General features: G+C 36.5%; 12 protein-coding genes and 1 pseudogene across 12 annotated transcripts; 8 read left to right on the top strand and 5 right to left on the bottom strand.

Annotated features, from left to right (window-relative positions):
• Positions 1–11,170: 11,170 nt before the first annotated feature.
• Positions 11,171–12,133, bottom strand: LOC112542635 (olfactory receptor 10A7-like). Its single transcript, XM_025175981.1, has one exon. The coding sequence runs from the start codon at positions 12,131–12,133 to the stop codon at positions 11,171–11,173; it is 963 nt and encodes a 320-aa protein (XP_025031749.1).
• Positions 12,134–18,690: 6,557 nt separating this feature from the next.
• On the top strand, positions 18,691–23,741 carry LOC112542636 (olfactory receptor 5J3-like). Its single transcript, XM_025175982.2, has 3 exons — positions 18,691–19,611; positions 19,931–19,949; positions 23,647–23,741. The coding sequence occupies exons 1-3, from the start codon at positions 18,691–18,693 to the stop codon at positions 23,739–23,741; spliced, it is 1,035 nt and encodes a 344-aa protein (XP_025031750.2).
• A 1,206-nt stretch (positions 23,742–24,947) lies between these two features.
• On the top strand, positions 24,948–25,934 carry LOC112542637 (olfactory receptor 10AG1-like). Its single transcript, XM_025175983.1, has one exon. The coding sequence runs from the start codon at positions 24,948–24,950 to the stop codon at positions 25,932–25,934; it is 987 nt and encodes a 328-aa protein (XP_025031751.1).
• Positions 25,935–29,025: 3,091 nt separating this feature from the next.
• LOC112542638 (olfactory receptor 5F1-like) lies at positions 29,026–30,018 on the top strand. Its single transcript, XM_088143156.1, has one exon. It carries the CDS (start codon positions 29,026–29,028, stop codon positions 30,016–30,018), a length of 993 nt encoding a protein of 330 aa, XP_087999282.1.
• A 3,250-nt stretch (positions 30,019–33,268) lies between these two features.
• On the bottom strand, positions 33,269–34,196 carry LOC107326671 (olfactory receptor 6M1-like; annotated as a pseudogene).
• Positions 34,197–40,237: 6,041 nt separating this feature from the next.
• On the top strand, positions 40,238–41,721 carry LOC148215666 (olfactory receptor 1f45-like). Its single transcript, XM_088143155.1, has 2 exons — positions 40,238–41,173; positions 41,665–41,721. The coding sequence occupies exons 1-2, from the start codon at positions 40,238–40,240 to the stop codon at positions 41,719–41,721; spliced, it is 993 nt and encodes a 330-aa protein (XP_087999281.1).
• A 10,600-nt stretch (positions 41,722–52,321) lies between these two features.
• LOC103064321 (olfactory receptor 10A4-like) lies at positions 52,322–53,266 on the top strand. Its single transcript, XM_007442431.2, has one exon. It carries the CDS (start codon positions 52,322–52,324, stop codon positions 53,264–53,266), a length of 945 nt encoding a protein of 314 aa, XP_007442493.2.
• Positions 53,267–58,796: 5,530 nt separating this feature from the next.
• LOC103064085 (olfactory receptor 10A7-like) lies at positions 58,797–59,735 on the top strand. Its single transcript, XM_015890709.3, has one exon. The coding sequence runs from the start codon at positions 58,797–58,799 to the stop codon at positions 59,733–59,735; it is 939 nt and encodes a 312-aa protein (XP_015746195.1).
• Positions 59,736–65,139: 5,404 nt separating this feature from the next.
• Positions 65,140–66,114, top strand: LOC103063848 (olfactory receptor 10AG1-like). The gene has a single exon (XM_007442429.3). It carries the CDS (start codon positions 65,185–65,187, stop codon positions 66,112–66,114), a length of 930 nt encoding a protein of 309 aa, XP_007442491.2. The 5' UTR covers positions 65,140–65,184.
• Positions 66,115–71,146: 5,032 nt separating this feature from the next.
• On the bottom strand, positions 71,147–72,079 carry LOC103063623 (olfactory receptor 10A7-like). Its single transcript, XM_015890708.2, has one exon. The coding sequence runs from the start codon at positions 72,077–72,079 to the stop codon at positions 71,147–71,149; it is 933 nt and encodes a 310-aa protein (XP_015746194.2).
• An 8,854-nt stretch (positions 72,080–80,933) lies between these two features.
• LOC148215665 (olfactory receptor 10A2-like) lies at positions 80,934–81,896 on the top strand. Its single transcript, XM_088143154.1, has one exon. It carries the CDS (start codon positions 80,946–80,948, stop codon positions 81,894–81,896), a length of 951 nt encoding a protein of 316 aa, XP_087999280.1. The 5' UTR covers positions 80,934–80,945.
• Positions 81,897–93,813: 11,917 nt separating this feature from the next.
• Positions 93,814–94,764, bottom strand: LOC103056040 (olfactory receptor 10A2-like). Its single transcript, XM_088143153.1, has one exon. The coding sequence runs from the start codon at positions 94,762–94,764 to the stop codon at positions 93,814–93,816; it is 951 nt and encodes a 316-aa protein (XP_087999279.1).
• A 4,877-nt stretch (positions 94,765–99,641) lies between these two features.
• LOC103055802 (olfactory receptor 10A7-like) lies at positions 99,642–100,595 on the bottom strand. Its single transcript, XM_007443705.1, has one exon. It carries the CDS (start codon positions 100,593–100,595, stop codon positions 99,642–99,644), a length of 954 nt encoding a protein of 317 aa, XP_007443767.1.
• Positions 100,596–109,056: the final 8,461 nt, after the last annotated feature.

Raw genomic sequence — 109,056 nt, 5'->3', positions numbered from 1 at the left:
GTTTTTCCCCTGACACCATATTAACACACTTTTGCAATTTAAAAATTTTTCCCAGGAGTGTCAGTTGTCATTGTCAGTATCAGCAGTGCATGCGGCTCATCACCATTATTTTGTGTTAGCTAATTCATGAAATTGATGGAACAGAAAATCCAACAGAAACTGAATGAAGCCTATCAAATAATCAATAATACATCTTGATTATCTGGAACCACTTTATACAAAAAAGCCCAACTGATTAGGCTAGGCAGGCTAAATGCCTTTTAACATCAGGCTTTTATCAGTGGCTATTTTAGGCAATGCAACAACGTACCAGATCTGAAGATCTTGCTTTACAATGCTCCTTCATGGGAGCAGCAACAATTCTTAGCTGGATATAAGAAAGTAACGAGGCTAAAGAAATGGAAATCTACATATTTTCAGGTAGTCAGTGATGAAGACGTATGTTAAAGACAGTCAGCCGTTGAGTAGATTCATCCTGGGGAGATGGAACAGAGACCTCCCCTACCTATTGCCTTCATGCTATATGCATGATCTGAACTACAACTATTATTATAAATCTCATAACAACCACAGATCATCCCAAGAATCATCAAGTCACAATGTATTTTATTCAGGTCCTTGTCCACATCTCTCCTCTCTTATGAATCAAGATGTCTTTGTATTGTTAAAACAGGAATTGGGGATGTAAAACGCATAACTCCAATCTGAGTAAACTCGGGTGGAATTTACCATAAGAAAGCTGTTTCGGAAAGGTAGTGTTTTCTCTGAAGTAGGAATCTCAGTTGCACTTTCCTTTTTCTTCTCCCTAGGTCACTAGTATACTGTTAAATATGACCACTAGCGGTAAATGGATAAATAAATACAATTTCCTTGTCCTTAATCTTCGCATTTCCATTTGATCATAAACCACAATTTAGGTTGCAACCCTCTTGCCACCCCATGCCATCACCTTCCTCTTTCGGCAATTGTTGCAACACCATATCAATTATCCTACTCCTACTCTCTTTTGCCTGCCTTCCTAGGAGCAGGAAGGTGTTTTATGATCACATTACTCATACAGTAATAAACAGAACAGCAGGTAGTAAAAATACTAAGACTAAAACTCAGTTTCAGTGCAGCCCGTTTCTGAAGGCAAGCTCAGTTGCCAATTTAAGCTTCTTAAAACCTGCTTATTTTAAGCTCTTTCAAATTCTTTCCTTTTAGTAAAGGGAGGAGGGGAAAAACACATTGCCACTGCTGTTCTTGCAAAGTGTCTTCTAACCAAGTTAGGCGTCAGAAAGTGCTCGCAAAATCCTTCATTCAGAAATCCTAACCAATATCAGTATCAATAATTTACAGTATTATACAGTGCTTATAGTATAAAAATAATAAATGGTGCAAACAAGGTTAACCTCTTCTTTAGGGAGTATGTACTACAAAGTCAAGATGATCAGGCCCACACGAATCGGTTTACTCAGTTTACTCTTAGATTTCCTAACCAATATCATGATAAATCTGCAATGTGATAAATGTATTCCCTATCTTTCCTTCCCTCCTCCAATCTTTCTTCAACCTTACTACCTCTTTCTTATTACTATTCTTAAACATAAGGCATCAAATTAGCAAAATTAAATTTATTAAGGCTTGGACCACTGATATTTAATCAATTCATTTTATGTCTATGTGGTAGAAGTGGGGTATCTCTAGGACTTCACTATGTCAAGAACTTGAGGAGTTGGTCAGTGGAGGCACTTTCAACTGCTTAAATCTACTCTTGATTAATACCTAATAAATATTGAGATGTATTTACAGTATTATACAGTGCTTATAGTATAAAAATAATAAACGGTGCAAACAATTTAGCAGGTCAACCTCTTCTTTAGGGAGTATGTACTACAAAGTCAAGATGATCAGGCCCACACGAATCGGTTTACTCAGTTTACTCTTAGATTTGCCAAATCCTGTTTTCTTACATTTGATATTTTATTTCATGTTTGGCTAGGGGTTCTAAATACATACATATATTCTAAAACAGACAGGTTGTATGCTAGCATTAGCAACCTCTCCCAAGGTTTTATTTCCTCTTTGTGGTTAAATAGTCAATACAGACAATGAACAGATCAGACTGTTTCAGCAATTTACTTCAGCATTATCCAAGCAATTCTACATAAGCAAAATAACAACTACAACACATGCTAATTTTTTTTGGGGGGGGGGGGGAGAATGATTCAAGGAACCCGGGTGTATAAGTCTTTCAGAATATTACCAGAAGTGAAAATAGGATGGCCAGACTGAACATCACCCTGCAGGTTGACATGCAATAAGGAGGCAGAGAAAGTGGATTGTTTTCGAGAGGGTTGGCATTCACCTAGAGTGCAACAAAGTTAGAATGCCCTCTGGCTTCCCCCCAAATACAGTCCTTTTCCCCTCTTTGAGATTTAGGGCCTTTTGGTCCTGACTGGCTTACATCTTCATAAAATCCATTCTGTCAGCCATCTGCCTTCTTGACATGGGATCTGTTGACTGGCTTCTTTGATTTTCTTACATTAGCTTCTTCAAGGATGTTAGGAATTTTAAGGAGGTCAAGTCAAGCACTTATGGTATCACACCAGACATCTTCCTGTGCTAATCTTCAACCTCTCATCAATGTGTCAGCTTCCAGTTTCCCATGGAAAAGTTCTCCCTATCATGCATACTTCTGTTACTTTTGAAAAGTAGCATGAAAGATTCAAGAAGAACAGAAAGACAGGCACAGTTTTATATTCTATTGAATATAGCACAAGTGTTTTAACAAAACAAAAAACACAGTTCCTACACATTTGTAATTATGTTTAACTGCAAGCATAAGTTAAGCAAAATCTTAAATGATAGTTAATTTACCAGTATTTGGCCTAAATCCAGGTGGTTCCTAACAACAACATACTAAACTCTTTATTCTATGTCACCCACTTGAAGACAAAAACAAATTGCATCCAACAGAGAGATTTCTAAGGGGTGCAGGGTTAATTTCCAAGGAGCATAATTTCAATCAATAAATTAATAGTTAAAATGGCCACGTATCTTCCAGTTTGTTTATCTTTATTTATTAAATGTATACCCTGCCTTTCAGCTTCTATAAGCATTCAGGATGGTTTACAATAATTAAAACAAAAGACAAACAATAATAAAATCCAGACAATTAAAATTAAAATTAGGAAAAGCAATCAGCCGTTAAAACCCTGACAAAAGATGATGAAGAAGGAGAAGAAGAAGAAGATGATGATGATGAAGATAGATAGATAGATAGATAGATAGATAGATAGATAGATAGACCTCATTTTCATTTTCCTTCCTGGGAAGAGCATTTCACAGTCACGGATCCTTACAAGACAAGGCCATTTCCTGTGTACCAAATGTCCAAGTTTCTTGGCAGTGGGAACTTCTTCAAATGGCGTTTCCTGAGACTTCCGGTGAGATTGCGATGCAGGAGCCTGCACATATGTGAGCACTACCTGATAAATTTTAATTGTATTTTATAAACATTGGGAAGGAGCTTGAATGAAGTATACAGAGTTAATATCAGTTGTGGCTTTATTGAGACAAGCCAAGTTTTTGTAGAAGCGTGGTATGCTGATAACAAAGAATGTAGACTACAAGTGGAGTCCAAAGCAACCTATCCCATAAACCTTAATTTAGCTCTCCCAACTATAACACAGAGAAGTAATTAGTAAAGTTAAGAATATACACTACAGGAGGATGGAAGAATGATTGAGAAAATAAGAAGGAGGACTATTACAATCTGATAAATATTAGAATGGTACTTACAAGAGGCGGCTATCGTCGACCAGGATTAGAGCCAGAGACTGGAGTAGCAGAAGGTTGTAAAGAGGAAGGCAGTCAAGCTAAGATCACAGACTTTTTTCTTCTAACAAGGCCCTCTCTTAACCCTGCATTAGACAATGGCTTAACTCCTCCAAATGACAGTCCTATAGTAGAGCCAATTCATGATTGGTCTTTGGGGCCTCATTGTATGTTTACAACAGAGCCAGTTGAAACTGGAGTAGACCTAGCCAAAGAATTTGCCCTTCTGGATCAACAAACTTACAAATTAACAACAAATTATATCCCCACAGAGAGGAATTGGTCAGTACAGGGAGGTGAGGAGACTGAAGATATAAATGCCTCTCCAACTCCAGGTTTTACAACTGGAAACACTAACGAATCATTAAGATTAGGTCTGCTAACGTTAACAGACATTTTTAGTAAACAACAACAGAATTTAAATAGTCTAGTTCATTCATGGGCACAAGACATATCCATGATGAAATCCTTTTTAGCAGAGTGTAAAGATCTACTACAAACTTTGACAGAATTGATACTTAAAGCAATAAATGGAAACGTTCATAAACCAGAAGAAAGCCTTGTGAATCCATCATCAGCCACAAGAGGCCACATTTCTAACCTTGAAGAAGAGATAGAAATAACAACTATGAAACAAAAAATAAAAACACCCAAGGAAGGCGTTAAACTAAGAAAGAAGGCTAATAAAAAGGGAAATCAAGTCAAGAAAAACAAAAACATTAAAAACCTGAAGTGTCACAGAACAACAAAGAAATTCAAGCCAAATAAACTGTGGCAAATCATTGAGACTAAATGCAAAAAGAGCAAACAATCAAGAAAATCTTTGAATAACCCAGGGAGAAAAACGCATAAGTATAAGAAAGATAAAGGAAACCAGATATCACAAAACAGATTGAATGAAAAGAGTCAGAGGAGCAAACAAGTAAACCCCACCCAATTAGAAGCAGATAGTAAATGTACTCTATTTGACAAACCTATTATACAAGTTGATCTCAGCATGGCCTTCTTATCCAAGAACCAACTAAGAAATATTGATCTTAAACAAAATACCTGGCATTTACGACTGATCCCCAACAAACTGACTTTCATTACCTACCCCAAACCTAGTGGTTTACAGACTCAGTTTGGTAGGAAAATGTATTTTGTTCATCTGATGCAATCTCTAGACGTAATCAACCTCTCAACATGCTTATGCTTTAAGTAACCAGGAAAGTCCATAGAAGAATGATTCCCATAGATGTTCAGGTCTTAAACCTTTCAGGGTTTTAAAAGCCAGAGACATCTTAAACTGTGCCTATAGGCATTTTACAAAATACAGAACTTTCAGTACAGGCAATGTGGGATCTCCTTACTTTGTACCAGGTGGCAGCCTGCTTGATGGATTTTGCACTATTCGCAGTTCTCAAATAATTTTCAAGGGTAGTTCATTTATAAGAACTAAATCCCCATAATGGCTAGCCAAGAACAAAAGGTCATTTCAAACAGGAAAAACCACCACCACCACCACCACAACAACAATATTTAACTCTGGGCCTGACACAGGGCCAAAGAACAGCCTTTACCAGGGCAAGATTCAAGCTGCAAGACTTCATAGTAAAATATAGGTGATTCCAGAAAATACCATATGAGGAAAGGAAGTGCATACGGTATATGGTGCACAAGCTACAGAAGACATCACATATGCTTGTCATTGATATGCCTTGCCAAGGACCTGGTACCTAGATCCATTACTAGTTAGAACAGCTCATGGGACCCTCAAATTAGATTCCCTTATCTCCTTCTGGGGATAAATATAAATATAAACGCGTTAAAAGCACCACCAACTTATAGTTAAGACTGTCAAAATGAGATATTGTTCCTTAGGACAGATTGGGGTTGCTAGCAAGGGTGATGAACTTATTTAAGCCTATTTTAATGTGGTGAAATAATTGTATATATTCTGTTTTATCGCTTTCAATACGACTTTGTGTTTTGCGTTTGATATGATCTTTTGACTTATCAATAAAAACCTACTACTATAGCATGTTGCAATAGTCAAGATAGAGTATAACTAAGGCATGGGCCAAATTTAACTGGCTCAGGGATGATTGTCATAGGTGCACCAGCTGTAATGTAAGGATCAAGACTGGCAAGGTGGGAAGCCAGGCTAGAGAGAACCTTTATGTAAACCTTTTTCAGTTGCCTGCCAAAGCCATGAAAAGACTTGCCAAATATCTGTTAATGCTGCTGATAAGCCTTCTTTTAACTTGTAATAAAAGTTTATATATCATATATCATATGATCACTATTGATATTAATTTGAGTGTCCCACCATGATCATTCTTTCATAAATTTATAATTTTGGATATCTATTTTAAATTGTTCTTTCAGTTGGAAATATGTGAACCAGTGGCAGAAGTACCCCTCCTTTTCCACTTCCTCCCTTGTTTTTAATCTATACGACAATCCTTCCAAGTTTAGTAGTTCTGAATATCTCAACCATTTATAATTTGCTGATAAGCCTTCTTACATGTGTGATACTTGGACTGGATTTATGATCTTGAGATAAGACTTTGGTCTTTATTTTTAGATGAAGCGAGATTAGCATTACAGTTTATGAACCCTGGATAGCAACTTTCAAGGCTATGAATTGCTTCCTTGGAATAAGATTATAAGGATCTACAGGACAGGGTGTTATCAACATACTGATAGCACACAGTTCCAAAGTTCCGAATGACTCTCACAGTAGATGGAGTGAGAAGAGGGGATGGTTTTGAGGGACAGGAGGAACAGCTGCCATCAAGGAAACTCTCAGATTAAAAAAACAAAACAAAACTGATTCCGGGGAAGAACCATAACCTGAGACAATGTCTCAGACAAGACCCTCCCTAGTTCTCACACAGATAAAGAGAGGGAGGAGGAAGCACATTCAGACTTGTAAGATTCTGTTAATGTAATCTTATAATAAAAGTAGTATTAGCACACGTGACTTGGATTTCCTAGTCTAGCCTACCTTGAATGGCTGACGTCAATCTTTTATTATGTGTTTGTTTCTATTCTTTATAGATCAGTGATCTGCAATAAAGATGTCCAGTGTTAAGCCTGATGTATGTAGAAAAAGATATCAATGAAATAAAATAGAGGGAGAAACATCACAATTTCTCACTCTGTCTCTATCCCTTTTTCTTTCCTTCAGTCACCCCTATCCCCATTTCTCCCATGCATACAAAAAAAAAGAGGATGTCTCTGGAATTCTTCAGATGGATACGGCAAAAGAAACTGTCTCTACTTTTTTATACAGTTTCCCATATCATAATTTCCATCAGAGGGAGCATCACTGAGATCTGTCCCTGTCTGCAGATCTGAATCACATTAGTACATGCTCACTCTTATTATATAAATATAAATATAAATATAAATATTTATATTTATATTTATATTTATATTTATATTTATATTTATATTTATATTTATATTTATATTTATATTTATATTTATATTTATATTTATATTTATTTTTATATTTATTTATAAATCAAATTTATATCACCACCCACTGTGAGACTAGGCTGAAGCTGCCATAACCTAAACATGAAGCAGGCACGTAAGCAGAGAGGACAAAAGCCAGGAAACTTATCTATGAGATCCCTTCAGGGAGGTAGATAAGAAGGAAGCAAGTCCTTAAGGAAAAAACAAAGGACCTGAACCAGAAAGGGGAAGTTGGGCCTGAGCACATGGAAGCCCTCACCCCAATCCCATCAACATGTAAATCAACTCAGCAAGGACTTTTGGGGATAAAAGGGGTCCCAAAGCTCGCCCACTCTGAGTCCTCTTAGTCATCTGAGTCACCTTTGGATCCAGACTTGGCGGCTTCAGTCCCTCTAGCTAGTGCCTGGCAGCTTAGTTGGGAAGGACCTGGGTAAGTGTGGATGAGTGCATGTGTGTGTGCATGAGAAAGAGCAAAGGTACCTTGCAACCAGTAAAGTTTTGCTGTTACTTTAAATTCACTGGGTCTCCGTGTATTACAAAGAACCTCTTGTGCCTCAGTATTCGGTTGGAAGTGATTTGTCTGTATCCCTAATTATTTCCCTGCTGTTGACCAGGGCTGTATGTCTGTCTTCTCCAGCCACACCTATCTGGAAAACCCAGGTAGAAAGCAAGGGGGGGCTGACAAGATCCGCGTGACTCAACAGGCTGTGAGTGTGTGAGTGAGTGACCATAACCCGAACCTGGGAGCAGCTTGTGTAATACCATCTCCCCCACAAGGAGAGACTCTGGGTAGTTCACAACCCAACAATTTAAAACCAATAAAAACATAAATAATACAGCGTAAAATACAATTATTAAATATGATAAAATCCAAGCAATGGTGGTATTGTTGCAGCCTGGGAACAGATAATATTGGTCAGGCAGGACTACGGAACCAGCCAGCCCCAAAACTGACCATTCCCATCTCCACCCCATGCATAATAATAAAACCAGGTCTTCAGTTTCTTTCTGAAGTCCAAGAGGGCGGGGCCAACCTCACTTCTGGGGGAAGGGTGTTCCAAAGGGCAGGGGCTGCTGCAGAGAAGGCTCACCTCCTGGACCCCTTCAGATGAAATTCTCTTGTAGACGGGGTCCGTAGTATATTATATCTATCATTTAACATTATGCGGACCGCAGAAAAGTAATATAGAATAAGTCAGGTTCTTAGCTAACAAAAGAGCATAATCTGCATACAACTACACAAAAATCCATGTCTTCAACTAACACGCTTCTAATATGAGTACAAACATCCCTTATACATTGATCTATAAATACATTAAACTACTAAGGGCATCTCACATACCATTGTATTACTGCCTGCCCAAAGTTGAACATTTGTTAAATCTAAAGTCCTCACTTCGTTGGCTAAAGGCTTCAGTGTTTCTGTTCACATCTCTTCTGGGTTCAGTCTTGCTCTACGTCCCACCTGTTTTTATTTTACTTTAGTTTTTAACGTATTGTAACAATGGGAAATAGAATGCTGCAGAACAATCTGCTAGCATAACCTTTATCTTCTGGGTTCTATATTTGTTCCAAATCTGTTTTAGACAATCCAAATAAGAGGGACTACTTCATAGCCTTTTGTTCAAAAGTCTGTCCCAGCTGATTAGCATAAAACAAAAGTTATCGATAATATTTTATCAGTATCACTATATAATATCCATGATTTGAATTGCACCTCTCCAATAGGTTTAAAAAGAAAAAAAAATCCTAGAAAGCTGAGGAGAGAGTAATGGTTCTTAATGATCATTGCTTCAAGTCTTTGCAGCATCTCACATAGGTCACCCAACAATCTATGCAATCAGCCTGCAACAGATGGCATCATGGTCATCTTTAGTAGTGGAGAAGTGGCAAATGGTACACATGTTAGCATCCTGGACCAGTTAATTGCCAGTTAACTGAGAGCTCTCGCCACTGATTGACAAATGATTGTGTAGGAAAGAGAAAAGGTACAACAGTCATGAATAATGAATTATGTTTGTATAGGCAGGAAAAGCCTCCAACACGATAAAGTAATCACCCCAATCCAGACCCCTGAGTGTGCTAGCTTGGGAATTCTGGGAGCTGAAGTCCACACATCTTAAAGTTGACAAGGTTGAGAAACATTGCTTTAGACACAGCATCAAAGGGCATCCTGAATCCCAAGAACTGTGTTAATTCTATGCAATTTTCTACTGACACAGGAAACTTGATTTCAACATAACAATCAAAATCTTAACTAAGAAAACCTACTTGCAAAGAATTCTAAGTTTTAAACTCCACCTTGGAAAGACAGAGCAAGAGAGAAGATCTCCATCAGAGCAATCTATTGGCTAATATGTGGGCTGAGAAACTGATGAGGAAACAGTAAAAAAATCTTCTAAAGTTCCATATCTCTTTCTGAAAAATAATGTCTGAATTTCAGACAGGAATGAAATCAAGTTATGGGAAGTATGCTACAATTGCTTCATGACCATAACATTCAATTTAAGCAATGATAAATAAGGTGGCATATTTTTATTTGGGGAATGTTGGTTCAACTATTGTTTGAGGGAAATTTTAATTTCTTTCCCCTTTTGGATTGGATGAGAGAGATTTAAGCTTTGTATATGATAGTTTTTACAGTATATCTTTAAGTATACTTGTCTATTTATTTCTACTTCTTACTGGTTCTGTGAAGTATGATGATAATTCATCTTCATGCAGACTGGACTATGATGAGAAAGAATATCTATTGACATAATGCAAACTCTCTCTCTCTCTCTCTCTCTCTCTCTCTCTCAATCCATTCTTCTGTGTTTATAGAAGCTTCTTGGAATATCCAATTATTATTATTTTTAAATAAAGATACTAAATGATTGACAATTACATGTCTCAACAATTACAATAGAAATATCATTCCTGGACAATTTTTATAAAATGGTTTTCTGCAACAATTATTCAAATAGACATATAACTGCCTGTTTATTTATGGATTATATACAAGTCAATTACAGTACATGCCTCTTTAAGAAGCACAGAAGCACAAAATAAATACATTTTTAAAATATTGGATCAACAGACTGCACCCTAAGTATAATTAGCTGAGGAAGAAATATCTGCTTCACATCAAGCCTTTATGTCAGAATATATTGAGTGCAATACTAATCAAGCAATGGTTTCTTTTTAAGATCCTGGCAAATAATAATACAAACAAATAAATTAACTGTTGTTATATGCATTTAGTATTACTTTTACCTTAGCCCAAAGAATGAATGAATGAATGAATGAATGAATGAATGAATGAATATATATATATATATATATATATATATATATATATATATATATTGTTATGCCTCAAGAAAATATCAAAGGAGGTTCACTTTGAGAAAGGCTTTGACATCCCACCCTTTCAGTGCTCTTTACAGTTAAACAGTGCCCTTTGTCTTGGCATTCCATCAGGGCTGTCATGAGATGTAGAATTTGCCAGGTTCCTAGTCTTCTTTTGAGGAGAAGGCATTTTTCAAGCAAAAAAAAGTACCCCCTCCCTCCATGCTCTCAAGTGGAGAAGTCAAAGCAGAGTGTTTTCTTTTCCATGTTGAGAATATGCCACATTGTGGATCACAGCAGCAACTGGGCTCATGATGACTACACAAAGGGAAGTGGGATCACTTTGCAGAGATCATGTGTGTGTGTGAGTGTGTGTGTGCATCTAAATATCAAACGACAATATGTCCTAATAGAATCATCTTCCATATCTTATATTCTTCTGAAACCAATACAAAAAAGGAGATTCATTAAAAAACAAACATAGAGAAATGCATTTCTTCCTATGTGAGTCAACCCTAAAAGACAAGGTGTCTGCACTTTCTTTCCAAGTAGCTTACTTCCAAAAGTTGGCACTATGATGCATCATGCATAGTATAAGTCTCTCCAACCCACTGCTCAAGGCATCCTTTACTTCATTGTTTCTAAGACTGTATATGAGAGGATTAATCATGGGACTCAAAGCTGTATAGAAGAGAGAGAAGAATTTCTTTACATGTTTCAATTTCTTGGTTCTTGGGAGAAGATAGACAAGCATCAGTGTTCCATAATACAAGCCAACCACTATGAGATGAGAAGAACAGGTAGAGAAAGCTTTTTGCCTTCCAGTGATGGATGGCATTCTCAGGATGGTAACAATGATGGAAATATAAGAGGTCAAGATGAGAACAAATGGAGGCAGGGTAAATATACAGGCAAATATAAAGGAAGACAGTTCAGAGAGGAAGGTGTCACTGCAGGAGATTTCTCTTATGTCAAAAACAACATCACAAAAATAATGATCAATCTCATTGGGGCCACAAAAAGATAACTGTGACATATTCAAACTTAAGCTTGTGCTCACCAGCAAACCACTTGCCCAAGACACAGCTGCTAAGTGGAAACTCAGCTTGCCACTCATGAGACTAGCATAATGAAGTGGCTTACATATGGCTAGGTATCTGTCATAAGACATCATCGCTAGGAGATAGCATTCAGCACCTCCTAGGCAAGCAAATATAAAAAACTGTATGAAGCAGGCTTTAAAAGGTATGTGATTATCTCCTGTTAACAGGATCAACAACATTTTAGGTATAACAGTTGAGCTGCAGCAGGCTTCCAGAAAAGCCAGATTCCCTAGGAAAATGTACATGGGAGTGTGGAGAAGTTGACTGGTCACAACCAAGATGACAATGAGAAAGTTCCCAACCATAGTTACCATGTAAATTACTAAGAAGAGTGAAAAGACTAGTCCTTGCGCTTTTGAGAAATCCCCAAGTCCAAGCAGTATGAATTCAGAAACAGTAGTATGATTTGTCATGTTTGTTGCATCTACATAAAACAAGCCATTTCACAAGTTTCAGAGTAGGGACAAAAAAGGAAAATCAGTGTAGCTGAGAAGCTGGACAATTATGACATTGTTTAAGTAGCAATGAACCATGAAGAACTATGATATTTCAGAAGAACATAATATTTGGAATTTTGAGGTCATGTCCCAAGTGGTCTTACAAAAAGTTTGGGCATGTTCAGTTACAAAATATTAATTACAAAGTTTGGGTGTGTTCAGTTACAAAATATTAATTTATCAGAAAGTAAGCTAGTGAAGTTGAATTCCACAAAGCCTCTACCTCCCCCACCCCCAGTTGATCCTTACCACTTCAGGTTGTCTTTTGCCTTTTTTTGAGGCAAAGTTTGAGGCAAGTAGGCATATTTCCAACCAAAGCATTGGTTTACAATTATCAGTACATATGGGGGATTCATGGGTTTAGAGAAATGTTTGGAAATAAAGATGATACCACTGCAAATCCATCCCTTGTTTTGCACAATATCAGTCCCTATGCTTATTGAATTGAAATCATCTTTCAAAAGTCTGATGGGTCACTGCTTTAAATGAGTGACAGTGATGGCATTTGTTCTCCAGCACTTCACAGAATAAATAAAAACTGGAACACTGTCACATTGTGTGTTGGCTATTTTCATCAATTTGCACTCCTTCCAATATTGCTATCAATTTCAAAAATAACTATTACTGACCAAAACAGGTTTCAAAATGTAAATATAAATTTGTGGACTGAAATGCAGTTCAAAGATGTGGTTGTAAAAATAAGCATTTTCACGGTCTCCTAGTATTTCATTTATTTAATTCCTTGATCAGCATTCTTCTTTCTCTTAAGAGAGAGAGAGAGAGAGAGAGAGAGAGAGAGAGAGAGAGAGAGATGTGGTTGGTACTTTATACACCCAGCATACCTTACATTGATTTCCAAAAACATTTGTCAGTGCTTTTTATTTTTCATGTATCCTCAACTTACTCATAAGTGTTCTTTCCTTTCTACCCACAATATCCCTTCTACCCTTCTTCCCTCATCGAATCACCTCAAATAGGAGAGGACAAACAGCATCTCATAGGCTGAATGTAATCCCAGCCCCATTTCTGTGGCATCTGTAGCCCTCTAAAATTTTCCACTTCCACATACAAATAATAGAGACAAAGATTTCAGCCTTACCCTCTCCAATGACATCACTACATTGTAAAGGACATGTCATCTGTCTTTTAGAAAGAAAGAAAGAAAAATGCAAAAAGATTGCCTCCCTTTAGTCTGAATGATATACATGACTTAACTGTTGCTGCAAAGTATACTCACATCTGTTATTAAATAGAGAATTCCTTTCCTCAGGAATAATCTCTTTAGTTATTATGTTTTCTTTCCCATTTCAAACAATGCTTGCACAAGTAAAGGTCATAAGATTGTTGGTAAACTTGGTAGAAAGCATAGCACAATCTATTTACTAATTCAAGAATAAAGTTGAATTCTACAACTGTATGGAGTCCTATTGCAGGATTTCTTTTCTGAAACTACTGAAATCTGACCAGAAGAAATGTGCAACTCTTCTCAAAAGATTTTAGCTCACCAGCATAATTTTCTTAGAAGATGATGTCTAGAGATATTCTTTTGAAGCTTCTTTGTTGACTCAACAATGCCTTTTCGATCTCTCTCTTTTTTTTTTTAACAGTAAGCAATTCTGTATAAAGGTAACATTCTCTGTAAAATGCTTGTTTATATTTTGCCCCTAGGCAGAAAAATGCCCCTTGACATTTGTGATAATTATTCTTGTAATCTTTGGAGATACATTTGGAGGCATTTATTTAAAGCATCTTTATTTAAAGCAATTAATTGGATACTCAAGGAAGCTTCTATTCCAAGTTTTTCAGCCTTGGCAACTTTAAGATGGGTGGACTTCAACTCCCAGAGTTCCCAGAATCTCCCTTTCTTTGGGAGAATTCGGGGCGTTGAAGTCCACCTCTCTTAAAGTTGCCAAGGTCAAAAAACACTCTCTAAAGCAATGTTTCTCAATCTTGGCAGCTTTAGGATGCATGGAGTGGCTGGGGAATTCTGGGAGTTGAAGTCCATGAATCTTAAAGCTGCCAAGGTTGAGAAACACTCTTCTATTGACATGGAACAGAGGATGGATAAGCAGTTAAATAGGAGCAAGAGAGCAAGAGAGCAAGAGAGAGAGAGAGAGAGAGAGAATGCATTTAATCCATAGATAGTGTTTCTCATGAGTCAAAAATGGCCCGATCTGTGGATCCAGAATCACTTTTTTTGCTGTTTCAAATAATTTTATTAAGCATTACAGTTATAGAGATAAAAACTAATATTAACTAAAAAAAAGAATAGAAAGAAAAAGAAAGAAAAAGAAAAAGAGAACAATATATAAGAAAAATAGAGAAAAAAATAAAAAAATAAAAAGTAACAAAAAAACAAATAACTCATATAAATAAATAAATAAATCAGTCCTGGTCAGCAAAAGTCCATTAAGGGTTACAAAAAATAACAACATCTATTTTAACCTTGATTAAATAAACCAACTTTACATTCCTTTACTTTTAACAATTTTGTTCTTTAATCCCTTAAATGATGTGCTAGAACTTGATTTATTTTATTTTTTTCTTTGTTCCTTCTCACCTATTCTTTCAAAACTTTAACAAGTCTCCTTTGTAGACCCAATACAGGAAAATTATTCAAATAACTCTCCTGGTTGTTTGTTGTATGTCCTTTTTGATGATCAAAATGATAGCTGGTTTCATTTGTATATCCAGTATTTCATCTTTTGTTAATCGTTCTTGTAGCCTGTCATTTTTTAATCCACATACAGATCTATTTTGGTCTTATCCAACCTTCTGTGATGGAAAGAATGAGCAGGGAGGATTCTGGAATAGCGCTTCAAGGTTACAGGGAGGCAGGAGAGAGATTCCAAAGGAAGCATCTCCTCAGCCCCCAGCTGGGACTGTGTGAAAGTCAAGAGAAAGAGACTGGCCCCTCCCTAAGAGCATAATGGTTATAGTTGCTGTCATTGGGAGATTAGAGTTAGTCTGTTGAGATTCTGTCTATTAGGTGCAGGCTAATAAAGAAGCTGAGCTGATTCCTGGACTGTCTCGTGTGATTCTTGGGCTGAAACTGACACCTTCCTTTCCTTTCCTTTCCTTTCCTTTCCTTTCCTTTCCTTTCCTTTCCTTTCCTTTCCTTTCCTTTCCTTTCCTTTCCTTTCCTTTCCTTTCCTTTCCTTTCCTTTCCTTTCCTTTCCTTTCCTTTCCTTTCTTGCTTTACTTTACCTTACTTCACTTTACTTTTCCCGCAGGAAGGATTCATTCAATTAATTTCAAAACTCCATTTCAGGCCCATCTAGACTTGATCTAGTTCATTTGCAACTCCCCCCCAATAAAAAACACTCTAATCACCCTTTTGCCATTTATTCCCAAAAATTGCTAAGTCATTAAAGTCACATTAAAATTTCTTTCATTGAGGATTGAAAGGTACTGACCCAGTGAATGCCATCAAACTTGCCATTCCAAAGGTTCTTAATATTTAAAAATGTAAAAAAAAAAAAATCTGAACATGATTAAGAAATAAGGCTTGGCTGAGTTTTATGTACATATAGGCTACATTATAGTTGTGGGCCAATTGCAAAATCCCCAGTTCTTGTGGTTTACCTTTGAGTAGCAGCTGTCTGGAGTACATGTGGGTGATCCCATGATCTTCCTTTCTCCAGAGAGATTTCACTGGCCAGGATCCATCCTCTGGCTGCCGATTTCAGCCATAATGTCATCCCCGCTCCTTTAGGGATGTCTAGCTCACCATGTTCTCACCAGAAGTCGCGCAGAATCACATTTTTTGAAGTACTTTTTGATGGTTGAGTAATGTCTCTGCTTTTCCTCTCTCATTTTCACTTTCTATATTAATATAGACATACATATAAATATTGATATATAGAAATATGTTTATCTGTCAGGCTAAAGTCTAACAATATACCTCTCCACTGTCCCCACTTTGGAGTGATTATGAGGACCAGCATGTTCCATGGATAACTCACACAGCAGACAAGGTATCTTCAGGGTAGATGCTTCGTGAGGGAGCGGATGGACTTCGGTTCTACATGCTTCAGTGTATGGGATAGTTAGTACCTCTACAGGAAGAAGTCATGAGACAGAGTTCATTAGAGAACAGAAATAATTTTGCTTCTTTTTCAGTGAGAACTTCACAAAAAGAATCATAAGTACTCCAAGATAGAAAAATAAGGAAATAATGCATGATCCAGCAATTAGCTAGCTTTGGTATCAGATACCAATTTATAAATTCTAAGCCTTATATTTCAGTATAATCCCACATCAATATATGTATTGTATTACTCACTTTAGAATGTGGATAAAAGGAAGAGATTGAGGGAAAGGTTACATTCTCTCTATGGTTACCCCTTCCTCTTTTGGGATTGATAAATTTCATGTATGAACTCATGGCATGTATGTGCTTAAGAGAGTCCACTGTAAGAAAGTTCCCTGTTATGTCTGCAGACGAAGATAACTTTGAAAAACTTTAGGAGATCTGTCCAAAGTGTTTTTCACCTTCTGAACTCTTGGCTTGAGCCAGGTTGATGCCTCCAGGGCTTCCATATGTATTTGTGGTGTTTCATGCCTAAATTAAGCTTTTGCTCATTAACAGTTTGTTATAGAGTTTTTTGTTTTTGTTTTTTTTTTTTAAAAAGATTTACCACAGCACTCACAGTAAGAAATACCAAGGGACATTTTATTATAATTTGCAGGATATAAATAACAATTCTACAGAGATAATGATCATAGTCTATAGTAATGTAGGTTTTAGCATTTAATAGTTCTTCAGAAGAAACAAAAGGAGGTAAGAAGTTTCAGTAAGAAAAATCTAAAGGATGAAATGTATAAAAGTATATGCATGCATGAACAAGCAAGCAACTAATTGAAAAGTAGATGGATGTAGAATGTAATTGACTTTTTTGGGTGGATCAATACATGGAAGGAAGAGGAAGAAGCAGAAGGAAGAGGAAGAACTTTACCAAAAGCTAGTGACATGAAATTTAACACAATAAATCTGTTCTAAGTTACTTGAAGACTTATTTTTGCTGTATCAGCCTTATATTATTGGTATAGAAACAGCTAAAAATAAAATGACTTTTGCTATGCTTTTCCCTACAATTCTGGATAGTAAAGAAAATTTATTTCTTTCTTTCTCTCAAGTTTATTTTGGGAGGAGGCTGGAATTAAATTATAAAGTCTTATTTCCCTTTATGGACATTTTACAGTTCATATAAATAATGAATTCAAACACATATACACACATATTTATGTAAAAGGTATCTTATATTCATACGATTTTTGACTAGATAAAGTTAAAATATATTCGTTAATAAAGTTTCACCCTATAAAAGGAATTTCTTCAAAGAGTGAAGCAAATATTTACTATTCATGGCTTCTCTAGTTATATTTGTTAAGGAGTTCAAATTAGGGCAATGTAGTCTTGCTTAAATGTAAATTTGCATTAGATCTGCAATCTTATTTATGTTATTTACGTATGTATTTATTTATCAGTGCAAGTTGCATTAGCTGCTGGATAGTGTGGTGATAATGAGTTGGCTTATAGCATCAGGGTTATATTGTGTTGTTAAGGAAAATCCATTTAATTTAATTTAATTTAATTTAATTTAATTTAATTTAATTTAATTTAATTTCATTTAATTTAATTTCATTTCATTTCATTTCATTTCTTACTTTACTTTTATTATTTTATTTTATTATTTTCTCTACTGCTGTGATCCTCAGAAGTTTACAAGAGAGGGAAAACAAAAAGAGGGGGGAGTCTTAAATAAAAACATCATTATAAAATCAACAATGCTTAAATAAATTATAAGAACAATTAAGGATGCTTATTTTAAAAAAAACACAAAATCAAAATAAATAACAGGGAAATGTATACACAGAGTGTATAGAGTAGCTACTGGAGTAGTTGTTATCTCATAAATGGCTGAACATGCACGTCTTCATATTATGAAGCTTGAATCTGATTTTTGCAATAAACCCAATATCACTGGGTAGATACCCTTCCAAAGTATTAAAGAACTTCATAGAAGGGCTTTTCCCAAGAAGCACATTTCTGTCCTTCATACTTGCTTCAGTCCCAGAGTTAGGAAAGGAGTCCTGGAGTCAGCTTAGTCAAAGTTTAGCAGTAGAAGTTACTGAACCTAGCTCACTCAGATTATTGGTCTAACTCCTTCAGTCCTACATACCACCTCTGATAGAGAAGAAACATGTAACATTAAAGTAAAAATTCATTAGGAAAATGCATAACTTCAATTCTTAATGAATGAAGGAACATTTTGGTAGAAAGACTCCTGTTTTCTACAGTATCCTGTGGAGTCAGCTACATTCAGTGTGCATGCTGATACTTCAAGTGTCAAAACAGGAGCTACTCAATAATACCTTGCATGCATTTTCTATTTGCACATGCCTTTGTACAGAGTAGATTTAAGGAGCCAATTATGAGCACTACCTTCTATTTTCTCCAGATATTATCCATGGCAAACAGAGAAAGGAAAAATCAGACTGATGTTTCTGAATTCATACTCTTGGGACTTGGAGATCTTCCCCACATGGATATTCTTTTCTTCTTATGCTTCTTGATATTCTACTTGATAACCATGGCTGGGAACCTTCTGATTGTTTTTTTGGTGATGGCCATCCAACATCTTCACAGACCCATGTACTTCTTCCTAAGCAACCTGTCTTTCCTGGAATCCTGTTATAGCTCAACTATTCTGCCCAAAATGTTGGCAGGATTCTTGACCAGAGAAAGAACTATATCTATAGAAGCCTGCTTCATACAAATTTTTTTCTTTTCTTTCTTGGGTGGGTCTGAATGCTACCTCTTGTCTGTAATGTCATATGACAGATATTTAGCTATATGCAAGCCATTGCATTATGCCACTGTCATGAAACATCACTTATGCTTACAACTGGCAGCTGGATCTTGGTTAAATGGATTCTTGGTTGGCATAAGCATAACAATCAAGACATCCCAGTTATCTTTCTGTGGTCCCAACATCATTGATCATTACTTCTGTGATATTATTCCTAACATAAAACAAATTTCATGTAGTGATACACACTCAGTGGAATTATCAGCATTTGCATTTGCCTGCATTTTTACTCTGCCTCCCTTTCTCCTGACCTTGATCTCCTACATTCTCATTCTCATTTCTATTCTCAGGATCCCATCTATCACTGGGAGACAAAAGGCCTTCTCTACCTGCTCATCTCACCTCATTGTAGTGGCCCTGTTCTATGGCACATTAATGATTGTCTATATGCTCCCACCATCCAAAGATCTCAGAAGTCTGAAGAAAATATTTTCCTTGTTTTACACTGTCTTGACTCCCATGGTCAATCCTCTGATATACAGTTTGAGAAATAAAGAGGTAAAGAAGGCATTGCAAAGAGCTACCAGGAATTTAATCATCTTCACAACTTTCTCTAAAACATAAAAATCTATGTTTAAATGTTATAATAGAAGCTGAAATGCAACCATTTTAGTGTGAATAAAGGTATTTAATGGATGTTTCTTTGATTGTTTAAAATTTTGTTGCTGTTGTTTTGTAAGAACCTGAGCAATAAGCAACATCATTATATTCCTCAGCTTCTTCCATATCCAAAATGTATTAAAATTAAAAATTAAAGCTGCCTTCATTTTCTTTTGTTCTGTCTTGCTCTATCAGAAATAGATTTGTTGTGGAAAAGTAGTCAAAAGGTAACCTCAAGATGAAAAATAGAATTAGATGTATATTAAATAGTTTTGTAGCCCATAATCTAAATCAAGAATTGCATCTGTTTTACATATTGCTGAATGCTTTACATTCACAGATATATCTGAACTCATAAAATGTACAGTGGGGCAAAAAAGTATTTAGTCAGCCACCAATTGTGCAAGTTCTCCCACTTAAAAAGATGAGAGAGGCCTGTAATTTTCATCATAGCTATACCTCAACTATGAGAGACAAAATGGGGAAAAAAATCCAGAAAATCACATTGTCTGATTTTTAAAGAATTTATTTGCAAATCATGGTGGAAAATAAGTATTTGGTCACCTACAAACAAGCAAGATGTCTGGCTCTCACAGACCTGTAACTACTTCTTTAAGAGGCTCCTCTGTCCTCCACTTGTTACCTGTAGTAATGGCACCTGTTTGACCTTGTTATCAGTATAAAAGACACCTGTCCACAACCTCAAACAGTCACACTCCAAACTCCACTATGGCCAAGATCAAAGAGCTGTTGAAGGACACCAGAAACAAAATTGTAGACCTGCACCAGGCTGGGAAGACTGAATCTGCAATAGGCAAGCAGCTTGATGTGAAGAAATCAACTGTGGGAGCAATAATTAGAAAATGGAAGACATACAAGACCACTGATAATCTCCCTCGATCTGGGGCTCCATGCAAGATCTCACCCTGTGGGGTCAAAATGATCACAAGAACGGTGAGCAAAAATCCCAGAACCACATGGGGGGACCTAGTGAATGACCTGCAGAGAGCTGGGACCAAAGTAACAAAGGCTACCATCAGTAACACACTACGCTGCCAGGGACTCAAATCCTGCAGTGCCAGACGTGTCCCCCTGCTTAAGCCAGTACATGTCTGGGCCCGTCTGAAGTTTGCTAGAGAGCATTTGGATGATCCAGAAGAGGATTGGGAGAATGTCATATGGTCAGATGAAACCAAAATAGAACGTTTTGGTCTAAACTCAGCTCGGCGTGTTTGGAGGAGAGAGAATGCTGAGTTGCATCCAAAGAACACCATACCTACTGTGAAGCATGGGGTGGAAACATCATGCTTTGGGGCTGTTTTTCTGCAAAGGGACCAGGACGACTGATCCATGTAAAGGAAAGAATGAATGGGGCCATGTATCGTGAGATTTTGAGTGAACACCTCCTTCCATCAGCAAGGGCATTGAAGATGAAACGTGGCTGGGTCTTTCAGCATGACAATGATCCCAAACACACCGCCCGGGCAACGAAGGAGTGGCTTTGTAAGAAGCATTTCAAGGTCCTGGAGTGGCCTAGCCAGTCTCCAGATCTCAACCCCATGGAAAACCTTTGGAGGGAGTTGAAAGTCCGTGTTGCCCAGCGACAGCCCCAAAACATCACTGCTCTAGAGGAGATCTGCATGGAGGAATGGGCCAAAATACCAGCAACAGTGTGTGAAAACCTTGTGAAAACTTACAGAAAACGTTTGACCTCTGTCATTGCCAACAAAGGATATATAACCAAGTATTGAGATGAACTTTTGATATTGACCAAATACTTATTTTCCACCATGATTTGCAAATAAATTCTTTAAAAATCAGACAATGTGATTTTCTGGATTTTTTTCCCCATTTTGTCTCTCATAGTTGAGATATACCTATGATGAAAATTACAGGCCTCTCTCATCTTTTTAAGTGGGAGAACTTGCACAATTGGTGGCTGACTAAATACTTTTTTGCCCCACTGTATAGTTGGATGATGAAAATGAAACCTTTTCTAGGAATAATGCATGGAGGAGTAGTCACTTGTGTGTGTGTGTGTGTGTGTGTGTGTTTACAACTTCTTTATATCTCTATTTATGATTTTTGCATTAGGTACATAATTGAGGTTATGCTTAACTCCTTGTTTCTCAAGATACTTTTTGTAGAGGGTCTCCAAGAGAATGGGCATTGCACTGATGACTAACCACAAATTAATATTCATTCCTGCTCTAATGTCTTACTTTCAGTCCCACATAGGGCTGCCATTCCAAACAGACTATTAAAAACTTTCCACATCCAGAAGCCTTCTGATATAGCCTTCCAACTTAGCCCTATGGTCAGAAGTTGGGGTATATTCCAACCAGAGGTTTCTAGGATTACTCCCTTATTACCAGACCTATTTCTGTGTTGTCCTGCACTGTTCAATTCTTTGTTTCTATTCTACACCAAATACGATCCTGCTATGAAAGATCAAATATGGGAAGGATAGTCTACAGCTTCCACAATCCCTTGCTATTTACTGAGGCCAATAATAGTTGTAATTCAAAATCTCTGGGTTCCATTGGATTAGTGGCCTTGATTCACATTTTGTGTTACTGTCATACTGATGATATAGCTCTATATTTTTCATTAAAACTTCTAGCTATTATTTTCTCACTGTCCACTCTTGGTGGGAAATCTGAATAAAGCAAGCCAACTGAATCCTTATAAAGTGGATGTAATAGAGATTAGCAAGTCTTGAGACATGGAAGAAGCTGTCACTTTCATCAGAGATGTGTCATCTTTCTTCATTCAGCTTTACTGCTGGAATTCCAGGTTATCATGGCGGTTAGTGTAAAGTTCTGATCTCTTAGCATCCAGGCCAGATTTTAGCTGATTCCTTCCTGATTCTAGGGCAACTGTGTTTGAACTTCAAAAGGAATAGTACTTGTGGGTTGGTGAGAATGTAATAGGCATGAAGCCATCTTGCAGAGTTCTCCAAATGATTTAATGAACATGGTTCTGTTTCATTCATCAAACAATTGGATTTATAATTATTGCTGAAAGCCAAATACTGCAGCCAGGTGTGTGCCTATCACCAGTTTAAGTACTCTGACTGATGCAGTGGTTAACAGCTTCTGGAACATTATTAGCAGTTTGTGGAATGTGAGACAAATTCGTAGAGAACAATATTTTATCTTCTGATTAGAATGTGAAATGGGTGAGTTTGTGATGCTGACCTTTAATATTTTATTGTTTGTTGTTTAATGATATTTATTGTTGTTGTTGTTGTTGTGTCTGACTCTTCGTGACCCCATGAACCATATCATGCCAGGCCTTCCTGTCCTTCACTGCCTCCTGGAGTTTGCTCAGTTTCGTGTTCACTGCTTAGATCTTCCATTCCATTCCATTCCATTCCATTCCATTCCATTCCATTCCATTCTAAATGATATTTATAGACTAGACCAATCTGACCATCACTGGGTGATGTACAGGAACAGTTGTTCTGAAGTTTATTTAGTACCAAATATGGTGTGTTATGGATGGGAACTATTGCATTTATAAATCCTTTAATGATACTCTTTAAATTGTCATGATACCAAATCTTGTACTTAAATTTTGTTATATTACACAAAGTTTTTGCTGCTATTATGCTGTTGTTTCATATCCTACTCTGGCTTTATTAGCAGGAGGAACTCAATAATAGTACAAGTCAGTCTTTATTATTATGGTAAAAAGAGTAGAATAAAAATATAATAGCATTAAAGTAAAAGGCTAAATCCATTGCACATCAATGTATTAAAAGAGGAGAAATACTATATGAAATGGAATCAGCATCAAGAATAGATGGGAGAGATGTTGACTCAGATTCTCCTACAAGCAGGTTTTGAGCTACCATGGTAGATAAGGAAGTTAGAAGACTGTTAATTGTTGGCATATCTACAAGCTGTGGCAGTGAACTTCACCACAATTTTACTTATTTTTGATTCCTAGTCAGCTATAAAATGAATGTAGTAGTAGTAGTAGTAGTAGTAGTAGTAGTAGAAGTAATAAGAGCAGCAGCAAAAATTGCAACAAGATTATTCTAGCTCTCAGTATGGAGAAGATGAGATCAAAATACTGTAATTTAATACAGAAAATCTATTTCTTAAAAATCAGTATATCATTAAATGTGTAAGGAATAGAAGGTTCCAACTTTTTCTTAACATATGCTTATGTGTTTTCTTTTTGGGTCTCAATCTGTTTTCCTAGTTATGGGTATAATCATTCTAAATTTCTCTCTCACCCCAGAATATGCATATATTCAGTCCATTAGAGACATCTTTTCCAACACATCTTTGTTTCCAGAGGGGTAGCTCTATTGATTTGTTATAGCAAATTACATCATAGACTTCATGGGCCAAGGTCTATTATGCTGCTTTTGCCATAATACATTTGTTATTCCTTAAGATGCCAAGAAATACTTTGTGTTTTTACAGATATATTTGTTCATTTGCAATGTAACATTGGGTTACTCCTAAAATTCCCTTTAAGACACTCAGCTTTTTTTTGTAGATCAAATAGAATTGTCATGGGAAATTGTTATCTTGCTATGTAGCACATAACCATTTAATTGAGACATTCATCTTGTTGTGGAACTCTTCAGAAAGCAGGGAGGGAGAGAGAAGGAGAAACAGAAAATATGGTAAGGGTTGTAGCAGAACAATTTGTGACTGTAAATTAGTGGGCATATTTATTAGGACAGCAATAGAACATTAACATTTTTGAGCAAGATGCACCAATCACAGATCTTTGTATGGAAACAGAAAACTGAATGTAGCCTTGAGTTATGGAGTAGGCCTTCACGACATCTTCAAGATTCTATTTCACCAATAAGGTAATTTTTAAAAAAATGCTTTTAAGGCACCACAATTATTTGTTTTAATGCACAGATAATTTCCTTAAGCTTCCCCCCACCCCACCCCTTTTACTGAGAATATAGCATGAAGAGTCATTTCTGAATCAGACCAAAGGCCTATCTAGTCTATTTTCCATTTTCAGCAGATGCTCCTGGAAAGCTTAGCAGAAGTTCCTTGAAGCAAATCCTCCCAGATTCTGAGAGACTAGTCAGAGGCAGACTTGTCTCTGAAAATGCATATTCAATTTAACTTTCATAGTTAACAGAAATTGAACAAAAAAAGTGACATCTTTTATACAATAACTTATATACTTCCAGAAGCAACAGGCATTTGGACATCATAACTTTCCCAAAAGATGTTAAATGTTTTGTTTTATTTTTTCTTAAGATGCAGCCCATGGCCAACAAAGGGAATCAGAATATATCAACTGTGACGGAGTTCATCCTCTTAGGATTTGGAGATCTCATTAATCTGAAATTTCTTCTTTTCCCACTGTTTTTAGTGATCTACTTGATGACCATGGCTGGGAATCTTTTTATTGTCCTCTTAGTTGCAATTGATGAACATCTTCATTCACCCATGTATTTCTTCCTAGTAAACCTGTCTTTGCTGGAATCCTGCTATAGTTCTGTCATCCTGCCTAAAACATTATCGAGCCTTCTGACTGGGAGAAAAAATATAGCCATAAAAACTTGCTTCACACAGTTTTACTTATTTGCTTCTCTGGGTGGGGCTGAATGTTATTTTCTATCTGTCATGTCTTATGATAGGTACTTAGCTGTATGCAAACCATTGCATTATTCTATTCTCATGAACAATAGGTTGTGCCTGCAGCTTGCAGTTGTGTCTTGGGCAAGTGGAATATTAGTTAGCACAAGCACAACCTTCTCAATAGCTTCCTTAACCTTCTGTGGACCCAATGTAATTGATCACTACCTCTGTGATTTATCCCCATTCATAAAAGAAATCTCCTGCACAGACACTTACACTGTAGAAATAACTGCATTTGTGTTTGCTTGTGCATTTACCCTTCCTCCTTTACTTCTCACATGGATGTCCTACTTTTTCATTATTTATACAATCATTAGAATCCCATGTACCACAGGAAAACAGAAAGCTTTCTCCACCTGTTCTTCTCACCTCACTGTGGTGGCCCTCTTTTACGGAACCCTGATGCTTGTCTATATGCTTCCACAGTCTAGAAATCTCAAACTTTTGAAGAAAATCTTCTCTCTCTTCTATACTGTACTGACTCCTCTGATCAACCCTCTTATTTACAGCCTCAGAAACAAGGAAGTGAAGGAAGCCATGTGGAAAGGTCTCAAGAAATTTGTCATACACCTGACAAATCCAAGACCCAGTTTTTGTTCACTATCAAAATGAAAGTGCTTGTTGTTTAGCAAATTAATCTTTCGATCATTAACTTTTTTCAGATGTAAATAACATCTGATAGATTGCATGCAGATAGATAGATAGATAGATAGATAGATAGATAGATAGATAGATAGATAGATAGAGTAGGGTAGTATTTAGTGTGACTAGAAAGAAAGGTGTATTTTTTTTCCCACTGAGTTTTGCAATCAGTACATTTTCAGTTGGGATATATTAAGTAGGAATAACTCTTTATTAATTATGGTCACTACAACCCTCCCCAATCTGATCTCATGCAGTTGTGTTGAATTTTAATTGCCTCTATCCCTGGCTAATAGTGTCTTGAGCTGTATATATTGACTTAAAAATTGTAAGCTTCCCTCTCTTACACAAGTTAGCAAACATTATCTTCTACCATCCTCTCTGTCTCTCTTTGGGAGTATACATGTGTATGTTTTGTATGTATGTACCTGTTTATCCATCCATCCATCCATCCTTGTAATCTCTTTTTGTCTTTTAAAAATAAAGCAAGGAAATGAAACAAATTCTGTATTTGTGACAATTCTATTTTTAATGGGAAGTTAGTTGGTGAAGTCAATGCAACCATTTTTAGCATGCTTCTAAACTGCAACAATATTGATTCATACTTCATTCCTCTGTGGACGTTCTTTTAAAGGATAAGAGCCCACACAGAAAAAGAAAAAAAGAAAGAAAGAAAGAAAGAAAGAAAGAAAGAAAGAAAGAAAGAAAGAAAGAAAGAAAGAGAAAGAAAGAGAAAGAAAGAAAGAAAGAAAGAAATAAAGAAAGAAAGAAAGAAAGAGAGAGAGAAAGAAAGAAAGAAAGAAAAAAAAATAAAGAAAGAAAGAGAAATAAAGAAAGAAAGAAAGAAAGAAAGAAAGAAAGAAAGAAAGAAAGAAAGAAAGAAAGAAAGAGGGAGGGAGGGAGGGAGGGAGGGAGGGAGGGAAGAAGAATTGCATCATTATTAACTCTGACTATAAGACCAGTAGTGCTTCTAGTCGCCTGTAGATGATCATGTATTCCCATATGATCACAGCTTTTCTCACAAGCAGTACAATTTGCACAACAAATAATAATGCACAAGGATGGTTTGTGTTTTCCATCCATTTTGGTAAATGGGGATTGATTCATTTATCTGATGAGGTCACTTGATGAAGTCACTTGAGACTTATGAAAATTCCAAGTTTAACCAGAGATAGGTTCCATCTTCAGTTCTGAGATATCAGTAGGGGCTGCAGGATAAATTGTGATATTTGTGGATGACTAAGTTAAAAGCAGTTCCATACAGGTTACTGAAAAAGCTATCTCACCCCTGTAGTTGCATTTAAGTAGAATCTCCTTTCCTGGAAATGACTTTGCATGACTGAAGAGAATCTGAAGGCAAAACAACTTTTAATAAGTACTAAGAAGTAAGGGAAATGTTTAGTTAGTGGGTTAATTTGCTTTCACTATACTAAAAGAATTTCCTAAACTCTTAAGGACATTTTCCACAATAGGTAGGGAAAATAGAAAACATCTGAAAGTATATTCTAAAATGCATTACTATGAATTATTTCTTCCTCAAACAGTCTGATTTCTTTGCAAATTTTTGGGAGGTAGGGACAATCTATACTACCCATAATCAAGTTTCCTTGAATTGCATCTAGGTTTTAATCTCAATCTGACCAAGGAAGAAAGAAAGGGAGGAAGGTAGTTGCTTTGATTTGATTTAATATAAAAATAAATGAAATATAAGAAAACTATATTTTATCCAACTCTTGAGTCAAGAAATCATCAAATGGATTACATGAGAACAATAAGAGAAGACAGTTCCTGCCTATCACAAAAAGGAAAAATAAATGAGAAAGGGACAGAACAGGAAAAGAAAAAAAGAAAAAGCCAAACTTGGGCACCAGTTCTTAGAGTTTGTTTGTTTTTGAGATTTTTATTTGTTTTATAATGATTATGTGGAATGGAAATAGTTCAGGGGGAGAATGTGGTAAATGGCAATTGCACCTTTTTTTGTTCTATAAAACAGTATGTGCATTTTAAAGACAAACTAAAACTAAGCTGCCATACTGAACTCTGTTTCCCATCTCTTCCTCTGCTGCTGCACTGTACACTAGATCTCAGTTGAGCAAGGAGTATGAAGCAAATAAATCACAAATATGGAAAAGAGAAAATGATAATTATACTTTAATTCTTAGCTTTAGATTCTTAGTTCTAGATTTAAATTTGTACCCTTGTTCAAGACTTTTCCTTCAGGGCAGATTTGTAAATTTCTTCTACCATTTACCTTTCCAAATGCTGCTCATTGAGTAACCACGTTATTCATGTATAATCTTATTGCAATGAGTGGAGAAGAAGAAGAAGGAGTCTTTTTTTTTCATAAAATGGATTGAAATTCTATACAATGTCTTCATACTAAGTGGCTTCACATCAATAAAAAGATTTTTTTTTTCATAGAAGGATCTATTCAATTAAAAATTTATCTAACTTGCTGGATCATTTCATTAAGATTAGGTGATTGTTTGGGGATGGAAGGGAGGATCTTTCATAACTCAGTAGTTCCATTCCATTGTTCTTCTTCTCACATGATTCTAATACGGGGAGAGGATACTGAGAATATGCTAATTGTCTGTGAATCTCCTCATCACTAGTTTTGGTGGCCTCCCTGTATTCTAGTGCAGATAAGTAAGGTAAGAATAATACTATATTGATGTGTGTTCCATATACAATTTAGAAATCTTTAGGTCCAAAATTGTTTAAATAGCAAGCAGCTATTGAGAAAAAGGAGGACCAGGAGAAACAGGAGAATGCTTCCATAAGAGAAATATATATGTGCAGCTTCACATGGTCACCCAGGTATGGATTTGGTTAGCAAAGAAATTGCAAGCTGCAGTATGCACAAATTGTATGTGTGTTGCAGTTGATATATGTATATATCTGGAAAGATTTTAACTGTTCTTAGATTTGATTCAAACATGGGTGATCATTGTGGCAGCATCAAATGATGTGTATGAATAATCTAGCATGATCAGTAATTGCCTTCTCATTTTTTCTTCAAAGAGATACTATATTTAGTTTTATTCTCAGAAACCAACTGATGGAAATAACAGGATGGAAGAATCAAACAACAGTCAGAGAATTTATTTTGCTAGGATTTGGGGATTCCCTTAGACCACATCTTCTTCTCTTCTTGGTATTTTTCAGCATTTATTTGTTGACTCTGTCTGGGAATCTGCTTATGGTTGTACTCATCATAGCTATTCGACACCTTCATACTCCTATGTACTTCTTCTTAGGCAATCTGTCTTGTCTGGAGATCTGTTACAGTTCAACAATCCTTCCAAGAATGCTGGCTGACTTCTTGACTGGGTTGAAAAAGATCTCATTTGGAGGCTGTTTTGTACAGTATTACATGTTTGCATGCCTAGCAGGGACTGAATGTTATCTCCTTTCTGTGATGTCTTATGATAGATATTTAGCTATTTGTAAGCCACTACATTATGCAGCTGTTATGAATGGCAGGCTTTGTATGAAGCTGTCTGCTGGATCGTGGTTATGTGGGCTTTTGGTCAGCACCATTACAACCATTTCAATGTCAGGGTTAACCTTCTGCGGCTTCAATGAAATTGATCATTACCTATGTGACTTAAGGCCTATGCTCAAACTCTCCTGCAGTGACACTTACTGGACAGAACTGACAGCATTCATATTTGCCAGCACTTTCACACTGCCTCCTTTCCTTCTCACCACAACTTCTTATGTTTATATCATAATCACAATCTTAAGAATCCCATCCACTGTTGGAAGGAAGAAAGCATTTTCCACCTGTTCCTCCCACCTTTCAGTGGTTGCTCTTTTCTATGGGACTCTCATGTTTGTCTACATGCTACCCCAATTTGGCATTCAGCAGAACCTCCACAAAATATTTTCTATGTTCTACACAATCTTAATTCCCATGGTGAATCCTCTCTTATATAGCCTGAGGAACAAAGACGTAAAGGAAGCATTAGGAAAAATCCTTCAGAAATGCCCATTGTATGTAATATCTTTGAGAATTCAGCTTGGAAACATATATCAGTATGGTCAATAAATTTAAATGGAGCCCCACTTCACATGTTCAATATGTTGTTTGTGTTTTCAGGGAAAAAAAGTTATATATGAGAAGTGGAAGGAATATAGAAACAGAATATTACAGAAAGACCATGAGGAATATTTGTATTCACAATATGAATACTGTCCCATTTTGAACCCTTGTGAATACCTCTGGTTTGAGAAATTATTTTTTCTTTCTTCCTTGATCCTGGAGGTATGCTTTCGGTTGTCATATGTCCTTCTTATTGCCCAAGATTTTAGCTATCCCTGGCTACCATGGTGCTTGTTCCGAAGGCCATTTGGATCTTTTCCTGAACAAGATTTGGGGGATCTTTGTTCCTGCTTTGATTTATACCTTCATCTCCCATCTCAACCAAAAGCTCCTCAGGGTACCAAATCTGTTCCTTACATCTATATACTACTAAACTTTTCATGCCTGTAACATTTAACTGGGTGAAGTGGTGTGTCACAGGGCAACAATTTTTGAACCAAGGTGTCTCAAATGGGCTAACTTATAGAATGTGTCTAAAATCCAGGACCCATTTCTCCCATGGGATTGAAATTTGGGAAATTTGTGTCTGCTTCGGCATTGCTGTGCTGCTGTGGTCAGCTCAGGTCATGTGATTGTCATGGGCATATCTGTGACCTCTTTCCTGCCTCCCTCTGTCCCCTGTGCCCAATCATATGGCAGCAAGGCCCGATGGGCAGTTGGCGATTGGCTGCTTTGGAAATGAGGCAAAATTTGAAATCTCTTAATGGCTGTGGGCATTGAGGGAAGGATGGGGGATCAACTTGGATGCTTGCTGGTGAGGTAGCACTGGCTGGGGGGCTCTGGGGGTCAATGGGTGAGTCCTTTTCCATCCTCAAGGGAGGGGCTTCTTGGGGATATGCCAGAATGGGGAGTGGGGGTGCAGTTTTACTCATGGTCTGTGGCTCCCTTGGATCCATCTCCCCCCAGCAAAATGGCAGGCAGTTCCGCTAGTTGCTGAGGAGGAAGAGGAGAAGGAGGCTTCACTAAGGCTCTCCTGAGGGTCATGAGGGGAGGGCAAATGGTGCAAGCCTATTATATGTGGAAATGAAGGGAGGAAGGGAGGGAGGGAGGGAGGGAGGAAGGAAGGAAGGAAGGAAGGAAGGAAGGAAGGAAGGAAGGAAGGAAGGAAGGAAGGAAGGAAGGAAGGAAGGAAAAAATAAAGAGGGAGAGAGGGAAGGGAGGAAGGAAGTTTAAAAATATAGAGGGAGGGAGGAACAAAGAAGAGGGGAAGGAAGGAAGGAAGGAAGGAAGGAAGGAAGGAAGGAAGGAAGGAAGGAAGGAAGGAAGGAAGGAAGGAAAAAAAATAAAGAGGGAGGGAGGGAGAGAGGGAGGGAGGGAGAGAGGGGGGAAGGAAGATTTCTGCCAGCTTCCCACTAACAAAGTCAACAGGGAAGCTGGCAGCAAGTCGTAAGTCGTTCACACTTCCACTGCTTTTTTGCCCTTGATCAATCTGTTCCTATGTTTAGGTGAGGAAATATCTTTGAAACGATGACCCAACAGGTCACTGGTTGTCTTGTTGATCCTATATTCTGACCATATGTTCTCCAAGTCATCTCTTCCTGGCCCTCCTATTCTTCAGGTTATGACAATTTACTGTAGTTATTACAATGTAGTATAATTAAAGTCAAGCAGCAGAGAATTGCCTCTTTAAAAAGCTGATCAGGGCAATAATCAAACAGCTTCTTCCACAGTCTTTCAAAAAATATTTACTGTGTTCTCGGAGTAAGATATTACTAAGAAAATTTTAGTTTCAGGTAAATATACACTGACATTGTATGCTGCTCAGTGAGCCTAAAACAACCTTTATGCATTTTATGGAATTTATTTCCCAGTTTTCCATTAAAAGATGTCAGTCAAGTTAGCTATCAAAATTAAAAGCACAATGGAATTAAAGTACATTTAGTAGCAAAACCATAAATCAAAGATATTATCTCTTCAGGCACGACAGTGAAAAGGTAATTTAAGGTGTTGTAATTTTATTTTTCCACAAACATGAAAGAGCGATAATCACAGAGACATTTTCAAGAAATAAAGTCCCAAGGCACAAACTGTGATTCTCTTGGAATCTTAGTGAGTATCTGCATTCAAAGACTGGATACAACTGAGACCTGACAAAATGAGGATTCAAGTCTTAAGTGCCACAAGTTCCTTGGGGAAAAATGGTATAAGAATATAAATTACATTTCCGTTTCATAATACATTAATGACATTGACAAAACATTTTTTTTTTTTTGCATTTTTTCAAGTGAGCACGTTTTCAGTAATTGTGAATCTGGAAAAGATTTATGCCAAATCCCCAGTTGGGTATATGATCTCTCTTTAAAAAATCTATTAAGAATTAATGACAGCTTCCTCATATTGCACAGTTAATCAAATTATTCATCAAGTTCTAGTAATTAGATGTATGCTTTGCCCTGTATTATTCCCAAAAAAAGAAACTCTGGTTCATGCAGAATTTTATTTTCTTCTCAGATTTGAAGTCTCTATTTTTTTTTTTTTCTTTTTGGTGCCTTCAACTCAGTATTGACTCCTGGCAACTTGCTGGAGAAGTCCCTGCAGTTTTCTTGGCAAGATTTCTGAAGCGGTTTGCCGTTGCCTTCTTCTTTGGGCTGAGAGAGGGTGACTGTTCCAAGGTCACCCAGCTGGTTTCTTGCCTAACGCAGGACTAGAACTTATGGTCTCCCAGTTTCTAGCCTAATGCCTAAATCACTACACCAAACTGGCTCTAGTCTCAATCTTTAACATATACAATATAATTAAACTTGTATAAAAGACATTAAACACAAAGACAGACTGAGACTATGAAGTAGCCAGGCCTTGGAATTATGTAGTAGTGTAATTTTCACAATTGGGATTGACTTATGCTAATAAATAATTTTAAAAAAACCTTGAACATACTATTTGGACATCCATCTTCATATTACATTAGTCCAGTCAGTTTAGTTTTACAGATCTAAATGAAAATGAAATTAGTTGTTGTCTCCCGGAATGAACCTTGCTTCTTACAAAAAGTATGAACAATGGAGCAATCATGTACTGCTGGTATACCCATCATTCATGAACAATTTTGCTCCCTTACAATTTTTCCATAGAAAACCAGAGAATTTTTTTCAATTTTTTAAATGGTTTTCTTCCTTCTGCAATATTGAAAATAATTATGTGTGATCACAGAAAGCACAGAACATTTCACTATTTCTTGCACCATCATGTGTGAATATTATCTTTGTTTTATTAAGTCTCTGAGGGCCTCTTTCACTTCTTTGTTTCTCAGTGTGTAAATGAAAGGATTGAGTGTTGGAGTTATTACCGCTGTTAAGATGCTCACAACTTTCTTGAGATCTAGAGATGGTGAATTTGATGGCCTCAGATACATAAATATGGCACTTCCATAATATAAGGAAGCCACTATGATGTGGGCAGTACAAGTGGAGAAGGCCTTCTGTCTTCCAGTGGTGGATGGGGTCTTTAGCACTGTGGTGATGATACAAATATAGGATACAGCCGTTATTGTCAATGATCCCAAAAGGACAATGATAGCTACTGAGAAATCCAAAAGCTCAGTGTAGTGTGTGTTGGAACAAGCAAGAACAAGAAGGGGATCAATGTCACAAAAAAAAATGATCAATGATATTAGATCTGCAGAATGGCAAGTTGGCTATAGCAGCCACAGGCCAGATCATAAAGAAATATCCTGTAAGCCAGCAAGAAAGGACAAGGTAAATACAGACTCTGACGTTCATAACAGAATGATAGTGTAAAGGATTGCATATTGCTATGTAGAGATCAAAGGACATAACAGCCAAGAGGAGAAACTCTGCCACTCCATGGAAGAAATAGAAGTAGCACTGAATTAGGCAGCCATAAAATGAAATTGTTTTTGTTGTTGATAGAAGGTTGGATAGTGTGGCTGGAATGATGGAGAATGTGAATCCAATCTCCAGTATAGACAAATTAAAGAGGAAAAAATACATCGGGCTATGAAGGCAAGAACTGAGTAGAACCACAGTCACAATAATTAGATTACCAAGCAGTGACAAAGCAAAGATAAATAAGAGAAGAAAGAAAAAAAGGATAACCAGATGATCAGGAACTGGGATGCCCTCTAAAACAAATTCCTTCAAAGTGCTATAGTTTCCTGGATGCATTTATAGTGGAAGAAAGACTCAGCAACACCAATTGTCATCTTCTCGAATAGAAGGGTGAAAGGGTGCCTATGTTGTTAATTACCTGAGGGAGAAAATATTTCATTTGAGCCTGTGCAAAAAGAAAGGATGAAAATGAAATAAATCCCCCCAAATAATAAATGTTTAATTTATACTTTATATATATATACAAAACCTGTATTTGGAACACTTGTGCTCATATAGACTGACTGGTTGCTTCAAAGATGTAGTTACACATGCCTAGAACTAAAATAGGACCAATACATTTCCACTGTATTGGCTATGGCCATCTGTTCAAAGAATAACCTTGGATGAAGATACAACTCCCTGAGTAGATTCAATCTGGAAGAAGGAATTCTTAAAATGTCCTTGTCCAAAAGAATGATGGTGATGGTGATGGTGATGGTGATGGTGATGGTGATGGTGATGGTGATGGTGATGGTGATGGTGATGGTGATGGTGATGGTGATGGTGATGATGGTGATGGTGATGAGGAGAAGGAGGAAGAGGAGGAGCAGGAGCAGGATTGTATTTCAGACTCAATAAAAGGACAAAACAGTTAACATTATTATATAGAAGGGATGCTTCAATTGATACTATTTTACAGTATAATTTCCTATATGTTTACCTGGAAGTTTCTTTCATAGCTCATCACCATAAATGTGATATAGGTGCCAACTTTAAGGTGTAATATATGTTTATATTGACTTTTAAAGAAAAAAAAATGAAAACACAAATTATAGTATAAGAATGTAGTTAAGTATATTAACTATACTTCTTAATATCTTTAACTTAGGGAAAGAGAAAAGTCATCATACAACAAAAATAGTCACAATGCTGGTATATTGTTGAGTTTTATTTTTATTTAAATTGGATTGAATTAGAATATATTCAGATAAACATGTCCATTATTTTTCTTGAATGTGGCAATTTTCCCCCATTTTTTTTTAAATAAGAAATGAGGTTCTTATTGAAATATTTTTGCTAAGATTTATAACAATGGTTATTTTGCACAAATGTTGAGCTTTGCTCAGAACATGGAATATTTTTGCAAATTATATAATCATCGAATGAATTCATTAAAATCAGGAAATCTTAATTAATTTAGATAAGGAGTAATCTTTCCAGTGATAATGAATAGCTATGAAAGGGGGGGAGAAAGATAGATTTGAAATCATGGATATGGAGATGGTTATTTTGAAACTCATGGACTACAAGAAGAACTGATCAGTCCTGGTTTAGGGATGAGTTGATTGTTCCCTTCAGCTAATGATCAACAAGCAGAAACTTGCATCATTTGGGAATGTCATTACAGTATATGATGGAGTAGGAAAAATTATTATGCTTGGCAAAGTTGAATCTCTCTCCCTCTAATCTCTCTCCCTCTCTCCCTCTCTCCCTCCCTCCCTCTCTCTCTCTGATTAAATTAATGAGAATTGTATTTATATTTAGAGGAAATTTTTAAAAAAACCCTTTAAATCTTGCCTAATATTTCTTTACCTAGCACAGTACTTTTAGCACAGCACTTTTATAATGAATTTAGACATTTTCAGTGATCAGACTGAAGCAACATCTGAAGACATACTAATTAATTATAAAAGCGGAGTCATTAAGATTCAGTAATGATTGCTGCACATTTCTCTACAATTTTAGCCTGACCATATGCAAAACACTGGGGCAGATAAAAGATATTAAGAACAAAATGAGGAAAGTTTGTCTGAAAAAAAGGGGGAAAAATGGGACTATAAATGTATCTGCAGTTTTTTAAAGCAGATACGTTTGAGTGTCAACATTCAACTTTCTCCTATTTTCCTTCCAGCTGCCTTGCTAAACGATGGTCACTTTTATGTGAGATGGATGGCTATATAAATACAATCCATCCATCCATCCATCCATCCATCCATCCATCAATCAAGAAGGATCAATGATGTTTAGATTATCCTTCCTTTTCAAAAAGGGGAGAGAAAGGGAAGGGTGAAACATAAGCAGAATATAGAATGCTTCATCTACCCTGACTAGATCAGATTCCTGGATGAGTGTCAGTTTATACCATTACAACAGAATATTTAAAAATTCCTCTCCAGAGAAGGAAAAAGGTTCTTTCATTCCTGCTTTGTTCTGTAGAGTCATGCTATAGGAGCTATAGTCACAGCATCTGGAGTGCTTCAGATTGTCTTCTAGTCCTGAAGTAGGTATTTTACAATGTCACTGCAAAAAGATAATTGATCTTCAGTGAAATAAGTAGGAGGTTTGAAATTGGAAGTTTGATTTCCTCTCATTCTTATAACATTTAGGAATTCCAGTATTTGTTTGTTTTTTTGAAAATCCTAGTCTTGACTCTTATAAATGTGAAGAGTATAAAGACTTTATTGGAATATTACCTTTTTGAAGCTCAAGAGGGTTCACTGTTTCTTCAGTTGCTGACCCACAGACATTTTGATTAGCTGACAGTGAAAGAACTAAATAGATGTGATGATTTTGTCTTTTTATAATTTAAACTCTAACATCCCAGGGGATTTATCTTACAGGGAGCAATCAGTAACCCAGGCTTTTGCACTGATTATTGTTGATGGTAAACTATTGTAATCCAGAATCCAAAAGTCTCCTCCATTAGAAAAGCCTTTGCTTTCATTCAATTTTTTTATACTGATGTAACTGACTGCTGTTGTTTCTCATCTGAATTGTACAGAGCTTCTCAAAGATTATGAAGATATTATTGAAACTGCTGAAAGCAGTTGCATACATACAATTGGATAGTCAGTTTTTTTTGTTTTTTTTTTACAATTTAGGAATAGATGCAATGCTCTTTTGGTGTTCGCTTATAAATCTTATTAACTACCATTATTGTAACTGTTTTGTTTTAGTCTTTTTATCAGTAAAATCACACAGTCATAAAACAAGATGGCAGGACCAGCATTGTGATACAAGCCCCACCCCTTTTGAACATGCATGCAGATTCAAGGCATATATAAAAAAGGGGTGGGACTTGCATCATGACACTCTTTCTGCTACCTTGTTTTTTGACACATGCCCCTCCACCCATGGACTCTGCTGAAAGCTTATACATAGGTTTCTCCTCAGATAAGAAATATACATTTCTGAACATTTTTTATCCAAAACATTACTTTCTCTCTTTTTTTTGTATATAGTTTTTCTTAAAGACATTTTTAACAAAGTAAAAACCAAAAGAGAAAATAAAAATAAGAAAAAATAGTGAGCAGTGAGAAAAGAAAATAGAAAAAGAAAAAGCAATAGGAAAGGAAATAGGAAAGGAAAAGAAAGAAAACGGGAGAAAAGATTATAAAGATGATTTTCTTGATAGCAATTATAGATATGTTTATCTAAGATTACATCATAGTTTCTTTCTTTTGATACATTATTCTTTCCAATCCACAGACCCCAAAATCACAAGTTCATCTTCTCTTTTTTCAGCAATTAGTCCATAAGGGTTCAAAACATTATTTTTTAAATAAAAATTATTTCCAGGGACAAATGCCTAAATGTTTGATTTAATGTAAAAAAAGTACTTTCATTAGGCTGTTGATATTTGTGAATTCAATACAATATTTGTTTCCAAGCTAATTATTTTATTGTATTATAAGATGCAAATAACGCATTATAGAATACAGATTTTAGCTAGGTATAGTAGTATTTCTGCAGTATGAACTAGAAATGGTTGACATGGTAATGATTTAGATAACTTAAACCTTTAAAGATAAGGGAAAACTTATGTCAGTGTTAACTGCAATTTCTAAGTTGTTAGTGAACATAAGATTGCTTGAATTATACAATTGGAGCTAAATGTGGTAATGACAGACAGTTGTGAAACACATTAAATTATTTTGTAATATAATAAGAATTTCTGCCTTGAGCTTAATATTTAATATTAAGGTCTCCACTGTCTTGTTATTTATTGTTTTTATGAATGTTAAAAAGAGAAGAAAATGCAGAGACAAAAGGAAAAAGAAACAAGAATTAAAAAGCTTGGGTTGCTTGGAAAAAAAACAGGTAGGTATTTGATTTCTAACTTCTCCCTTCTTTATACTCCAACTGATTTGCAAAATTTATAAACATTTAGATCCCCTTGGAAACCATATTGTAAGTGTTTGTAATTTGGTTAAACTTCAGTTTTAGATATAGACTGCTAGTTTTGCCATTACTGTGTATTCTCCAGTACAATATGTAGAGAATTAATTACCAATAAGTGCTCTTGGGAGAAATGGGTGAAAGTTTTGAGTGTTTGTATTCTATTAGATAGAAATAGAAAAGTAGAATAGAAATAAAATAGAAAATAGAATTTTAAATTATATCTAATTATGTTTTGTGTCTTGTTTTAATGGGGAGGACAAGTTTCTACTTATTTGAGAGCTGCATCTGAAACAAACAAATAAACAAATGTTTTGTCTTTCTAATGATGTGGTGATGATGCTCTGTGATGATAATACAGTGACAATAAGACTGAACATATCAGCTGACACCAGATTCTTTGCAGAGGGTGTGTCCAGTTAATAATTCCAGCAGTGTATTGTATAACAGGTATGGCCCAGGTATTGATGGCTTTGATGGTATTTCCACCATTCCATTTTGTCTTTAGCAATTTTCTCACTCTTTGGGTATATTCTTTACTAATCACATTTTTAACTCGTACATGTTTGATGTTATCCATTATCCATCCAATTATTGTTATTGTTATTATTATTATTTATTAAATGGATACTGTAACTGATTTTTTTGCAAGGCACCCATATCTATTTCAATACAATGTTTTAACCATAGATTTAGGAACCTCAGAAACAATCAAGAAAGAATGAATGTTGTTAAAGTGAATGTTATTTCAAGGTAAGTGGACAGATAGCAGGTAGATAGATGAGAGGGAGGGGGAGGGAGGGAGGGAGGGAGGGAGGGACTCATTCTGAAGCTTTCTCAACATTGAAGTGGCCACAGTCACAAGGGCAGCCATTAGACCCAACTCATACTGTTTCACGTTGAAGTTCTCCTTAGAGAGTGGCATACTGAGTAGATGTGTCATGGGAAGGTGGATGAGTCTCAGTAGTATCTAGGGGGAATGGCAGCACTCTTGCACAAGCAAGATATCTACTCCTCTAAGTTAACTACTTGAACATTGCCCCCAGGGTTCTACTGGATTTCTCTGAAACACCAGGGGACCAAATATAATTGGCAGTGCTATTTCTTACAGTTCTTGAAAATGCTTTATAGGGAGGAATACAATTCACTGCAGTGAAATTCCCTTTCCATACAAGAAAACAGATACTTCTAATCTAAGAAAACTGCAGTCTGAATGTCTTTTCTCATCTGGCAAATCAAAATGAAATATCTAGAAAGTCATTCATAATGGTTTATACAAATATGTTTTGATAATTTCTTTCTCTGAGGGATGTCTATGTGTGTGCATATCTCTTTGTATACTCATCTCATTTGCTTTCAACTTTTTAGCACTAAACTGTATTGTGAAATAAATAGTTCTTCTACAGTAGATTTTGAGAAGCATTAGAGATAGGGTCCATAGGGTCACCAAAATATTTCTTTTCTTTTTCTTTTATTTCTTTTTGCAGCCAGAGGAGAACATTCGGTATATATCTTTGATTTTCCAGTAGCTTAAGTCCCTTTCTCCATTGGATTTAATGTCCTGACAACTGAAAAAATAAAATTGGACTCCTCATGTTATCAATGGACATCTTGCATCTCTCCATTTCTCAGTCCATTAAGTGATGTGTAAGTGAATAAACTTAGACTGGAAAATGCTTTTCTAGCAGTGGAAGTGAGGCAAAAAGGCATGGAAAATAGAATATCATCATTCTTATCTTATTCTGACATTTTGGGAAGACCGAAAGAGGAATATTTGCATTATGTTACAGTTTATGTAAGTGTTTTGAGTAGAGTGGGGTTGGAGTTATCTTTCTACTTTAGTGTAAAACAGAAATTGTAATATTTATATAATTCAAGTTAGAAAAGTTTGAAATATTCCAATCACATCCACTTTATTTCTTTTTCTTCTTTCAGACATGGAAGCCACTGAAGGATTTCAGTGGAGAAACGACACTGGAATAACAGAATTTATACTGCAAGGTTTTTCTGAGCTACAAGAGTTTCAGGTTCTGTTCTTTGGTGCAATTTTAATTGCTTACATAGTAGCAATCATGGGAAATGGACTTATGTTTGTTCTCATAGGAGCCTGCACAACTCTGCATACCCCTATGTATTTCTTTCTCAGGAATTTGTCTTTCTTAGAGCTTTGCTATAGTTCTGTCACAGTCCCTAAGATGACAGCTAATTTTATCTTGGACACCAAGAGTATATCCTACTCTGGATGCCTTATTCAGATGTACCTCTTTGCTCTCTCAGGAACTGTGGAATGCTATCTTTTGACTGCTATGGCATATGATCGGTACATAGCTATACGCCATCCTTTGCATTATTTTCTAATGATGAGTACAAAGTTATGTGTGGGACTAGTCGTTGGCTCATGGTTTGGTGGGACGGTTGTAGCCTTGATACAGGCCATGCTGATGGTCAGGTTAAATTTCTGCCAATCCAATATTATCAATCACTTTTTCTGTGACATTGTGCCTTTAATTAAGCTGGCTTGTGGGGATACTTCTGTGAATGAAGTGGAACTTTTGGTGGTGTCAGTTTTTGTGGCGATCATCCCTTTAATGCTGATCCTTACCTCATACATTTGTATTATTTCCACTATTCTTGAAATGCGGTCAGTTGAGGACAGACACAAAGTCTTTTCTGTTTGCTCCTCTCATCTTCTGGTAGTCTTTTTATTCTATGGGACAGGCACTGCAGTATATTTAGGAAATACATCAACCCCAGAAAAGAAGGATGGGAAAAGTAAATTTCTCTCTCTTCTCTATACTGTGGTGACCCCAATGTTAAACCCTCTTATCTACAGCCTAAGAAACAAAGAAGTAAAAGAAGCCTTCAAAATGATAATTGGTAGACTGAGACATTTTTTTCATCTGGAACATGTACATCGGGTATGTTAATTGTCACTGTGGAGTTTGGGACATAGACACTTTATATAACATATTTTTTTACTGTTATTATTATTACGACATAGATGAGAGCTGCAAAGCTTAATTCAGTTCTTATCAGGGATGAGTATAATGGTATGTGGGCTCAGAAACAGAGGAACAGAATAATAATAATAAAGTAAATCACTGAGGAAAAACAGAGATGGTACTGAGAAAAGATCTTGAGAAAAGAACAGTCAAGCTAGGAATTTTCTGTGGTAGCTGAGATCTAACAAATGAGAATATAGCAAGGGTAAAAATTCCCAATAACCCTGGCCAAGAGGCAAGACTCTAGGGACAGAAATTTGGCTATGTTCAAGTGGACCTCCCTCCCCCACCTTGGTGTCTCATGGGACCCTATCAAGTTCTTATGAAACTCTAGGGTTCCACAGAACAACGTTTAAAAAAACCTTGCCTTAAAGCTACTATTAAGTACTATCAAGCACATGATGAAGCCAAAAGATTAGTTATTATACATGCTGAAAAAATGTTCTCCCTCCTCTTTATGTCTGGAAGAGCTCACAGGGGAATCAGCATTACATCTGCCTCACTAAGGATGCTGCTGCAATTGACATGCCAACCATTGTGAGGTGTTTCCTGACATGGAAAAATTCCACTGTTATATTATTTCATCTGCCAACCAGGACAATAGTGTAGGTCTGCACCAGCATCTCCTTCTTGCTTGAGTTCAACTTCATTCTCTTTTATCACATCCTAACCCCAAAGGTTTCCAGACAGACAAGATTTTGAGCACATCAGCAGCTTGATCCAGGGCATGATATATAACTGGGTATTATCAGTATATGGATGACTTCTTCCAGTAATTTCATGTAGATGTTAAAAAGTAAAAGGGGTGTGACTGAGCCTTGTGGTTCCCTACAAATGAGTAGTCCCAGGGCTGACTTCTTCTCCCCAGTGCCCTAGTGGGCAATTCTGATCAGTGGAATTGCCCACTAAGGAAGGAATGGAACAATTGCAGTAGTTCCAAAAAGATACCATGATAGATAACATTGTAGGACCAGGAGGGATATATTACTTTGTCCCAACAAATGTCATTCACCAATGTGGCCAGTGTCATTTCCACCCCTTGTACAGTCCTCATCCGGACTGAAAATAATATACTTCTTCTAGGGCACTCTATAGCATATTTCCAAAAACCTTTCCTAAACATGACTGATGTGGGTCTTCCGGGCTGTGTGGCCGTGTTCTGGAAGTTTTGGTTCCTAACATTTCACCAGCATCTGTGACCAGCATCTTCAGAGGACAGGAGCACAGACAGGGGCAGTTCTCTCTGTGCCCAGGATGATGTGACCCTTTGTGGATATTTATAGAGATCAGCAAGGGTGCCTGCAGGGGGTGGGGGTGGGGGTGGGGGTGGGGGTGGGGTTTCCTAAACCCTTTCCTAAACAATTTCTTCCGCTTAAGCTGGTATGTGTCAGCATTATTTTGGAAACAAAAATGGATAGAAACCAAGATTCCATGTTCTAATCCTACTTAGGATTGATGTAAGTTCACTACTTTTATTGCCTATATCTTCTGTACAGTATAATAGATAGAGTTATGAAGAATTGTCAGTGTAATCAACATGACAGAATCCTTTTCAAATATCTAGAAGAAATTGTAGTAAGGAAAGGAATGTACATTTTAAAATGGAAGTTACATTAAATAATAAATTATCACCATATTAATAACAGGAGCACAGTGTTGTGATGTTTCTGGAACAGTCAGTCACCTTCCTAAAACTTAACAGATCAGGATTAATAAATTGATTTACAGAATAGAAGGAATATTGTAGGCCAAAATAAAATGTATAAATAAACAGTTTCTAACCCAGAGATATGCACACAATTATTAGGAAACTCATAGTGGCTATGTTTTGAATTTGTGGTGACATAAAACTTCCCCAACTTTTAACAAAATATGTATACATGTATCACACATACAAGCACCATGATCCTGTTTGTGGCTATACAATTATTGATTTTCCAGTATATCTGCCTCAAAGGACTGAGGAGAGATTGAAATATCTCCCAGGAAAAAGAGACAAAGCTCTAACGAACAGCTTTCCCTGACAGACGGAAGCTAGTAATCTTTAAAACTAGATGCATTTCTGGCATTCAGTATTTACCCTTTTGGATTTTGCCTTAAGAACAGATTTTTGGACAAAATTGGGTTTGAATTGCAAATGTACTTATTTGTTCTTCTTTAGACAACCAAAACATAGGACTCTTACTGGTCCTTACACATGGGGTTGTAGATAATAGAACAATTCTCTTTGTATAATGTAGAATGTGATTTCCTTGTTAAAATAAGAATTACTATCCAGTTGTAATGTAATAGACACATGTTCATTTTTGATGTCTAAACAATTTTACATGTCATTGTCTATAATCTTTGGTGATCTTCCAATTGAACTTGGAGATTTGGTCAGTTCTGCATCTGTATCTGTGTTGGGCCTAGCACTGGACAGAGTGACATTGTGGTCTCAGGAAGCTGCGTATGGGTGTCATGGGAAAGTGAACAACTGCTCCACTGATCTATTTTAAAATTCAGAATAGTATGTCATGGTCTCTGACATATTTGGTGATCGATCTGGTCTTAATATGTTGTTGTTGTTGTTGTTGTTTAGTCGTTAAGTCGTGTCCGACTCTTCGTGACCCCATGAACCATATTGCGCCAGGCCTTCCTGTCCTTCACTGCCTCCCTGAGTTTGCTCAGTTTCATGCTCATTGCTTCAGTGATGCTATCTAACCATCTCATCCTCTGCCGTCCTCTTCTCCTTTTGCCTTCAATCTTTCCCAGCATCAGGGTCTTCTCCAAAGAGATCTCTCTTCGCATTAGGTGACCAAAATATCTGAGCTTGAGCTTCATTATCGATCCTTCCAATGAGCAATCAGGGTTGATTTCCTTTAAGATTGACTGGTTTGACCTCCTAGCAGTCCAGGGGACTCTCAAGAGTCTTCTCCAGCACCACAGTTCAAAGGCATCAATTCTTCGGCGCTCAGCCTTCTTTATGGTCCAGCTCTCACAGCCATACATTACTACTGGAAAAACCATAGCTTTGACTATGCAGATCTTTGTCGGCAAGGTGACGTCTCTGCTTTTTAATATGCTATCTAGGCTTGCCATAGCTTTCCTCCCAAGGAGCAAGCGTCTTTTAATTTCATGGCTGCAGTCTCCATCTGCGGTGATCTTGGAGCCCAAATAAATGAAGTCTGATACTGCTTCCATTTCTACCCCTTCTATTTGCCAGGAATTGATGGGTCCAGATGCCATGAACTTAGTTTTTTTAATGTTGAGTTTCAAGCCAGCTTTTGCACTCTCCTCTTTCACCCTCATCAAGAGGCTCTTTAGTTCTTCTTCACTTTCTGCCATTAGGGTGGTATCGTCCGCATATCTCAGGTTGTTGATGATTCTCCCTGCAATCTTAATTCCGGCTTGTGATTCTTCCAGCCTGGCATTTCTCATGATGTACTCTGCATATAGGTTAAATAAGCAGGGTGACAGTATACAGCCTTGTCGTACACCTTTCCCTATTTTGAACCAATTGGTTGTTCCATGACCGGTTCTAACTGTAGCTTCTTGTCCTGCATACAGATTTCTCAGGAGACAGGTAAGGTGGTCTGGTACTCCCATCTCTTTAAGAATTTGCCACAGTTTGTTGTGATCGACACAATCAAAGGCTTTTGCATAGTCAATGAAGCAGAAGTAGATATTTTTCTGGAACTCTCGTGCTTTCTCCATGATCCAGCGAATGTTGGCGATTTGATCTCTAGTTCCTCTGCCTCTTCGAAACCCAGCTTGTACATCCGGTAGTTCTCGATTCATGTATTGCTGAAGCCTAGCTTGTAGGATTTTGAGCATAACCTTGCTAGCATGTGAAATGAGTGCAATTGTGCGATAGTTTGTGTAAGATTTGCCCCGTTCGACAGAGAAACTCTCGTGACACGTGTGGTTCACAAAGAAGGTTTACTCATGCGTAACGTAGTAGTCACAAGCAAAGCCAGGACTGGCTTGGTACAATTGCATCACTTGTTATATTCCCCCCTTCCCGCGCTTTTTCCCGCCTCGTGATCGCGTTGCAGCTGTGGACTATTAGGCCCCCCAATGTCCCCCTTGATCGTTCATGATGGCAGGGTCGGTCAGAGTCCATTGTCCTTGATTGCCAGTCCCCCTCCGGCTGGGTTGGTCCCTCCCTGCTACGTGCAGACCCGCGGGTTCTGTGCTGCGTTGCGATCTTGTTTCGCTGCCCTGCGGCCCCGTTCCTTGCATGCTCGCGCCGTTATCAGTTCATAGTTAAAAGCTTCCGCTGTGGTTTTCCTGTTTAGCTGGCCGCAGGTGGCTCGTTAATTAGCGGCGCTTTCGGTTCCTCTTTTCCCCGCTAGCTACCGCCGGTGGATTCCGCGTGGTCTGGTTGCGAGCTTCCCTGCAGCCCCGTGCTTCCCTGAAGCCTCGTGCTGACCGAACCTGACAGTTTGAGCATTCTTTGGCATTGCCCTTCTTTGGAATTGGAACATAAACTGACCTTTTCCAATCCCGTGGCCACTGTTGCGTTTTCCAAACTTGCTGGCATATTGAGTGCAGCACTTTAACACCATCATCTTTTAGTATTTTAAATAACTCAGCTGGAATACTGTCATCTCCACTAGCTTTGTTGTTAGCAATGTTTCCTAAGGCCCACTTGACTTCACTCTCTAGGATGTCTGGCTCAAGGTCAGTGACCACACCAGTATGGACATCGGGGACATTAAGATCTTTCTTGTATAGTTCTTCTGTGTATTCTTGCCACCTCTTCTTAATCTCTTCTGCTTCTGTTAGGTCCCTGCCTTTTTTGTCCTTTATCATGCCCATCTTTGCACTAAACGTTCCTTTCATATCTCCAAGTTTCTTGTAGAGATCTCTAGTCTTCCCCATTCTATTGTTTTCCTCGATTTCTTTGCATTGTTCATTTAAGAAGGCCTTCTTATCTCTCCTTGCTATTCTCTGGAAATCTGCATTCAGTTGCTTATATCTTTCCCTTTCACCCTTGCTTTTCACATTCCTACTTTCCACAGCTATTTGTAAAGCCTCATCAGACAGCCATTTTGCTTTCTTGCATTTCTTTTTCTTTTGGATGGTTTTAGTTGCTGCCTCCTGTACAATATTACGGACCTCCGTCCATAGTTCTTCAGGCACTCTGTCTATACAATATTGTTCTTTACAGCATCGGACCTTCTTTTCGCTTCCAGATACATCCACAGCTGAACGTCCTTTCGGCTTTGGCCCAACCGCTTCACTCTTTCTGGAGCTACTTGGAATTGCCCTCCGCTCTTCCCCAGTAGCATATTGGACACCTTCCGACCTGAGGGGCTCATCTTCCAGCGTCATATCTTTTAGCCTTTTAACATTGTCCATGGGGTTTTCTTGGCAAGGATACAAGGGTTGCCATTTCCTTCTCCAGGGGACCACAAATTGGCAGAACTCTCTGTCATGACCTGTCTGTCTTGGGTGGCCCTGCACGGTATAGCTCATGGCTTCACTGAGTTACGCAAGCCCCTTCGCCACGACAAGGCAGTGATCCATGAAGGGGCTTAATATGTTACGGAACCCAATTTAGTCTTCCGTATAGTGGGAAATTGTTTGATAGAACTCTGTGTACTTATAGAATATTGGTTTTATTCTTCTGAAATGTTGTATACTAACCTTAAATTGGTTTGAAAATCAGTATCCCAGATAAGTTGTTTTGGATGACTCGCGGCATTTTCAAACCCCAATGGACAGAAGCTTTCCAAAGAGAGTCAAGGACTGAAGTTTGCTATTAGCTTTTCTTAGCCAGGTTGATTTAAAATGCTCTCTGAGAACCAGTGGACCCAGACCCGCAGGAGAAAAAAAATAAATTTCAACCAGAAATTAAGGAGACAGAACCAGACTCCAGCATTCAGAGAAACCAAACCTGTCTCCAACCATAAAACATTATTCTTGATGCATCTTGGAACTGCGAGTATCACTCTTATAAATTTGGACTGGATGGCTTCTAGAATATTAAACTTTGTAAAAATGCAAATCGGAACACCACAAAAAAGCTGACAGATGGCCTTAGCAAGAACAACCTTGCAAGCTGCAGCAATAAAATGTGCCCTCTTTGAATGGAAAAATCTTAAGACAGCTGTGGAGCTACTTTGGGCCATAGTTGCCCCATAAGAAAAATGTGCACTCCAAGATAAGGAAGCCTGGAACTGCACCCCAAGATATTTATAAGTACATTCCTGCTCTATTGGGGTCCATTAGTTTGCCATTTATGTAGCCTACTGTTGTGTTGTGCAAATACTAGCACTTTAGTTTTTTTGATAATTTACCACAAGTTGTTCTTTTAGGCAAAAGGAAGCCAATGCCCTCAGTGCCCTTCTCATTCCTACCTGGGAGACAGATAAAATTACTACATCATCTGCATATTTTAAACTTTGGTGTATTCTAAGCATCCTTAGGCATACATTTTTAATTAAATAAAATACAGTAATAGAAAAAGTATGTACATTGAAAAATTAAAGTCACAAAAATATATGTCATTAACCATAGGTGGCTTAACTCTTCTATCATGATCTTCAAAATTCCCAAATTAATATATGTGTTTTCATCAGGCATCCAAATTTAAAATTGAGTGGTACATACTTTATTTAGGGAAAAAGACTTCAGATATAGATCTCACTAGCGAAAACCTGTTAGTATCTAATACTGCAAAATATACTTTATGAGAAACAAAAACATACAACATTCTAATATTCTTTATACTTGCAAATTGCTTGAATTTGTCACAGTTATATATGTATCCCTTGAAACAATTAAACAATATAATATGCGTAATGTGGAACATGCTATCAATATTATTCTATGTATACTAAATTTTACCTTTCTAACTATCAACAGTCTCACCAGCATCCCATGAGGAAGACATAATCATGTAGCAGCACACAGATGTTTTCTAGAGATTTTATCTTGTTGGTAGGGCCAGTCCTAATTTTCCACAGTCTACAGATGGCGTTTTCATGGCAGACCAGGTAGGATGCAAGATAGGGGCCATGACCCATTTGACCTGGAATAACCAATGTTCCCATGTACACACCAAGGCCAGATGCTATATTCTGAAAGATCTTCAGCATTGTAGGTGAGGTGGCCATAGTCATTGTCTATGTTGTGGCCTCTATAGCCATATAACATCCCATTTTGAAGGCCTCCTTAGAGGACAGCAAATTCAGTATATGTTGGTTGGATGGTAGATGAGCCAGCATGATGTGTAGGTTGAACAGCAGTCCCCTTGGCATAGGTAGAATAACCCTAGCTGTTTCTACAGGTTAATTACTTGAGCATTCCCCCCAGAATTCATCTGGATTTCTCTGAAACACTAGGGAACCAACCATAATTGCAGGGCTATTTTTTAGAGTTCCTGAACATCCTTTATAGAAAGGAGCACAATTCACTGCATTAAATTCAAACTCCATAAAATAAAAGAGATACTTTTTATTTCAGAAAAAAATGTATTCAGAGTTTCATTCGTCATTTTGCAAAGCCGTATGAAATATATGCAGCATCTTTCATATTGTTTACGATATGTTGGTTTCTTTCTTTGAGGATTGTATAAGTATGTGAATGTTTGTATGTCTCTTTCTATCCTTTCAACTCAAACATCAAACTAGACTGGGAAAAACTAAACAGCTCTCTGATGTCAGCTCTTAAGGCCATCAGTAAAAAGATTCCACAGAGTAGGCAAAATATTATTTTTCTTTTGATACATTTCTCCTTGAAACTACAGATCAGTATTGCTAATATGTTTGTGTATAGATAATTATGTGTGTCTGCATGTGTATCTGTACAAAGATCATATCTGATCTGGCCTTGGTGTGTACATGGGAACATTGGTCATTCCAGGTCAAATGGGTCATGGCCCCTATCTTGCATCCTCTTCATGAACAACTTGCATGCACCCATTTCTCTGTCAATTGCATGATATGAAATAAATACAATTAGATGGGAATATGATCTTCTAGCAAGTGAAAGAAGGGGGTGGGAGGCAAGCAATTCAGGTTCAGAATTCAGAAGTAATGACCACACCAGTATGAGTCCTTAAGGCTTATTCCAAGACAGCATGAGAAAATAACTTAATAATATAAGACAGCAATCAAGGAATATTCAAGAATACAATAAGACAAAGAAAGAAAGATCTTATGCATCTTCTGCCAGTCAGGGCACCACAAAGGGATGGAAGAGGCAGACATGGAGCACCCTCCCAGTTAGATCTACATTGAAGTTCCATCCCATGGGGATCCTGACTAGCTTATATAGGCTCTGAACCACCATTACTCACACACCTTTTGGATGATCTCATTTCCCTGGATTTTGTCAAGAACAAGTGCATCATATCTTGTGCTTCAAATTCTTTGTCTAGTTCTGCTAAAAATGAGACCTTCAAGGTTAAGGAATATTTGTTTATGTCAGGTGGCAATGAGATCATCTGAAGATTAAGGAATAATTTCCTTTTGTCTGTCCTAATTCTTCCAGGATTGGGTGACCTCTGGTTCCAGAATTTTTGGAAGGGGAAAATAGCTTCTCCTTGTACATTTTATCTATATTGTGCATAATTTTGTACACCTCAATCATGTCCTCTGAAAACACCCTCCCTAGTTTCTTGGGCTGTAAAGGAGATGGGGGGAGGATTGTAGTTTCAGACTTGCCAAATTCTGTCAATGTTGCTTTACAATAAAGCAGAATTAGCTCACCTGATTGTGATTCCTATCCAGTTTATCTCACAAGGCTGACAGGTGATTTGTTGATGTTCAGTTTGACAGTAAGGCCTAGCATATAGGTTATCACTATATGGCTGAGTTCATCTGATGCCCTCCTGAAAACAAGAGTTCAGGCTGAGGGATCTGCCCCCATTTTTCTCCTGTGAAGATGGAAGCAAAGAATTCATTCAGCTGCTCTGCAATTTCCTTTTCTCCTCTTAGCACATCTTTTACTCCTCTTTCATCCAAGGGACCAATAGCTTCCCTGGCTGGCTTCCTGTTCCATCTGTATTTGAAGAATCTTTTATTATCTGTCTTCACAGTTTTGGCAATACGCTCCTCAAATTTTCTTCTTGCCTCCCTCACTGTCTCTTTGCATTTCTATTGCTTCTCTTTTTTTCTTATGCTCCTTTTTGTTTTCGTCATTAAGACAGGCCTTCCACTTTCTAGATGATACTTTCTTGTCCCTAAAAGCTTGTCTTACTCGTCTTGCTAGTCAACCATGCAGGCCTCTTTCTGGACTTTAGGGGCATCTTCCTAATTTTAGGAATGCATGGTACCTCTGCCTCTATTATTGTGGTTTTAAAAAGTATGAATAACAATTAATCCCAGTCTCACTATAAGGTGAATGTTACTTCCTTTGAAAGGGGAGGGAACCATATATTTTAACATGAAACTTAACAGGCAGGACAAGGCAAACATTTTTAAGATGTGAGGTTATTGTGAATTCATGCTAGAAGGATTATTCTGAGGATAAATGAACATTATTTAAGTTCATTCAGGAATATGCACATAAATGTTAGAAGACTTCATTAATTACTTTATCCGGAATCTGAGGTAAGATAAAACTTTACTTCACCATATACAGTGAACAACATATACATGTACAAACTGTGTTTGTGTACAGTTTGTGGCTGCACAAGAATTAGAAAACACACAGAGAGACACAATTCTCCAGAGTATCCTTCTCAAGGGACTAAGGAAAAAATTGAAGTACTTCTCAGGAAAATGAGAGAGAGAGAGCGAGAGAGAGAGCGAGAGCGAGAGAGCTCTAACAATCAGCTTTCCCTGTTAAAGGTAAGTTAGAAATCTCAACTGAATGCATTTGTAGTGTTCAATCTCTACTATTATCCTGATGGTTTGTTTTAAAAACAGATTTCTAGGCAAATGTTTATTTGAATCGCAAATGTACTTTGTTCTTCAGTAGCTGAAGAAATGACTGGGACACAGAAGTTCAAAGCTTATTTATGCTGCAAGGCCAGTCATTAAAAATACACCAAATACTGCAGATACTGGTTCTTACATATGGGATTCTAGGCACTAAATGAATCTACTTATGTCATGTGGACTGCAACTCTTTAAGAGTGACATGAAGAAATGTTTATTTTTAAAGTCTAAAAATTTGTGGCTGCATATCATATCACATGATGTTTGTCTTCCTTCCTTCCTTCCTTCCTTCCTTCCTTCCTTCCTTCCTTCCTTCCTTCCTTCCTTCCTTCCTTCCTTCCTTCCTTCCTTCCTTCCCTCCCTCCCTCCCTCCCTCCCTTTCCAGCTGCACTACACTGCCAGAGCACTATGTGCCAATGTAACTTTGCATCTTACAATTTCCTACTTGATTTGAATTGATTTTTCAAAACAACAACAAAAATCTGTTATTGAGGCTGCTCAAAACAGTCCTGTGCAGTAAAAAGTTTCAGAATTTGAATCAATAAACTTCTTTATTACAGGTTAGTGAAGTAGATTAAAAGTTTTAAAAGTTTAGTTTTAGTTAAAACATTAGGAACACATAGATTGGTTTTACGGTCTCTTTAATGTTTATGATGCTTATGTATACAATCATTGCACCTCATTCCTCATTATTGTGCATTAAAAAACTCAATAAAATTATGTATAAATTTCTACTGAAATTCATATTATATATGCATTTTCAACTTTTAAGAAAAATATTTTTGTTTGTAAGAACATATGCACAAATATCTAATATAACAATTTACTCTGATATGTAAGACAAATGAAATTCAGGCCATCCAAAGTAAATATATTTAGGATTCCCATTTTCATTGCCTGCTGTAAACTAGGAGTAGTAATCATCTGCACTTACATGGCCTGTTAGTTCTCAAACTATTCAAGATTCAGTATATAAATATTCATTTTAATATGCCTTTCAATAGCTTTTATTAATTCATATATATGTTTTTTACATTATATAGACATACTGTACATTGATATTAAAGAACTTCATTGATGATGTGAATGGTGATGATACGATGGATTAGAAATGAGCTTTCCTTATTGGTAAAAATAATATGTCATGGACCACAGGAATCATTCCCCTGTGACAAATTTCATTTTTGAACCTTTAATTGAAGTACCCATTTTAAATATCTTCTTTTTCCTGCTAGTGCTCACCATGTACCTTATGACCATGTTGGGAAACTTCTTCATCATAATGGTCACTTTCACCAGTTCTGTTCTTCAGTCTCCCATGTATTTCTTCCTCCAGAATTTATCCTTCTTAGAAATTGGTTATACCTCAACCATAATTCCCAAAATGTTGTCTAACTTGCTGTTGGAAGACATGAGCATTTCTTTCATTGGCTGTGCCACACAGATGTATTTCTTTAGCTCCCTTGGAATTGCAGAATGTTGCTTGTTGACCGCCATGTCATATGATCGATATGTGGCAATATGCCAGCCTCTACACTACTCAGCCATTATGAATAGGACAAGTTGTCTAAAGATGTCCATTTTTTGCTGGATCATTGGTGTGATGGTAGTTTTGGTGCCTATAGCTTTAATATTCACTCTACCCTTTTGTGGACCCAATAAGATAAATCATTTCTTCTGTGATCTTCCCCCACTTCTGAGACTGGCTTGTACAGACACTTATAAAAATGAAATAATTATTTTCACTATCACAGTAGTTTTCATAATGCTTCCATTTTTGCTTATCCTGATCTCCTACATACACATCTTCCACGCTATCCTCAGAATGTCCTCTACCACAAGCAGAAGCAAGGCATTCTCCACTTGTTCCTCCCACATCATGGTGGTGACTCTCTTCTACGGAACTGCAGTTCTAACATATTTAAGACCAAAGTCTATTTCTTCAGTAAAAGCTGATAAAGCACTCTCCATTTTTTACACTGTTGTATGTCCTATGATGAATCCTTTAATCTACAGTCTCCGGAACCAAGAAATGAAGGATTCCCTGAAGAAGCTGATTGGCATAAAAATATTATTGTCTAGAATGTAAAATGAAACCTATTTTGATCCTCTTGATTGTAATGTTTGTATCTTTATTGTATTTGTTTTGATCGTTGGTATGTTTCTGAACATCCTTAGCTGTATGTTACTTCAAAAATAAATATCAAAAATACTTTATCAGCAGCAAAATAATGAATATTGCTACATCTGTTATACTTGCAAAATGTTTCAATGTCAGGACTCTTTTAATCATATATGTATCACTTGAGAAAATTAACAAAATAAGCTACTCATAATCTTGATATAGTACCATTTTTTGTCTATATCTGTTTAAGAAATTTAATATGAGACCCAACTTTTTGTTTATTTGATTTATATTTTTCCTGTCCACCAATGAATGCATGTAAGAACACCCACATAATCTTTGTGGATGCTACAGACATCTAGCAAGACATGGAAATCAGTATGAGAAGTTACTCTGGTTAATAAGGCTAGTTCCATTTTGTACAGAATACAATTGCTGCTTTTCATGGCAGACCAAGAAAACTATGAGACTGGGTCCATGTCCCTCCTGACCTGGAGCAAGCGGTATTCTTAGGTTTACATTAGGGCCAGTTGCTATGTTCTGAAGGATTCTACATGTAGGTAAAGTGTCCAGAGTCCCTAACTACATGGCAGCCTTCTCTAGGATTATTTTTGTAAGTTTATTACTTAAGTATTCCCTCCAGATTTAAGCAGAATTGCTCTGAAATACCAGAGGACCAAACATTATTGCAATGCTATCTTAGTGTCCCTTAAAATTCTTCATAAATAAAAACTCAGTGAATTCAGATTCCATAAAGTAAAACAGATACCCCTTATTTCGAAAAAGTGTACTCAAAGTGCCATTTATCATCTGGAAAATCCTAGCTAGATTGTCCTTCATAACAGATTGTGCAAATAATATTTTTTAACTTTCTTTTGTATGGTTCAATATATGTGTGTGTTTGTGTGCAGTGTGTATGCATTTTTCCAGTATATACAGTAACTTTTGAGCATATTCTTGAAATCTACTATGCATTTGATTCAAGTTATTGTAAATCGAAACATAACACTGAATATTTTATACTGTTAATTAATAGTTTTCACCCACACATTAAGATAGAATAATGTTATTCTCACTTAATCTAAGATGCTTATAAAATTTGCAGATGATACAGAGTTGGGAGGGGATTGTTAATACTCCGGAAGACAGGGCCAAGATGCAAAAGAATCTTTAGACATGAACATTGGGCTCTATCCAATAAAATGTTGTTCATTGGTGAAAAATGTTTAATAGTGGGAAATGTAAGGCTCTACACTTAGGAAGGAAGGAAGGAAGGAAGGAAAAACAAACATATACACAGGTACATGATAGGTGGTACTGGGCTTAGCAAAAGTACTTAGTACTTAGCAAAAGGTTCTGGGAGTCTTGATAGACCACAGACTAAACATGAGCCAGCAATCTGTGACAGCTGACAAAAGAGCCAATGCAGTTTTGGGCTGCATCCACAAAGTTATAGTGCCAAGGTCACAGGAAATAATAGTAACACGGTATGCTGCACTAGTCAGACCACACCTGGAATACTGTGTCCAGTTCTGGTTGCCACAATACAGAAATGATGCTGAGAAACTGAGAAGACTGCGGAGAAGAGCAACAAGGATGACAAGGGGTTGGAAGCTAAATCCTATGAAGAGTGGTTAAAGGAATTTGGCATGTTTGACTTAAAAGAGAAGGCTAAGGGGAGACATAATAGCAGTCTTCCAATACATGAAGGGATATTACAGGTCAGAGGGTATGGATTTATTCTCCATAGCATCTAAGGGTAAGGCAAGAACCAGAGGGTGGAATCTTAACAGAAAGAGATCCAAACTTGAAATAAGGAGGAATTTCCTGAATATGAGCTATTAAGCCAATGTTGTCCAAACTTGGCCACTTTAAGATGAGTGGACTTCAACTCCCAGAATTCCCCAGCCAGCTGGGGAATTCTGGGAGTTGAAATCCACTCATCTTAAAGTGGTCACGTTTGGACAACACTGTATTAAGCAGTGGAACAGCCTACCTTCCAAAGCTGTGGGACAGCCATTTCTCCAAGTTGGTATGAAAGTTCCTGCACTGGGTAGCAAGTTAGATGACCTCCAAGATCTCTTCCAACCCCATGTTTCTATGTTTTTATTATTCTAGGGTAAGTAAAGAGAGAGGTCACTCTGATCTATTGACACTATTGACTGACATTAGGCAGAATATACAGTAGCAGCCATTTCAGGCAGGTGATTCCTTGTGGACAGGCAGTTCTCTTTTCTTTTCTTTTCTTCTCTTCTCTTCTCTTCTCTTCTCTTCTCTTCTCTTTTCTTTTCTTTTCTTTTCTTTTCTTTTCTTTTCTTTTCTTTTCCTTTCCTTTCCTTTCCTTTCCTTTCCTTTCCTTTCCTTTCCTTTCCTTTCCTTTCCTTTCCTTTCCTTTCCTTTCCTTTCCTTCTTCTCTACACCTTCATCAATCCTCTCTGACTGATTGAAAATGTCACACAGCCTACTCTGTGCCCTTTCCATTAGATTGCTATCTTCATATGTCATTTGATTCTGGAAGAAAACAAAGCCAAACAAAAACATCACACCATTGTCTCACTCACCCTCCCATCCTTCTCACTGATATATTGATATACTTTCCTTCACACAACCTCCTTACCCTTCTGCAAGACAGTCCACTTATCCCTTTTTGAGGATTTTCCTCACAGTGAACTATCCGTCACATTGTCAACACATGAGATGGTCTAATTGGGAAGTGGTGTTTTCTTAGAAAAAGAGAAGCAAACTTCCTATATAGACATTCTATATTGCATGGAGGAGTCTGTGAAAAATCAGTACTAATTGACCTTACCATGCACCTCTGGCCATTTCTGCTCTGGCTGCTGGAGGGAACAGAACCTCATCAGTGCATTTCTCAATACTTGGCAGAATGATACAAGTAACGATTATGAAGAAGGAAGGAAGGAAGGAAGGAAGGAAGGAAGGAAGGAAGGAAGGAAGGAAGGAAGGAAGGAAGGAAGGGAGTCTCATCCCTTCATCTGGGTGGTATGATGGGACCAGTCAATTATTCTGAATTCCATGGACCAAACTGGATGAAGAAAATTAACCCACCCACCTGCTATACTAGTTCTGTGAATAATGAAACTTTTCCAAAAAGTGGCATCAAATCATTTGATTTATTTCTTGGGTTGGACACAATAACTGAAGACAGTGAGAAATGGAGTTTAAAAACTGAATGACTGATAAGTATTATCAAAAATTCCTCCAAATTTGCCTTCCTAAATTTCAGAAATCCTGGGATTTCTCACTGAGAATCTTAATATTGAATGGTCGCGATTCACTTGTAGCCCAGGCTACATATTAATGGTAGCAGTCAATCATTTCATTTGACTCAGGGAATGTTAGGAATCAATTAATTTATCAACCACTTATCACAGAGCTTCTTTTTATTGTTATGGCAAATAAAGTGGCAGTTGAAGTTTATCTTATACTGTATTTGAATCTTGCCTCTTTGTTCTGAATATGGATGCACAGAAGAAATAATTAATATCTAGGTTTATAAATTCTTTGGAGAGCTATTAAATGAAAGTTGTAGACTTCCCCCACAATGGCACCACAGTATATCTCATGGGAAGAATCAGAGAAACCTGAAAATCTGAGCCCTTAGCATAACTCTTTAAATTACTCAGGTTGATTTGTGGGACTGAGGTCAGGGAACTCATTACAATGATTTTTTCCACTTTCTATTGCTCAATACTATGAGAACATCAAGCAACCACAGGGTAAGAGTGAGCAGTGTAATGCACTGCAACATAACTAATTGCACAATTACAATGTTTTCTTTACATTTTTGAAAGATTTTAACAAGGGGGCACAGATGCACTGACCAAGCTTGATAGAGAATAGGGATTGTAATATACTGTTCTGGAGTGAACCGCACTGATCACCTTGCAAATTTCTTCTGAATAATCAGGATTAGAATTACACTGTGATCTTAGCACATTTAACACAAATTTAGCCAAATTTTAATAGGACACCGTTGTCTAAAATGTTTCTTGAATCACTTCCATTGTTATGCTTTCATGTCAATGTAGAATTTTCAGGGTTAAAGAAGACCATGACTCTCTTTTAAGAAAGGGGGCAAACTTAACAACTACACTTATCCCATAGAAATTCCTAGGTTTGGGACTCCTCCAATTACCCAGTAAATGAAATATGAAAGCTTTTTGATGAATTCATTTCATTTTCCTGAAAATCCATCCTTACTAGACAATTCATCCTTACTTAATCCATGCTTAGGAGGAGAACTATATATGTATACCAGTGAAAAGATCTCATAATGGCTAAAGGAGATGGAAGCTCATTTGTTAAAGGTAGGCAAATAGTTTATTTCTTCTGTATGAAACTTTACAGTAACAGGAAAAAACTATTTCCTGTTACGTTGGTCTCCTGCAGTACTGTATCCTGCATTACTGTAGGATATGGGCTGATGTTCAGATTTGTTTGTGTTTTTTACTAGAATGTAGGACTATTTGGAAGCAAATGATCTATTATACATCACTTGTACTTTAAACATTAGCATTACTTTAAATGTGTGATTATGATTTCAGGCTTCATAAAGAGAAATGTTAAATCATATATCAGTCATCAGACATGTTTTATTTTCTTCACTCCTGATGCTAGAAATGTCAGGTTTGTGTTTAACTGTTTTCACTCACCACTAGCAGAATGTGAAGAAAAAGTGTGGGGAGACGGTTTGATCTTAATGTATGGAAACCTTTGAGTCTTTTAAGAATGGGATAGAAATGTTCGAAGGGCAGCACTTTGGACACATTCTCTTTGAATGTGTGAAGTATTAACAGAAGCAACAACATTTGAAGATACCACTCTGCTAGTAGAACTTGAAATGATCTAGCTTACAGTTCTTGAAAAGCTCTATAGTATAAGAGAGCAAAATGACTATCTTTACCTATTTCATTGTTTGCTTTTCATTTTTCATTTTTACTTGTCCTTAGGATGGGATGGAAAAATATCTTCAGTCCCAGGAATGCAGCTATTTGTTTCTCTTTCTACTGTTTAAAAATCAGGGCACTCATTTTTAATGCTTCCTTGAACTTCTATTTCTTATCACCATTTTAAATTTGCCTATAAATGGATCCTGCTTTATGTTTCCAAATTTCTGTATGGCCTCAGATTTTTGACTAGACTGCATCAGACTACTGAGAAATCCTCCCCATTGCATTTAAATTTGAGCCAGTCTATAGAGGACACATAAGGAAAAGAAATGCATTAAAATCTGGAAAACAGCTGTAGCAGAAGAGAAATTATTCTGTCTTTTGTTTGAGAAACCCCAAATTAAGAAATCACAAAACAATAATCTTTCTAAAAGGATTGCTTGGAACATGTTAAATTTAAATTAGGATGTCATTCTACCAGAAGAAAGGTCCCTAATGTACTTTCAGATGGCTCATTGTGCATGATTTTTTAAAATGTTTTTATTGTTATTATTATCATCATCCTCCAGATAAAATCATCTATGGAAAGTCAGAATAAAAGCACTGGATTTATTATTTTGGGATTTTCTGGTAATCTGGAGATGGATGTCTTGCTTTTTGTATTATTTTTGATCATGTATATTATGTCATTGTTGGGGAATGCATTAATAAGCATTGTCATCAGACTTGATCCTTCTCTTCACATGCCAATGTGCTATTTCATTGCCAGTCTATCTCTGGTGGATATTTGCTATACATCTGTCACTGCCCCTAAGATGCTAGTGAACTTCCTTTCAGAGGACAAATCTATCTCCTTTGTTGGATGTGCTGCCCAGCTGTATTTCCTCCTCTCACTAGGAACCACAGAGTGCTTTCTTCTCGCAGCCATGGCTTATGATCGCTTCCTGGCCATCTGTAACCCGCTGCGTTACCCCTCAATCATGAACAAACAGCTGTGTGCCTGGCTGGTGGCTGGGTCATGGGCCAGTGGGATTGTGCTCTCACTAGGCCAGACAACTCTGATATTTGCTTTGCCTTTTTGTGATGACCATTGGATCAACTATTTCTTTTGTGACATCCCACCACTCTTGAAGCTAGCCTGTGGAGATACCTATATAAATGAAATCACTGTCTTTATGGCTGGGCTGCTAATCACTCTGATCCCATCACTGCTAATCCTGGTCTCCTATGTCCATATAATCAGCACTGTGTTGAAAATTGCATCTGCAAAGGAGAGGACAAAAGTTTTCTCCACCTGCTCCTCACACCTTATTGTTATCACTTTGTTCTATGGGTCTGCAAGTGCAATGTACCTGAGACCTAGATCTAGCTATGTTTTTGAAACAGATAAATTTCTAGCTCTGCTTTATTCCATTATAACACCAGCCTTGAATCCTATAATTTATAGTTGGAGAAGCAAAGAGATAAATGAAGCTCTCAAGAGAAGGGTTGCTTCAAAATTATACTCTTGTAAAAGCTGATTAAAAGTCATGAGGTTAATCCAGAGAAATTCATTTGTGGTGAATACATTGTTTTCCATCCTATTATTTTTGCAGAAATGTCACATAATGTGTATGTTGGTGATAATGTTGGAGATAATATACCGAATTTTCCTGATTTCCCTCATTTGTAACCTCATGCAAAGGCAGGAGAAAATAAAATCAAGGTTTGAAAAAATGAGAAACTATGAAATGATTTTTTTTTTTCATGGCTGGTTAATCCATAATGGAAAACTGGAGTTCTCTCCTCTAATTTTCTAGAAATATATTTTAGTTGCATTTGTTGAATTTTATCTCTGGGATGTAACTTTGGGAGGATGGCTTTGTGGAAAATTATTCTCGATCATTTTTACATTTACTTTGCTATGACAGCAGATTTGTGGGAGAATGCTGGTTCACTAATTATTTCTTGATGCATAATATTTTTTATCCCTTTGTTTTTATTTTATTTATGTACTGTATATTGTATTTTTTTTAAATGTACAGTGAAATAAATTAAGGTCTAATACAGTTTTGACCATCAGAGATATCCTAAAAGTTCAACTTCCTATGTTTTCCATGTGGCTTCTCCTCAAATTCCTTCCTCACTTCCATCCTTACAGTAAGTACTTGTATAGAGACCCAATAAATATACTTGGCATTCTCTTTATGGTCACTGTGGATAATGATTAGCTAAGTCTGGCTTGCCAGAATCTCTTAACCCGGTCAACCTCATAAGTAATGAAAAATTGCTGAAGGGAACAACATGAGTGCCACTTTGAACCCTTGTAGGAAAAGCCAGATAAAAATCGAATCAATAAACAATAAATATCCCTCTTCCTTTGTATGTTTTGGAGTTCTGTGGCTTTGTGGAAGACTCATTTTTGATTATTTTTAAATTTTCTTTTCTATGACAGCAAATTTCTGGGAGAATGCTGCTTCACTACCTACTTCTTGATGCACAATACTCTTTTTTTCTCCCTATGTTTTTATTTTATTTGTGTAAAATATCCTACATTAGTAGCTGACTGACACTTTGCATTGACCATTCCAGATTGGTGCAAGACATTTTTCAGCCCCTGCTAAAAATGTTGAGGCAACTGCTCCTCTACTATAAGCTAGACTGGAAGCTAATTCTTCTATTGACAGCAGTGACCAGGTAGTATCCACCATATCCTTTACCTCAGACCAAGAGAGTATCTTAGGAGACACTGCACAAGTCACATGGTTCTTAAAGCTTTATCCAACAACAACTTCCTGCAATCCCTCAGCTTCACCCCTTTCTATTTATGGCACACATCTTGTTCTGTCTAAAGGCTGCAAAACAAACTTCTGCCCAGCAATCTTCCCAGACAATACATGAGACTGCAGTCATCAAAGAAGGAACAGACAAATTGAAATGAGCCCCAGTGGGTGCCAGAGGCCTGCCAAAATTAGACAGTTCAGTTCACTAAAAAATGGGTTGTCCCAGGTTATTACTAATTTTGTGATTTGAAGTAATATATAGCATCTTTGTGGGGAGGAAAGAGATTTGATTTTGATATGATGATGATGATGATGATGATGATGATGATGATGATGATGATAATGATGATGATGATGATAACAAAACAGACAAAGTAATAGAAAATGAAGAAGCTAAATTGCTCTGGGACTTTAGAATTCAGACAAGCACCTGCCACACAACACCCCAGATTTAATAATTGTTGATAAGAAAGACAAAAAAGTTTGGGTAGTGGCCACTGCAATACCTGGAGACAGCAGAATAGAAGAGAAGGAACTGGAGAAAATCACAAAATATAAAGAGCTGCACATAGAAGTAGAACGACTATGGCAAAAGAAAGCAAAGATAGGACCAATAGTTACAGGCACCTCAGGTGCAATCCCAAAACATCTGGAGCACCACTTGAAGACTGTCAGCATTTACAAAATCACCATCAGTCAATTGCAAAAGCCAGTTTTACTTGGATCAGCTTATATCCTGCAATGATACCTTTAACACCATGAAACCATCAAACAACAACTGCCAATCCCAGGTCCTTGGGGAGGACTCGATAGGTGGATAAAAATGCCAAATCCCATCTAAACATCTGGCTGACTGTGCAACCAACCATAATAATAATAATAGGTTAAGGAATTTGAAGAGTTAAAAAAAAATCCTGATCAAGCTCATTTTTGCATGACTGCCCCATTCAATATTTGAGCATAGTCCACAGACAGTTAAAAAAAAAAGGCTGGCTATCCTTAATAATCATTTATTTCTATAAGTTATTCCCATGACATGTCACTTCTCCAAATATTTTTCATGCTGCTTGAGAATTTTTGGAGTTGTCACCTCAACATATTTGGAGAGTGTCATCCTGACAGTGAAAATTTCAGAGCATTTGGTTTACCTCTGAAAGTTAATTCACACAATGCTGCATATACAGAGGTACTGTATACCTAAATTTGAGAAATTCATTTTATATCAGTTCATGTACTAGTAAAATTTCAGAACAAACTGTCTTAAAAACAAATTCCTTTTGCTAAAAGTTAATTCTGAAAACCTTTCCAAGAAGATCTAATTACAGTTGAGATTTTCTCCCCAAAGGGACCTGCCATATTAATGAATATTAAAAGTTATTTTTAATTATGATACATAAATGTTCAGTAACAAGTAGTTTTATTGTAAGATGCTATCCTTCCATTAGTGTGTGTAAGAAGATGAAGGTGCACAGGTGTGCACTGCTGATTATGTGATATGTGCCATCAAGACAGTGTCAACTCATAACAACTACAAAGATAAACCTTCTCCAGGATGAATACACAGGTAGGGTAGCATTATTTCTCTTCTATTTAGCCATATATTTGTTTCCATACTTTTATTTTTTGATTTGGGGAAAACTATATGCAACCAATAAGAACTTTTCCCCTTTTATCATTACATCTGCATATTAGAGGGGAGTACTTTTGGGGGTGTTTGTTCCTTTATTAGTCAGTGGATTAAAAGTGCCCTTTTTTCCATTCCTCAGAATTCCTGTTTAACTGGGATAATTTACAAAATTAACTGAACAGTTAAAAAGTGGAGTTTGCTACTGCTTTTGCATCTTGCTGAATACCATTCATGTGTACATAAACACCAATAAAGCATCAATGATATATAAACTTAATTCATTTTAGGAACCATTGTCTTAAGACTTCCTTTTCTGCAACATATGACAAAAATTGTTCTTGGACTGTGTTTATGCTACCTCAGATCAAGAATTCTTTTCTACATCTTCAGATGTTTTACAAAGAGTAGAGAAGGAACTACTAGGGAAAAAAAATCAAAGGAGTATAAATCCATAGCAAGCTTTACATACTGTGTTCAATATAAATGTAGGCAAGGGAGAAAAATGGAATTCTTGATACATTTGTTCCAGTTTACAAGAACAAGCATTTCATGAATTCCCAACTTCAAGAAGAAATTTGGATGAGAAACACTTTGGGAACCTTCCTGTCAGAAATATGGGATGATTTGGTGGACATAGGATTAATGAATAATAAAAATTTTACATGAGAGCACAATACTAATTAGTTCAATTTTTTCAATAATATTCAACTTCATGTCCAGCTGTAAACCTCCAGTTTGCAGTTATGAAAATGTGTACATGCTTGAAATATTACCTAAACTTAGTTCATATGTTCATTTGAGGAATATTTGCCACAAGTGTGCACTTGTCTAGGTATCTGCTTCTATAATAAGGTAACTTGTTTGCTAGTCTCATTAAAATAGATTTGAATCCTCTGGCATTTCCAGAACATTGCTATCAAATGTATGAAGCCTTACACTGGAGTTACTGATCAATTCCTTTTTGGCCACCATGATGGCTCTCTGCTCTCAAATTGTAATGCTGAAATTTGATGACCAAACAATCAAATCTGACAATATGATTTGGTGGTGGGTGGTATAAATTAGAAACCAAATAGAAGCATTGAATGTAGCTAGAACTGAAACTGGCAAAGAAAACAGAGACTCCAGTGTCCAGAGACTGGCTCCATAAATGTTCTCTGCCTTTGCTTTCCAGGTGACTGTCTAAAGAATTTTCCAATGTGATCTGACATTCATTGTTGATGCACGATAATTAATGTGATCAGTAAAGTTAACCAGCCATCACTTGCAGTTTCTATTACATTTCTTTTGGCAAACCTCTCAACTGATTATAGAATTTTCCCACATCTGGATGCAAAAATAATTCCTTGGTTAAGTAAAAGGACATGTACAGATCTCTTGCAGAAAGAAGCTGTTTTATGTTTATTTATGTAGTTTTCTAATAGTGTGTGCCTGTACAGTACTGGTATTAAATCACAGTAATAGTATTAAGAACACAATAGTGGTATTAAGTCACAGATACATTTAAAGGCAAATAATCCTTGTTTTTTCCCCCCTTTTCCAAGTAGATGTAAGATAATGGTGGTAGGCAGGGAATTTCCTCCATTAGCCTCAAAAGGATTTTTTTTCCCTTCCACAGGCAAACAGGCAATATTTGGAGAAGCTGCTTCCTCCTCCTCCTCCTCCTCCTCCTCCTCCTCCTCCTCCTCCTCCTCCTCCTCCTCCTCCTCCTCCTCCTCCTCCTCCTCTTTCTTAATATTTCTCAATATTACTCAGAATATTAGTATCAATGTAGAATAAAGAAACTACTAGGACAGGAAAAAAAAGGGGGGGGGACATTACAAAAGTTCAGTCACTTTCAAAACATATGTCTGTTCATGTGTTCATTTTATATGGCACTGTTTATCTAATTTGTTAAAAGAGACCTGAGAAGGAAGGTGGGTGCAGACTTACCTTCTGACTTTTCCCTGCCTCTGTTTTGGGGAGAACAGTAACAAAGAATGCCTTTTCAGCCTTTCTCTAAGAAACCTTCTCAGCCTCTCTCTACTAAGCATACCTTAGACACTTCAAGATGGTGGACCTGGTTCCTTATTTCAGAAAAGCCAAAGGCTGTCAGGATACAACTATAGGAAATCAGTTCTACAAACATTGTTAGCATGTTGAGTTGACATTCTTCCATTACCTTTGGCTTTTCAAAACAGGGCACAACTTTAGTTTCAGTAGGCCTCTCTTCTCCTGACCATCTTCCACAGCTTGGTAAATGACACAGGTTCAGCTTACAAATCACCACTAACAAAACCCTCTCCTGAATGAAATCATACATTTTTGGTCTGATGATGGAAATTCCAGAAAAGGGACAACTGCCGAAAGGCTTGTCTTGATACCTGATTAAAGCGGCCTCTACCATGTGAGAATATAGAAATAGCCTGTGATCAATGGAGAGGCCCATGAGAAAGATGATATTTCTGGGGCAATAATACATAAAGTAGAACTCTGAATGCAGAATGGAGGTTGGGAGAAAGGATTAACAAAATACATGAAACAATGTGGTTAATATGCTTCCTCTGCCTTGTTTTTTCTCTAGACTAATTACAGTTGAACATGATAAAAGAAAACCATACTGCATTTTCTGACTTCATTCTCCTTGGATACTCAGAGCTGCGGGATCTGCAAGCTTTGGTCTTTGTTCTCTTCCTCACCCTCTATGCGAGCATCATAATAGGAAATGGACTAATCATTCATATTACAGTGACTGACCCTCCCCTGCATACTCCAATGTATTTCTTTTTGAAAAGCCTCTCTTTCCTGGACATTTGCTATACCTCAGTCACTCTCCCCCAAATACTGACCAATTTAGTAGTGGAAAAGACAAACATTTCCTTCATTGGCTGTGCTGTCCAGGTCTATTTCCTGCTTTTATTTGGAGGCATAGAGTGTTTGCTCCTGGCTGCCATGGCTTATGATCGCTATGTGGCCATATGCAACCCCTTGCGTTATAAACTCATTATGAACAGGCAATTCTGCCAAGGACTTATCTTTCTATCTTCAGGTATAAACATGACCTTCCACATAGGGCAAATATATCTGGTATTCAATCTGCCTTTTTGTGGATCCCATGAAATTAACAGCTTGTTCTGTGATATCCCCCCACTGTTAGAGTTGGCCTGTGCTGACACCTACGTTAATAAAATTACTGTGTTAGCAGCTGGTGTCCTTTTTATCGTCATTCCTTTTTTTCTTATTGTTGCTTCTTACGTGAAAATCCTTTCAGTTATTCTAAAGATCCCTTCAGTGGAAGGTCAGAAGAAAATATTTTCCACTTGCTCTGCCCATCTTATTGTGGTATCTCTCTTCTATGGCTCTGCAACTATTGTCTACCTAAGTCCCAAAATTAAGGAATCAGTGAATATTAACAAACTCCTTTCATTATTCTATACTGTTTTTGTTCCTGTATTAAACCCCATTATATATAGCCTGAGAAACAGAGAAGTGAAAGTATCACTGAAAAAACTGTTTAAAAGACAAATGTGATGCTGCCCTCATTTTTTTAAAATGCCACTATATCATAATAATACAATGTACTGTACTACTAATACTATAGATTGTTGAGAAACCTGCTGATCGGTGTCCCATCAGATATAAGGAAGGCAATAGGGGAATGGCAGTACGGTAGGTATTAGCAAGAGGAAATTCTGGCGGAATCTGGAGAGCAAGACAATCCTTAGCAATAGGAGAGAAAAACTAAATCTTTCTGGCAGAGAATAAGGGAAAATGATAAAATTGTTAAGAATAAGAGAAAGTGATTTAAACTAGAGCAGGTTCTGATTTCCTAAAAGAAAAGTTTTTCTTAGGAAAAGGAAGAACCAGTTTTGTTTTGTTTTTTATCTGCGCTCAGTCATTACCGACTCTGCAGTGACTGCTTGGACAAGTCCTTGCAGTTTTCAAGGCAAGGTGTTTCGGAAGTGGTTTGCCAGAGCCTCCTTCCTAGAGCAGAGCCCAGCTGGTGAGCGCAGGAGGCGGGGTTTCCGTTGCTTCGCGCCCTTTTCGGGCACGCACGGTTTTTCGCGCTTACCAGCAACTGCTCCCGACTCCTTTTTGCAAGGTGCCGCCAGCATTTTTCCTCCCACTGGAGTGAGAGTACCCATTTATCTACTGATGTGAGTTTTCAAACTGTTGGGTTGACAGGAACTGGGGAGGAAACAGGAGCTCACCCTGCTAATGCGAAGGCTGGACTCAAACCGCTGAAGCGTCGACCATTTCTGGCCAGCAACTTTCAGCGTCATTAAGCCGCTGCATGCCAAGACTACCAGAATTGATTTGTGATGACATATACATCAATAAATTCTGTTTTTATTAATTATTCAAATTTTCCTTATACTTCTTATGTGAAAATAATCTCTGTTATTCTGAAAATGCCTCCAGCAGAAAGTCAGAAGAAAGTACTGGCCACATTTTCATCACTCTGTACTATGGTATCTCTCTTCCATGTCTCAACAGCTGTGGTCTACCTGAGTTTCAGTCAAAGTATTTAGTGGACATTAACATGTTTCTAACATTGTTCCATACCCTTGTTGTAGCTGTGTGTAATCCCATCATTTATGTCTTGAGAAACAAAGAAATAAAGATGTCCTTAATGAGTTGTTTCCTAGAAAAGTATGAGACCATATTCTAATAAATTTCTGGGTGAGAATATCATATTACTGCTTCAGATATAGATTTCGTTTTCCTCTATAAATTACAAACTCCTTCAGAAATGAAGTGGTGAGAGCTTTTTATATCCTCTTCCCATTCATTTTAGATTCATCCAAGGTGATACAAATGTATGTGGAAAAATTACTATCAAGTGGCCTTTCCATGAAGTAGCCCAAACCAGCTAGCAACAAAATAAATATTAGAACCAAATAGAATTTGTCAGTAGGGAAACTACAATGTGGCATATTGCCATGAAAACACATAGCTTTTTCAGTTGTGGCCCCTTTCCTCTGTAATGAGCTTTTTGAGATGCTCAGTTACATTTCTGTTTTTTATACTTTTTTGTTAACTTTGTTAATTGAACTAACTCAATGAAATTCAAAATAGTAATGAACAAGCACAGCACAGGAACAAGCAAAAATAACAACAGAATCAGGATTGTGCAGGGTCCTTATTCTGTTGTCATTTTTACTTGTTCCTGTGCTGTGCTTGTTCATTACTATTTTGAATTTCATTGAGTTAGTTCAATGACTTTACTAGAACAAGACTTGAAAGGACACAAAAGAAGTAAATTATATTGCATTAAAGATAATGTGTTTGGAGTATAATAGAATAGTATTCCCCATATGCTGTTGTTTTAGAAATTTTCTTTTTCTAGCACACTCTGTTTTTTCCCCCAATATTGGTCTAACAAAGAGCCTTCTACTTGATATTATTCCTTTATTTCTCTGTTGTGTTATATTTTGCCATATAATCCTCTGTATATTAGTAGAACTTGCTCTTGAAAAATGCTTACAGGACAACAGTTTGAATTATCTTGTTATTGGTTGCCTAGGATAATTTTATTTATTTATTTAAATTTATTGGCTGTCCAACTCCAATGGACTCTGGGCCATAGAAAATAGTTTTATTTTCAAATAGAACTATGGAATGCAATATGGTTGAATGAATGTTTTGTTTCATTTAGAGATTGTGCACCCCTCCATAAAGAATATACATTTGACTTTATTTTGAATGAATTGTAAAATAGATAAATTCTCTTATTATACTTACATGCTGATATTTTGGCTTGTTCATACAGTGAACATTTTTGGGAAAAAAAATCCATGTGTATGGAAACTTAATTGCCTTATTGAATAGCCATAATTGTGGAACTATCTTAAATATTTAAAAGAATGCAGTGTCTAAAATTTCTCCTTCCCTTTGGGTAAAAATAAAGGAGAAAGAAAGAAAGAAAGAAAGAAAGAAAGAAAGAAAGAAAGAAAGAAAGAAAGAAAGAAAGAAAGAAAGAAAGAAAGCCACAAAGATTGTAGAAATAAATGTTAGAACTGACTGTATCTATGCATTTTCTTCCTTAATTTTTCCCCCACTTCATTGTTGCCTGACACAATATCTAAATTCTAATCTAAGGCAGGTATCAAGCCCCTTAACAAAAACACACAATTACGAAAGCAGTGGAGGTCAGATACACAAATTTGGAAACTAAATATGCAAATACTTAAACTTGGAAACTAATTACATAATATATATGTAATAAATAAGTCCTCATTCATTTATGAATACATTAAATTAGGCTCTCTCAACTTCTTCTTCTAGATTTCTTAAGTGAGGAGCTAACAAATCTTTTAAGAGATAGGGATGAAATGTACGCCTGTTCTTTGTTTCCTATGTTTCAAAATAATTCTCTCCCCACCCCACCCCCAGACTTCAAGAGTTCTCCTACACCAAGATTGCTACTATCATCATTGCTCTTTTCTGTTAGATGTCCCAGTCTATACAGACAAGAGTTCAAAGTGTGATGAGATAAAGCATGTACACAAACCAATTCTCAACATTTTGGCAAACATGGTATCTTTGCACAACTTGGTTTATTGAGTACTTAAACCTACAAATATTTTGCAAGATTTTCATGTGGACTTTTGTTGGGAGGAGGAGTACAAAAAGGTCTGTATCCAAACTTTATCTCAGTATTTAAAATAATCAGAAGAATTAATGTATTCATTCAAAGCAGTAAAATCTGGGCCTTTCAGAATGTTAAAAAGTCTCTGATAAATATACAAACTTTTCCCAAAATGGTAACCCTGGTAAGGCAAACTTCAGCCAAACAACTTCACAAGTAAAATCTGGAGAGGAACCACTACCTTACTTCTATCACATCATGCTTTTAAAATCTATATTTGTAACTCAGATCTCTATAGAGGAATTCCCCTGGGACGAATCTGCATCATGACTAGGTCTTTTTCAACAAACACTAAATTATCTGTTTAAGACAATGCTGTATCAACTAGCTGGGAGTAAATTCCTATCCTTAAGCACACTTGCCTGTCTAAACTGCTGTTGTCTAAATATACAAATCACTAGTCATCCTCACTTCCAGGAAAGTTGGTGGTGCTGTAATACCAACCAACCAACCAACCACCTATATTCTGTCCAAACCATTAAAGGCAAATGGCTCTTTCACCATATCTTTCTTCTTAAAATGGACCATTATGCCAAATTGTTAATATCCAATATATGGAATACTAATAGTTGAGAGATGGAGGATAGAAATAACCTTTTTTTCATACTGCTTCATTTTTCTAAAGTTCCTTTTTTCATTGCTTTTACTCATCTGACTGACACAATCTCAAGAGGTAAATTTGAAGAGCTAAATCAACCATAAATGGGGAATACGTAAAGCAATTATTGGCTGCAAGATACTAACCATATCACTATTTTGTGAATAGAAAGCCAAAATAGCTGACGCATGTCCAGTTAGCCTGATGGAACTTGGCAGTTCAACATGCAGTCACATTATTCTCTACATCCTTTGACAGAAGCACGTCCTGTATGCTCATTTCCTTCCGGAGGGGGGGGGACCTATATATCTACTATATATGCATAATGTCAGGGCACATGAATTAATACATAAATATGCATCTCTCTCTCTCTCTCTTCATAATTTCATTATTTGGCTCTGAATATGATTAGCTGATATTAAATATGTGTGATGCAAGGAGCAATGAAGGGTAATGGGACAACTGAAATGCACATTATTCACCCATTGTAGACATATTTTGACTATTTGAGGCTATGCATTTTGGAATTAGTAAAAATGAACAAGCACGTTCTTCACGCTTGATACATCACATAAATTAATTGGGCATAGATGGATTTTTTCTTTTTTTGTCTGCGCTCAGTCATTGCTGACCCTGCAGTGACTGCTTGGATGAGTCCTTGCAGTTTTCAAGGCAATTGTTTTTCGGAAGTGGTTTGCCAGAGCCTCCTTCCTAGAGCAGAGCCCAGCTGGAGAGCGCAGGAGGCGGGGTTTCCGTTGCTTCGCGCCCTTTTCAGGCACGCGCGGTTTTTCGCGCTTACCGGCAACTGCTCCCAACTCCTTTTTGCAAGGCGCCACCAGCATTTTTCCTCCCACCAGAGTGAGAGTACCCATTTATCTACTGACGTGAGTTTTCAAACTGTTGGGTTGACAGGAACTGGGGAGGAAACAGGAGCTCACCCTGTTTAACGCGAAGGCTGGACTCGAACCTCTGAAGCGTCGACCATATACTGAGCAACATAAACTAGATTTTCAACAAAAATTAGCAATCCTATAATTTAAGTATATTAAATATACTTAACCCTTCAGTGCTTTGAAACAACAAATAGAAAAACAAGCAGTTTCAGAAAAGACCAAAACCCAATAGGGTAACACATTTATACTCACTTCCCCCTACCTACAAACGTTTACGGTATTTTGAATGTTTTTCAAAACTGGATTATTTATATGTCTCACAAATGAGGTTAACCCCAAGTTTTTGACAAGACTCTAGGCCTTTCATAAATCTGTAGCATCCCTCACTGGAATTATGGTAATTCTAATTTAACAACAGTTTCAGAACAATATTTTCCTTCTTAATGTTCTTCTCAGAGATTTTTTCACTTCTGTGTTCCTCAAGGTATAGATAATAGGGTTTAGCATTGGTGTTAAAACAGTATACAGAAGGGAGAGGAATTTATCCCTCTCCATTGAATAACTGGATTTAGGGTGTAGGTACATAAAGCTGGCTGTTCCATAGAAAATAATCACCATGATGAGATGTGAAGAACATGTAGAGAATACCTTCTGCCTAGCTTTTGTTGATGTCATCCTTAATACGGTGCCAAGGATGAAAATATAGGATAGGAGGATGAAGATACAAGGTACCAGAGTGATAACCAAACTGCTCACTAGCATCACTAATTCATTTAGAGATGTGTCAACACAAGCTAGCTTCAAAACTGGTGGAAAGTCACAGAAGAAATGGTTGATTTCATTAGAATCACAGTATGGTAAGCTGAATGCCCAACCTGTGTTCACCAGTGGTAGAAAAAAGCCACTCAACCATGAAGCCAAAGTTAGATTGATACAAACTTCTTTAGACATCCGTGTTGCATAATGTAAGGGCAAGCAGATTGCAATGTACCGGTCATAAGACATAGAAGCCAGGAGAAAGCACTCTACTGTCCCCAGAAATAAGAGAAAATACATCTGAACTGCACAACCACTGAATGAGATGGTCCTGTCTCCAGAGAGGAGGTTATGCAACATTTTAGGAAGGGTGACTGAGATATAGCATATCTCCAAGAATGACAGGAGTTTCAGAAAGAAATACATGGGCGTATGAAGGATTATGTCTGTCCAAGTGAGAACAACAATGAAACAGTTACCAGTTATGCTGATAACATAAACAGAAAAAAGGAGAATAAACATGAGAATCTGAACCTCTGAATGGCTGGGAAATCCAAGAAAAATAAAATAGGTAATGGAAGTTGCATTCATATTCATGTCATCACCAATATGCTTGCCTAAGAAGGAAAATAACAAGATGTTATTTTATACCGGATACCTTAAGGTAATAACTAAATACATGTTATGGTCAATGCTTCCATCAATGGCATTTTAGTAGAACATGAAATTACTGGTGTGAAAGCACTTTTGGTTTTGCTTAGAGGCTGTAGAATCATAGAGTTGGAGGGAATCACTTAAGCCATCAAATCCAACTTGTTGCAAACTGCGGTAATTTAAATTAAGGCATCCAAACAGGTGGCTGCCTTGTCTTACTTCATTGAAGGGGAACTTGACATCTTTCTGTGAAATTGGTTCCATCATTGAACTGTTCTTATTGTGCGTAATGACACCATAATAACACTGAATTAATTCATAAGAAACAAGGTTTTCATTATCTCTGTTTCTACATCTTTGTGTCCAATCTCTATATCTCTATATCACATACTTAACTTGATAGATCACTTTCTCGCTGGAGATATTGGTCTTCAGCAACTGTTTATTCTTCTTGAACTTGACTGAGCCTTCTCAGGTCAGTACATCATTATATTTCATTCCTTAATTTTTATTATGAATTTTTTTCAATTATTTTTAAAAATGCCTTTCCTATAAATACAGATTGAAGATGAAGCTTTCCTTCTTCAAATATGCCTTCTTAATATTGAGCTAAATGAACTGGTTTTCCCTTTGATGAAGAATCGTAGACTAAGAGGTTTGAAGGGAATCTTAGAAGTGATATAATCCATTCCTCTGCTGGGTACAGGAATCCACTGCTATAGCTTTCTGGACAGATACCCAGCCAGTCTGTTTAAACACCTTCAGCAAAAGAGATCACACTCCATTTTCTTCTCGATCAACTTATAATGCCACAGATATCTTCTTTTCCTTTTCCTTTCCATCTTTCTTTTGCATTCAACAAAACTCTAATCCATGTATTAAAGCATTTTTGTTAATAACTTACATTAGGTTAAAGAAAATAAACTTCACTCTTTTTACACACAAGCGTTTTAAATACTCGTCTTAAACATCTTCATATTAAAGAAGGATTAAGGAAAGAATAGAAGTTCTCTGTCTTGCAGAACATAGTATAAGAAACGACTGTCATGTACTTATTACCACTGAGCCTTCAGTTAAAAGCCACAACATTTAATGTGTTTTTTGAAAGTAAGCTTATAATTTAATCAGTTCTCTGACCTTTCCAAATAATGCATTTCACCAAAAAGACTCACCCTGATTTTGCTGCAATTGTCAATTTGCTGCAATTGTCAAACTGATTTTTAGGTGGAATTCTCTAAGGGGTCCAAAACCAAACAACTTAATTATTCTAGCTCAATTGGTCTCTGTTGATTTGTAGTTAAAACATTCCCATGTTACGGTCTCCTTCTAAAAATGACCTTGAAGGAGACTTGTTCCAGCATTATTCAGGATTTTTCTGTATCCCTTCCTTCCTTCCTTCCTTCCTTCCTTCCTTCCTTCCTTCCTTCCTTCCTTCCTTCCTTCCTTCCTTCCTTCCTTCCTTCCTTCTTTCTTTCTTTCTTTCTTTCTTTCTTTCTTTCTTTCTTTCTTTCTTTCTTTCTTTCTTTCTTTCTTTCTTTCTTTCTCCCCAGTTCTTAAACTTGGTTGGAATGGGGCTCCAAATCATAATACCTTGCACAATTTTAAGTCTATTTGTATTTCTATTTGTTATCAAGGACATTCTAAAGTCAGGCAGAATCCCAGCAACATGGAGGTTCTATTTTTCCAGAAACCGTCTGGCTGCATTGTAGCACCTTTGTTGGCTCTAGATGAGGTTGTATGTCTTCTGAAAGGACAGGTGTGGAATCTGGGGTTGTCCTGGTCTCATAGCTTCTGTGAATCATCACTTAGAATCTATGCTCAGGAGAGCCATTATCCAGCCTCTGCTCATAAGTCAGATGCACCCTTCTTGAAGCAAGATGCCTCCGCAACAGTAACTCATGTCCTTATGATGAAGATTTGAACATTTTAATGAGTTTTAAGTGGTTAACTATGGAGGATGTTTTTATGAGTACTTTTCATGTATTCTTTTATGAAGTTGTGAACTGCCCAGAATCCTGAACGGATGGAGTGGCATATATATTTCATTATAAATGCATAACATACATACTTATTGCCTCTATGTTATAAGAATTAAATGAAGATAGTACAAATGAACTCTCTCAGACAGTTAATTTCACACTCACTGGAGAAAGTACAAGTGCCTCCCTCTACTATAATAAAAGTATAGAGGGAGAGAGAGGAGATGGAGAAAGAGACTGAATCACACCTCACCCGTATTGATAGGAGGTGGGGGGGAAGATTCTCAAATAATTCCTAGTGATTTCAGAGAAGGACCATTACCACATAATTTATTGAAAGTTTTATCATGCAAATATTTTCTGAGAAATTTCAGCACAGTTCTCTGGTAACATAATTTCAAATTAAACGTAACCTAAGATGTAGGTTACCTAGGAGCCAGTTTGGTATCTGGCTAGAAACTGGAAGATTGTGAGTTCTAGCCCCACCTTAGGCACAAAGCCAGCTGGGTGACCTTGGGCCAGTCACTCTCTCCCAGCCCTAGGAAGGAGGCAATGGAAAGCCACTTCTGAAATCTTGCCAAGAAAACTGCAGGGACATGTCCAGGCAATCACCAGGAGTCAACAGTGACTTGAAGGGACCAAAAAAAAAAAAGATATATCAAGTTTTCACAAGCATACCTCAAAGCTTACACATTTCAATACATGTTTTCACTTTACTTTGAAGGAAATATTTAAAGCAAATGTACGAAAACTGAAATCTGAGGTTATATTTATGTTAACATGAAGAGTCTCTCACTGGGCCTCAGAATCAGTGTGAAAATACTCTATATACATCCCACTCATGATGGGAATAAAGGTATTGTTTAATGGCATACTAGATAGTATAAGCTGAGCAGAAAGGAAGAGGTTTATATTTTGTAATTTAACATATAAACTGTTTAATGTGACTGAAAGATGGTAGGGTGGTAAAAGGAAAGTTAAACATACCCAGTGAAAACTTCAGGCTTTTTACATACATCATGGCTGATGGCAGGAAATGGAATTTCAACAGCTTACTTCAAATTCTTCCCCACCCTATAGAGGTAACTTTTCTAGATCTCTAAAATGTTTATATATGTACTCCTGGTGGTTGTTAAAGTCAGTAGAAGTTCTCTCTTTATACTGAACCCCCAATTGTAAAATATTGCTCCAGAAGGTTCCTCACATAATTCCTAAGGACCCAACAGTTATGAAAACAACATTTGTCAGTAATACTTAGCAACCTGGCTGCTTTGTTGTAGGGTTATATAGCATATTCCTATGACTTCATGAGAAAAGAAATTATCAAGTTCTTCACACATTTCCCCCTCCCACCAAAAAATCAAAGCAAATATAAAGTGATTAGATTTATTCCATTTTGCGGGGGGGGGGGTAAGAGACTCAAATCCAGTGGCATTAACTCTTCACTACCTCATGTTCAATTTGATCAAAAGGGTAAGTAAGATGTACATGGTGAGTTAAGGATTCACTCTGCCCCCTCCTTTTTTTTTTTTTTTTTAATTTTTTTGGTGGTTACTCTGCCTGTTCTGGATCCAACGCCTATGATCTTTTTGGATCAGAGAAATTTTGCTTTGGCAACTTTCTCACTGCAGATATTCTACCATCCTTGTAGGGGAGAAGCCTTTCCTGGCTTTTCAATGGACTTGCTAATGCATGATTCCCCACATTATCCAACAACTCCTGTTCATGCAACATAAACAGTCACAGGCAATTGGGCAAAGTGTTTGAGAATGTCAACCCATGAACGCACACAAACACAGGTGGATAAAACCCTGTATCAGGAAGTAGAAAATATCAGATACTTTTCTGCATTTCATTTTTTTTCTTTTTTCTTTTAATAAAGAAAGAGTTGTTTGTTTGAACAGTGGAAGTTCCAAAGGAAGGTTAACTCAGTAATTAAAGGACTTTCCATTCAATTATTTGATTACTCAAATTATGAAATGGGTGGAATGATGCATTATCTCTAAGCTGCAGTGTTTGTAGGAATCTGGATGACAATAGGAAGAAAGTGTGTGCAATCTGAAGTAGGTATGGGCAAACAGGATGAATCTAGAGTGGATATGCATTTCTCTGAGACTTCCTTGCAAATTAAATGACTTGTGGTATGGCAGGGGACAATGAAGTAACAGAAGCAGGCACAAACTAGAAGACTGCAGAAAATTAGTTGTTTTTCAGTGCAATCCGGTTGAGGTCTCCTTAGAAATAGGTTTCACTGATTTAAGTTGGACTTCACCTAACTATGTGAACCAGATAATGATATAATGTTCCAATAGAACATTCTAATAGAGGATGTTCAAGGAAGACAGGTAGTAAACATATTAATATGCTTATCTGTTCAGCTTATCATTCTTGTTCATCTCTTTGAAGGATGTGGGAGCAGAGTTTTCAAAGAGAAAACTACAGTTTCCAGACAGAAAGCTACCAAAATAAACTGCCTATCCTACTGGACTGGATAGGATAGGCATGCTCCAGGTGCCTTCCCTGAAATCTTGCCATCTAGTGGGACCTCAGAAGCACACCTTTTCTGTGGCTGCCCCTACCTTATAGAAACCTTTACCCCAGTGATTTGGTAGGCCTCCACCCTTTTAGACTTTTGGAAGGCCATCAAGACCTGGCTTGTTGCCCAGGTGCTGGGGTAGAATGAGGTTTTTTGGAGTTGGTTGCGAGGCATCCCAAGAGGATGATTGAGATGTTGGGTTTTGTTTGGTTTAATGGTTTTATGTTTTATACTTTGGGGTTTTATTGTGGTTGTGAGCTGCTCAGAGTGTTGTTTTAAGATGGGTGGCCAAACAGATCTTATAAACAAACAAACAAACTAGAGCAAATAGGTAGGATGAAAAGCTGAATAGACAACTTCCTGAAATTTCTCTAGGGGAAGGTGAAATTCGCCAGGAACTTATCAAGTGCAGGTTTTTTCTTTAACAGTGCCAGCAGCATTACTATTCTGGGGGGTGGGGAGGGGGGGAGAGAAACAAAGTTCAGATTTCCCTCCTGATGTTTTCCTTTAGGAATTATTGAATTATACGAAAATTGCAACCTACCTAGCAGACCCCTGGAGATATAATACAATAAAAGAAAGGTTATTTACTCACATAGCTCTTAGCTACTAAATAATTCCAAAACAACCACTAAAATGCTCTAATACACAGAAAGAAAATTTTAAAGTTACATCTCTTTTGTCTTTACGTGGCGAAGATGCATGTATATTTATTTGCACTACAACAATCAGGATATATTAAAGGAGAGGAGTCCTCTGCTTTAGTCTGAAAATCAGCATTAGTCCAGTTCCACCTGTGAGTCCTGGAAAAATCAGAAGTGCAGCTGAGCAACTGGGAACAAGTCGTCGTTTCTGAGCATACCATTTTCAGTAAGTTCATAATGATCTTCCAAGCTTTTGAAATTAATCATTTTGATTCAATGTGCAGACAATTTTTATTTTATACAGTTAATGTTGTCTCAGCCAATTTCAGCCAATTTCAGACATAAGGAAGTATCACAGAGGCATAGCACATATTTAACCCAGAATGTATGTAACATTTACATGCTATATAAAAGCATTATTGTAAGATCCAAGCAACCTAATAGCCTCATTCCAAAGTTAGAGGTGAAATGGATTCTTTTATTAGAATGCATCTTCCCAGTGTAGGGGGGAAAAAATTGTATGGTCTGAAGCTGCAGCTTTCATAGTGCCATGAAAATTCAATATATTGATGCTTTTAAGATTTTTCTTTCTTTTAAGTCAATTTTGAATCACGGGGCTACATGGACAAGTTTATGTAGTTTTCTTGGCAACGTTTTTCAAAAGTGGTTTGCTGTTGCCCTCTTCCCTGGGCTGAGAGAGAAGATCGCCTAGTTGGCTTCTGTGTCCAAGGCAGCATTAGAACACAGATTTCCTTGTTCTTAGTCCAGCACCTTAATCACTAGACTGAACAGGCTTCATGTAGGACTAGAAATACCAAAATTCAGGACTCCATGATAAATCCTTGGATTATTCTGAATACCCTGTGCAATATATACATACATATATACAGATACAGATACAGATACAGATACAGATACACACACACACACACACACACACACACACATACATACACACATACATACACATACATGCATACATACATGTATACCTACCTACACACACACACACACACACACACATATACGCACATCCACACATATATATAGGTTCTGCAGGGACCCTGAGAATAGCCCACTCCACCCTAGTTGCTGAGGAGCACTCTGGTCTAAATCCATACAATTTTATTGACATTTTATGGAAGTGTTATGCAGATAATCTTCACAGATTAAGGCTAGGTCTGCATTACATGTATCTGGATTATTCTCTCCTATGCTGTGTAAAAGATTTCTGAATTAAATTGCTTTGATTAATTAATGAAATTAATATTACTCTCCTTAGTAAAAAGCTCTTCAAATAAAGGAGAAGGGAGAAAGTCTCCATTTGGTTATTGAAGGAGTATAATAATCCTATCAATTATTATTGGTAATTGGGCATTAGGATTCTCATATTAATAATCCTAATACCCAAAAATTCTGATAAACCAAAGACCATAGGATAGATGGATATAACATACATACATACATACATACATACATACATATATATATATATATATATAATATTTTTCTGATGTCATCCTGTTAGTTTCCATACTGTTGCTTTAAAAGAACATAAAGATCTCTAAAAACAAATGGAAACAAATTTAAATAGGAAATGGAAACAAAATAATTTCTACTCAAAAAAGATTCTGTATGCCATATGCCCCATCAAATAAACAGATGTTCTGTTTTAAGCACCATTCTCCAGCTATTATCTGAATCTCAGTTTCAGTTTCCTGAATGACATTTATCCAATAGAGAGGATTCATATGTTGAATGAAGGATAATTTTTTTCAGTGTTAGAAACATGGCATTAGAGGCCAAAATAATCATCAGTGGATGTCCATATATCAGACATTGCAATTCCAGGTGTTCTTTTACTTCCTAACTATCTCATTTGTTATATTCTTATATTCCTCATGCTAGAGGCACTGCATTTAATTTTTTAAAGAAAAAATAAAATAAAAAAAAAGTTGGCAGAGGATAAGGTATATAAGAACAGTTATTTCCAGAGGTTGGATATGGTAATTAATATGAGATCAATGGGGGATGATAATCTCTGAGATTGATTTGGCTGGGCTGTATGTACTTAATGGGTGAGATCTAGGATAGAATACTTGATGAGGTCCACTTTCTTTCTCCACTACTAGGGAAGACTTCTCTTTTCTGATGGGATAATTTCTTTCTCAAATATTTTCCACACCACCAGTTGCTAATCACTTCTTATATTTAGTGATCCTTTTTTGTGATGTGACAAACAATCTAGCAAAGGTGTGCCCCCTCCCTCATGGCCTTCAGGAAAGGTATTAAATCCTGGCTTTGCCAGAAGGCCTGGGGGCCAGAGGGGGGCCCACACCTGTGGAGATGGCTGGTGGGATGATGGGTTGCCCCCCCCCCGCATCTTACAGATTTTTATAGGGCCAAAATTAGAGGAGGTTTTTTGCAGTATTTTTAATATGTTTTTAAATTATTTATAGTTTTTAGCCATCTTGGAGAGAATTGTATTTCTTTGTTTTTATTGTGAGCCACCCAGAGTCACCCGTGGGGGAGATGGGCGGCATACAAGCCAAATAAATAAATAAATAAATAAATAAATAAATAAATAAATAAAGTACTTTTACTGTGGTCTTGAGAAATTCCAAGCATTTTGGAGAAATCCAATCCTTTCATCTGCCTTCTTCAATTACTTTTGCATTAGGCACTTAAGGGTTGTTGTTTCTTTTCACCAATGAAGTCACATGAGACAAAGAATTTCACAAGGGTTGGAGAGAATATTTAAGAGAGATCTATTCCCAAAAGTACACTTACTTTTTCAGAGGGCACATATCCATCTATCCTATGGTCTTTGGTTTATCAGCATTTTTGGGTATTAGGATCATTGATATTCTGTGGGAACAACAACCCTTTTGTTTAGTGATAGTAAAACCTTGGTTTACTTGATCTGCTGTTGAGCTGTCTTGGTGATAGGCTCTCTTCTAATCTTGGTCCAAGATGTCTGGAGCTTCCAAGGATCCATAAAGACATGTCTTTTCAGGAGAGAGCTTGGGATGATTAGGATTACCTCACCCTACCATTTTGTGGCTGATCAAGTTGATATTGTTTGATATGGACATGATTGACAATAGTCATGCTTTAAGCCAATTTATTGGTAGATGTAAGGTGCTCAAAAGCTTCTGGAATGGAAAGGAATAGAAACCAAAGAAAGCAAATAAGTATGTAAATAAATAAATAAATAAATAAATAAATAAATAAATAAATATTCACTTTTATCATAAAGGTCTAGGTCTTATCTAATTTTTGATAAGTGCAAATATCTTCCAGAGCTCTATGAGTGGGAAGCCATAAAATTTTAGACTATGAATATTAAGAAATAAATAAAGCTCTCTACACACCATTTCCCACTTTTCACAAAATGCTTTAATCCCAGTGACTAACAACTGTTTGGTCAGATGGAGAAACTAATATGGAAGGCAAGAATTGTCTCAGAATGGAACATGTTAGAGCTTTCTAACCATTTTTTCTGATCAACCAATATTGAACAAGCTTGCCTTATTCCCCCTAGATTGTGTCCTGAGGTTTAACATTATTATGTCTTAGTATATTTTCACAGAACTGGATCACTGCATTTTAATTTCCTAAAGTCATATGTGGTTTCTTTTCTTTCTAGGATGCATACAAAGAAAGAATATATTCTACAGAACAGCACAACACCAACTAAATTCATCCTCGTGGGTCTTTCTGATGAGCCCCACTTACAAAGCATATTCTTCTCCAGTTTTTTGGGAATCTATGTTATCACTTTGAGTGGAAACCTTCTAATTATCCTCCTTACATTAGCTGACCCAACCCTACACACACCCATGTATTTTTTTCTAAGAAATCTAGCCTTCCTTGAGATTTGTTTTACATCAGTCACTATCCCCAAGATGCTTGACAATCTCTATTCTGGGAATAAATCCATCTCCTTTATGGGCTGTGCTCTGCAGACCTATTTTTCATTCTTTCTTGGTGGAACAGAATGTTTCCTTTTGGCCTCAATGGCCTATGATCGTTATGTGGCCATCTGTAAGCCTCTGCATTACCCTGTCCTGATGGGTCAAAGAGTTTATGCCAGTTTAGCTCTAGCCTCTTGGTTAAATGGGTTTTTCATGTCTTTTGTTCTCACTAGTATGGTGTTCAGAATGCCCTTCTGTGGTTCCAATGTCATCAACCACTTCTTTTGTGACATCCCCCCTTTACTAAAACTGGCTTGTGGGAACATTTCTATGACTGAAATAGCTGTTTTTGTGGTGGCAGTTCTTTATGTTACTTTGCCTTTTATTCTGATCTTAATATCTTATTCTGGGATCATTGTTGCCATTTTGAAGATTTCTTCCTCTGAGGGCCGGAAGAAGACTTTCTCTACTTGCTCCTCACATCTCATTGTTGTGACCTTATTCTTTGGTTCTAGTTCTATCATGTACCTAAAACCCAATTCCACTTATTCCCCAAATACTGACAAATACCTCTCCCTTTTTTACACATTCATTAGCCCCATTTTAAACCCTGTCATATACAGCTTGAGGAACAAAGAAGTGAAAGGTGCCTTTATGAGAATTTGGGAAAGAAAACCGCTTTGATGACTAATTTTTACAAATGTGTATTGTATAATCCGAAGGATAGATGATATTTATACCATGTGATTTCCAAAGCTTATACTAATCTGTTTCCTAAGGGATATTCTGGTAGTGATGGATATGTCATTTAGATTTGAAAGATACAGTATAGCACCATTCCAATAAAATTAGAGGGTCTTGTAAAATGAAAGTTGGAAAAGCTCCTTTAAGAAAATACTGAAAAAAAATGGACATAATCTGTAGAACAAGTCGGTCTTTCCTCTAAACTCTTAATACAAGCTTGGATCTTTGGTTTCCTTTGTTTTCCATAGCCCTTAAATATCAGTAATAATACCTTGGGTTAGTAGGGTATCCTAATATCATCAAATAATTGTTTAATATATTAAGAGAACTGACAATATCTGACTGGGAACTTAAACTTGGAGAATACACAACAATGGCAAAACTAACAGTATACTTATACAATAGAAATTTAACTAAATTTAAGCAAGAGTATTTCCCATCCATACAACACATCACACAGAGTGGACATATTAAACCACCTACAGTCTGTCTTTGAAACAGGCCTGAATGTTCACAAATATCACAAATTAGCAAATGCATAAAAAGAGGGGAGTCAGAAACCAATATTTTTATTATTATTATTATTATTATTATTATTATTATTATTATTATTATTATTATCCTTCCTTCCTTCCTTCCTTCCTTCCTTCCTTCCTTCCTTCCTTCCTTCCTTCCTTCCTTCCTTCCTTCCTTCCTTCCTTCCATTTTAATTCTTGTTATAGTTGGTTCATTTATCTATCTATTCTATCTAACGCCTATCTATTAGCAATGGAGAATCTAATATTAAGTAATTAGCTTAAGATCAAAACCATTATCATACAACTAATACCTTGATGTGAGTTGCAGTGCACAAACAATGCAATTATAGTGCAATTATAAAAATATAGTTTTTAAAATTATATTTAACTTTGGATGAAAAAGCCAAGTAATTTTATGCTTGTAATATTGGCTTCCTAAATTATAATTAATACAGCTAGATTTTTTTCTTCTCTTTTTTCTATTTTCAATACTTTAAGCTATCTAAATAATAGAATGTTAATAATCTCTAATCACATCATATAAACATCACTGTATTAAAACAATATAATGTATCAAGAATTAAAACAATATAATAAAAGGGAAAAATAATATTAGAGAATAAAAACACAGTAAAATTAGGATATATGTCTGTTAATCCTTACAGTCTAAAGCAGGTAGTATAAAGTAGTTTTCACATTCATACTGAAAAGTTTACTTCTCAAGTATTATTGTGATGTACCAAATTATTATTATGACCAACTGCCACATATAGATGGGAGTGTTATTATTATTACTGTAGTATATTGAATATACTCGATCTTATAGTTTGGAACAAAAAATCTTCCATTTGCATCTTCATACTGAAGGAACTACTACTGGAGGCTGAGGAGCACGTTGTTTGCTTTGTAACATTTCCTGTTTATTAGTTGAACTGCTCTGTTTCTATTTCCCTCTCCCTCTTTTGTCTTCTCTCTAAAATTCCCCCTGCAAAAATCAATAGATAACAATTAATTGAAAATTATTTTTTTTCACAAAATAATTTATCTCTTCAGCAAACCCATATCATATCTATCCCAAACCATTAGGGCTTTCCCTGAAACCATATAAAGTTTTACTTGATTTTTATTTTATGGTTTGGGCTTCTCTGTTGTTTTTACTGGTTTGCATATCACCCAGGGTTGTTGTTACAATATGGTGGGTATATAAATCCTTTAAAATTAATAACAACAACAGCAAAAACAATATTGCCTCTCTTTCACTTCTCAGTGTCACATTAGTTTGTAGTGATTACAACACAAATGGTGAACAATAGCATCTGAACTTCTTTTGTACCTTACTTAGCAATAACAATATCCTGTTTGATATTTTCTACTGAGATGCTGAATCCTGCAAGATTCTGTTACTGTAACCTTACAATAAAGGTAGAATTAGTACTCATGGTTTTGGTTTCCTGTCTTGACTACCTCAAAGGGCTGATATCAATCTTGCAAATCCGAAAGCACTTCCCACCTCCCCTGCCTTTACTTTCCAGAGAACTAGGGACAGTCCCTTCTGAGATACTTAATCCATCCCCCATTCCTCCTTTGGACTCGGATTTCATTTATCAGATCATTGTCTAGGCTGCAGCTCTTCCTCCTGTCTCCCAAGGTTATTCTCACAACCCATTACATGTACTGTCAGCAGATTTCACTGTTATTTCAGTTGTACTGAACTTCAGAATAAAACTATTCCCATTAAGTGTGCTAACTTAGAAACACCATACAGAGCTATGTAGCATATTGCATTTAGGCATATATTAAAAGGATCCTAAAAATAGAAGTGCAGATATAAGCAGATAGTCTTCTCTCTCCATTTGGTCTCATTAATGTCTATCTTCTAGTTTCCCTTTGAAAGTCAAATTTGAATTATGAAAAAATATATATCAGAACAATGCAATTCTAAAAAAAAAAAAAATCTGGATCTCAACAATCCCATAGCCAAATATGGGCTGCAGAAATCTGGATATGGTAGCCTTAGCTTTATAGCTTTATTATGAATAGCCTTATGTTGAAGGAAAAACTGCAAGATTCTCAAACACTTAGTGCTACAGATAAGCATCTCCTCTTTCAGAAGATGGAATACTTATCTTCCTTATTAGCAAAGAAGATTTGTTTCAAACAATTTCAGGAAAACCCCTTGTTGATATTTCCTGCCTAGAAGTGTGAAGTCCTTTAGAGTATTTTTATATGTATGTATGTATGTGTGTACACACACACACACACACACACACATTTTCCACAGAGATATATTTTTCCATCATTGCTAGCAGAACAGCCTTTCCATAAATCAGGCTATATTTATATAGTGATAGTGATAATTTCTGCATCTTCCATTTAACATTTGGAATGGGAGGGAGGTTATTTCTGATCTATGCAATGTTTTTTTAAGCAAAGAACAAAACAAACAAAAACCAACCCAGCACTTTTCATATTTTGAAGATTTAAAATTACAGTGTGAACTTTTGTTTGTCCACACATATATCCACTCAGAGTTTGGAGTTAAATGTGATCTCTTTAACTTCATGGTTTCCCTGTTCTGAAAGGAGATATAGTCCAAATCCAGGAAGGTTTTTCGTATGGATGAAATGTCTTATACAAATGATAAACAGTAATTTTAACTGGTAGGCACCTGTGGTAGTTTTCTTATTCACAAGATCCCACGGGATTGGGGCTTGGTCATCATAATTCCAACTAAAAGAAATCACAGTGGACTTATTTGTCTCATGAGAATTGATCCTAGAAGCACTTAGCTTGTGCAATTATTCCTGTATGTATTACTGATGCACTTGTCACATCTCAGGGAAGATTTATGCTTTCATATAAAACTTTGGCTTTCTCGATTATTCATACAGTAGAGAATATTACTCTGTAGGCTGGATGTGAATTTGCTGAAACGTGGAATACCAACAATTTCTTCATAGTACTCTTCATTTGTAATATATGCCTGTGGGGAGGGAAAGAAGGAGAAAAGCCAAGGGCATAGCAATCTATTTTTTAAAAATATCCTCAGAGAGCACATGTGTATAAGGATTATTTTTCTTTCCATAAAAAATGTGTGTTCTGAATTGTAGAAATTAATGAATTTGTCAGAGATTTATAATACATACTGTTACTGAAGAGTTTTTTTTTTTAACTGTGATTAAATTGTAAGAGTAATGACAAATGATACTATAGCTTTTAATTATCACTGCAGTGCAATATCAGCAGGCATCAATGTGGTAGATGCTTGTTCAAAACTACTATGCCTAAAAAAGGAAGGAAGGAAGGAAGGAAGGAAGGAAGGAAGGAAGGAAGGAAGGAAGGAAGGAAGGAAGGAAGGAAGGAAGGAAGGATCTGTCTATTGGTTTAGAATTTAATTCCTTTTCTTCCAGAATAGCTATGAGAGCCATACTGACTCTGAGGATGTTGTTGTTCTAGTTCAGTCATTCAGTCACTGCTGATTCTTCATGACCTAGTGGATAACATTTTGCCAGGATTTTCTGCCAGTAACTGCTTCTTTAAATTCTTATTATTTCATGCTTGAGTCATCAGCAATAATATCTAGCTATCTTGTCTTTTGATTATCTGCTATTTTCTAGGGTCTTCTAACAATGACCGATATTTGCATTATGTGTCCAAGGTATTTCAGCTTTAGCATCATTATTTCATTCAGGAGTGCCATACTGGAGGTTTTGTTCTATATTCTACTCCTAATCATCCACTGCATAAAAACTGTGTTTGTCATTAACAGCTGTATACCGGCTCTCTTCCCAGTTCTCACCAATTTAGATCTCATTAGGATCATCTATAAAACTGCAATTTCCTCACCACCACCCCGTGAATCCACATGGTTAATATTGAATGACATATGCCAGTTTAATGCTACTTTCCCTAATTGATGAAATCCTTCTAGAATGCAGACCTTTTTTGTTTCAACTCTCCTCTATACCTTATTATCCACAAGGTGGTCAACTCTCTACTTGAGCCTAACTCAAAATAATTGAAAGCAAGTAAAAGAAAAAAGAAAAAGCAATAGCCGTAGAACAGGTCCTTAGGGGACTCCACTACCTCCATCCATTGTAAGTACTATTCTTTTATTTTTATTCTCAGCTTCACTGATGCAGAAAAGAAGTAATTCTCATTACATGATTACTGTCTTATGTTAAGAAACTTGTGAAGAACTTTATCAAGCTGAATGTATTACTTTATAGCCTAAGGTGGAAATAAAAGACAGAAGTCAGTTGTGAGGACATGGCAAGTCCAGGGTCTCTAAAGCCAAGACAAGTACAGTCTAATTTAACATGTCTATAAATCCAGGGAATACTCACAGATAGTTCAAAGGATTAAGAGCCAGGGAATCTAAGAGCACCAGATTTTGAATCATGGCAGAGGGTAACAACAGACCCAAGGGCTTCATTCATTTGCACTTCTGAAAAGCTGAGAGAAAAATGTTTGCAGACTGTGGCCTTTCAGCCTGTAAAGATGAGGGGTTGCAGGGAAAATTTCTAGTTCTACAAAGCTTTCGTTTCATGCAGGTATGAATTGTCATGACATGTACATTCATCTGTTTCTAGTCATTTCTTTTTATAACCTGGTAGGAAGCTGGCAGAGTACAATACAGTCATCCTCAGCAGCTTGGCTCACCTCCTAAAAGCTGCAAATCTCCAGGTTCTTCCTGACTTTGATCCTTTTCCTCAAATCAGGTATTTCCCAGTGAAGTAGTAGAAGTAATCTGTTTATCAGACCACCTATTCCTATTTAAATACTTCTTAAAATGCTTAAAAAGCCCTAAATATTAGTGAGAGAAGATTTATTTTTACAACAACCATGTTTATTTTCTTCAGTATATCCTTCCATAATAGTAGGTATGTTTATTTTTAATAATGATTTCCACAAAATTACTTGAAATAGATTTGGCTTGCATTTTCTTGGGTACTTCTTGGATTCCTTAAAAAAAAAAAATAGTGGAAACACTAGCCTCTTTCCATTCCTCTGGAACAAAGAACTATTTTAGATATATTTTTGTTAAAGTGCCAGAAATTTCATATTTGAATTCATTAACAACTCTGAGGTGAGCATCGCTAGACCCAATGTATTATTTTCAACAAGAATTTCATCCCTTATCCCCTATTTACCTCAATTCCCAAATGTTTCTTTTTTCCTGAAATGATCTGTTCAAGCAGAATGATATGCCTTAGATATTCCACAATATAGATGACTGAAAAATGTTATGCAATTTGAATTCTTCATCCTCCTTTATTACTAAAAGAACATCTAAAAGTTTGACCACATCTGTAGTTAATTCCTTCTCCTGATGTAAAGTTTTATTATAGTTCTTAAGATAATTAATTATGCTGTTCTCAAAATCCTCCTGCCTCTCCCTCATCGCCTTCTTGTTTTCCCTTTTATTCTCATTTGGAAAGGACTTCTTTTTAAGAAGAACAAATTGGTGACCTCTTGCAATGAGAAAGAATGCCATTATTTCAGAAATACAGAATACATTTTGGCTGAACTGACCTGTTACAACTGTACTTTTGAAGAACACCATAGGCATTCTGAACAGGATTTGATCTTCTTGGCCTTCATTTTTAAGGTCATCTTGAAAAATACTTCATTTTGAATTTCTGCATTGGATTTCCTTGGATGCTTGACAGTTACATAAGATAACACTCTGGTCACTATTTCAGTAAGTTCAACAAGATTCACAGTTCATAAAGGATTCTAGCACTTTGTATAATTAATTGTAGAGTTATCTTCCTTCTTTAATTGCTGTTGTTGGTGGTATGATTGTAAATATCCAAGCTAAATCACTATAGTGCTTGATTCCTGAAACATTTATTCCATTGGATGCCCCCATGGCCTGATTTCCAATTTTCCTTTGAATAAAATTAATGTTAATCCTGTTGATATTGTCTGCTATTATTAACAATAGAGAGTTTGTAAAAACAAGTCCTGATTTCTTATTTGTTTGCCATTATTAACAATGTCTATAGGTGATATTAAAATAGCCATTAAAATTAAAAACAAAATAAAGCCTAAGTCAAAATACTACAACATCTAATATAAAACTTTAAAAATTAGATTATAAAAGCATTAATATTTCATTGATATCTATAGTAAAGAGAAGGAATTAGCCAGATGTCTTGTAGTGAATAGTTCTATAAGCCTGGATGTCATAAGTAATCAAGCTATGCTCTTTCTATACTTCAGAGGGTGTTGGCCCACTGAACAGGGCTTCCTCTGAAGGCTGAGACATTTTGACAGTTTCATTTGATGGAGGTGGTTCTTGTGAGCCAACTCCTACTACTGAAGTGGGTGTTATATGTTAATTTAAAGGTGGCAAGATAGCTGGATTTCTGTAAAAAATATGCTCTATTAGGCTGTGGCTAGTATTACCAATGGTGATTTCTTTTATTTTATCAGGCATAATGGACAATTTGAGAGATGGCAATCAGACTTCTTGGCCTAAAGAGTTTATCTTAATGGGACTCTCAAATCATTGGGTGATAAATATTGTCCTTTTTGTGGCATTTGTCTTTATTTACATGACAGCCATGATCGGCAACTTGCTGCTTGTTATTCTGGTCATAGCAGATTCTCACCTTCACAGCCCTATGTATTTCTTCCTCTCAAACTTCTCTGTCTTGGAAGCTTGCTATACTTCAACTGTGGTGCCCCAAATGCTGTCTCATCTCCTGTCTGAGGAAAGGGTCATTCCTCTCATCCGCTGTGGTGTACAACTCTACTTCTTCCTTTCATTTGGAATTACAGAATGTTTTCTTCTTGGCGTGATGTCATATGATCGCTATGTTGCTATTTGCTTTCCACTGCACTATAGCCTCACAATAACCAAGAAGGCCTGCATTTCAATGGCAACTATTTCTTGGATGGGAGGTTTATTTTTTTCTGCCATAAATACTGCACTTACTTTGAACTTATCCTTTGGCAACCGCAATAAGATTGATCATTTTCTCTGTGAAATGCCTGCCTTAGTGAAAATAGCTCATGGAGATACACACCAAGCCAAGATGTGCATGTCTGTTTCATGTCTCTTTACTGTGGTCTTACCACTTCTATTAATTCTTATGTCATACGGTCGCATTCTGTACTCCATCTTTGGTAAATATTGTCTAATGGGGAAGCATAAGGCCATCTCCACATGCTCTTCCCACATGACTGTAGTTTCACTTTTTTTTGGATCAGTCCTTTCAATATATATGCGACCAAAATCCAGCACTTCAAAGGAATATGTGAAAATGGCTTCTGTGTTTTATATCATCATTACTCCAGCACTCAACCCTATCATATATAGTTTGCGAAATAAAGAGGTGGTTCAGGCCCTGAAGAAATTAATGTATAAAGGTGGAGATATTAAGTGACACTGTGAAATATGGATGGCCTAGAGGGATCTGTATCTTTCTAGGATGGTTCAGAATTGTTTTTTGGTATAAAACACATACAAATATAAGTCTGGGACTTGCTTTTTGAGGGGAAAATGTTGTAGATGCTTTTCTAAAATGGCTTGCATATGGATACCTGTCGGTTCACAAAATGGCTGACTCGGAGATGTGACCTATCACAAAGCTGAAATTATCAGAAGGCAAAGTGCTGAGATTACTCCCTGCCTTGTCTTGTTCTCTCCTCCTCCCAAGATCATTATTTTCTTTTGCTTCTCCCCTCCCCCAGTCAGTGGTCACATTAGGTTGTTTGGTTTACATGTATACATGTAGCACCTACAGGAATTCTTTTACATAAAAATTATATAGAATGATGGTGATTTATTTTATAGCATGCCAGCTGTCATTCTATACATCTATATCTAGGCAATTAAAATCAAAAATAAATTGAGATGAGACATGGAATCCAGTAGGAATCAAGGGAAATATCACTGGCACCATTGTGCCATCTTTGCCCTACTGGATGGAATTTGATAATTATTTGAGAATCTTTCTTTTTTGTATATAAAACTCAGCTTTATTAAGATATGCAAAGAGGAAGAGCTGTCCAGAAGGTTTTGAATTAAGAATAGGACACAAGAAATGGAAAGTAGGTAGATTTCAATCCGAAGATCACTTTCTGATGAAGATTAAAAAAAAAAAAATCCCCTCTCACCCCTATGGGTGATATGTGTCTTCCTCAATCTTGAGTCCTCTACCAGAGGCCTGGGAGTTTGAGGGTTCTGTGCAGTATCTTAGCTGTTCCTAGCACTGCACTCTTCTGGACAGACAGCTCTGATGTTGTTCCTGGGATCTGTTGGAGCCACTCTCCCAGCTTAGGAGTCACTGCCCCATGTGCTCCTACCACCAATGGGACCAATATGTATGTGTGTGTGTGTGTGTGTGTGTGTGTGTGTGTGTATTCATTCATATATATGAAGGGGGAGAGAGAGAGAGAGAGAATTTTTACTTGAATAAAAGAAAAAGAAAAAATATATAAAAGAAGGAAAGAAGAGAAAAACAATGCAGGAAACAGTGCAGGAAACAATGCAGTTAACAGAAAAGAAAGGGGAAAAAAGATAACTAAAGAAGTGACTTCTGACCATCATTACAACAGTTAAGTCAAAGTTGTTGCCCCTCCTATACATAATCATAATCCCTTCATCCCCTTATTCAACACTTCATCCATTGTCCATTTTAGCTCTTTCCATTTTCAGCAAAAAGTCCAAAAAAGGTTCAGTATTCTGTAAAAGTACTTGTTATTTTATCTTCCATTGTGGGTACTACAATATATCTCCATTTTATATACATATAATAATCTTGCTAGCTGATAGAATAGTATCCTTTTCTATAAATTTGTCTGTTGTAAACAGATACGTTTTTCTGGAGTGGTCCAACAATCCTCTCCTCACTTCTATAACTTTCATTCCCTTTCGTAATACATTAATCTTTATTTCAAATTTGTAATCCATAAAAGGGGAGTAAGAGGCTTCCTCCCCCCATGTCTATAACACTTTAGTCACTTTCAGCACTCCATACTTCTGTAATCACATGGTCTTCTCAGAGTTTCATGTTTCCCTTCTTTTTCTACTTATCTCTTTCTTTAACACAGCCCATCAGCTTCCTTAACAAATTTAAACATTCTTCTTTCCCATGGAGATATGTATTATCAGTTTATTTAATTCGCAAAATACTTTAAATGAGGCAATATTCCAAATTTAACTTTCCCTTTAGTCTATTTTTTAACTTTCTTATTCCAAAATAAGAAGCTTTTTGCACCCCAGGAAGCTTTTTGCATTTAATTCTTTTAAATCTGGTTCCTTCCTTTTTGCTTTAATTTTTCTTGGATCAAAGATATATTCACCCAGGTAACTTTAGGTGCTCTGCTGCTCTGAAGGTCTCTTTACACTTTAAATCTGATTCATTTAAACATGTTTTAGAAAGTGGATTGGTCAGACCCAATGTCCTTTAAACAGGCTTTGTGCAAGGCTGTGAGCATGGTGTCTTCCCTTGCAGCTCCTGGCGCTCTACTCACAGGTTGCCCACAGGGTCTGAAGAAGCTTTGTTAGCTTGGGCATGTTGTCCAGCTGTCAGTCTTTGCCTCTGCATCATCCTCACTGTAGAGACATGCTAGTCTGCCATATTTCACCTGGCAGTTAGGAAGTATATTTGATGGTGGCTTGTGCTTTTACCAAAGATAACTGGATGATTATTGTGAAGGATGAAGAGGAGGAGGAGAAGAAGGAGGAGAGGGAGGAAGAGGAGGAGGAGAGGGGGAGGGAGGGAGGAAGGAAGGAAAACTAGACTAGGTTTCAGGATTGATTTTAGCTGAGAACAAATAATTAATTAAAATTATTATTAATATTATTATTATTTTAACAAATGTGTCTTTCTTCACCAAACCTATTTAACATCAATCCCAAACCATTAGGTCTTTCCCTGAAATCACTATTGCCTCTCCTTCACTTCTGCATGTACCCTTAGTTGGTCGTGGTTGCAATACAAATGGTGAACTACCTTTGTAACTTATTTAGCAATAACAACATCATCCTGTTTGTTGTCTTCTGCTGGGAGATCAGATGCTGAGGGTTTTTTTCCCCTTAATTACACTAATCAAACAGTATGCACTTTGCATTCTCCTATTTGTTTATTGTTCCTGTTTGTTGTTTACAGTATTGTTGTATTCAATAGTACAAAAAACAAAACAAAACAAAAAAAGCAACATGTGGGTTATTTACAGCATGGAGGGAAATTGTGTTGGGGCCCAGAAGTCTCCTAGAGTGGGTGTAGCCCTTTTACCCCTTATACCCTTCCAACATATTAAAAAAAGAAAGAAAAAAGGCTGAGATATTTCTGTTCTGACCTTTAAAGTCAAGAGGATGAACATAACCAATTACCTATTATATTCCCCGCACATGCACACTCTTACATTCTGTTGTTTTGAATACATGCACAATGTATACAAGGAGACCACAAATATTTTTATTAGATGTATACAGTGTATTAAATGATCTTAGGGAGAAAGCAAACTTGAGAAGTTTTCCTCTCTGCCAGCAGCTGTCTAAACTCATTATCATGTTATGCTGGAGACCTTTTCCTGAAGCACAGTGGTTGAAATGGCTGGAAAGATTTGGGGAATATTATTTCTCAGAAGTTAAATAAGGTAATAAAGGATCCATGTTTGTATTAAGAATGTAAAGGAAAGAGCTACTCATTCTGCACATCCTGCCCATTTTCCTTCAGTATTTCCCTAAATGAGTCTTTCAAAATTTCATTTTACAAGACCTCTAAGACAATATCATTGGAATAGTACTAGATCCTTCAAATCTAAATGGTATATGCATCATTACAGTAATTTCCTTTAAGAAAGGGATTTGTATAAGCTTTGGAAATAACATGTACAGATATCACATCTCCCTGGAATTATACAATGTAAGTCTGCAAAAATTAGTCAACCAAGTGGTTTTCTTTCCCAGATTCTCATAAAAGCACTTTAATTAAACAATTTAATTAAACAATTATTTGATGTTATTAGGATACCCTACTAACCCAAGGTATTATTACTGATATTTAAGGGCTATGGAAAACAAAGGAAATCAAAGATCCAAGCTTGTATTAAGAGTTTAGAGGAAAGACCGACTTGTTCTACAGATTATGTCCATTTTTTTTCAGTATTTTCTTAAAGGAGCTTTTCCAACTTTCATTTCACAAGACCCTCTAATTTTATTGGAATGGTGCTATACTGTATCTTTCAAATCTAAATGACATATCCATCACTACCAGAATATCCCTTAGGAAACAGATTAGTATAAGCTTTGGAAATCACATGGTATAAATATCATCTATCCTTCGGATTATACAATACACATTTGTAAAAATTAGTCATCAAAACGGTTTTCTTTCCCAAATTCTCATAAAGGCACCTTTCACTTCTTTGTTCCTCAAGCTGTATATGACAGGGTTTAAAATGGGGCTAATGAATGTGTAAGAAAGGGAGAGGTATTTGTCAGTATTTGGGGAATAAGTGGAATTGGGTTTTAGGTACATGATAGAACTAGAACCAAAGAATAAGGTCACAACAATGAGATGTGAGGAGCAGGTGGAAAAAGTCTTCTTCCGGCCCTCAGAGGAAGAGATCTTCAGAATGTCAGCAATGATCCCAGAATAAGATATTAAGATCAGAATAAAAGGCAAAGTAACATAAAGAACTGCCACCACAAAAACAGCTATTTCAGTCATAGAAATGTTCCCACAAGCTAGTTTTAGTAAAGGGGGGATGTCACAAAAGAAGTGGTTGATGACATTGGAACCACAGAAGGGCATTCTGAACACCATATTAGTAATAATAAAAGACATGAATATTCCACTTAACCAAGAAGTTACAGCTGAATTTCTATAAACCTTTTCATCCATCAGGACAGGGTAATACAGAGGTTTACAAATGGCAATATAGCGGTCATAGGCCATTGTGGCCAAAAGAAAACATTCTGATCCACCAAGAAAGACTGAAAAGTATGTCTGCAGAGCACAGCCCATAAAGGAGATGGATTTATTTCCAGAGTAGAGATTGTCAAGCATTTTGGGGACAGTGACTGATGTATAACAGATCTCAAGGAAGGACAGATTTCTTAGAAAAAAATACATGGGTGTGTGTAGGGTTGGGTCAGCTAATGTAAGGAGGATAATTAGAAGGTTTCCACTCAAAGTAATGATATAGAGTCCCAAAAAACTTGAGAAGAATATGCCTTGTAAGTGGGGCTCATTAGAAAGACCCAAGAGGATGAAGTTGGATGGGGCTGTGCTGTTACGTTGAATGTTTTCTGTCTTTGTATGCATCCTGGAAAGGAAAAGGAATTATATATTAGTTTAAAGAATTAAAATACAGTGCAGAAGTATACACACTTACTAACATTAAGCCTCAGGGCACAATATGAATCTAGGATGAATTGGAATATTTTAGCCATTTATTCTATTCTCAGTATTAATGGCATTAAAACCAATGTTGTCTTGTGTTGTATATGTAGAAAAATGCACTGAATGGCGTTGTCCCTATTCAGTGTCCATCTTCAGCAACAGAATCAGTGGAAAATTCTACAAAGCAACAACAGAATCACAACGTTTTCTTGCCTCGTGTTAGTAAGGCTTTCCTGGAAATTAAAAAAATCTCAGAAGAAAGGGACAACAAAATGTTTTGTTATACAACCAGGAAAAGTGTTTCATTGTATTTATGTGGGTCCTCAAGATTTGAGTTTGACCCAAAGTAGACTTGACTTGACTTTTTAGTGTGTATGCAACCTTATTGGTTCTTTCTAAACCCCCCGAGTCAGGCAGTTTCTGCACATCCAATGTACTAAAATTATTTTTAATGTTAATACTAATATTAACTAAAACTATATATACATACAGTACATACAGAGTATGAATATATATATATACAGTATATATATATATATATATGTGTGTGTGTGTGTGTGTGTGTATACACACACACACACACACACACATATATATATATATAGAGAGAGAGAGAGAGAGAGAGAGAGAGAGAGAGTGTTGCACAGGATATTCAGAAAAATCCAAACATTTATAATGCAGTCCTGGTGCTAGATTTTGGTATTTTTAATCCAAGATGAAGTCTGTTTGGTCTAGTGGTAAGGTGCTGAACTAGGAACAAGGAAATCTGGGTTCTAATGCTGCCTTAGACACAGAAGCCAACTGGGTGACTTTGGGCCAGTCATTGTCTCGCAGTCCTAGGAAGAGTACAATGCAAAACCACTTCTGAAAAATGTTCCCTAATAAATTGAATGGACTTGTCTGTGTAGACCCAGGCGTTACATCTGACTCAAAGAAAAGCATCAGTCCTAAAATCCTAAAAGCATCAGCATATTGCATGTTCACAACACTATGAAAACTGCAGCATAAAAGCATGCATAATATTTTTGTCCAGCTGAGAAAATGCATCCATTTCAACTCTATTTCAACAAAAGAATACATTTCAACTCTAAGTCTGGAATGGGTTTACTAGGTTGCTTAAATCTTACATTAATTCTGTAAAATAGCATGTAAATGTTGCATACATTGGGGTTAAATATGTGCTATGTGTCTCATCCATTGAAATGAACAGGATTTATAATAAAATAAAAATGCACATTGAATAAAAACAATTTTAAAAGCTGGAACAGCAAGATATTGAACTTACTGAAAATAGTACAGGCATAAAGAACCACTTGTTCCCAATCGCTCAGTGTCACTTCTGATTTTTCCAGGAGATAATAATTGAACTGATTTAATGCTGATCTAATGCATGACTCCAAAGGTTTAATATATGCTGATCTCTGCAGTATAAATAAATTTTCATACAGTTATATGACTGAAAGCTAAATAAATAAATAAATAAATAAATAAATAAATAAATAAATGTATGTTACACTTTACACTATTTACTATTTTAAAAATGTATTTATATGATTTGCAGAATTTAATGAGGTTTTGGGAGTTATTTAATGGACAAGAAGTGTGAGTAAACATATTTTCTTACATTTTACAATATCTATTGGGTTGTCTGTTAGTTACATTGCAGCTCCTTACAATTCAATAATTCTTAAAGAAAAAGGAGCGAACTTGCAACTTTGTTTTTGTCTTCCTTCCTTCCTTCCTTCCTTCCTTCCTTCCTTCCTTCCTTCCTTCCTTCCTTCCTTCCTTCCTTCCTTCCTTTTTCCGACAGTAGTGATGCTCCTGACATTACAAAAGGAAGAGTCTGCACTTTACAAGTTCTTAGAGAATTTCACCTTCCCCTAGAGAAATTTCAGGAACTTTTCTATTTGGTTTTTATTGTACATATTTGGTGAAATTCAGCAGAACATTTGTACCTAGCTCTAGTTTTCTCTTTGGAAACTCTGCTCCTCTTTGAAAAAGGAAACTCTTTTCATTCTTTTGTCATCCATATTCCTACAAACTTTGCAGCTTAGAGATAGTGCCTCAATGCATTCATTTCACAATTTGAGTAACCAAATAATTAAACTGCTAAATGAACCTTCCTCTGGAGTGTCCACTCTTGAAACCAACATCTCTTTCATTACTGGAAAAAAAAATGAAAGGAAGGTAAGGGTCTGATACCTTCTACTTGCTCAAACAGGCTTTCATTCTGTGTTTGTGTGCATTTCTGGGGCGCCTTCTTAAACACTCCTCTCCCCACCCCATTGGCTGTGATGGTTAGTGTGGCATGAATGGTGGGGTTTGAAATGTGAGGCTTAATTTATTACAAAGCAATCAGCAAACCCACTGAAAAACAGAAAAGTCTTCTCCCTAAGTATATAGTTATGTTTTTTCCCCTCCCCAGTGCAGACTGCCAGTGAGAATTGAATGTTGCCAAATCAACATTTCTCTCTTTGAAACAGCATGGGGGTTAGATACAGAACTGGCAAAGTAAAAGACAAAAGAAAAAAAAAAAAGAACATAGAAAAAATCATAAACTCTCTATCTACAAAATACGTATCAGAATTTATCAAATATCCCTAATGCTAGAATGGTTTGTTGTTTTTGATTTCTTCAAACATATCATTTATATATTGATTAGTGAGATCCTTTCTTTTTCCTATTCTATGATTCCTTTTGAATTCTGAAATTGCTATTTTTTTTCTGAAAATATCCTAATGTGCCTAATTTTTGTCTCCAATCCACTGAAGGGTGGGATCTATTTATTTATTTTGGCTGATATACTTTTCAAATTCCTTCAATATATCCAACACAGTGAAAGGCTCAGATATCCTTCAGAATGTCTAAGTAACCTCTAATCTTACATTTGCAGTCATCACCAGAGTTAATTGCTTTATATTTGCTTTTTAACTTTTTTGTGGTTAATGTATGGAGATGAAATTTACTTTTTTTCCCCCACAAAGTTATTTTGATTGTGATGTATAATCCTGCCAGCAAGATATCCAGGTTGCCAAGTATTATGGAAATGTTGCTTTGATAATGGTTAAATCTTTAGGAATTGTGTGAAGAATATCGTGTAGCAATAGTTTACAGGGGAAAAGGGGGGGACACACAATTTCTGTTAGCTTTGACAACCACTTTGAGTTTTGTGCCACAAGGTGAGGTGCAACCACAACAATTAAAGAAAGAGTGTGTGGAAGGGTGGGATTGTATCATTTATTTATATTTACTTTATTTTCTTTGTAATTTTATTTTACTATTCCTCCCTCCCCATAATAAACCAGAGTTATTAATTTTTTGTTGTTGTTAATACTAGGTGCTATGACAGAAACTCCTTTTCCAATATATTAGCTTCTTCTCAGAAGAAAAACAAAAAGAAACAAAACAATAGCAGCAACAAAAACAAGAATACCAAAAACACATGGAAGATCAAAGTCACGTATAAATATGTAGCTATATAGATATGTATGCATTTGGGGTGACTTCAGTGGATAAATCAGTCACTTTCTTTCTTTTCACTTAAAAGGTCAAAAAAGTAAAAATCCAGCCCAATTTTTGGAAGTCAGAAATGGTTTATGGGATATAACAGGAACCATAATTCCCTATGTAGCTTTACATCCCTCCTCCCCACAACTTCAAAATTTCAAAATGAGGGTCAAAAGAGTCACTTTGAGGGAGCTCCTGTTCATAAATGAGATCCAACCTTAGGGTGCACCTGATCCAGATGTCACACTTTGGGCACTATGGATATAAGACAAAATTCTGGGTATTTAATATTCAGTGTTCAGTGTAATTCATTGGACTTTGGAGCCTAATATCCTAGCTGGTACCAGCAAAAAAATGAAGATGCCATGGAAGGTACAACACTAGCTTGCTTGCCATGTTCCCCAATTCTGTTGCAACCAGTGTTAGGTTAAGCAGAATGCCTAAGGGAAGGGAGGCTACAGAGATGACAGGCTATACCAAACTGGCAGAAAAAAAATTCAACTCATATTAAACAGGATTTGTGAAATCATATACACACACTCACTCACACACATATAGATTTATATATATGCAAAACCTACTTTTAAATTCCACTCTAATCAGTAAGAATTAATCTGGAATTCTTTTGTTTGTCTTCTTCTTGTTCTTGGAAGCATAATAAAGGGACCATGAGATGTGTGGGGTTATTTTTTTGGGGGGGGGGAGGGTGATTCAAGGATTGAGAATGTTGGAGAAAGAGATTCAAAGTAAAAAGGGAACATTCAGAAATAAAATTATCTCTTCCAGTACCTTCCAGTGTTAGTTATTTCAAAATATGCAATCTACAGAATATGCAATCTGCAGTTCCTTTTTCAAACTGTGAATAAAACTCATGTTATTAATGTCTGGTGAGAATAGTGACATCTATACCTGGCTGTTGGTCAGAAATAATAATTTAGCTAATCACAATACAAAATGAGAGTTCATCCTTTCAGTCTGAACACGTAGGCTATAGTTTCTTCTTTAGACAGTGAATAATGTTTAACAGGTTTACATATTTCTTTATGTAATTTTTAAACATCACATTAAATATGTTTTTTATTATTATTATTATTAGGATAAACAACAATTACAAGGCATTATTTCTACAGTAATTGTTCCTAAGACAAGATCTTTCATATTTAAGTGACTTATTCATTCCTCTTCATTACAGGAATTTCCTAAAAGAAAGAGAATTTCATAACTCTTGGAAATCGCATGGTACAAAGCACACAGCTACTTCAGATTTTACAATACATGTTTTTGCCAATAAGTCAATCCAAAGGTTTTCTTTCCCAGAGTCTCATAAAGGCGCCTTTCACTTCTTTGTTCCTCAAGCTATATATGACAGGGTTTAAAGCAGGGCTAATGATTGTGTGAAAAAGGGAGAGGTATTTGTCTGTATTTGAAGGATATGTGGAATTGGGCTTCATATACTTAATGCAAGCAGAACCGAAGAATAAGGTCACAACAATGAGATGTGAGGAGCAAGTGGAGAAAGTCTTTTTCCGGCCCTCAGAGGAGGAGATCTTTGAAATGACAACAATTATTCCAGAGTAAGACATTAAGATCAGAAGAAAAGGGAAAGTAGCAAAAATCACTACAACTACAAAATCAGTGATTTCAATCCTAAAGGTGTTCCCACAAGCCAATTTCAGTAAAGGGGGAATGTCACAAAAGAAGTGATTGATAACATTAGAATTACAGAAGGACAGTGTGAAAATCATACTGGTGTGACCAAAGGACATCAATAACCCGCTTAGCCAAGAGGCTACCGCTAGGCCTGTATAAACTTTTTGCCCCATCAAGACAGAATAGTGCAGAGGCTTACAAATGGCAACATAGCGGTCATAAGCCATCGAGGCTAAAAGAAAACATTCAGTTGCACCCAAAAACAATGCAAAATAAGTCTGCAGAGCACAGCCCAGAAAGGAGATGGATTTATTCCCTGAGCAGAAATTGTCAAGCATCTTGGGGACAATGACTGATGTGAAACATATCTCAAGGAAGGATAGATTCCTTAGAAAGAAATACATGGGTGTGTGTAGGGTTTGGTCAACCAATGTAAGAAGAATGATTAGAACATTTCCAGTTAAAGCATTGATATAGATTCCCAGAAAAATAGAGAAAAATATGCTTTGTAAATGATACTCTTCAGAGAGACCCACGAGGATGAATTTGGTTGGTGTAGTGCTGTTTTGTAGAGGATTTTCTTTCTTTATATGCATCCTGGAAAAGAAAAGGATCCATACATTAATTTAATAAATTTCAATTCAGTGATCCAGCTATGTGTGAAATCATACCCAGGCTTAATAATGTTAAACCTTAGGACATAGGATAAATCTAGGATGTATCAAGGCAATTTGGCCAATTTCTGCTTATCAGACTGCAGATGAACTTGTTCTATCTGCAAGTAAAAAATGACTGTTATGACCATTCCTGTTTGCCCTAATAAGAGTGTCTCATATGTTGAAATAGTCATTAATCACCCCAATCTAACAATCTGAGAAGAGTTGGGGAGTTGGGGTACATAAAGAGACAGTCATTTGCCCTTCTCTAAAATGTTATCTTTGACACCAAGCCTTTTGTTGAAAAAAATGGTAACCAATGCATTAATCTCATACTATTAACTACACTCAATCCCTGGCAACTCTTCTATTTTACAGTGAGGAAACTCCTTTGTAATTTTTCTATATTTCCTTCCCTGAGAATAATAATATCCCAACCTATTTGTGGCTCACTTTCAGTTTATACTCTTTATGTTAGGAACCCTTTCTTTGGAAAATTGCAAAATATTCTATTTCAGAACAATCTTTTTTAACAACAATCACAGCAGCAACAAAAATATGCAGTGCCTTCAGAACTAGAAGATTTAAGGATGTTTAAACAAATAGGCTAGAATCTGTGAGATTGTGAGTTCTAGTCCTGCCTAGGCACAAAGCCAACTGGGTGATCTTGGGCCAGTCACTTTCTCTCAGCCCTAGGAAGGAGGCAATGGCAAACCACTTCTGAAAAAACTTGCCAATAAAACTGCAGGGACTTGTCCTGGCAGTCTCTGAGAACTGGACACAATCGAACGGATGGAAAGACAGACAAACAGAATAAACCTATTACAGCTATTTCCAGGATTCAGCAAAAAGTATAAAGAGAAATGGAAGTATTAATTATAAATTATACCACAAGTTATTTGATCTGCAGGTTAAGTCTCAAAGCACTGCATAGCCAATGTATATTTCTCCCATTTGCCCATACCGTCTTCAGATCTCATATATTTTCAGTCTGTTGTCATCCATATTCCTACAAACTCTGCAGCTTAGAGATGGTGCCTCAATGCCAAACAATTTCTCAGTTTCACAGTTTGAGTAACCAAATAATTGAATGCAAGGTCATTAAACTACTAACTTAACCTTCCTTTGAAGTGTCCACTCTTAAAACTAACATCTCTTTCATTATTTAAAAAAATAAATAAATAAAGGAAGGTAAGGGTCTGATACCTTCTACTTTAACAAGCAGACTTTCATTCTGTGTTTGTGTGAGTTCCTGGGGTGCCTTCTTAAACACACCTCCACCCCATTGGCTATGATGGTTGGTGTGGCATGAAAGGTAGAGTTGGAAAATGTGAGACATAATTTATTATGAAGCAATCAGCAAACCCATTGAAAAGCAGAAATATCTTCTCCTTAAGTAGATAGTTGTGGGGCTTTTTTCGTCCCCAGTGCAGACTCCCAGTGAGAATTTAACATTGCCAAAGCAAAAATTCTCTTTTCAAAACAGAGCATGGGGTTTAGATACAGAACTGGCAGAGTAAAAGACAAAAAAAAGAATGTAGAATAAATCATGAAGTCTCTATCTACAAAATATGTATCAGAATTTATCAAATATCCCTGTTGCTAGAATGGCTTGTTGTTTTGGACTTGAAAGAAAAATGATATGTTGGCTTTTATATTGATTGGTGAGGTCCAGGTTTCCACACACCCCCACTCTATGGTTCCTTTCAAATACTGAAATTATTATTATTATTATTTTTAAAATATCCTAATGTACCTAATTTTTGTCTCCAACCCATTGAGCAGTGGGATTTATTTATTTATTTTGGCTGATATATTTTTTAATAGCAGTCCCACAACAACAACACCAGCAACTTGTAGTGCCTTAAGAACTAGATGTTTTAAGGATTTTTAAACAAAATAAACCCATTGCAGCTATTTCCAGGTTTCAGCAAAAGAAGCATCAGCTATGGGAAATTCCACTGAAGATTATTTTGGTATCTAATGTCATGTTTCTACTGTTTAAATTATGTTTCATTCAACAGAAGAATCATTTGTTTTGGACATGTACATATGTTTTTAGGAAGAAATTTGTGGGTTCAGCTATTTTTTGAAGATTGGTGCTCAAAATACACCACTTTTTACCCATTTGGACATGAGTCTTACAGGATTCTTTTTGATATATTTAATGTATAATGTATTCTGTTACCACGTATTTTTATGGATGCTTGTTTTCCTTTCTATATCAACTATTTGGTAACTAATAGGAAGAGAAAAGAAAAAAAAAATACTGTGTGGAAGGATTATCTTTCTTTATCAAGTAAGAGTTCATCTACTTTTATTATTTGAAAAAAAAAATTTTTTTTTCTACCAGTTATCCTATTTTTTTCCCTTTTGTTAAGCAAAATGGCATAAAGACCAATAATTAATCAACATTAGTGTAACTAAAAAATGCAACATATTTGTCATGAAATTTGGTATGATTCATTCAATTGGAATGGTCATATTTACACATTCCATTCTAATCTGATTATTACGAAAGGAATAAACATTTAGGGTTCTCCTATCCTAGATAAAGGAAGAGTAAATGTGGTTTTTTTGAATATGCAGAATGTTGTAGAGGTTAGGGGAGGTTACAAGAGACCAAATTCACTGTTCATTTTCTGGCACAGGAACTAATTGGGTGTCTCTTTCCATCAATAATGCAGCCACAACTTTTTTCTGACTTGTGTTGCCATTTATACTGGGAGTTAAAAGAAATTCTGGAAAGAGACATTCACACACCACTTACATATAATGACAAGAAAATGGTTGTGTCTTATGGTGGCCAGGATGTAACTTGCATAGATTCATAGCATTTTATAAGTATAACAGGAGCTTGGTAGAACTCATTATCAGAAAAGCCAGATCATACACTATCCAGAAATTTCCTTTAAAATATCAGCCATTTTTCAGCACAATTGTCTTGGACATGGAACAATATTTGTGGTTTTAGGACAATCAGGGAGGCCTTTTAGATGTGTTGCAAAAATGAGTGATTTAGCAGTGAGTCAAACCAGTCATATGCCCCTTTCCCATTTTTTTTTTTTTTTCGTAATGCTTGGGGCCTTAGAACAAATACACAGTTGTGATAGGTAGTTTAGTAATGATTAGCATTACTGGAAAGGACCAACAAAGACGTTGAAGCACAGGAAGCCTCAAGACCCAACCCAGATCAAGGAATCAAGAGCTGACTTTCTGTCTAAATCATCACATGAAAACATGTGATCAGTTTACACCAAAATAATACATGTATCTTGCTATCCCATAGAGATTAAGCATCCAGTAAGAAGGCTAGCTATGTACAGAATTATAATCTGCATCAAAAACCTAGGTCAAAAATAAACACTAAAGTTCAGGCTAATATTTTTCCACTTTTTGGAAAGTAAGAGTTGAGTATCTTGCTTGTCGGTAAGTACTTTGGCACCTCCAACTTGCTATACCAAATTTGATGCCAGCAAGCAACCATTCACCATTACTTGAAAATAGTATATTACGAAAGTCAGAGAAATGTATATTGTATGCATTTCCTGCAAATAAAGAAGGGTTTCAACTGAAATCTATTTTTTTTTTAAAGTGGATGTTTGCTACGAAGGCTTTCTTTTTCTTCTCTTGTATTGTTCCTAGAATTCCTTGTTCCTTGATCTGCATTTTGCCCATTTGGAATTCTGACATAAGTTGGAGAATTCTCGATTTGGAACAAGAGCACTGTACCTCATCTTACTAGAGGGTATTGCTGTACATCAGTAAAAATAAAGCAAACAAAGCAAATCCTCTGTTTAAAGTGATTATACATGTCTGTTTACATCACCAGCATTGTTATATGGTGCACATACACACTGCCTTCCTATAAGTAAAACACCATGGAAACAAGACTCTTGAAAAAAGATGGAAGAAAATACAACTTGCTGTGGGAGAAATGTGTTTGATTTGCATTTTAATCATATTTAATCTAAATCATAGTCCCTGACGTGATTTCAAGGATCACTTACATTTTCACTCTTTCTTGAAAATTGAGGTAAAGCTCTTCACCCAAAAAAAGCATGGACATTAGATGAAACTTCCCCCCCACCCATATTCATAGAATGTTTGCAAATCATTCTCACAATATATTTACTAAAGCATGCATTACAGAGCCATTTTTGTGTAGTGGTTAATGGACTGGGCTAGATATTGGTAGACCATGAGTTCTAGTACTCCTTAGTCATGGAAATTAACTGGGTGATTTTGGGTCAATCACTCTCTCACAACCCACCTCATGTCACTGTTGATGAGGAGGAAGTATTATGCATGCCACCTTGTGTTGTACAAAATAGAGGCATAATCTAAATCTAATAAAAATAAATAATTCTGACTTCATATAAAATGGATTCATGTATTTGTACTCCAGTATGAGTACAAATGAATATACCAAAACTTGATGCAGAAATGTATATATCAGGCATATTATTTATAAAGGCAAAGTATACTCTATACTGGGATTGCAAATCTGAGTTGCAAGTTCTACTTTGATTTTTAGTAGAATTGTCTGCTCAACCAATCAAAGCAAGGCATTACCTAGATACATTTTGATCTTGGAAATTGTTGTGGATAGTAGCACCATATAAAGCCCATGAATCTCTTGTCCTAAAATTCACTCCTGGTTCTCCCAAGCCTTTTTGATATAGAATTAAGTGTGCAAGAAAGTAACTTTTTGCTGTTTTTTAAATACTTTGGAGTAAAAAATATTTGTAATCAAACCATGTAGGTATCCATCGATAACTTAATATGTGGATCTAAGATTAGGAGTGGGGAATTTGTGGCCTCCCAGATGATGTTGCATTAAAGTAAGTGTTTGCTATAATAAATTTGATTTTTCAACTGGATAAAGAATCTTTATTGTTTTGGGGTTTTTTTTGATGTAACAAACTAACCTTTAAGGAAAAATAAAAGAATAAAACATCATGTGATACACAAATGTGCATTGTATGGCTGCAGATATGTCATCTGCATCATCAACAACATTTACCCTAATTGTAACAATGACAATTAATAGTTTAAGAATTGAGCCAAGGGGTGAGCAAGGCTACTTTCTAAGGGATTGTCCACAAAGACAACAAAAAAGGCGTTTCATACACATACAGAGTTTTGCTAATATCTCTTTTATGGCATCATTCACTGGTTTGTTCCTTAGGCTGTAGATAACAGGATTAAGCATTGCAGGGACCATTGTGTAGATGAGAGAAAGAAGCTTGCTTAAGGAATCAGAATAACCAAACTTGGGACTTAAATAAGTAAACATAGCTGTGCCATAGAAGAGGATAACAGAGAGCATGTGTGAAGAACATGTGCCCAAGGCCTTTTGCCTCCCAGCTGGTAGAGTAAGCTTTGATATGTCAGCAATAATCAAAAAATAGGAAACCAGGATGAATATGAATGGGGTGACAAGAACCAGGAACACAGCTAGAATATTTTCCACATTATTTATAAAACTGCTTGGGTGCTGCAGTTTCATCAGTGGAGAGATATCACAAAAGAAGTGATTGATAATATTAGAACCACATAAGGGTAGAGAAAATATCAGCGATGTCTGCAATAGCGATACAAGCAAACCAGTGACCCAGCACCCAGAGACAAAGAGGAAACAGGTTCTCCTGGTCATGAGTCTCATATAATGCAAGGGCTGGCAAATTGCTAAGTAACGATCACATGCCATTACAGCCAGGAGGTAACACACAGTGGTTCCCAGGAAGATGTAAAAGAACATCTGCATGGCACACCCCAAGACTGAGATAGTCCTCCTCTTGGATATAAAGTGTACAAGCATTTGAGGCAGAGTGACAGATGTATAGCAGACATCCAAGAAAGATAAATGCCTAAGGAAAAAATACATGGGAGTGTGTAGAACTTGACTAGATATTGTGGCCACAAAAACTAGCATGTTCCCCATCAGGATAAAAAAGTAGATTATCAGGAAAACAGCAAAGAGCAAAGCTTGTAAATCAGTTCTTTGAGAAATTCCAAGGAGCACAAATTCAGTAGGGGTGGTGCTGTTTTCATTCATAATTTCTTGGATGCTTTCCTGTAAAGAAGGAAGAAGGAAGGCAGGAAGGCAAGAAGGAAGATACAAATAAATGTAGGACTTGGTCATTTCTCACATTTATGACAAAAAGAGAATCAGCAATGTTAATTTCAGACAAATACTGGAGGCCTGCCTTAGATGTTTCACATTTTAATATAAACGTATGATTCGTACTTCTCCAGCCTGAACCAAACTTAAATTTATTATGCATTCTTCTGAATTTGAAATGCACTTCTGCATTCAGAATCCATGTACAAAGCTCATTACATCAGGGGGAAAATATATATATATAATTTGCAAAAAAGCATACCAAAAAAGCATACAGAAAGGGAAAATGGAAACAAAAGCAAGCACAAGCACAAATATTGACTTAAAATTGGTTTACTTTTAAGGGATGAAATGAATCTGTATTTGAAACAAGCTAAACATTAAAATTAAAAAAAAAGGGGGGGGTGAGAAATTATTTGATCCCCAACTAGGAACTGGATTTAAAGAAAAATAAAAAAATAAACCTGCACTTCAGTATATCCATAACTTTTTACCTAAGAGTAGTGCTAATAATCAATTCAGCAAATATATTACTCCAAATTTGTTCCTTTGTAGAAGAATGTAGAAAAAAATAAAACATTTATAGAACAGTTCTCCTATTCCCATTCCCTGCTTCATAGACTTAAGAATTAGCATCTCTTTTGTTTTTGATGAAAGAGATACAAGGAATGCATTCACTTGCATGCCCTGTATCAGCAATACAAAGATATTAAGAGAAACTTGGAATAATTTTTTAAACTACTAAATATCTGAAAAGTTATGACCAGAAAAAAAAAATATGTTTATGGGCATGAATATGCTTATTTCTGAGTAGGTTTTAATAATGGGATTTGCTTTTTGCTGTCTATAATATGACTAATGGCAACATTGAGCTACATCTTTGTATCATTATAAGCAGCATAACTGTTTCCATGGAGTCCTGTAATATTTTATTCATTAATGCTAGTGGTACTTCAGCCCAGCATATGCAGATACTGTATCTCTCTTATACGGTGTTATATACTATATATATAAATGCAAACTGATAGAAATGTTAGTTTGGTAATGCATTCTATATAATGTGATATGTATATAGAATGTTATTGTTGCAGATGGTAAATATAGATAGAAATACATAAAACGAATCATAAATCCAGGCAGAATATCGCTTGAAGAGGAATACTTACCAATGGAAAGCTGACTTTATCATAAAACTTGTATGCAGTGTTCAAACACTCATGCAGTCTAGAGAATGATTGAAGCTAAGTGACAATAGTTCAATTTCTGTAAACACTTCCAGGTATTTTCATCTATAGTAAAACAGAAAGAGGAAAAAGGGTTATACTGAAAGCAGTAATATGCAGAATGATGAATGAATTTAACTTCTTCCAGTTAAGTTCTGTTGGGACTTTGAAGTCCCATTCCCATAGGAGAAGCATGGAATTTTCCAGCAACACTTCGATTTAACACAGTTTACAGATCCTTTCCCATTTATCTGAATATAACTGATGGTTCTATGTCTGTCTGTCTGTCTGTCTGTCTGTCATCCATCCATCCATCCATCCATCCATCCATCCATCCATCCATCCATCCATCCATCTATCCATCTATCCATCTATCCATCTATCCATCTATCCATCTATCCATCTATCCATCTATCCATCTATCTATCTATCTATCTATCTATCTATCTATCTATCTATCTATCTATCTATCTATCTATCTATCTATCTAGGATTACCTTACAGTTAACTGAGTATTTTGTACCCAAAGAAGACCCTGTGAAAAGCATTTGAAATGGAGGCAGGAGAAGAGGAAAAATCATTACTATTGTGTCAAGGGACACAATGAGAAGCAGGTTAGCTGTGTTCTTTTGATACCTTCCATGGGCAGATAATGTCTCCTCCTCCATGCATATGAATGAAAATTCTTAAAATATCAGGGCTGTCTATCAGTTAAGGTTTTCTATGAAAAGAGAAGTTCTCCAATGCACATTAACACATCCCATTGATCAAACAGGACTAAAACTCCAAAACATACTGTATGTTTCTGTGAATAAGAACCAATGAAGCCAAGGAGACTCACTACAGAGAAAGCATCCTTGTGCTTGCAGCTTAGCATCAACGTGTCTATCAATCCACTTCCTTTTTGGAAATAGAAGGATAAAACTGCTCAGTGTCCCAAGGATATCTTTCTCATGCTCACCCAAATTTAAATAGGGTAACTGAGCTAATCAGATTCCTGATTATATAATTATCATATATTAATAGCCTATGCAGTATACCATCTCTTACT

Source organism: Python bivittatus, unplaced genomic scaffold, assembly GCF_059951505.1.
Source record: "Python bivittatus isolate LINGU-HERP-01145 unplaced genomic scaffold, Pbiv_v1 ctg000470_np1212, whole genome shotgun sequence".
NCBI lineage: Eukaryota > Metazoa > Chordata > Lepidosauria > Squamata > Pythonidae > Python > Python bivittatus.
This window is presented reverse-complemented; position numbering and strand designations above follow the sequence as displayed.

Bases quoted from the DNA above. Each gene is read 5' to 3' on its own strand.
- LOC103055802 (XM_007443705.1), bottom strand. From the start codon at position 100,595: ATGCATATAAAGAAAGAAAATCCTCTACAAAACAGCACTACACCAACC.
- LOC148215666 (XM_088143155.1), top strand. From the start codon at position 40,238: ATGGAAGCCACTGAAGGATTTCAGTGGAGAAACGACACTGGAATAACA. The intron at 41,174-41,664 runs ATTGGTAGACTG...GTTTAAAAAAAC, and splicing joins AAGAAGCCTTCAAAATGATA to CTTGCCTTAAAGCTACTATT.
- LOC103064085 (XM_015890709.3), top strand. From the start codon at position 58,797: ATGGAAAGTCAGAATAAAAGCACTGGATTTATTATTTTGGGATTTTCT.
- LOC103063623 (XM_015890708.2), bottom strand. From the start codon at position 72,079: ATGAATATGAATGCAACTTCCATTACCTATTTTATTTTTCTTGGATTT.
- LOC112542637 (XM_025175983.1), top strand. From the start codon at position 24,948: ATGGCCAACAAAGGGAATCAGAATATATCAACTGTGACGGAGTTCATC.
- LOC148215665 (XM_088143154.1), top strand. From the start codon at position 80,946: ATGCATACAAAGAAAGAATATATTCTACAGAACAGCACAACACCAACT.
- LOC112542638 (XM_088143156.1), top strand. From the start codon at position 29,026: ATGGAAATAACAGGATGGAAGAATCAAACAACAGTCAGAGAATTTATT.
- LOC112542636 (XM_025175982.2), top strand. From the start codon at position 18,691: ATGGCAAACAGAGAAAGGAAAAATCAGACTGATGTTTCTGAATTCATA.
- LOC103056040 (XM_088143153.1), bottom strand. From the start codon at position 94,764: ATGCATACAAAGACAGAAAACATTCAACGTAACAGCACAGCCCCATCC.
- LOC103063848 (XM_007442429.3), top strand. From the start codon at position 65,185: ATGATAAAAGAAAACCATACTGCATTTTCTGACTTCATTCTCCTTGGA.
- LOC112542635 (XM_025175981.1), bottom strand. From the start codon at position 12,133: ATGACAAATCATACTACTGTTTCTGAATTCATACTGCTTGGACTTGGG.
- LOC103064321 (XM_007442431.2), top strand. From the start codon at position 52,322: ATGGACCACAGGAATCATTCCCCTGTGACAAATTTCATTTTTGAACCT.